Source organism: Pelobates fuscus, chromosome 3, assembly GCF_036172605.1.
Source record: "Pelobates fuscus isolate aPelFus1 chromosome 3, aPelFus1.pri, whole genome shotgun sequence".
Taxonomy (NCBI): Eukaryota; Metazoa; Chordata; class Amphibia; order Anura; family Pelobatidae; genus Pelobates; species Pelobates fuscus.
In genome coordinates, this window is record NC_086319.1 from 82,742,641 (window position 1) to 82,864,536 (window position 121,896).

General features: G+C 43.2%; 1 protein-coding gene across 2 annotated transcripts; it reads left to right on the top strand.

Moving 5' to 3' along the window:
• The first annotated feature begins 45,310 nt into the window (after positions 1-45,310).
• DBN1 (drebrin 1) lies at positions 45,311-119,866 on the top strand. 2 transcript variants are annotated; one of them, XM_063447312.1, is made up of 13 exons: positions 45,311-45,541; positions 103,624-103,679; positions 107,373-107,485; positions 109,614-109,688; positions 111,664-111,810; positions 112,175-112,252; positions 112,449-112,600; positions 113,347-113,410; positions 113,485-113,568; positions 114,828-114,936; positions 115,299-115,939; positions 118,059-118,161; positions 118,797-119,866. In XM_063447312.1, the coding sequence occupies exons 1-13, from the start codon at positions 45,456-45,458 to the stop codon at positions 118,880-118,882; spliced, it is 1,794 nt and encodes a 597-aa protein (XP_063303382.1). In that variant the 5' UTR covers positions 45,311-45,455; the 3' UTR covers positions 118,883-119,866. The 2 variants fall into 2 exon arrangements, with proteins under 2 accessions (XP_063303382.1, XP_063303383.1); XM_063447313.1 differs by having other exon boundaries at positions 113,509-113,568.
• Positions 119,867-121,896: the final 2,030 nt, after the last annotated feature.

Sequence of the window (121,896 nt, forward strand, 5' to 3'; positions counted from 1 at the left end):
ACAACCTTGTTTGCGATTCTACTCGTTCTAGCCCCTTTTTCATGAATTATGGCTTCCATCCTTCCGTTCTTCCGTCGGTCTCCCCCTCCCAAGGGATACCGTCGGTTGATGTTCATGTTGCCAATCTGAGAAAGTTGTGGGATCAGACTCGACGAATTCTTCTTTCTAATTCCACGGTGTCCAAACGACACGCTGACAAACGCAGACGGGTGGCTCCAGTGTTCTCCCTGGGTGATAGGGTATGGCTGAGTACCAGAAACATCCGCTTGAAGGTTCCTTCCATGAAATTTGCTCCTCGTTACATAGGCCCTTACAGGGTTCTGTCTCGTATAAACCCGGTTGCGTATCGTCTGGCTCTTCCGCCTGCCCTGCGCATCCCGAACTCCTTTCATGTTGCCTTATTGAAACCTTTGGTGTGTAACAGATTTTCCTCTGCTGTGTCCTCCCCTCGTTCTGTCCAGGTTGAGGGTCAGGAGGAGTATGATATCAAGTCCATTCTCGATTCTCGAATTTCTCGGGGGAGGGTGCAATATCTTGTTGACTGGAAAGGTTATGGTCCTGAGGAAAGGTCTTGGGTGGTCCAGGAAGATGTGCATGCTCCTCGCCTCCTCAGGGCTTTTCATGCTCGTTTTCCGTCTCGCCCCGGTTCCTTCCGCCCGGTGGGCGTTTCTGAGAGGGGGGGTACTGTCAGGGTACCTGAAGTCTCTACCTCGGAGGAGGTTAGACTTCCCAACGGCCTTCCTCTCAGGGGGGCTGATTCACCCAATCCTCACAGCTCTCATAACCGTTCACACGCTGGCCGCGATAGCCCCGCTTCCTTTTATGACGCGGCGCTCAGGAGCCGACGTCATGACGGCAATCACATCCCGACCAGTCAATCTAGTTCTGAACAACGAATCAGGACTCGGCAAGGGCGGAGTCATCAATTAAAGAACCAAGGTATAAAAGAGGGATGTGTGTAATGGTTCATTGCCCTGTCGTGGTTCTAGCTTGTCTGGTCCCTCAGTGCTCTTATTACTATTGTCTTTTTGGTTTTGACTCGGCTTGTACTTTCGTTCCTGTTTATCTCTCGTGTCCTTTGACCTCGGCTCGTCTCTCGCTTACCTGTTCTCTCGTTCCCTCGACCTCGGCTTGTCTCTGACCATTCTTTGCTTTCTCCTTACGTTAGTCCGGCCATTCTAAGGTCCGGTATACGTACCTATCTCCTGTTTGTATTCTGCGTGTTGGATCCCTGTCCCGATCCTGACAATGTGATAGGTGTGATGACTGTGTGTGATATGTATGCTATGTGTTGGCTGTGTGTGATATTTGTAATGGGTGTATTAACAGTGTGTGATATGCGTGTATTGGTTGTATGTAATATTTGTGCTGGGTTTATTACCTGTGTGTGATGGTTATTTAATTCAGATAAAACCTTGCATTTAGGCCTGTGTGTGAATGCAGAGTTATGTGCACGCAGTTCCACAATCAGAGGCACACAGTTATACATATACACTGTCAATTCCACCACATGCACATAGTCGCAGACAGATAGTCACATACACAGGATCAGGCAGAAACACACAGGTACAGGTACACACACACACACACACACACACACACACACAATTACAGTTAGATAAACACACTCACACTCAATTACAGGCAGACAGCCACACACACACACACACACACACACACACAATCAATCACACACACACAGACACAATCACACACACACACACAGGCAGAGAGTCTCACACACACACACAGGCAGAGAGTCTCACACACACACACACACACACGCAGACAGTCACACATATACACACACACACAGTTACACTCACACTGATAATCACACATAGTTACCTCTGTTCATTATGAGTGGAGGCAGTGCAGCTCCTGGATACTGTTTGTTGGGGAAGCAGGGACTCCTTCCTGCTTCCCCTGCAGCAGTTATCTGGCACTTTTAGCTCCGCCCCCGCCATCAGTTTTGCTGCGCCCCTGCCGCACGGGAAGCTCCGCCCCTGCTGGAAATGTTCTTCTTTTTTTTTTTTTATCCCGGCCGGCCATTTGTGATCTATGTCGGCCACATGGCGCCCCCTGATCCATGGTACCCTGTGCGGCCGCACAGCTCAAACACTCCTAAGGCTGGCCCTGAGTATACATGGTAAAATAGATGAACATTTTAAGCATCCGTAGAAACATGGTGATACAATAATGATCTTACATCAGTATAACTGCAGAAAAAAATACAACATTAAAAAAGGGTTTAGGATTTATGTATCCTTTATAGGATGGTGATTGTTAGAAGGATTATGGTTAGGCAACCAGCAAGCAGTTGTTGAAACAGAATAGCTTTTATGTACTTTTATTTATTTATATTATTATGCTTCCTCTTTTATACATGCAGGATGTTTTTTTGGCATCATTTCCCAGTGATATCTTTATAACTAAGCTGCAAAAAACTGCTGTGCCAATAAAATCCGAAAGAGACATACATAATCAGCCAAAAGAAGGTGTGGGAGCTACTGATATTATTTATTATTATTATTATTATTTATTAAGCGCCTACAAACCCAACAGCGCTGTACAATGGGTGGACTAACAGACAAATATTTGTAACCAGACAAGTTGGACACACAGGAACAGAGGGTGTTGAGGGCCCTTCTCAATGAGCTTACATTCTTGAGGGAGTGGAGTATAGTGATACAAAAGTGTAGGATAGAATAGCAGGTTGCTAGAATAGGTTTCAATGAAGGCTTATTTTTTGTTTGTTTGTTTGTTTGTTTTGGATGACAGTTGCAGGAGAAGATGCAGGGTGTGTTACCAAGGTGCAGGAAAGCTAAGCTATTAACAATTTAATTGTTAAGTGGAGAAATGAGTTTTCAATTATTTTTTGGAGGAATGGAGATTGGGTTAGAGTCTAACGAGCTAGGAAGGGAGTTCCATAGGAATGGTGCAGCCCTAGAGAAGAATTCTTGAAGATGAGCGTTGAGAGTATAATCAGATGATCGACGCAGGCCATAATTGTGTACCAGTGAGGATAGGTAGGTCAAGCAGCTTTATGTAGAGATTTGTAAACAACTATGCAAGATCACTGAGAAGCAAATTGCAGTAGTCTGTCAGGCTTCCTGTCCGCTTACCTCCCGCCAAAGCTCCGAGCGCCGTGAACCCCTCTGGCATTCCGTCCAATGCTGCACGCTTGCATGCAGCGTGTATATATGTGTGACCGAACAAACTGCTGAACTCAGCGTTCGGTGAACCGAACACAGAATTCAGTAGACCAAATTTGGCGCACATGAATGACGTCAGAGGTCAGATTAGGAAGGTCAAGTACCTTGCACGAATAGTGGTCAATTCCAAATGGAAAAGGACCAATCAGATGTAAGTTATGCCTATATATACTTAACTCACCCATACCTTATTGCCCTGTTGTGGTTTCTTGATGGCCCAATAGCGAGTTCCTCTTGTGTTTCTTGGTATATTGTTCTGGCTTTCGTCTATGTTTATATCCTGTCCTGTGTTATCCATCAACCTCGGCTTATTTAATCGTATTCTCTGATCTCTGTACTCCTTTGACACTAGCTTGCTATACTGACTCTGTTTGTTTGTTTAACCCGGCCATTCTAAGGACCAGTACAACAGACTTATTTCCTTTAGTGATTCTGTATGTGTGTTCAGGTTCTAGGATTCCTGACATAGTCAAGGTGAGAGAGGATAGCGGCATGAACCAGCACCTTATCTGCATTGTTAAATAAAGGTGGATGCACATGTTTTTGTGTTGGAAGCAGCAAGATTTCGCGATTGACTGGATATGAGGGGTGAAGGAGAGGTTGGAGTCAAAGAGAACACCTAGGCAGTGAGCCTGCGAGGCAGAGCTGATGATACTGCCATTGACCTGGAAGGAGACAGACACGGGAGTAGCAACATTTGAGGGAGGGTAGAGAAGAAGTTCTGTTTTAAACATTTTAAGTTTAAGGGAGTGAGCAGTCATCTAGTTAGAAAAAGCAGAGAGGCAGTCAGAGACACGAGTCAAGAGAAATGGCAAGAGATAATGAGAGGACAGATCGATTTGCATGTCATCCGCATAGCAGTAATATTGGAAGTCAAAGGAGCTCCCAAGGGAGCCAGTATAGATCGAGAACAGTAGGGGACCAAGGACTGGGGATCACCATGAGAGTGGTTGTGGAGAACAGAAAGAGCTAGAGAAAGGAACACTGAAATAGTACTGAGAGAGGTAGGAGGAAAGCCAAGAGAGAGCAGAGTATCGTAGACCGAAATTACAGAGGATGGGAAGAAGTTGTTGATGATCAACAGTGTCGAAAGCAGGAAGAGAATTAGGATAGAGTAGTGACCTTACCACTGGATTTTGCAGTAATTAAATCATAGGATACTTTGTTCAGGGCCGTTTTGACAGAGTGACAAGAGAGGAATCCAGTATTAAGTGGGTCAAGAAGAGAGTTGGATTCAAGGAAGACGGCCAATCCCGTGTACACAACTCTGTCTATGATTTTGGAGGCAACAATAGTAGTGAGGTAGGGCAGTAGTTGGATGGGGAGTTAGGGTCAAGGTTGGGCTTTTTTTAGAATTAGGGTTACAGTTGCATGCTTGAAGGGTGAAGGGAATATACCAGATGAGAGAGAGAGATTGAATATTTTAATTATGGGCAGAGCAAGAGAGGGAGACAGAGTGCGAATAAGATACAAGGGATTTATAAGAGAGGAGACTTTGAATAGGTCAGAGGATAACTATAAATCAGAGTTCCATGGTTTGATGGATCCTGGTGCTTACTCGTATAAAATCCAGGGCTACGGAAGGAAATGTGTTAATAACAGCAAAATAATAAAGTTCAGGATGTAGGCTCCTATTTAAATAATGCAAACATGTTATTATATAACAATATGCAACAAGTCATTGGCGTATCCAGGGGGGGGGGGCAACGGGGCAATTGCCCCCCCCCCTTCCCCCCCGAGAAAATAGTGCTGCCCGAGGCTCTCCCCTGCCGGCCCATGCAAGGCTGGTGCTATCCAAGCACCAGCCCTGCTGATTGCCATCACGGACCGGAGGGAAGATCAGTGATCTCCCTTCCTCGGCCCACAGGCACATTGCTGGGCGGCCGGCAGGGGAGGGAAAGGGAGAGAGAACCCGGGGGAGCTCTTACCTGCAGCTCCGCTGGGTTCTCCTCTCGCGAGCACGGAGCATTACCATGGCAACGCTCCGTTCTCGCGAGAGTGAACTCTAGCCTGAGCTGCAGGTTAGAGTTCACTCCCCCACTAGAACCACCAGGGACTGGAAGAGAAAGCAATGTCTCCCCCTCCCTCAGAACAGGTAAGACGGGAGGGGGGACATTAGCTATATTTATTTAGTTATTTAATAATAATTAAAAAAAAAATTATCTTAAATCTGCCCCCTATCCCCTCACACAAACTATAACCCCATACACACTGCACCACACACAAATATACAGCCACCCCTTACACACACACAGCCCCCCTAACACACACACAGTCCCCCCTTACACACACAGCCCCCCCTTACACACACAGCCCCCCCCTTACACACACAGCCCCCCCTTACACACACAGCCCCCCCTTACACACACAGCCCCCCCTTACACACACAGCCACCCCTTACACACACAGCCCCCCTCTTACACACACAGCCCCCCTCTTACACACACAGCCCCCCATACACACACATAGCACCCCTCACACAAAAACACACTGCGCCACTCACACACAAACACACTGCTCCCAATATACAAATTGCTACCCCATACATACACTGCACCCCTCTCACAAACGCACTACCCCTCCATACACATACTGCGACCCTCACACACACTGCACCCCTCACACACATACACACTACAACCCCTATCCCGGCAGACCTGGGTAAGTTATCAAAGTTTTTTTTAAACGGTTTGACGACTTACTCTGCGAGGGCGCCACAGCAACTCCTGGCACCAAAACCACTACAGAGAGCTGTAGTGGTTATTGTACCTGGATTGTTTTTTAAAATAATCTGCCAGTGCCCTTCCCGAGATTAGCTTCTGGATCCGCCACTGCAACAAGTCAAACTAAAAAACATAATAGTACATAGTAAATATTTGTTTAAAAAAAAAAATTTTTTTTGGATGATAAATTTACAGTTTTCTAATTGGCTCTATTTGACTATCTTTTAGTGCATTTGTACTAAAGGAAATGCCAAGCACCATAAACACTACTGCACACGATAGTAGTTTTGGTACCAGGTGTGTTTATGTTAGTAAATGGCTTAAATTATTCTTTAAAACGTAGAGAGCTATTTCTTATTTTTCCATCTAGCTGTTAAGCCGTAGATCACTGTTAAAGGAACACCATGGCGTTAGGAATACAAAAATGTATGTTTGCCTACTATTTGGATTATTCGGCTCTCCAGAACTTAAAGGACCACTATAGGGTCAGGAACACAAACATGTATTCCTGACCCTATAGTGTTAACACCACCATTTAGTCCCCCTGGGCCCCTCATGCCTCCATAAATATAGTACAAATCTTACTGTATTCAAGCCTGAAGCTGTAACTCTGCATGCTGTTAGACTCAGAAAAACAAGCGTGGTAGCCTGATCCAATCACAGTGCTTCCCCATAGGATTGGCTGAGACTGACAAAGAGGCAGATCAGGGGCAGAGCCAGAATGATTCAAACACAGCCCTGGCCAATCAGCATCTCCTCATAGAGATGAATTGAATCAATGAATCTCTATGAGGAAAGTTCAGTGTCTGCATGCAGAGGGAGGAGATGCTGAATCACAGGATGCTGTGCACAGTGCTGCCCTGGGCTCTGCTGACAGCAGATCTGAGTGGATGGAGGCATATTATGCCTCCATCAACTCCGAAGTCCCTCTGGTTCACTCTGAGTGACTGCAACTGAAGGTGTTCCTAGCTTTCAATGTAAACTCTGTATTTTCTCAGAAAATACAGTGTTTACATGAGAAAGTCTGCAGGGAGCTATAGTTCTCACCTGAACAACCTCATTAAGCTGAAGTTGTTCAGGTGACTATAGTGTCCCATTAAAAAAAGAAGCTACTTTACTCTCCAAGCCCACTGCCTCCCCAACTGAGATCATCAATCCTGTTGATCTCAGACAGTCAGTTCATTTCTTCCCCAAAGGCAAGCATTGGGAGGCTAGAGCACATTCGCCGCAATTCACCACGCTTAAGCAGTGATGTACCGAACTGTTCGCTGGCGAATAGTTCCTGGCGAACATAGTGTGTTCGCGTTCGCCACGGCGGGCGAACACAAGCGCGGTTCGATCCGCCCCCTATTCGTCATCATTGAGTAAACTTTGACCCTGTGCCTCACGGTCAGCAGACACATTCCATCAAATTAGCAGCAGACCCTCCCTTCCAGACCCTCCCACCTCCTGTACAGCATCCATTTTAGATTAATTCTGAAGCTGCATTCTTAGATAGAGATGGGAAAGTGTAGCTGCTGCTCATTTGATAGGGAAATGGATAGCTAGGCTAGGGTATTCAGTGTCCACTACAGTCCTGAAGGCTTCATCTGATCTCTGCTGTAAGGACAGCACCCCAAAAAGCCCTTTTTAGGGCTAGAACATCATTTTTTTTCCTGTGTAATGTAATTGCAGTTGCCTGCCTGCCAGCTTCTGTGTCAGGCTCACAGTGGATACTGTGCCCACTTGCCCAGTGCCACCTGGTCAGGGCCGGTGCAAGGATTTTTGGCTACACAGGCGAAGATGAATTTTGCCGCCCCCCCCACACACGAATAAGATGTATCTTTAGCGGTGTCTCATATCCAGCCTTTTGAAATCCCCATGTAGTGTATTGTACCCCCCTTTAGTGTGTCTTACACCCCCTTGTATGTCTCTTACAACCCCCATGTGTATCTCCTTTCCCCCCCCCAGCCCCTTTGTGTGTCTTTCTTTCCCACAGCCCTTTTCTGTGGGTCTCTCCCCTCAGCCTGTTTTTTGTGTGTCCCTCTTCCCCTCAGGCTCCTTTGTGTAACTTTTCCCTCCCAAGCCATATAGACATAGATATATAGCTACACACACACATACAGGCACATAGTCACAGAAATATGCAGGCACACAATCAAACAAACACAGCCATACAGGCACACAGTCATACAATCAACACATACAGGTACACAGACATACAGTCATACAGACACACACACACAGACATGCAGACACTTGTTATGGTACTTTTTGAAAGTAAACCAAAATGTTCAAAGTCTATCTGTTCCTGTCCAAATCTGAGATGATTAAATTGCGTATACGCAGAAGTAAGCTCACACTGACACATGGAGTTCAGGTTAAAAGCACTTCAGAAAATTTAATGCAATCTGGTTGGAAAACAGTTGTGCAGATCTTTTTAAAAGCAAAATGACATCATCATTGAATATCAGATAATAACAAATAAACATCATTGATTGGATTAAACATTATGTGACTAACTTCGTGTCCACCCACCAATATTATTAATTGGCTCAGGGGTTTGAGTGACCAGCTAGGTGTCCTCCCACCGGGAGGTGGTATTGTTCTGGACAAGGGTGTGGACAGAAGGCTCAGGCGCCATCTTTCCCAGCATGAGGTTTACTCGGTGGAAAGGGGGGGCTTGAGCGTCATTTTACACAGTCAGTGATATCAGGCCTCATGTCCAGGTGCAAGGTCTCTTATGAATAGAACATTTCCTTACTACTGTGTTCTCGTGGCCTTCAAACTATACTATCTTACAAGTCTTAAGGAGTAGCCAGCACCTCCTGGTACTTGTCCTTGTAGGAAACACGGTCTTTGTCTACTGTATTAATTGGGTTGAGAAGTTCAGTCACGTAAGGTAGTTTTAAAATGAACAAGTTAAGTCATGAGGACAAAATGGAGGATTTGAAGAAGTCAGGTTAGGAGGACAAAATGGAGGATTGTCACAATATAGGGTTAAAATGGAGTTAGTACAATAATTCAATACAAGTACAATAATAATTTTTAATAATTCCACATCAGTCCCCCCTATGAAATGTTAGATTCTAAGAGATAAAACTTTATTATGTTAGTATCAGAAGACGTGTTAACCCAAAGGCACAAAAATGACTGGAGTAACGGTTCTCAAAGTCTTCTTAGTTCTTCAGAGGGACATCATAAATAGACAAGCTTACATTACCATATGGACTTGTGTTATCTGGAATATAGGCACAAGTAGTCATGGTGACAGGTAAACGTTGTTGGTTGCAATAGATATAATAAATGCAAATCAAAATATTATTATTATTATTAGCAGTGACGGTTGGGAAAATGGACTCAAACTTTCCTTTTACTGCAAAATCATCTGGTACCCCCCTTGGCACACCTATGGCATCAATATATATATATCAATCAAACTTTCCCTTTAGAGGGGTGCTCCTCTTTATGTTCTGAAGCATGAATGTGGTGTGTCAAGAGTACCTTGTCATGTATTATGTGTATGGACATAATAACCTTGGCTAGGGCGCATTTGCTTATGCATTGTAGTATTAAACCTGTCCCACGCTACATCAGCGTAGGTGGACTCGGATCATTTAGTCAATATTAATATCACCACAAACTCAGGATGGGCAAATAATCCTGAGGGAGCTTGGCATTTGGATCTCTTCAGCTTCACGAGGTCTCCTTTTGGGGTCCTCGGCTTTCCATCGATGGCAGGTGGTCAGGCATTATTATGGCCATCAAACACCTACTTGCTGGTATCTTTTTATTTAACAAGTCATTTTTTTTCTTTAGAGTCAAAAGTGTGTCAAAATCAACAAATGTTACTTCTCATGTTGCAGAGATAGAGAGAGTCTTGAATCTGGAACAATGAATCCACTGAGTGATCTCTGCAACTTTCACAATGCACTATTGGATATATGGTCTTGGTTGTCACATTGATGACCGGCTAGGCTTCTGGCCATCCTGACAAAATGTCTATTATAACTAGTGCATATTTGACCCAGTAGCTCTTTGTCACCTGGATTCTTGAAAGGGATATTGAGAGTTAGCTAGGTGCTTAGGATTCTCCTCCTCTTCTGCCTGAGCTGTCCTTGGCACAAATAACACAGGATCGGCAGTGACTGGTGATTAGAGGAGTAATTCTAGGTGCTTTAGAGTATTTAGAGATCAAAGAGTTCATGAGGGTCTTGGATAGGTATAAAGTTCCATGGGCTCACTGCCCAGTACATGTTTTTGGGTAAACAGAGCTTAAGAGCGTTGGAGTACAGCCCGTCTTCAAGGGTTGCCCCTTTCTGTTTTTCCAGCTTTGTATTTCTTCAGGGTCAGTAGCTGCTTTGTCATTCTCTTAGAAGCTTGAGATCTGTAGGTAGGATCTACATGGTGAGTATAGAAGTTTCTTTAGCGGACACCATTCTGTCCACTTCCCTTGGTGCACTTGTGGCTTGGTTGGCAGCTTTTAGTCAGCTGAGTGGTGCTTCTTATCTTCCAGATTGATCCAAAATAATGTGCTGCACCCAGGGCATGTCTTGAGTCAGTGTAGATATTGGCATGTCTTCCTTCAGGCATTTTGTATGCCACTGAGAAGGCTGTCAATTCAGCGTCTTGAGCAGATGTGAGTGAGGAAAGTGAAGGTGCTTGACGTACCTGATCTTCTGTAGCAACAGCAAATCCAGTATGGTACCTTTCCTCTTTATCCGCAAACAGAGTGGAGTCAGGATCTGGTAAAGCTACTGCATGCTCTGTTGAAAGGTGTCTTGTTTCTTCTTTCATCTGTTCAAAGCAACCATGAGGAGCAGTAGAAGAGGTTTCCTCACCTATTTCTGTGTGAGATTGGGGGGTATTTGTCTTTCTATTCACAGTTCTCTTGCTGACCCCCCTCTGTAGAGATCTGTAAATTGAATGTTCATGTTTTGTTCTAATGAGTCAGGTTCCTTTCATGAGATTTCTGGGGACTTAGTGTAGAAAAAACATGAGGGACAGCCACCTCCCTTACAGGTGTCTTACTTCCATGGGAATCTGGGTCAGGACCGCACTATTTCTTTGAGAGTGCCCAAAACAGTTCTTTCATGTCTGAATAATTTTAATTTTTCGTTAGTGTGGTATTCCCCCCTGGGAAGTGGCGGAAGAGTGGCCAGAGCAACTTTTCTTCAAAATATAATGTTGTCAGGTAGAGGCAGAGTCGTCTATGAGTGGAGGAAATTGGTAAGGAATAAGAAGGGAGGAAGCATATAAAGGATACAGATATGGTGGTGGGGAGATGGAAGAATGAGTAGCGGATAGAGTGAGAGGGAAGAAGGTGGAGTAGGAGGAGGAGAAGGAGGAGTAGAGGAGAAGTAGGAGGAGAGAGGAGAAGGTGGAGTGGAAGGAGAAAGTGGAGTAGAGGGAGGAGTAGGAGGAGGAGTAGAGGGGAAGTAGGAGGAGAGAGGAGAAGGTGGAGTAGAGGGAGGAGTAGGAGGAGAAAGTGGAGTAGGGGGAGGAGTAGGAAGAAGAAGGAGGAGTAGAGGGGAAGTAGGAGGAGAGAGGAGAAGGTGGAGTAGAGGGAGGAGTAGGAGGAGGAGAAGAGGAGAAGTAGGAGGAGAGAGGAGAAGGTGGAGTAGAGGGAGGAGTAGGAGGAGGAGTAGAGGGGAAGTAGGAGGAGAGAGGAGAAGGTGGAGTAGAGGGAGGAGTAGGAGGAGAAAGTGGAGTAGAGGGAGGAGTAGGAAGAGAAAGTGGAGTAGAGGGAGGAGTAGGAAGAGGGGGAGGAGTAAGAGCAGGAAGGAGGAGTTGGAGGAGGAGAAGGTGGAGTAGAGGGAGGGGCAGTAGGGGAAAGTGGGGGACTGCAGATGAAGGGGAGGGATCGGTGGGAGGAATAAGCGGGGGTGGGCAGGTAAGGGAGCAGACAGGTGATGTAGCAATGGAGGATACATCAGAAATCAAGACTAGGTAGAAATGCAATGGAGGCTGCAAATAGCCCATGTACAACAACTATTAACTGGCCCTATGCTTTCCCTAGAGAAAAATAATAAAAGGCTAACATGCTCATCTTGTCTCCACAAGCCTCGAACGTTTCACTCCCATGGGTGGCCCATGATGGCTTGCCCACCACTTCTCCACACGGGGTCTTGTGCCCGCGGAGACAGACGCTATCCCTGACTCTCGTTCTTAATTTAATAATTTATAATCTAACATCTCAAAATGTAATTTCTACTTATATCACAAATATACATTATCACAATTTTATGTCTCGTAAATGGGATAAAATTTATTCTACTCTTTACTGATAATGTATTTTTAAAACATACAAAATAGACAAATAACATTGCCTTCTGCAAAATAAATGGAAAAGATAATGGAGATTTTGTTAAGCTTATAAATGGCTATACATTAATTCACATTTCTTGTACTCCAGTTTCTGGCTGTTGATGACAATGTACAATGTAATAGAGCAGCGGAAAATGCTAGTAGAATGCTTGGTTGCATAGGGAGAGGTATTAGCAGTAGGAAGAGGGAAATGCTCATGCCATTGTACAGAACACTGGTGGGACCTCACTTAGAGTACTGGATACAGTACTGGAGACCATATCTTCAGAAGGATATGGATACCTTAGAGAGAGTTCAAAGAAGGGCTACTAAACTGGTTCATGGATTGCAGGGTAAAATTCACCAGGAAAGGTTAAAGGATCTTGACAGGTATAGCTTGGTGAAAAGACGAGACAGGGGAAATATGATAAAAGCATTTTTAAATACATAAAGGGAAACAACACAGTAAAAGTGGAGACTATATTTAAAAGAAGGAAAACTACCATAACAAGAGGACATAGTCTCAAAAATAGAGGGACCAAGGTTTAAAAATAATATCAGGAAGTATTACATTACTGAGAGGGTAGTGGATGCATGGAATAGCCTTCCAACTGGAGTGGTAGAGGTTAACTCAGTAGAAGTGTTTTAAGCATGCGTGGGATAGGCATAAGGCTAAGCACTTGCTGCTAGTAACAGATCTAGAATTAATATACTATAATGCCCAAAGTCTCAATTCCTACGCATATGCAATAATAAAATATCTGGGCTTACAACAAAAATTATGTTAGTCAGTCTTTAAACTTGGCTTATTCATTTGTTCAAGAAATCTTGGTTTATTAGAACTTTCTTTTAGTAAATGTTCTTTAAGATAACCCTTCTTTCAGCATGTTATCAATCTTTGTACACAAAGCTAAAACACACTTGTTACTTATACATGAAACGATAGACATATATATTCTATCTACATATTAACCAATACTTGTCACAGACACCTTCCTGACACAGGGAAACTAATAGCAGGATAATCCTAGTAACCGTAACCTTTTTGTTCATAATATATGGGAATTAAGGAAGACAGCATGTCTTTAAGATAGGATGAGCATGACACAATACACGGGCGGAAAATAAATAAATAAATAAAATAAATAAATAAACTCACGGAATGCAAACAATATACCTACAGCCATTAATCACTTTTCCTCTTCACAATCTAGCTTAACAACTTTGCATATTCCCTCTATCCACATTGCATAGCAATGCAACAAATCACACTTGCCTTTACATTTTTAACTCGTCCAAATAATTCTCTATTCCTGTATCAGATTCACTTTCCTAACCTTCGTAATAAACACTGAGCTACATCCCTGACTCCTTATCTTATACAACAGTCTTGGAGAAAATACTTTGTTCCACTGCTAAATCTTATCATTAGTTTCTGAATAATTTTACTGAACGCAGAACTGAAAAACCAGGAATGTCACCCCTCCCTCTCCCCCCTCGCGTCTCACAGAAGGCAAGGAGAGAGCCAGCATGAAGTTTTTTAACCATGTCAGCGCTGGAAAGACAGTTACGTTACAATTATTGCAAAAGCAAAGAGACACAAAAACACAACATTTAATAACACTCTTCAGTGAAACTCAATACAAAACCCCCACCCTCTACCAGGGTAATGGCTAACACAAAATACAAAAACAATTATTATAATATACATACATTCTTAACCCTTTGTGATCTAGTTCTTCCTCAACCCTACCTTCCTGCTGAATAGCAGTGCTACTCTGTACCAGTAAGCTTGCTTTCTTCTCTGTCAGTAATCTACCACATGAAGGCACAGCAATTTTACACACTTTAGCAATCTCTATCTTCAACTAGATCACACGCGCTAGCCAGCCCTTATTGGGCTTTTCTAACCCTGTTCCATTCCCCTCCTATACAGGCGTCCCAGATATAGGGGGAAAAGGTTTTAAACAGTGTCTACAATGGTGGACTGACACTCGAGAGGGGTGGGTCCCCCCCCAGTGCGGGTGGGTCCCCCCCCAGTGCGTCTTCCCAAAACGTAGACTAGTCACTAATTGGAGGTGAGAAGTGTGTGACCAATCACTTCTCTCACAATAGAAATAGGAGAGGATAGAATAATAATATAGGAAGTATAGAAAAGGGAAAAGGCAAGGAAAAATCCTTAGAGACAGACACAGGAGTTTAAATAACTCCTAATTACACAAACAAAACAACAGTACAATTGAAATACAGTGCATGCATCACAGTTCAAATGAAATCAACAATAATCCCTTTCCTTTACTCGTGTGCTTACTCCAAAGTCACCTCCCTCAATCCCGTAGTATCTTACTACCAGCGGCCAAGGATAACAGCTAACACCGGTCCGAAATCCATATGCCTCCCTCGTCACAGCAGCCCACTAATAGTGTCTGCGCTACCCTCACTCTTGTAGTGCCCCTATAAAGACCCACTTTATAAGTCCCACTACTCCGTGGTGATGAAGACAGCAATGCCTGCCCGAATTCACACACCACCAAATAAAAATTGGAATGGCTCCAGCTCAGCGCTCAAAGCTGGAGGGTACCACCACTCTGCAAGCAGAGTAACGTGCACAGAGAAGCTAGCTAGGCTATCAAAGTGACACAAGAAGGATCCCCAGGAAACTATGAGTCTACACAATCTCCACAGATCCAACACACCTCTTTTTCCTTACAGCCCCAGCCACGAGGCTCCTAAAAGAGTTAAACAGGAAAAGATGACCCCCAGGAACACATCCACAGGTCAACCCCCCTTTTTCCCTACAACCACAGCACCGTGGTTCCTAAAAGGGGTAAAACAGGCAACAGAAGACCCAGGCAAATCCCCTCAGGTCCACCCCCCTTTATCCCAAAAGGGGTAAAATACAAACAGATAGACAGATATACTGAAGACCCAGGCAAATCCCCTCAGGTCCACCCCCCTTTATCCCAAAAAGGGGAAAACAAGCAAGACAGAACCCCAGGCAAATCCCCTGCAGGTCCACCCCCCCTTTATCTCAAAATGGGGAAACAGGCAAACAATTCAAACACACCCAGGCAACAGATAGACTAAAATGCAGGTAAACAAGTGAGTAACGAGACACCGGGCAAGATATTACCTGTCTTTGATGTCCTCCCGGGAAGCAGTCACAGACACGTGGACGGGTCAATCAAAGGGGCCGGAACATACCGGTGGCTCTGCAGAAGTCTCTACCGTGTACTTGGAGGTGATCAGTCTCCCTTCCTACCCCCAGGATTCCCCCGTCCAACAGCATCTTCCTTAGGACGGCTCACCGGCCAGAGGCCATAGCCCGATGCCCCACGTTGGGCGCCAAGTTGTTATGGTACTTTTTGAAAGTAAACCAAAATGTTCAAAGTCTATCTGTTCCTGTCCAAATCTGAGATGATTAAATTGCGTATACGCAGAAGTAAGCTCACACTGACACATGGAGTTCAGGTTAAAAGCACTTCAGAAAATTTAATGCAATCTGGTTGGAAAACAGTTGTGCAGATCTTTTTAAAAGCAAAATGACATCATCATTGAATATCAGATAATAACAAATAAACATCATTGATTGGATTAAACATTATGTGACTAACTTCGTGTCCACCCACCAATATTATTAATTGGCTCAGGGGTTTGAGTGACCAGCTAGGTGTCCTCCCACCGGGAGGTGGTATTGTTCTGGACAAGGGTGTGGACAGAAGGCTCAGGCGCCATCTTTCCCAGCATGAGGTTTACTCGGTGGAAAGGGGGGGCTTGAGCGTCATTTTACACAGTCAGTGATATCAGGCCTCATGTCCAGGTGCAAGGTCTCTTATGAATAGAACATTTCCTTACTACTGTGTTCTCGTGGCCTTCAAACTATACTATCTTACAAGTCTTAAGGAGTAGCCAGCACCTCCTGGTACTTGTCCTTGTAGGAAACACGGTCTTTGTCTACTGTATTAATTGGGTTGAGAAGTTCAGTCACGTAAGGTAGTTTTAAAATGAACAAGTTAAGTCATGAGGACAAAATGGAGGATTTGAAGAAGTCAGGTTAGGAGGACAAAATGGAGGATTGTCACAATATAGGGTTAAAATGGAGTTAGTACAATAATTCAATACAAGTACAATAATAATTTTTAATAATTCCACATCACACTGGCATATAAAAACACAGTTATACAAACACAGACATACAGAGACATGAAGATGCAGGCATACAGAGACATAAGTGAGTTTTAGTGGGGTAATAGGGGCTCTAATTAAGGAGTTAAGGGCTGTAGTAGGGGGACAGGGGCTGTAGTTGAGAGTTAGGGGCTGTAATTGGGGGCTCAGGAAATGTAGTGGGGAATTGGGGCTGTAGTAGGGGGTTAGGGACTGAAGTAGGTTGATGGCTGCAAGTGGGAACAGGGGCTGTAGTGTGGGGGATATGGGCAGCAATTTGGGGGAGAGGGGCTGTAGTGGGGGAATAGGGGCTGTACTGGAGCTATGGGGTAAAAGGGAGTGGAAGGGATGTGAAGTAAGGGAGTTAGAGGCTGTAGAAGGGAGTATAGGGGCTGTGGTGGGAGCAAAGGGGCAATGTGGTTGGAAATGGGCAGTAGAGGGGGACACAGGGGCAGTATGGTGTGGGCACAGGCTGTAACGAGGGACACTGAGGCAATAAAGTGGTGTCACAGGGACAGTATGGTAGGGGGTAAATGGGAAGTAGAGGGGGGGACAGGGGCTGTTGAGGCGGGTAGAGGAAGTAGAGGGGGGAGACAGGGGCAGTAGAGGCGTGTGAAAGGGGGGCAGAGGCAGGGGGCAGGGGGCAGGGGCTGTAGAGGGAAATAGGAGGCGGCACAGGGGATAAATAGGGGGGCACAAAAGCAATAGGGGGGCATGGGCAGTATAGTGGGGACAGGGGCTGTAGAGGGGGGCATGGGCTGTAGAGGGGGCAGGGGCTATTGAGGGGCTGTAAAGGGGGCAGTATGATGGGGCAGGGGCTATAGAGGTGGCAGGGGTAGTATGGTGGGGCAGGGGCTATAGAGGTGGCAGGGGTAGTATGGTGGGGGCAGGGGGGAGTATGGTGGGGGCAGGGGGGAGTATGGTGGGGGCAGGGGGGAGTATGGTGGGGCAGGGGGGAGTATATTGGGGGCAGGGGGAGTATATTGGGGGCAGGGGGAGTATAGTGGGGGCAGGGGGAGTATAGTGGGGGCAGGGTCTATAGAGGGAAATAGAAGTGCTGTAGAGGGGCACATGGGGCAGTAGAGGGGGCAGAGGCACTATGGTGGGGCAGGGGCTATAGAGGGGCTGTAAAGGGGGCAGGGGTAGTATGGTGGGGCAGTTTGGAGGGGTAGGGGCTGTAGAGGGGGCAGGGGCTATAGAGGTGTCAGGGGTAGTATGGTGGGGCAGGGGCTATAGAGGTGGCAGGGGAGTATAGTGGGGGCAGGGGCTATAGAGGTGGCAGGGGAGTATAGTGGGGGCAGGGGCCGTATGGTGGGGGCAGGGGCCGTATGGTGGGGGCAGGGGCCGTATGGTGGGGGCAGGGGCCGTATAGTGGGGCAGGGATAGTATGGTGGGGGCAGGGATAGTATGGTGGGGGCAGGGATAGTATGGTGGGGCAGGGGGAGTATAGTGGGGGAAGGGGGAGTATAGTGGGGGCAGGGGGAGCAGGGGGAGTATAGTGGGGGCAGGGGAAGTATAGTGGGGGCAGGGGCAGTATAGTGGGGGCAGGGGCAGTATAGTGGGAGTGAGCAGTATAGTGGGGGCAGGGGCAGTATAGTGGGGGCAGGGGCAGTATAGTGGGGGCAGGGGCAGTATAGTGGGGGCAGGGATAGTATGGTGGGGCAGGGATAGTATGGTGGGGGCAGGGGGAGTATGGTGGGGGGCAGGGGGAGTATGGTGGGGGGCAGGGGGAGTATGGTGGGGGCAGGGGGGAGTATGGTGGGGGCAGGGGGGAGTATGGTGGGGGGCAGGGGGAGTATGGTGGGGGGCAGGGGGAGTATGGTGGGGGCAGGGGCTGAAGAAAGGGGCTGAAAAAAAAAACCGTTTTGATTTAAAAAAAATAAATAAAAAAATGCTACAAGTTCTTCCCCCACCCCCTCCCAGAGACTTACCTTGGTCCAGGAGGGAGAACCTTACCCCTGGTGGTCGGATGGGATGGGATGGGCTGCACTGGAGGCTGGAGCTGCAATCAGGACCGCTGGGGAGTCTGGGAGCAGTAGAAGTCCCGCCCCCTTCTGACATCATCAGAGGAGGACGGCTGACTTCACTGCCAGGCTCCTGTGTGCTGGCTGCAGGGAGAGAGGTGAGATTAAAAATCCGAGTCTCCAGCCAGAGGCAGGGGATTCGGATTTTTGCGCCCCCCTTCTCTGGCGCCCTAAGGCGGCCGCCTGTGCCGCCTTATGGAAGCGCCGGCCCTGCACCTGGTGTCACAATAGCTTGCATTTAAAAAGAAAAAAAGTTTTTCACTGTAAGCTAATAGCAGTCAGTGTCCTTCAAGCGGGTGTCAGGCCTTCAGCGTGTACTCTGCCAACCTCTGCCAGTGTACTTTGCCACTCATATCTGGTGTCACAATAGCGTGCCTTTAAAAAGAAAAACTGTTTTTCACTGTAAGCTAATAGCAGTCAGTGTCCTTCAAGCGGGTGTCAGGCCTTCAGCGTGTACTCTGCCAACATCTGCCAGTGTACTTTGCCACTCATATCTGGTGTCACAATAGCGTGCCTTTAAAAAGAAAAAAAGTTTTTAACTGTAAGCTAATAGCAGTCAGTATCCTTCAAGCGGGTGTCAGGCCTTCAGCGTGTACTCTGCCAACCTCTGCCAGTCCACTTTGCCACTCATATCTGGTGTCACAATAGCGTGCCTTTAAAAATAAAAAACTTTTTTCACTGTTATAGATTGAATAGCAGTTACTTGTCTTCAAGCGGGTGTCAGGTCTACAGCGTGTACTCTGCCAACCTCTGCCAGTGCACATTGCCACTCATATCTGGTCTCACAGTAGCTTGCATGCATAGTACCACTAATCCCCAAAAAAATGACAGGCAGAGGCAGGCCACCCCGTAGGGGCCGTCGTGGTCATGGTGCTGTGATTCCCTTTTGCCCTAGAATAATGCCCAATTTTCAGAGGCCACGTACCCTGAACTTGAAAAGTTCTGAGGACATAGTTGACTGGCTAACACAGGACACCCAATCTTCTACAGCTTCCGCTCAGAACCTTGACGCACCATCCTCCTCCAGCTTAGCTTCGGGCACCTCTCAAGATACCACTCACCCGCCTGCCGCCACCACCAACACTAGCACCACAGTCGCTTCACTTTATCTGTCAGAGGAGTTATTTACACATCCATTTGAAGAAATGAGTGATGCACAACCATTATTGCCAGAGGATGTAGATAACAGGGATATGTCTCAGTCAGGCAGCATTACACACATGGACGTACGGTGTGATGATGATGATGTTCTACCCGCTGCTGCTTCCTTTGCTGAGTTGTCAGATACAAGTGAAGCGGTTGATGATGACGATGCGTCCATGGATGTCACGTGGGTGCCCGTTCGGCAAGAAAAAGAACAGATGGGGAGACAGAGAGGAGGAGGAGTCGAGTTGGAAGCAGGGGGAGGTCGTCGCAAGGAGCTAGTGGCACAGTCAGACAGCATGCATCGGCACCCGGGTTCAGCCCGACAGCACGCCAATCAACGCATGCTGTGTCCACCACCAGAATGCCGTCATTGCAGAGCTCAGCAGTGTGGCATTTTTTTTGTGTTTCTGCCTCTGACAACAGCGATGCCATTTGCAACCTGTGCCAAAAGAAACTGAGTCGTGGGAAGTCCAACACCCACCTAGGTACAACTGCTTTGCATAGGCACATGATCGCACATCACAAACGCCTATGGGATCAACACATGAGTACAAGCAGCACACAAACTCAAAGCCGCCATCCTCCTCCTGGTCCAGCATCTTCAGCCACATCAACCACTGCTGTCCTCCTTGCCCCCTCTCAACCATCCGCCACTCAGTCTCTCGCCTTGAGCAGTTCCCGCTCATCTGCCCACAGTCAGGTGTCTGTCAAGGACATGTTTGAGCGTAAGAAGCCAATGTCAGAAAGTCACCCCCTTGCCCAGTGTCTGACAGCTGGCTTGTCTGAACTATTAGCCCGCCAGCTTTTACCATACAAGCTGGTGGAGTCTGAGGCGTTCAAAAAATTTGTGGCTATTGGGCAGTGGAAGGTACACGGCCGAAATTTCTTTGCACAAAGGCAATCCCCAACCTGTACTCGATTGTGCAAAAGGAAGTAATGACATGTCTGGCACACAGTGTTGGGGCAAGGGTCCATCTGACCACTGATACCTGGTCTGCAAAGCATGGTCAGGGCAGGTATATCACCTACACTGCGCATTGGGTAAACCTGCTGACGGCTACCAAGTATGGAATGCGTGGCTCTGCAGAAGAGTTGGTGACACCGCCACGACTTGCAGGCAGGCCTGCTGCCACCTCCTCTACTCCTCCTACTCCATCCTCTTCCATAACCTCCTCGTCTGAGTCCTCTTCTGCTGCTGCGTCTTGCTCCACATCAACGGCACCCCCCCAGCTCCCCAGGTACTATTCCCCATCCCGGATACGGCAGTGTCACGCCGTCTTGGGTTTGACTTACTTGAAAGCAGAGAGTCACACCGGACAAGCACTCCTGTCCGCCCTGAACGCACAGGTGGAAAAGTGGCTGACTCCGCAGCAACTGGATATCGGCAAATTGGTTTGTGACAACGGAACAAATTTGTTGGCGGCATTGAAGTTGGGCAAGTTGACACATGTGTGTAATCTGATTGTACAACGCTTTGTGCATAAGTACACAGGCTTACAGGATGTCCTGAAGCAGGCCAGGAAGGTGTGTGGCCATTTCAGGTGTTCCTACACGGCCATGGCGCACTTTGCAGATATCCAGCGGCGAAACAACATGCCAGTGAGGCGCTTGATTTGCGACAGCCCGACACGTTGGAATTCAACACTCCTAATGTTCGACCGCCTGCTCCAACAAGAAAAAGCCATTAATGAATATTTGTATGACCGGGGTGCTAGGACAGCCTCTGGGGAGCTGGGAATTTTTTTGCCACGTTACTGGACGCTCATGCGCAATGCCTGTAGGCTCATGCGTCCTTTTGAGGAGGTGACAAACCTAGTCAGTCGCACCGAAGGCACCATCAGCGACATCATACCATTTGTTTTCTTCCTGGAGCGTGCCCTGCGAAGAGTGCTGGATCAGGCCGTAGATGAGCATGAAGAGGAAGAGGAAGAGTTGTGGTCACCATCACCACCAGAAACAACCTTATCAGCTTCGCTTGCTGGACCTGCGGCAACGCTGGAAGAGGATTGTGAGGAAGAGGAGTCAGAGGAGGAATGTGGCTTTGAGGAGGAGGAGGAAGACCAACCACAACAGGCATCCCAGGGTGCTCGTTGTCACCTATTTGGTACCCGTGGTGTTGTACGTGGCTGGGGGGAAGAACATACCTTCATTGAGATCACTGAGGAGGAGGAACGGGAAATGAGTAGCTCGGCATCCAATCTTGTGCAAATGGGGTCTTTCATGCTGTCGTGCCTGTTGAGGGACCCTTGTATAAAAAGGCTGAAGGAGAACGACCTGTACTGGGTCTCCACGCTACTAGACCCCCGGTATAAGCAGAAAGTGGCTGAAATGTTACCAAATTACAACAAGTCGGAAAGGATGCAGCATTTGCAAAATAAATTAAAAAGTATGCTTTACACAGCGTATGAGGGTGATGTCACAGCACAACGGGAATCTAACAGGTGAAGAGGTGAAAGTCATCCTCCTCCTCCCACGACAACGCCGGCAAGGACAGGACGCTTTAAAGACGTGTTGTTGATGGAGGACATGCGGAGCTTTTTAAGTCCTACGCATCGCCACAGCCCTTGGGGATCCACCCTCAGAGAGCGACTCGACCGACAGGTAGCAGACTACCTCACCTTAACTGCAGATATCGACACTCTGAGGAGCGATGAACCCCTTGCCAGCTCGTTATTCTATTGGGCGCCAGCTCGTTATTCTCTTTTTCACTTCACTACGGACACTTTACTGCACTATGGGCACTTAGACCCACTCTTTGTCTTGCACAGTGTTATTTCTAGCCAGCATCTGTGATGGGAAATCAGGCAGTCATCTAAACGTTTAGATTGAGCTTTAGCTTAGAACACCCTTGAAGGTGTTTAAGGAGATTAGGGCTAGTTTAGAGGATTCTTCTTAGACCTCTCTGAGATTTTATAGCCCTTCTACCTATCCAGCATTTCTGGAAACTAGCTAAGAGAAAGGGTGGCTGTGTGTCATACATTTAACTTGATATCACCTTATTGACACTTTATCACTCCGGTCTCCATACTCTCTGCCTATACCCATCTATTTAGAGGGAATTTCCTTGCCCCTGCAAATATTATATAATAGGTAATAGTATTACCATTATTACACAATTAGCCACTATAGGGGAATGGGTATAGTATCCCTTTGTTATTTATAAATGATACAATAAAGACTTTTGCCCATTACTCAATTTACTTTAACAAAGGGTACGAACCACGGTATTAGGAAGCATTACTCTGCTTTCCCGTTCTCCCTCTATTATACACCTATGCTCACTAGGATTTGTAGGTATCACTTTATTATAGTTGTCTAACCTTTTCCTATGCCAGTTTTAGATCTCCTTCTTGGGAGATTTTTTTCTTTTTTCAGTTTATTAGCATACTTTCAGGGACCCTTGGTGTTGTACGTGGCTGGGTGGAGGAAGAGACCTTCAATGACATCAGTGAGGACAAGGAACATGGCTAGCTTGGTATCCAACCTTGTGCAAATGGGGAGTTTGCGGTTGTGCAAATGGACTGTTTGCAGTTGTTTGCGGTGCGTTAAACTGGGAGTTTGGTCTGTCACTGTAAAGCGGGCGTAACCTTTACACTACCCGATCATACAGTAGGTCCCCCCCTCATTATTTTTATGGCCCCCACCCACCACTCACGGGTGGGGGCGGGCAGGAGGACAGTAGGTCCCCCCCATTGTGACTTATGGCCCCCACCCACCGCGCAGGGGTGGGGGCCAGGGGGAAGGACAGTAGGTCCCCCCCCCCCTTATCCTTATTTACTGAATATTCCCCTGTATAACAATGTTTGGCATTTAGTGAATATTCCCTATTCTGCTCTGTGTCAGTGTGTATCAGGGTCTCTGAGGACAGGTTTCAATCCATATTTGCAAAGTGACCCTATGTAGGGGAAACAGTCCCTATTCTGCTCTGTGTCAGTGTGCATCAGGGTCCCTGAGGACAGGTGTCAATCCATATCTGCCAAGTGACCCTATGTAGGGGGAACAGTCCCTATTCTGCTCTGTGTCAGTGTGTATCAGGGTCCCCGAGGACAGGTGTCAATCCATATCTGCCAAGTGACCCTATGTAGAGGGAACAGTCCTTATTCTGCTCTGTGTCAGTGTGTATCAGGGTCTCTGAGGACAGGTGTCAATCCATATCTGCCAAGTGACCCTATGTAAGGGGAACAGTCCCTATTCTGCTCTGTGTCAGTGTGTATCAGGGATTCTTAGGATAGGTGTCAATCCATATCTGCCAAGTGACCCTATGTAGGGGGAACAGTCCCTATTCTGCTCTGTGTCAGTGTGTATCAGGGTCTCTGAGGACAGGTGTCAATACATATGTCAAGGTGTCAATATGTCATATGTCAGGTGTCAATCCATATCCATTGTGATTTAGGAATGTTAGGTGATTTATGCCCTTTATGGATTAAAACCAGACTCTGCATCAACTGTGTAATTTTCCATGGGAGTTTTGCCATGGATCCCCCTCCGGCATGCCACAGTCCAGGTGTTAGTCCCCTTGAAACAACTTTTCCATCACTATTGTGGCCAGAAAGAGTCCCTGTGGGTTTTAAAATTCGCCTGCCCATTGAAGTCTCTGGCGGTTCGCCCGCTTCGTGAACGTTTGCGGAAGTTCGCGTCTGCCGTTCGTGAACAGAAAATGTTGTGTTCGCGACATCACTATGCTTAAGCAATGAGCATCTTCTCATAGGGAAGGGCGGAGACGATGAACCTTGCAGGAACAAACTCATAAAATCCCTGTAATTGCTCTCATTGTTCGAGGTGGCATCAGACAGCAGTATAAACACTGCCTTTTCTCAGGAAATGGCAGCCTTTACACTGCTGAGGCTTCAGGGACAATCTTCATAGCCCAGAACCACTACAAAAAAACAGTAGTGGTTTTGGTTCCTGTAGTGTCCCATTAAGGGGGGTTATAATTAAGGCGATGTACACAGATGTTCAGGCACGAGTCCGGATTGCAGGATCGAAAACGATACCCTTTAGCTTGGGGAATGGAACCAGGCAGGGCTGTCCTTTGTCACCTCTGCTATTCGCTTTATCGTTGGAACCCCTTTTGCAAAAGGTGCGAAACACCCCGGAGATTCAGGGGATTTCGGTCAGGGGACAGCGATATGTTGTATCAGGATTTGCTGACGACATCTTGCTGACCCTGATGGACCCGATGAAGTCGATGGAAGCACTGACGACTGTGTTAGAAGCTTATAGTGGGATGGCCGGGTATAAGGTGAACCTACCCAAATCGAGCGCGCTTCCTATTTGTATGTGTGAATCAGATATAGCCCACGTAGGGAAAAATTACAAAGAGTATTGCAAAGAGTATTGCAAGAGACCATATAAAGTACCTTGGGGTTCGACTGACGGCGGATCCTGCCCAACTTTACCAGCAAAATTATGTTCCCTTGATCCGCACTTTAATTTCAGATATGGAAAAATGTCAGGATAAGCCGATCTCTTGGATCGGTAGGATCCACTCGGTAAAAATGAACGTTCTCCCCAGGATTGTATTCCTGTTTCAGGCTCTCCCAGTTAGACTGACTAAGTCTGACCTGGGCGCGCTCCAGCAGGCTATGGGAAAATTTATTTGGCAGAACAAGAAACATAGAGTTTCACGCAACATTCTATACAGAGCAAAACCGAGGGGTGGCCTAGGTTTGCCAAATCTTTATTTTTATTATCTAGCAGCCCAGCTAACGCAAATAGCGTTATGGCACTCTCCTCCGGAAGAGAGGAGGTGGGTAGACTTAGAGTCATCTCTCATGGGGCCTGACATCCCCCAGTTCTTCATGTGGATCCCTAGGGACCATAGACCGTCAACGCACATCGACTGCCCAGCTATAGCGAACTCCTTGAAAATTTGGGATGCCACGTCAATTAAGTATGGGTTGTCCCCACAATTATCCCCGTTAGCTCCCTATTTGAGAAACACGGCTTTCGCCCCGGGATTCGATGCTAGAGATTTTAAGGGTATAGAAAGCACAGGTGTCCAACGTTTATACCATCTATACAAAGGCGGCTCACTTCTTCAGTTTGAGGATTTAAAAACCAGGGCTAATCTACGCCCTTCTGATTTCTTTAGGTACCTTCAGTTTAGGGATTATGCCCAGACTCCGGCGGTTAAAACTAGCGCGTTGACACCACCTACTTTTTTCGAAAACATGTGCCTTAAAGAACAATTCCCAAAAGGCCTCATTACGGCTATCTATGCACATTTAAGTACGTCCACGTCAGAATGGGGGGAGCTCACTTACATATCCCAATGGGAAGCTGATCTTGGTGAGGAACTAGAGGGGGTGGATTGGCAGGAGATCTGGGATGCTGCGGCGACTTTGTCTATATGTGTCTCCATGCAGGAACAAGCTTATAAGACCATGTTCAGGTGGTATGCCACCCCGGTGAAACTTTGTAGAATGCATAAAATGTCTACAGATTTGTGTTGGAGATGCCGTGGACACAAAGGAACCTATTTACACATGTGGTGGGAATGTCCAGAGGCTCAAAAATTCTGGAAACAGGTGGCGGAGTTACTGAGGGATATCTTGCGGAGAGAGGTTAAGCTGGACCCATGGGTGTTCCTTCTGGCCAGGCCTCTGGAGGACTTGTCCAGAGCAGAACAGAAGTTGGTACATAAGGTGAATTTGGCAGCTTGGAGGGCCCTAGCTCAAGTGTGGCTACAAAGTGTGACCCCCCCACTTCATATTGTGACACAAAAGATTAAGGATTCATTCCTTATGGATAAGCTAACGGCGAGGGTCAGGGGCACAATTACAAAGTTTGACAAGGTCTGGGCACCATGGATAGATAGCGGAGTGGGCGATTAGGAGATGGGGGAGATGGACTCATTCCCCCATACCCCTGTCTCTATAACAATTTTCTTGAACCGACTAACTCACTCAATCTAATCTCCTTTAGTGGGACTTTAAGGATGCCGCTGGGAGGCTTACAGGGCACAGCCGGCCCCTATAGGTGACATAATCCTCGTTGCCATAAGCAACTATGCCACTTTTCGATCACGTACACTAAATATCATATTTGTGGGAACATCCCTGCAGCATCCCCTCCCATTTACCCCCCTCCTCCCCCCTCTGTTCCCGTCCTTTTAATTTTTTTCTGCTTCAGCCTTCCTCTATCACTTCTACTTTCTCTTCGTATCGTCTCTTTTAACTCTGACTGGCTTCTCCTTCTTCTTTACTAATCTAACAGCAACATCTTCACCCTAATTGAAGTGAGTTACGAGTGCCTAGATATTATCTTAGATTCGACAAACCATCCAAATATGCGAACTCGTCTGCAGGGCTGGAGATGGGTGCTGTAACCAAGTGGTACGTGAGTTATGCGACACCGTGAATTTTAATTTTTTTTGTCAGAATGACTCGTGTGCTACAGTCAGTCATATTTCTTAGTTTTACATATATCTTAAAATTAGGTGGGGCACCATAATTTTATATGGACTTTCACGGCCAACGTGCAATCGTCATCTACGTGGCTGATAAAGGATTTTTGACGTACAATTTTATGTGCTTCCTATATATGTTGGTGTATGATTCTTTTCATTTTGGCTTGCATATGTTACTGTTTCTGTTGAATATGGTGTGTGACCTTGTAATAAATAAAGAATAAAAAAAAAGGGGGTTATAAACAGCTCATATTATATTTTATGGTATGAAAATATTAGTCTAAGAATGTGAATGTTAAAATATTTTATCCAAGATTATTCTTTCCAGAGGACGTTTCCATTACACCTAAAGACCAGTCCCCTTAAGGTGCTTAGGCGTGGTAGTTTTCCGGACGTATGGTACAATTTTATGTCATATGTCCCTTCTTACCGCAGTATAGACATAGGCCTTCTTTTCTCCTATATTGTTTTTCTGCTTCCAACAGTCTAGTGACCCCCAACTGCATGGGTTCGGGTTCGGACTGTACAGGAATTTCAGGAACAATAGGTCTGGAGAAACGGGGTGCTAAATGCATACTCATACGCGTCTGGTCTTGTTTCTAGCAGCCTCTCTGGTTCTCAATCTATTATCAATCTGCATGACAAAAGTGATAAATTCATTAGGCTTTTTGGGTACGTCTTTGGCGGCAATCTCATCTAGCTTAGTTTCAGATAGTCCCTTTTTTTTTTTTTGTAATTCTTTATTGAAGTAAAGACATCAATGAGGTACAACTTATGATGTTACAAACACAATTATAGACTTAAATTTACCATGAGCAAACAAACATTGTATCTGAACCTTGAGTGTGTGAATAACCACTGTTACAACTTAATTTTCCACTTGTGCGATTGTTTTTTTTTTTTTTTTTTTTCACCCCGTGTACTCTCATTTTTTCATACATGAAGAAAAATTTGTGGGTGATTGTATCACAATGAATGGCATAGTCAAAAGTTTAAAGGTAAGGGTGTGGCACATGGTCGGCAATGAATATTAAACTGATCATACCTGCTAGTGCAATTAAGAATAATTCCATTATTCAAGTGTAGGACATGGCATAGGGGGGTCCACTAGGTGTTCTATAGTTAATAATTGAGGTAGACCAGATATCCGTGACAATTAGCCAGGCATTACCCATTAGTGTAGAGCTATAGTAATTGAGTTCATGAGACTGGCCTTATCCTGGGTCTCGCATATCTCAGCAGAACCGCCCCCCAGAGGAGCAGTAGTTATCATTACCCCTAACCTATCGGAAGGAAGCAGGGGTATCCCTTCTGTCTAAAGTCAGTAACCGGATTCGGTCCGCATGTTTGTGCCCTCACCAGAAGCGTTTCTGTCTTGGGTCCGTCAGTGCTCGAATGTGGTGGGTCATGGGTTGTGGATGCAATCAGTCGTATTGTGAGATATAAATTCGTCGAAGTATCGTTCCACTGTGCCCTAGTCCCCCTACCCTGAGGTCCTGTGCGAAGTAATGGGGTATAGAGTGTGTTAATTAGGTGAACATTACCTTCCCATCTACTGCTTAATCGTGTTATGAGTAATATGAAGGTCGTGGTGGAGAAGACCATGTCATTTTCGCCATGGTGCAGGTAGTTCGAGAGTATAAGCTGTAGTGCATGCGCTTGGGTTATTAGGTGGGGGAGGGGGGGGGAGGGGGGGGGGGAGGGGAGGGGGGGGGAGGGGGGGGGGAGGGGGGGGGGGGAGGGGAGGGGGGGGATCGGGGGGGGGGGAGAGTGAGAGGGGTGTAGGGGCTGTGGCCGGATTTGGTAGTACTGTAAGTCACTGTATGTAGTGTAGCGGTCAGTGTGCATCTTAAGTTTTTAGAGATGAGGTGTTGGAGGTGATTAGTAGTGGCCCAATGCCTTGTGTGCTGTGAGTTAGGAATTGGTAGTGTATAACGTCGTGCAGGTGTTCCACCACCGTCCCTTCTGTCCCGTCCTCCCCAAGGCTGGCACCTCGCAGGTGTGTCATGCGAAGTAGTGGTTGGAAGAAGGGTAAAACGAGAAGGCAGGATAGGGGGGGGGGGGGTAGGGTTGGTCACGGTCCATTATGTGGGACCCATCTCCGTAGACATTCCCTCCGTTGCCCCGGCATTACCAGTGTCTCGGTGGCATCGCAATATATATTGGAACCATGGGAACCACATCTCTGCGTGTTTAGTACCACGGTCCATCAGGGAGGCATGCGCCGCTTCAGCTGCCTGTATGTCCTCAACTCGTTGTATCCAGTCCTCCTTAGTGGGTATCCTGGATGTTTTCCAGTGAACCGGTATGGAAGCTTTAGCTGCGTTCAAGAGGTGCCTGAGTATCGACTTCCTATATACCGGGATTGGCTGCGTCGAGATATGGAGTAGCGCTAGTCCTGCATTCCAGTCTGTGATGTCTCCCAGGATAGATGTTATCTCATCTTTTATCATTACCCAATATGCGGTGATGTCTCTGCACGATCACCAAATGTGGGCCATAGTGCCCCTGTCTGAATTGCATCGCCAGCAAGTAGGAGAGATGGATGGGAAGATCTGGTGTAGTCTTGTCGGTGTTCTGTACCATGATGAGATCAACTTATAATTTACCTCTTGGTAATGCGAGCTCATAGAGCTCTTCTGTTGCCAGATGAGTGCCTTATCCCATTGAGGGGTTGAGAAGGTCATTCCCTGTTGTTCTTCCCAATGTCGTTGGAATGTTCCGGTGGCGGGTATGTCGGCCGTTATGAGATTCTGGTAAAGTACTGAGATTGCATGGTCCAGGGGTTCGCCTCCGTAGCAAAGATTCTCGAACCAAGATAGATTCCGGTGTAGGCGATCTTTGTGAGGCATGGTGTTATAGTAGTGTGTCAGTTGTATATATCTCAAGACGGCGATGGGGGTCTTAGGTTCACCTTCCAGCAGCGAGTCCAGAGTGCGGAGTTTCCCAGCCCCTAGTACTCTGTATATCGGGATATATGTCCCATTGGTTGTGATAGGCCATGCGCTGGGTGGGAGCCCACCACCCACCGATTTGTTATACGTCAAGGGGGTCATCGGGCTAGGAGCGGGAGAGATGTGAGTTTGGCCTCTCATGGTCCTCCATCCCTGGATCGTCTGCAGGACTGTCCCTTCTTCTCGGAGTTGTGAGACAGTGTGCCCATCGCCTCCCCAGATCTTAGCCTCAATCGTAGGGCCTATAAGGCCTCTGTCCAGCTCTACCCATTGTTTCCAAGTAGCTATCACGTGCCAGTCCAGGATACGTTGTAGTACTGTGGCTTGGTAGTACTTCTTGAAGTCCGGCAGTGCTAGGCCTCCTCGCTGTCTGGGTCGGGTAAGTACATCATACCGCAGCCTGGATCTTTCGCCTCGCCACACGTATCTGATAACTGCCGATTTCAGGGGGGAGAAGAAGGTTGTTGGTAGAGCAACTGGGATGGTCTGCATTAGGTAGAGGAGTCTCGGGAGTATGTTCATTTTCAGAACTGCAATACGACCATGACAGGAGATGTGTGGATGTGACCATTTGGTGAGGTCAGCGACTATCTTTTGTGACATGGGTTGGAAGTTGAACCTGTATATGTCCGACGGGTCTGTGGGTATCCAGATGCCGAGATACTTCATTTTGTCATGACACCATCGGAACGTGAAGTGTGGTTTCAGCGAATTGTAGTCTGAGGAGGGTAATGTGAGATTCAAGGCTTCGCATTTCGCAAGATTGAGCTTGAACCCTGATAGTTTCCCGTATTTTTCAATTTCAGAGAGGAGACAAGGTAGGGTGGTTCTGGGGTTGCGTATGAAGAAAAGCAGATCGTCCGCGTACGCCGCTACCTTATGACATTTCTCCTTCCATTCGTATCCCTGGATGTCGGGGTTCAAGCGAATCGACTGAAGTAGCGGTTCCAGCGTTATTGCGAACAGCAGGGGTGATAACGGGCATCCCTGACGGGTGCCGTTATTGATTGCGAAGTCGGTTGTCGTGGCTCCGTTAACTCTGATCGTGGCCCTGGGTTTGCTATACAGTGCTGCTATCCAGGTGAGTAACTGTTGCCCGCAGCCCATCTGTTGAAGAGTTGCTATCATATAGTTCCAATTAACGCGATCAAACGCTTTTTCAGCGTCCGTCGATAACAGCATTAGGGGGGTTTTCGTCCGCCTGACGTGGTGCTGAATGGAGAAGAGTCGGAGAGTGCTATCTCTAGCTTCCCTGCCGGGATAAAACCGGTTTGGTCAACGTGTATCAATTCTGGAAGGAGTTGTTTCAATCTAGTAGCCAGAACCTTGGTAAATAGTTTAGCGTCCACATTGAGCAGTGAGATCGGGCGGTAACTGGCGCAGGCCAGCGGGTCTTTCCCCGGTTTTAATAGTACCGTGATGGTGGCTGCCAGAGATTCCAGTCCGAAGTTTCCCCCTTCCCCAACCTCGTTAATTGCCTTGGTCAGCCAGGGAATCAGGGTATTGGAGAACTTTTTGTAATACCCGACCGAAAAGCCACCCGGTCCCGGGGCCTTGCCGGATTTGGAGGATTTAAGAGCTGCTGTGAGTTCTTCAGTGCTAACCGGGGAGTCCAGTATCAGGGCCTCGTCCCGGGTAATTGTGTTCGCGATGGTGCCACGTAGGTATTCCTGGATCCGCGTAGACTGTCGTGTTGGAGACTCTCTGTCTACTGGTGAAGGCAGGTTGTACAGGCTTTGGTAGTATATCCTAAATTCCTCCGCGATTTTTTGTGGAATGGGCGACACTTCTCCTGTCGCGAGCCGTATTTTGTGAATCTGTCTGAGAGGCGAGGGGCCCTTGAGAATTCTCGCCAAGTATTTGCCCCCTTTATTCGCGTGGGCGTAGTAGAAGCCTTTTGAGCGCTGCACCGTCCTGAGGTGCCTTTTCAGGATGAGGTCTCTAAGGTTCCTTCTTTTTTCCATCAATTCGCCATATACTGCGTTAAGATGTGTTCTTTTATGCTGGCGTTCTAGGTGCGCTATAGATTGGTAGAGGTCGGTCATTTCCCGCATCGCTTCTCGTCTCTTGATCGTGGCAGTGCGTATGAGTACTCCTCGGATGACACTTTTATGGACCTCCCAGATAGTGATGGGGGACATCCCGGGAGTGTCATTGTCCCTGAAGAATTGTTCCAGCTCTTGAGTGATTTGTGTTCTGGTTCCCGGGTCCGACAGGAGAGTTTCGTTAAGTCGCCATGTCCACCTAGACGGTCGGAATAGAGGGGATTCTAATTCCATTATAACTGAGCTATGGTCTGACCATGCAGCTGGCTCAATGTCGGCCTTACGTAACCTAGATAAGCCTTCCTGTGTAATAAAGAGGAAATCAATGCGGGAGTATCGGTCGTGTAAGGCTGAGTAATACGTATAGTCCTTAGCCGTGGGATTTAGGGTTCTCCAACAGTCGACTAGCCTCATAGAGCCCAGAGAGTCTTGGATGTTTTTAATGTGGCGTTGTGACAGGCAGCTATGCCCTGATGAGGAGTCTAGTGTCGGATCCAAAGGAGCGTTAAAATCGCCTCCCACCAGAAGGATCCCGTCCGTAAAATCTTCCAGTTTGTGTAAGACATTACGTAAAAAGGGAGCCTGTTTCTTATTGGGGGCGTATATCGTTGCCAACGTGTAAATTTTGTCGGTTATAACGCCCTTTAAGAAGAGGTATCGCCCTTGTGGGTCAGTTTCTCGTTCTAGTTCCCTGAACGACAGCTCGGCCGCCACGATAATAGCCACTCCTGCCCTGTGGGCCGATGGGTTGTTTGCAGAAGTAGGTGTCAGGGTAATGCCTATTGTGCAGTCTGGGCGCTGAGCCTTCCCTGAAGTGGGTTTCCTGGAGCATGGCAATCGAAACCTGTTGTTTCTTCAGTGCTCTGAGTAAATGCGACCTGCGTTCCGGGGCATTTAAGCCTCTGCAGTTTTGTGTGAGTACCCTCAGGGGTGTGCAGCGGTATGCCATGGCCAAATCGCGATCTATGCGGTGTGAGCGTCAATCCGGACCAGGGCCCACTATACAGATCCGTGACAGGAAATGGAAGAAGGGGAAGGGAGATAGGGGAGAGATGGGTTAGCCTGCGAGGCACCAGGGGGGGGGGGGGCACCTCAGGAGTTCGAGCTGGCTGGGAAAGAGTCAGTCACTATGTGTAACGGGTGTGATTGGGAAGGTACCAGTTACTAACAGTGGTCGTCTTCAGTGTTCGGGTGCTTTCTGGGTCTAGGTGAATTAACGGAAATTAGGTCCCTACCCTGGGGGGTGGGGGGGGGGGTGAGGTGGGGGGGGGGAGGAACAAGTGCTGCAACCAGCGCCGATAAGCACCGGACCGGGGACCTGCCCAGCGGCCGGGAAAGCCTACGGCCTGGCTGTGAAGCCTGAGCACTAGTAAAGGTGTGGGTAGCGTGATGTAGGGTCCGCACCAGGAGTAGTGTCAGAGGAGATAACAGAGGGTGTTAGATATGTATGGAATTTGAGATCACCCGTCTCCTCCCTCCTATCTATTTTGAGTGTTGGGCTTACTTATGCGTCGTGTGCAAATGGTCACATGTGTCAAACGTGTACATACATTATATGCAATATTATATTAACTTTCAACAACACAGTTTTGTTTCATAACCAGACATGTCAACTCTTTACGTAAAATATGAAATACAGGATAGGAAACATGAAGTACTAAGTATCAAACATGGAATAGTATAGATGAAAAGACTACCCCTGTGGCCTGGATCAGGTCCCCATATACCATGCGTTACCCACTGAATTCCTGCGTCACTTCTCCCCGTGTCCCTGCGCCCCTCCGATCCATGTCAGCCTCGCAGTGCATATACGGCCCTCGCTCTCTAGGTGTGAGGCCGTCTTCCCCCCCTGAGAGTGTGGTTACGTGTAGACCTCGAGATCAGGGTCATTGTCTCCCCCACCCGACAGTGAGAGTGCCTGTGAGTTGTCGTATACATTGAGGTCATGAAGTGGGCAGAGTGTACATGGGGTTTCCCTGTAGTTACGAGTGGACGTCAGTCCCCGGGGAGGCTCATAGAGGTCTGAGGTGTATATGTCTCGCCGTGTACCATTAAAGCTCAGTTACAACTAGCTACCGTTCATTGCAGCGTGTGGTATGTATGGCAAGGGCGGAATTCCAAAAACCCCGTTCCTAATACCTAACAGCAATGTAACGGTGACAAAATCGGGTAGCATGTAAATGGGAAACAGTGCGTACACACATGTCAATCAATATATGGTCTACATAGTTAACTGTGAGATTGCATATTCACGTGTTCTGCTGCAATGCATTCTGAGCTGACGTCCAAAGCCTTGCAACGGCAGGCAACTCGGAGACTGGCCCCAAGGCCCCAAAGTCCCCAACCCGATATCCCCCACCCCAAAGATAATTCCAGAGCCCTGGTAGTAGCGGAGTCAGGTGGCGGGGAGGGTAATGCCGGGGGGGCGGCACCGAATCAGACATAGTGCCATGAGTCTACAGTCCCAGAGGGGTCCCCGCACAGAAAAAGATAACCCCAATGTACCTGAAGATGTCAGCTGTGAGTGTTCCGTCTCATTTGTCGGGGTATGGAGCTCAGGCAACATTCATCCCAAGGCAGGGCAACGAAGTACCTTCAGGGCAAGCTGGAACTGCAATGGCGTTGAGGTGACAATGATCGAGGAGCAGGCCGGGGCAAACGAGGATATCCAGGATGATCCATGGTAGCCATCATCGGGTAGTGTACTTATTCTTCAGGAGAAGTTGGGTTTCTGCGCCACCTGGCAAACTCACTTGACGGGGATCTTGCTTCTCTGCGCCTGCTCCCTCTTTGAGGTCTCGGAGGGAGGTTTGGAGGGCCCAATATCCAATTCGGTACTGGCAGCTGGGGAAGGCCGAGCTCTTCCAGGAATCCCGGTACGTCTTCTGGCCCCCTGAGGGACACCCAGTGGTTACCTTGTCGTGCCATGAGGGCGAACGGGAATCCCCATTTATATGTGATGTGGCGGTCTCTGAGGGCATTAGTGACCGGGCGGAGTGCGCGGCGTGCCTCCAGGGTGAACGGGGACAAATCATTAAATAGCGACACCTGCGTCCCCCTGTAGGGCCATGACTGTCGGTCCCGTGCTTTTTGCATTATGGCATCTTTCGTTGGGAAGGAATGTAGGCAGCAAAGAATGTCTCTCGGGCCGTCCTCCACAGTACGCGGTCGCAGTGTTCTATGTGCTCGTTCGAATTCGATCACTTGCGGTGTGGGTGTCTGGAGTATAGAGTGGAATAACTCCGTTAGTACCTCCACCACGTTCTCAGAGCTCTCCGATTCAGGCACGCCACGGACTCGGATATTACGCCTTCTGCCCCTGTTATCTACATCCTCCAGGTGCCTCCTCATGGACAGGAGCATCCCTCCCTGGCGTGTCACCGCCGTGTCCGTAGTTTGGAGGCGCGTTGTGAAGGCCGCAGCAGACTCCTCCATGGCGGTAATGCGGCCTGTATGTGCGGTCACCTCTGCGCGGAGCCCCGCCAGTTCTGCTCGGACCGCCTCTTGGATGGATGTGGTAAGGGTTTGCAGGTCGGTTTTAGTGACCATAGCGGCTGTTAGGCTCTGCAGCTTCTCCTCGATCCTCTCGAAGGGAGCAGTGCCAGGGTCCGCCGTGGACGGCGACGCCATTTTGGGGCTGCTCGACTCCCCGCTCGCGGTAGGATGCGGGTGCAGAAAACTGTCCAGGGGTCTTTGAATTTGTTTCCTTGGAGTCTGGGGGTTGTCTGGTCGCTTCGTGCGACCCATTTAGCCTTAGTAAGCGCTTTGTAAGAGCTGTTATGAGGGATAGTGGAGCGGAGCTCTTCTCTCACGCGTCCATCTTGGTCGGCACCCAAACCACGCCCCCAGATAGTCCCTTTTTGAATGCAGAGATTAACCCACTATTAGTCCAGTCTACCTCAGAAGCTAAGATACAAAATTATATGGCATATTCCGAGATAGAGCGGTTCCCTTGACTGATATGCATCAGGGCAGTAGAGGCGTCATCCTCTCTGCCTAAAGGTTCAAATGTAAGTTTGAATTCCGTAAGGAACTCCTGGTAATTGTGTGCCACACTCATATTACTCTCCCATAATGGATTGGCCCAAGCTAAAGCTTTACCTTTTAACTGATTCATTAGGTATCCAATTTTAGCTCTGTCTGTGTTAAAAGATCCCGGTGAGATCTCAAAATTATACTCCATTTGGTTAAGAAATCCCCGGCATTCTTGAATATTACCATCAAAATGCAGGGGAGGAGATAGGGAGATAGTAGGTGACTTGTGTACTGTAGGTGGAGGTACATAAGGTGGAAGTGAGGCCGCAGGTTGCAGGTGCGCTGTTCGGGTAAGAAGCGTACTAAGGCCTGGGCAAATTGATCCATGCGGTGATCATTATCCTCCAGTTTCCTTTCGCAAGCAGCTATGTGCTTACACAATTCTACAGAATCTATGGCCATGTTGTAATGTCAGGATTACAGTATGATCCAGCACGTAGAATTGTGTAACACAGAGGACTGATAGGTAACGTATATCGGACCTTAGAATGGCTCCAAGACATCACTGTTCAAGGACTTATCTACAAAGCCCTATTCCTACTGGTGGCCATCCTTACTGCAAAGCGCATATCAGAATTTCATAATGGTCCTCTCGAACAATGAGTCACATGCTCTAATTTTCTATGATAGAGTGGTCTCAAACCCCAAAAGTGGTAGCAAACTTTCATCTCCTTCAGGAAGTAGTTGTCAGGATTACTGTTTATCCAGCACGCAGAATAGTATTACACCTAGGACTAAGATAACGTTTAACCGGACCTTAGAATGGCCGGACTTAACGTAACTGAGAATAGTCAAAATACTTGCTGAGGTCAGGGACACAGAAAGAGACACAACGATGGGGAAAGCCAAAAGTCAAGGATACCAGAAATCAGGGAAGTCAAAACGAAGCCAAAGTCAAACACCAGAAAAAGCACGATCAGGAATATACTCTTGGATAACCAGCTAGTGGAAACCACGACAGGGCACTGATAAAAAAGTCATTTTGGTTTAAATAACCCTCCTGGCTGTAATTGGCTGTCAGTGACCACTGACCCCAAAATGTGCATGCGCGTCTATGATGCAAGTACGTTGGCGCCATCTTTGATGTGGGCAAAGGTAAGTTTCTTATAAAAGCCCAAACCGCAGAGGCCGGCGTTCCTAAGCACGTCGCACCCACTGGGGACCGGAAAGGAGGGAGACCGGTCAGCTGCCTGCCGGGGCCAAGGTAAGTCTGAAACATCTCTGTTGGCGTGGCTGCTTAGTTTGGGTGCAGCCACACCGGCAGAGGTTCCCGGGAGCCGTGACAGTAGTCTTACCATAATTTTTTCCTTCTCTTTCTTCTCCCCATAAAGAGAAAAACTATACTAATTTGATGTCAGGGATTGGATTATTCATTACCACACTGTCACCAAAGACTTCCAGAAGTCTGAGAACTTGTTTATTCTTTTGTCTGGTAATTGCAAAGGAGAAGCTGCTTCATCTTCAACTTCTATAAGAGACTAATGAAAGTATTAAGAATATTGGGCAGACTAGATGGACCAAATGGTTCTTATCTGCCGTCACATTCTATGTCTCTATGTATCCGAGATGCTGGATTTCTACAGTTATCACAGATGCCTGTTTGCAGAATGAAATGACCCCTCCTGCTAGGGTGAAGGCTCATTCCACAAGGTCATTATCTACATCCTGGGCTAATTAGGCAGAGGCTCCTCCTGATGACATATGTAAGGCAGCCACCTGGTCCTCTTCAGTGTCCTTTATTAAATACTACAAATCGGATCTGACTCCTTTTGCTACTTTCATTGGCAGAGTTCTCTCCTGAGTGTCCCATGGTGTCTTGTCTACTTTTTCCCTGCCTTATTGTTTTGTCTTTGCTTGGGTAATACCCATAAGTGATGCTGCTATGATTATCCAGGAATAAGGAAAAGTACAAGGTGGGACAAAATTCAAAGTAGTGTTTGAAGAGTCAATAAATTAATTAATTTATTTATGAACCAATTTCATACATTACATATAATGAATGCTAAACGTATAGACATTTTTTGACTAGGTACAAAGTAGACATGTTTTAAATGAGCTTCATTTGCCGACTTGCAAATTCGGGCTCTTTCTTTTACATTGTTAGTAGTTAATGTTTGAGGTTCTAGCGCTCAAATTTCTGCATGGATATTCTCCTTGAGCTGCTGAAGTGTAAGCTGTTTGTGTACGTACACCCGCTCCTTCAGATATTTCCACAGAAAGTAATCGGGAGCTGAAAGGTCAGGGGAGCGTGGCAGCCAATTAATCTAGGAATTCCTTGGAAGCTCTTTTTGTCAAAATAATGGACCTGCCATTTTGAAAATAAAATTCCACAATTTTTACTTGTTCCTTCGTGAAATTACCCATGACGAATATCTCAAGACTCAGTTATAATATGTATCTACAACAGAAAATATTTAACTACTAACAAATAAGTTGTTCACCTGTCAAATTCTACTCTGAAATTTTGCCATCCCTGTATAATGTACCGGTAAATATTTTCCTTATTCTGAATTGCCTGTCAATTTTTTTTGCTTGTCTATAAACGTAAAACCTGGCCTAAAGGAACACCCCATTGATGTTTTTCTTTTTAATAATTCAGTAGATATAAACCAAAGAAAACATGCATATAATTTTTTCTGTATGTTTTCTTTGGGGGGTATTTGAAAAAGTAGCTTAAAATGGGAGCAGACCTGCTGTCTCTGATGAAGTGACGGTATGCATGAAACACATCAGTGGTGGTCCTTTTCCTCCCCCCTGTATGTCCTCAACACATGTCTTATTCATTGAATTACAGGTACGGTAATTTATCCTGATCTTTGGATTAAGGCGTTTTCCTACTTCTGCATGGAGAAGATCCAGCAAGTAAAGGAACGCAATAGGGTCAGGAACACAAACATGTATTCTATCCTGACTCTATAGTGTTACTATCACTATTTAACTCCTTGGCAACCCCTTTAGCAAAGGTTATAATGTACCTTTTTCCAGCGCTGTGCGAGTTTGCCGGCGCTGGCCCTTTCCCCGATCCACCTCTGTAGCTGACATCATCAAAATTGATGATCTCAGCCAATCCAATGCTTTCCCTATATCGCCAAGGAAGCAAGGTGGGGGCAGGGTCAAACACCAAACATTTAAAAAGACAGTGTTTGAAAATGAGGGCAGGGACTGTCTATACTCACCAGAACAATAAGCTGTACTTATTATGGTGACTATAGTGTCCCTTTAAGCTTTTTTCTTAGTGCAGCTTTTGCAAGCCCTCCCCTTTTTTCTTTGTCTGTGTTTTGGAATATACCAGCTGCTTCTCATTATAGTGGCTATAGAATATAGCGGCTTCTCATTCACTATCACAGCTTTCCAATGCTTTTCAAGGAACTATAGTGCAGTTAAATGGCAAGGGGGTAAGACAGGCGAGCTGTAGCCCATGTGCCTGCCACTTCTGTTAGCTCTGTGCAGCTAACAAGAGGAGGAAAACCTGCCTGGCTGTCTCTGTTCTCTCCCCAATTATAAAAGACCAGATTTTTTTTGATATCGGAACTTTTGACTCGAGACACAGAGAGCACTTCAGCAAGTTGAAGTGCTTTAAGTGCGTGGGGTGCTACTTAAGCATCTATTGTCAACTTAGTGACTCTGTAACTTAGCTTTCTTTAATCTGTTTTGTTCCACTTCTCTTTCTCACTCCTAATACATTCATCAATTCTGCTCAAGACAAGCTCCACTTCCTTTGTCAAGTCCCCTTTTCCCACAATACTCACCTATCGGTCACGTCTCTCGTAGCCTCCTTGTCTTGAGGGAGGAAGAATGTATGAGATCTGAAACGTCGGGGGTAGAGGGGAGGAAAGAGAGCAGAAGAAGGTAGTGACATCATGGACGAATCTTCTACCTAACTGGTGCCAAAAACAAAGATAATTTTCCAGGTAAAAATGGGCAACTTTAACCCCTTAACACCGCAGCCAAATGTACAAGTTATGAACGAAACAAAACGTAAACAAAACCTGGCATTTGCGCTATATGTCTGTCCAACCGTAATTCACCTCTTTCATATTAAATGCACCCCCCCTTATTATATATCATTTTATTCAGGGGAAACAGGGCTTTCATTTAATATCAAATATTTAGCTATGAAACATAATTTAATATGAAAAAAATGGGAGAAAATAAGATTTTTTTTTATTTTTTTCGTTCTACATGACATTTTAACTGTCAATGTCATAATACTGTTTGCTTTTACTGCAATAAAATACACATATTTGTATTCAGCAAAGTCTCACGTGTAAAACAGTACCCCCTATGTACAGGTTTTATGGTGTTTTGGGAAGTTACAGGGTCAAATATAGCGTGTTACATTTGAAATTGAAATTCGCCAGATTGGTTACGTTGCCTTTGAGACTGTATAGTAGCCCAGGAAATAAATTTACACCCATAATGGCATGCCATTTGCAATAGTAGACGACCCAAGCTATTGCAAATAAGCGATGTCCAGTCTTTTTTAGTAGCCATTTGGTCACAAACACTGGCCAAAGTTAGCGTTCGTATTTGTTTGTGTGTGAAAAATGCAAAAAACGCCAATTTTGGCCAGTGTTTGTGACTAAGTGGCTACTAAAAAAGACTGGACATACCCCATTTGCAATACCTTTGGTTGTCTACTATTGCAAATGGTATGCCATCATAGGGGTAATTTTCATTCTTGGGCTACCATAGGGTCATAAAGGCAACGTAAGCAATCTGGCGAATTTGAATGTGAAAAAAATTAAACACAAGCCTTATATTTGACGCTGTAATTTTTGAAAACACCATAAAACCTGTACATGAGGGGTACTGTTGTACTCAGGAGACTTCGCTGAACACAAATATTTGTGTTTCAAAACAGTAAAAAGTATTGCAGCAATAATATCGTCCCTGTAAGTGCTGTTTGTGCGTGAAAAGTGCAAAAAACGTCACTTTTACTGGCGTTATCATGGTTGTAATACATTTTACTGTTTTGAAACACTAATATTTGTGTTCAGCGAAGTCTCCCGAGTAAAACAGTACCCCCCATGTACAGGTTTTATGGTGTCTTGGAAAGTTATAGGGTTAAATATAGTGCTAGCAAATTAAATTCCCTATACTTTCGGCATGGGTGGTCAGGCAGGTCCCGCTAATTGTAATTAATTAGGATACCTAATTATGTAAAATTATTACATAAATATATGTGTAGAATTAATATATGTATATATATACATATGTGTATATATACGTATATATATATATATATTTTTTTTATATTTTTATTTATATATAGGTATATATATAGTGATATATACGTATTTATTTATGTATATAGATATATATATTATTTCGTTCTACGTGTATTTTGATATAAATATATATATATTAATATCACAATACAGTTAGAACGAAATAAAACACATCTATATATTTTTTTATATTTTATTTTTAATTATTTTTTTTATTTTATATTTTTACGTATTTACATATTTTTTTTTTATTCTTTATAAATATATATATAACAATAATTATATATATATTTAATCAGTATCAGTCTACGTGTAATTTGATATTAATATATATAATTATATATATATTAATATTAAAATACACCTAGACGGTGTATGTGTGTGTATGTATATGTGTATATATATACTTAGATCATATATATATAATATATATATATATGATCTAAGTATAAATTTTTTTTTTTACACTTTTAACATTATTTTTATTTGATTTTCAGCCAGCAGGGGGACCAACTGTCATTACAGTTGGTCCCCCTGCTGGCAATACAGAAGCCAGCTATACCGGCCATGTGATTGTGAGGTCCTCGCAAGGACCTCACTCTCACATGACCGGGAGGGACCGGAGGAGGAAGATGTGCCGCGGGGGGGCTCCCTGGGAGTCCCCCCAACCGCGATTCCCGGCGTGGGACCGCCGGCGACCGGGTAAGTTACTAAAAACCGGAGGGCGTACTATTACGCCCTGCGGCGTTTAGAGCCGCTTTTAAAAGGACGTAATAGTACGCCCTCCGGTCTTAAGGGGTTAAACACACAATATCAATAATGATATGGCAACATTGCAAACTTAACAAAAGACAAAGTTGATTTTGAATGTTTTCTTTAACATTATTACAGTGCTACTAGGTAACGTGTGCAGCGTATCGGAGTGACATTGAGTGTGGCACGGTGGATATGTATATTTGTTGTGTTCTTGATTATTATAGAGAAAGCATTTGTCAATCTTTATTTTTGCAGTGCATGAGTAACATTAACAAGCTCGTATCGCCACAACAGCATGTACAAGCTAAAACAGTGAATACAGTATTATGGCATGCAAGAATGGCACCATTTTTTTGTTTGTAAATGCAGGTTAGGTACGTATGTCTTAAGTTATAGCCTGTACTAGTTAGGTAAAAGCGAGGTGAAAATAAGACATATTGGTTGATAATAAAGGAGTACTACCATGAAAAGTGTGTCTTAGAGCTAGCATACACTTAGATTAAATTATTTCTGGCTAAACATACATAAAGGCTAAAGGCCACATGCAGGTTTCTGCAGGTTTCGGCAAGACATATATGTAGGAGGCTTAAAAGTTGTAAACCACTAGGCTTTTGGGGCGCGTCTGCATCAAGCTAGGCATGTTAAGAAATAGACCATTGGACTGAAAAAAGAGAAAAATCATACTTTTCTAGTAAAACAAAAGCAGAATATATGGCATTGCTGGTAACATTCAGGAGGCAACATGTTTCTGCCTGTTTAGAGCTACTTGTGAGTAAGTCCCGGTGGCACGCTGTGGTACTGTCCAGGAGTGTGTTTATGCGTTCATCCTATGCCCACGATCGGGAAACTGCCAGCAGGTTGGTCTAGGGGCTGCATCCAATTTTGGCCACTCTGCCAGCACCAGGCCTTCTCAAGGGCCCTCGTGCATTTTCCACCGCTCCGGTCACTTTCAGCACCGCAAGCGAGGTCCCGGGCGGTTGTGTGATGGAAAAGTCCCGTCCGGGCATGTGGGGTAAGCAGCAGGGTGTTTCCCTTACGGGCCCTCAGCACAGGAAGGCAGATGCAAGCCTCGGATTTTATGGGCCGCCTTCTCCGCTTCGCTGGTCTCCGTTTCCCTGGTCTCCGTTTCCCAGGCGTCGTGCCAGCCACTCCAGGCGGTTTTTACGGCAGTGAGTAATGCGGTCATGTAGGGTGTAGCGGCTTCCTCTGGGTCTGTGCCCCTTTGTTTTGCATTCTCCGCCAGAAGTTTTCGAGGAGGTCGTCCAGGCGCTGCTCGAGTGTCTGCAGTCGGTTCAGTGTGTCTGCAGCTGGTGCAGTAGCCGCCATTTTGAGGCAGATTGCACCCCTCTATGTCTTTGCTTTAAGACGATGTGCTTGTCAGGGATGAAGCTTGGCTGTAGTGATGGTGTCGGGATAACCCCCACCGGCAGGGGGGGGGAGCAGGGACCCGTATAACGTCAGCTTGTTCCGGTCGGAGAGGCAGTAGGGAGATCGGCCGCTTCTCCCAGGCTCTCACCTAGAGGTAGGCCTCAGTGGCGGTGTGGGCTCAATCTGCTTGTCGGACACCTGGAAACCCTTGTGCTGTAGCAGAATAGCTTGCAGGTAGGTATCAGCGCAAATTTAGCTGTTTGTTTGCTTTCAAAATACTGTTTTTAGGCGTTAATTGTCACTTTTTGTACAGAGCCCACACTGCATGCAGCCTTTCAGTTTGGCAGCCAGGCCCCGCCCCCCCATAGAGAAAGTATTTGTGCACAAAATTGGGATGGCAGTTACAGCAGCCTGAAATCATTAGTGTCTTGACTAAACTGGAACATTTGGGAGGCCTGTCGGAATATCCCTGTAACATACATGTATTACATAGTTGCCAATTGTCCCAAATGTGATGTAAGTCTCAAATATTGAGCACTTGTCCAAGCAAAAATTAAGTGGAACTAGATCAGCCAGTGTAGCCACCACAGAGCCCACACGAAGGTGGATCAAAATATGTGTTTTATTTAATTATTTCTGTATGTGTGTATAATTTTCTCAATGTGTTATAATCTGTGTGTGTGTGTTACTGTATGTATCTATGTGTGTGTCATTGTGAGTGCGTGTGTGTGTATCTCTTTGAGTGTATCTGTGAGTGTGTGTCTCTATACGTCTGCGTGCATAGTTGCCACAAAGTGTCTCTGGACTTTTTTTTTTCCAAGTGTTGGAAAATATGATTTGCAGAACACATATAAGAGATTGACTACCAAATTAAAATCCAGTTTATAAAAATCAGGCTAAAATAGAGTGAACGGCCTGAGATTTTAGCTGAGCTGAATAATTGTTTTCCATATCAGCTATTTTAGCCTACATTTTGCAATTAGTATTTTAATTTGCTACAATTCAGAGTTTAGTGAATAAATCCTATAGCTTATTCAGTGGTGTAATTACCAGAAAATGAAAGCGACACTCACCGTCTGGGGCCTTTCACGAATTTACAAAGACCCCCGATGGCAATATTGTTGCAGGGGGGCCAGTGGCCTGGCAGGTAAAGGTGAGATTTTCTAACCTTAACCTGTCTTTCGCGGTCGTGGCCATCTTGTTCCGGCAACCGTTAGGAGTCAATGTCACTGCTGTACTCCGGTTGGAGTATATCGCTGAGGTCTATGGAGGACCCACGAGAACCTCAGAGACAATTCCCTGCACTGGTGACGGATGTCAGCATTAACACTGTAGGTCCGTCCAGAGTCTAAGAAAGTCAGGCGGAGGTAGTCCCTTCTTTGTCTTTGTATATCTCTTGACTGGGTTGGAATTTTATTGAAATTCAAATTCAAAATGAGTGCTTCATAAAGATTATGTCTTTATGAAATATTTTTTTTTCACTTTAACTGTTCCCCTTTCCTACATTTTCAAATATGTGGTGATCGAAAAAGCATTTAAAAAAAGATTTATTTTTTTTAAAAACCCCAAAACATTTACTCCTTATTGTCTCATGGGAAATATTCACCAGTTGCAAAACAACAATATGAGAGACATAACATCGATTTTTTGTTTTTAACATTTGTTCCATTTTTAAAAACGTTTGATAAAAACTGAACAAACATTAACTGGGACCCAGTAATCTACTAACACGTGCTGCTATGTTTAATAACACCCTGTCCAGCATTCTAATTATCTGATAACCTTTGCTATGATTTCTGCATTCAGACAAACATTGACTTCTGACTGCTTTTATCACATTATCAGGATGTGGTCACATGATGAATAAAATGTATGAAGGTGGGCCAGCCAGGAGTGGACTGATAGTCCTGGGCCAGCACTAGGACCTGGCAACCCCCCCTCCCTCCCCATGTCTCCCGTCCCTCCCCTTCCCCAGCTGCAGTGTGTGAGTGCCCCCTCCTCTCTCCATCTCTCTCTCCTCCTCATCCCTCCTTCCCTCCCTCAGTCTGCTGCTGCCTTGTCTCTCCATCCCCCGGCACTCAGTCTGCTTGCAGCCGGCATGGCCTCCGTTAGCTTCAAAACCCACCGCCTGGAGCTGCTGGCTGCCTACCAGGATGTGATTGAGGAGCAGACCCCCACAGACTGGTGAGTTGTGGGGGCAATCAGCAGGGAGGTGGGGGATTTGGGGTAGATATTGCATGGTGGGGTGCATGCATTTAGAGGGATGCCTGGTGGTGGGGGGCAGAACATGTTACTGCTGGATTAAGGGGTGCAATTCTTCCAAGTGCAGGATAATGGGGTGCAGCAATAAGGGGTTCATGCAGTGAGCACCTAGGGCTGCAGGGTGTAGTGCATTATTGTGTATGATTGAGGGATGCAGGAGTAAGGGAGTGCAAGCATGATCCAGTATTCAGACACAGAGATGTGATTTATTTTTTGGGGGGAGGGTGTGTCATGGAATGGAGTAGATGCTGACGGTACCTTTTTAACATTCCGAGTCGTAGCAAGAATACAGAGCATTTGGGGTGCATGTTAAATAAATGGTGCAGGATATGTGGGGGAATGGCACAAGCTAACTGGTGGGCTGGGGTGGGAGGGACCCCCTGGATAATAGATTTTGGGGTGCACAGAGCTGCATGCTGGGGTACAGGAGCCTGTATGATAGTATTGGAGTGCCAGGATGTCTGAGTGGCACAGGATGGCAGTGCTGGGTATAGTTGTATTGGAGATATTGGGAGCACAGATGCATGTTAGGGAGCCTGGCACATGATAGGGGTGGGGCACAGCAATGGGCACCGTGTACTAGCATTAGCTCATGATATGTATGTGGACAGAATAGATAATACTTGCAGCCAGGCTGCATGCTTTGTCTTGGGTATGATGGTGATGCATTGGATCTATGCAAATGATATTTTGTGATATAAGCAGGCTCTGGTTTCATTGTGTATGGTAAACCAATCTAGCTGTAGCTTCACCCTAGATCAAATACATATGACTGAAGGACATACAAGGTTTTAGCTCTATGGCATTTCTCTGTTCACCCTTTGGTCTGGATAGAATTTTTTTTTTTCATTGGTGCAGGTTGCTTGTCTGAGCCTTGCTTCCTCTCTTTGTGATTTGCAGACACTACCTATAATGAAATCCCTGTATGTTCTCCAAGGTTCTGCAGCCACTAGAAGGAGGGTGCTGCATTGCAAAGCAGATGGGATATTGCTGCTGAGCTGTGCACAGGGGCAGACTGGGGGTCTGCTTTGTCAGATATACTTCTTTGTGTCTAGCATGCAGCAAGGAGGGTGGGTCATAGGATAGGAGACCATTTCTCTTTAATTTTTTTTTTTTGTGTGTAATGTTATCTGAGCTGTTATGGGGGTTTCAGGGGTGGGAGGAGACCTTGGGGAGACATTGAGAACTTACATTTGGGTGGGTCTGACCAGGATCTAGGAGTGTTTGGGGGGGATGGGGAGAGTCTGCCAGGGTGAGATCAGACAAATGATTACAGCATGTGAAAAAATGGTTGAGATCAGTAATTAGGATTGCTCAGACAGCATCAAAAACTGGGGGCATTTGCAAGGTTTTGTTTTGTGTTTTATTTTTTACATTTTTTTGGGGGGGGGGGGATGATCTGTGGATACCTGCGGGATTGGACAAACCAGACATAAAATAGATTTTCTTTCAACATGAAATCTGTGGGTGTTTGCTGAGAGGATGATGCAGCTTTAGTTACCAAAGCAGTTGGCCAGCTCTGTCCTGTGAATTGTGTTCTTGGCTCACAAGATTGTACTGTGTATTACCTCATCTTTTTACCCTGGCCCCTCTCTCTCTCTCTCTCTCTCTCTCTCTCTTTTTTTTTTTTCTTCCTTTGTTTCAGTCTGTCTTCTTTTTGTCCTTTTTTTTTTTTTTTTTTTTCCTGTGGTTGCCTCATAACTTCTTTCTTTCTAGAACACCTCCAAAATTGACTGTGAGCAATGCATTTGGCTTCACAACCTGCACTTCTAATGTTACTTTTCCTCTTACTGTTGAGTCTGTCAATTGTGCACGTATAAAATCTATTGTCTAGCTTTCACTTGTTATTCCCGATCAGCTGTTCCCATTCCATACCCATTCTTTTGTCACTGGTCACCCATCACTATTTTTATCCTTATGTTAACACAGCCATCATTTTTGGTAAACCGCATCCATTAATTTTCTGTTATCATGGACTCTCCCATGGTCCCTGGTATTGCACTCAATTCTCATGTCAACCCTGGTATTACACCCATCCTCATCTGATCCATGGTATAGTGTGCCCAGCCTGTTTTGGTATCCTAACCTCTGTGGTCCTAGATGTGCCACCCAAATATCATCCTTGACCTTGCTGCTCAGCATCATCAATTGCTCATTGACCCTTGGCCTGACCACTGATTAAATTCTTTATTGGCCCCAGGCCGCACAGTCTCCCCCACATCACCGCTCGGCCTTGAGCTTGCACCACTGTTGTTCCTCCCCTTGCTACCTGGTCTTGTGCCGCCCCTTTCTTTGTTGCTTCTCTGCCCCTTGCCACCTGGACTAACACTGCTGTCACCCCTTCTCTTCCCCCCTCCCGTGCCACCATCGCTCTCATCCTCCCCATGCTACATGGGCTTTCTCTGCTTGGCCTCTGGTCACATTGTGCCCTTGCTTCCCTCCCTATTCCCTTGCATGTATCTCTGATTTGCTCTACCATTCATCATTGGCCTCATGCCTCTCTAAATCGTCATACTTTACCCTATAATCAATCGGCTTTCGGGGGCCCTCGCCTTTGTAACTTTTACCTACCCTCCATCATCTTGGGCCTCCACCTGTCCCACCTCTATATTACCATACATGCATAGGTGGTACCTCAGTCACTTAAGAGCAAAATAATATTCATGGTGTAGCTTGGAGACATCATTCTTCAGTTTTAGAAGACCTTAAACTGTGGTTAGTCCCCTTTTCCGCTCCAAAAAATAAATATATTGCGTTTTATATCATGTAACCTAGAGATTTGTGGTGTTTTTAATTTATGGTATCTATGTTTATACTCCAAAGTCAATGGAATGTCTATAATAAAGTATGATCTTCTTACATTACTGAACTTGTTTTATTTCTTATGTGTTTTTTATTTTTTTTTCTTCAGCCAGCTTGCCTTTTTAAAGGGTTATTCCAACCATCATAGCCACAACAGCTCTGTAGTGGTTATGATGCCAGTAGTACCCTGTCCCCGTTTCCCAGTAATGGGGCGAACCCTTTTGCCACAGTTTGCCCTCTTAACGGAGTCCCCGCCTGGTGCAGATCTTCATCCAGTGGTCTGTGATGATATCCAGCTTCTACTGAGCTGCAGAATCTAAAAGTCGACCAAACGTTGGCTTAGCGCTGACCGCTCTCAGCCAATGAATGCAATCTTCTGCAGAGACATATGCACAGAATTGACATTATTCAGCCAGGAATTCTAGTTCCAGACTGGCTAATGACACCCCAATGAATGATGCTGCCGGAGTTGGAATTACACCTCCGGCAGCAAAGGGGGTTAAATTTATATGTGCAAAGTGAAACACTGCACTTACACACTTCAGGCACCATGAAATAATTGAAGTGGTCTTAGTGCATGGAGTAACCCAGGTCTCCCGCTTTAGATGGGGCAGTCCTTTTTTTTTTTTTGTGATCCTGTCATAATATTCCTGGGCAGCACAGGTGCATCGCTAAATGACACTATGACCATTCAGGGAGTGATTTAGCAGCTCTCCTTGCATGACCCTGAAGTCTGGGGATTGGTCAGGGAGCCTATTAGTGGGCGGGCCTTCCCATTGTTGGCATCATAAGTCATGTGGGTTACATCACTGGCAATACCTACCCTGTCCTAATGAAGTTATGGTAACCATTTAACATAATGTTTTTGATTTTACATGCCTACATTGTTTTTGATGTGTGCAATTGCAATTTTCCTGTTTTGTTGTAGAAAGCCAAAATACATCTTTAAGGAGAGGCCATTTTACTGAGTTTGATAGAAAAGTAAGATGGCCGCTATATATATATTTTTATTTGACGACTACAGTTTTAAAAAATATTTTAATTTATATTAAAGACCAGAAGAAATTAAACATGCCTTATATTTTGTTTTGATGCTCTTTCACGATGAAGAAAATGATGATAAACAAAGATTGGTTTGTCCATATTGCTCTATTGTATATATTTATATCACTCCACTTTTTTTTTTTTTTGTCCCAGATTTTCTATTATTGTTTTGTTTTCTGTCTATTTAAACGGTCTATTTAAACTGGCAATATAATCACAAAAACTGCTACCATCTATCTGACAAGGCATCATGCAAATAATTGCATTTTTAAAAATAATGCTAAGTGTGATGCTGGGGACAAATGCATATATACTGTTTGCTTTCTTTCTTTGTTATGCATACTTTTTTTTTTTATTCCTTCTGACATGCAGGCAGTAAATGGCACTGTCACCCCTGTCCTCTAAAATTAGTATTTCATAAAGATAAAATCTTTTTGAAATACTCACATTGACTGTGTTGACTGAAATTCCAGTGCAGTCAAGAGCTATACTAAAACAAAGTAGGGGCTACTTTTCCATAGTATTTTCCCTACGCTTGGCAAAAGGTGGAGCTGCGTTTGTCAAATTGTAATTTCCCCCAGCCTTTACTTAGATGTGTGAGTAGAACACTGATGTGGGCACTTGGCCACTAAAGCTCCAGGAGCTGAAGAGGACTTATAGGAAGACCATGGCAGTGTGTCGAGGGAGAGGTTCAGGTAAGTATAACTCACCATCCCCATCACCCTATGGCCTATAGACATCTGTGGCGGTGGGGAGAGTGGGGGGGACCCCAGACAGTGATGGAACCACTTACATTTTTCCATAAGAATATGACTGTAGTTCATGGATTAACTGTAATCTATCAATTCATCTGTTGAGTAAATGTCCTAGTAGAGTTTAGGGATCTGCTGCAAAAACAAAACTAGACAAAGAAACAACATTGTATGCTTTATTGTGATACTATATTAAAAATATATTTCTAATTCATGTCTTTGCCTCTTGAAGGGGATTATTTGATTTCCTATATCAATTATAAAACCATATTGTATCAACCATAACAAAGTGATAAATGTTTCTATAATATTTTGGGTGACTTCTTGACCTTTTGACTACCATTTTTATAGCTGATAAAACACTTTGATTTAAAGGGACACTGGAGGCACCCAGACCACTTCAGCTCATTGGAGTGGTCTGGGTGCAGAATTGCTATTGCCCTTAATGCTGCAATGTTAAACATTGCAGTTCCAAAGAAACTGCAATGTTTACATTGCAGCTCGAAGTCTGCCCTTAGCGGCTGTTTACCAGACCACCACTAGAGGGCTTCCTGAATTGAAACTGACTTTTGGTCCTGTATCTGACGCTGGACGTCCGCACGATCTGCATGATGACCTTCGTCAGGTTTTTCCCTAAAGGAAAGCATTGATTCCATGCTTTCCTATGGGCTGGTCTAATGCGCGTGTGGCATTTGCCGTGCATGTGCTTTAGACCCCGCTTGTTGCAGGATAGAGGAGGGGGCAAATAGGTGACTGTGTTTAACCCTTTATTTACTGGGAAGGTGGGGGAGTCAGGGGGAGTGGTAGTGCACCAAGTATCCCTTTAGGTTCTATTAATTAAAATTTAAAGGGATAATATAGGCACCAAAACAACTTTAGCTTAAGGGAACACTACTGTGTTCCTATAGTGCCCCCTCCCCATCTATGAGCATTAGGCCTTCTCCAATAAGAAAGCATTGCCTCAATGTTATTGTTGGGGATTTGCAAGACCCTAGAAGTCCTCATGCTAATCGTGGGACCTTCCAGCATTGTTTCTTTGAGTCAAACTGCGGGGACCGCCACTAGAGGAAGTCTTAGCACTGCAATGGGTTTTTACATTGCAGGGTTAAGGGAACAGGGACACTGCACCCAGTGAGATGCAGTGTCCTCTTAAATGAAGTAGTTTTGGTGTATACATCATGCCTTTGCGCTCACTGCTCAAATCTGTCATTTAGAATTGAAATCACTTTGTTTATGCAGCCCTAGTCACACCTCCCTGCATGTGACCTTACTACACAACCTTCCTAAATCCTTCCGGTAAAGAGAAATCTAATGTTTATACTTCCTTCATTGCTAACGCAGATTAATTTAGAATTTCTTATCTCCTACTCTAATAGCTTGCTAGACCCTGCAAGAACCTCCTGTGTGTCAATTTAGAGTCCAATGTACAGAGCAGAAGATATATAAGTAAGTTTAACATTGAAAATAAAACTATTTTTGTGTGAGTCTCAGCCAGGGGATGTGTGGCTAGAGCTGCATGTACAGAAACTTGATTTAACTCCTAAATGGCAGAGAATTGAACCGTGAGACTGCATGGGAATGATCTATACACCAAAACAACTTCATTAAGCTAAAGTTGTTTTGATGCTTCTAGTATCCCTTTTAAATATGAAATCATTATGAGTTTTAGTGCAATGTAGTTATGTACTCCATAGACACACTCCTAGAAATGGTGATCAGGAAATGTTTGTTTGGGAGGTGTGACTGAAATGTATGAAACAGTCTAAAATTCTACTTCTTTTCTATAATAATCTGGTTTCATTTTATCTCGCAGCTATTGGAATTTTTATTTATAATTTATACATTGCAGTGATAATGTCAACTGTAGGACTTTAAAACCTAGCTTTGAATCCCGGTCAGATTACCTTACAATAAGTGTCGTTTGGCAAGACCCCTAACCATATTTGTCTTTTTATAATTGTAAATTGCTGCAAAATATGTTGGTGCAATATATATCTGAAAAAACTCCAACTCCAACACTGCTTTTTTTTTTTTTTTTTTAGGTCCATTGGTTTGACCTCTAATCTGATACTTTTCCATCATAACGTTAGCAGTTTTCACATAAATAACTTTATTTCTGCCACCTCCATGCATTTAGCCGCAAAAATGTAATAAATTTTAAAGACTGAGTGAACCTGTGCCTTTTTATGTATAGACAAAACCCTGTTCCAAATGATTTAGAGACAGCCAATTTTCACCACGTTCCAGAATGGTCTATAAACTAATGTTAAGCTGACAAGGGAATTTCAATGGACTGCAAAGAGATTGAGGTGACCCCAGGCAATAGAACAGAGAGACCACCAACTGTGGGGTTATATATACCAAAAAAGGCAATAGTCATTTATAGATACTTTCAAAAAATTAAATCCAAGACACACTGTTTGAAGTAGAACTGTTTGGTTAAATAAAGACAAAAGTATTATTTTTACATTGAAAAAAAAAAAAAAAAGCAGTGCATATTAATCTACTTGGGTTTTTGCATGACCTGTTTTACTGAGAGGTGCTGTCACTTGTAACACTGACCGTAGTGATAAGCATACTATTTAGATTTTTTTTTTTTAATGGTTAGCTAGCTGTAAGAGACAGAAGCTCTCTTCTGGTGGGATTCTCTGTTTAAATCACCCGGAGGCCTTTACTGACATGGCATTTTACAGGCTGTCAAAAGATTGACTTTTCTGTTAATGAGATACTCTAAGCATCTAAACACCAACAGTGTACTGTAGTGGTTATGGTGCCAGGAATACTATTTTTGATCTGCCTCAGGGTAAGCTTTCCCGCTGTTTACCTGACGTTGTCAGGCACCTGTGGTGCTTCCGGTCTGCACAGGTAAACTTATAGCAGTGCAAACATGAAGAATTGCAGGCATCTGTGAGGTTGGGGTCAGACTGTTCGTAAGCAGTTTTCATACCTTGGAAGTAGGGATTGACCGATATTTATATTATTATTATTATTATTATTATTATTATTATATATATATATATATATATATATATATATATATATATATATATATATATATATATAATTTTTATTTTTATTTATTTTTTTTAGAGCAGATACCGATAATCTGTGAACTTTCAGGCCGATAGCTGATAACTTGCCGATATTCTGTACATTTACCATTTAGAAAAAATAAACTATTTCTAAAGATAAATGCACAAAATATACATGCCACGTGTAGTGGATGCTGTGTGTGTTTGTGTAGTGTGTGTGTGTGTGTGTGTGTGTGTGTATATATTGAATGCAGGGTGTGTTTGTGTAGTGTGTGTATAGTGGATGCAGGGTGTGTGTGTGTGTGTGTGTGTATAGTGGATGGATGTAATTTGTGTAAAATGGGGGGGGGGGGGGATTTTTTATTGTAATTTTTATTAATGTATTTTTTTTTTTTTTTGTCCACCCTCACTGCTTGTTACCTGGCCAGGGAGGAGGGCTTTAGCAATCCCTGGTGGTCCAGTGGCATTTGCTGAGCAGTGGGGGGGCCGGCAGCAAGCTGTTGCTTACCTTTCCTGCAGCTCCTCCAGCTCCCTGTGTAAATCTTGTGGCCTGCGTGCCGCGTGGAGCGTTGCCATGGTAACCTGTGGCAACGCTCTGACGGCCGCGGGACTCTCGAGATTTACACAGGATGCTGGAGGAGCTGCAGGAAAGGTAAGTAACAGCTTGCTGCCGGGCTTGTAATGAGCCCGGCGGTTATGGTATGTATTATCGACAATATCGGTATCTACATTGGCCGTTACCGATATTGCCGAAAATACCGAATATCGGTCGATAATATCGGAAAAACAGATAATCGGTCGATCCCTACTTGGAAGTATACCAGGGGCCTTGCGGCATCATACTTGCTACAGACTGTCCCTTTTAAATATCTTTCTGGCTTTATCACATTACATAGCTTTATGAGCTATATCAGTCATGTGGGTTGGCTACTGATATTTGACAATGTGTTGTCCAGGAGATTTCACTGTGATACTTTGTCTTGTTAATTAGATTTGTGTTTACTAGTAAAATCTCCTATGCATACATTAATGCATGGCATCCAATCCAGCGAACCAATCTAACCCTTACCACTCAATTACTTGACATTGGGGTGACCCTTCCTTATAGTTTGTCATTTAACCAGTAAATTGTGGAGTTCCCCCTGAACGCGTTCCTTTTGCTTGAGATGTAGTGGCCGAAAGGCAGACAAAAAAAATATTCACTGCTTTTCCTAAAGCTGTGTTTAGTTCTTGAGAATTTTATCTTGGTGGTATTTTGGGCTGGTGTTCGACAATATGTCATACCATAATAAACAATACCTTTTTGTATATAACAAAAACAAAGGATATGAGAATTCTGAGAACCAAAGCTTAGAGAAACGCAGTAGCTTGCCCTTTGGTAAATCCCCACTCTGGTCTCAAATTAGATTTTTCTCACTTGTGCCATTACAGAGCGAACATATCAGACTGATCCCACCCATAAGGGCAATCCAGAACTGAAATGCCAGCAATTTCTCTCTACACGAGAGAGAAAGCAACCCCAGACAATAGTTTCGGCCTTCTTTGGGCCTCATTAGTGAGGTGTAGCGGATACCCCTCTAGGCACTGGGTCCACGTCCGGATTACCCTTTTAATGTGGGGAGAGCTAAGTTAATGGATTGCAACAAAAACAAAGGATGTGAGAACCATTTGTATATAGTAGAGACTTTAAAGTATGCTGGAATATCTAACTTTTGAGATTTCTGTAAGGAGCGTACATGCACTGAAGTCCTCCTATTCTTCAGATGCTAACTCTGCATGGTACATGTTATTTTTAAATGGAGCAATCCGGTCACCGTAATCACTCAGTGAAGTGTATATGGTGCCCATTGTCCCATTGCACCATTTTACATTCTAGTGTTAAACTGATTTTAAATGGTGTAACACTGAATACATGTCCTCAGGTGCCGATTTCCTCTTGTGTTTTAGGCTAAGGTGGAAGTTACAGTGGTAAGCTGATACTGAGAGCATCAAGATTAAAGGGACACACTAGTCACTGTAATAATGTAATCTTTTTAAATTGGTTATAGTGCCTGGAGTCCCCTGGCACTTTCCCTCCATTCAGTGTGAATCCATTTTAGATTTAACACTAAGTAAGGCTCCCTGGCCACCCACACGCCGCCCCCTTCTGGAGGTGTGGCTAAGACAGATTATTCACTTCCTTGTAGTCATACCCTTCATACCGTCAGCTGGAGCTTTTATAGGCTAAAAGCAGACAGCCGACTACGCAAAAGGGGATGGAATGTAATCAATGCATCTCTATGGGGAAAGTTCAGGGCCTCCATGCAGAGCGTGCAATATGCAGCACTGACCCAGGAAGCACCTCTTGTGGCCGTCTGAGTGACTGTTCCTCTAGCTGTCCCTAGGCAGCCGTGCAAGCGCAGTGTTTACATTAAGATGCCTGCAGGGACATACTATACAAACCTGAACAACTACATTAAGCTGTAGTTGTTCTGGTGACTATAGTTTCACTTTAAGCAAACATTGTGATTGTCGATACAAATTGATGCACCTAGTCATATTGTCTATCCTCAACTATCTTGAATTTCTTTACTAATTCTGTCTTTACTATTTTTTACTTGAAAACTGTTCTAGGTAACCGTTACCCTTTCAGTAAAGTTGTTTCGTCAAAATCGTTTTCAGTTTTCAGTCGTCCTTCCTTAAATCTAGTACTTTCTCCTTCAACCTGATTTAGTCCCTTAATGAATTTTAAGATTTCTGTAATGACTTCTTGTTCTACTTCAATTTTATGTCGTTCTGGTCTGCTGATCTGGACACTGTTAAATTTTAGTATACAGTCCGCTGCTGACACTACTTGACATTTTTTTTTTTTTTTTTTGTCCCCATAAATCGCAATTTGTGAACTGGATGCTGCAAAATTGAGCTACCTGAGGGAAAAATGGACTGGCAGGGAGTATCTTAAGTGCTCATGTCACTTGAAGTGTCCCTATCAACTGGCTCTGACACTTTGAGCTTTTCATAAAGCCGGATGAGCAAAGTATTTCTCCCTAACTGTGAAAATTTCAGACTCAAAAATGGCAGTGCTGTTTAAACTTTGTCTGCATCAGAGAATGCAATTCATGCCAGTTAGTAGATGGCAGTTGTAGCTGCGGTGAGCTAAAAAAAAAAACTTTGCCAAATGTTTTATGTTTTCCGATACGTTTTTAATTCATTTATTTATTTAAAAAAAAAATGTTTTTAGACCTTTTCTATATTCATTCATTTGTATGTGTAAGTCATGCTATCTTAATATAGGCTATTCAATATTTTAAATCATGTCTGTGTGTACGTATATTTATTTAATACAAGTTACATAATGTTTTACTAACAGAAATAGAAACCTGATTTACACATTACTTGTTCAGTATAACAATGTCACAGTGGTGTATCCTGAAGTCCGTGCTTTAGTAAGCGGGTACATACTGTACCTTTTTTTTTTTTTTTTTTTTTATTTATAATTTCTCGGCTGGATAGTTTTATCAAAGGCTGCACTTTCTGATTGCCTTTAGATCTATTTTACATTCTTAGCTATCCCTATTAAAGGTACAGTGCCTTTTTTTTTTATTTTAAATTAAAAAAAATATGTAGATTTTCTTAGAATGGTTTGTACAAGGATTTACATTTTTCGCTTGACTCCTGCGCTTGGAATGTCTCCTTGTTCTTATCTAAATTTTTTCCCTCCTCCTTCCACTTGTTTGTGTGCTTTGCACTGCTAAAAATGTAGTGCACTCTTAAAGAGGAAACATTTCGGGTGAAAAACAAAAAGGTTTATACAAAAAAGGTATAAGTGTTCTAAAAGGAAAACAATATTTTACAGTTTTCATTAACAAAAAGAGTGCTTTATTCTCATTTGTTGGAGGCCCCACATTAATGAGATACTAAACATGATAACTACTGTAGCTTATTATAGTGCTATGGTGCACAGAACCTTTGGGTGCAGTCCGTCCATTTATTTATTTATTTATTTTTAATTCATTTTGTCATGTGGTTTTACAAAAATTAGAAGTTTTGAAGCACCCAAAATGGCTGTACTAGACTGTGTCTAACTGGAAGTGGCTTAAGACTTGACAAAGACCTCTTAGCAGGTTGAAACGTTGCTGCTGTTTTCTGTTCTATTAAAACTGCCTGCGGTTTGAACACCTTGAGTTCCTAGAGATTTTCTTTTTTTTGCCTTATCGTTGTGGGATTGCTGGTCCTGCTCCGGAGTCCAGGATGGCTGCTGGGATTGAGTGCCACATTGTCTTCATTGTTGCAACAAGACAAAACTGAAGCAGCAACACAGGGATTTCAAATGAGGACTGTCCTGCCAGATACAGGGCATTTGGGAGGTATGGTTTCAAATCATTGTCTGCATTCTTTCCATCCAGATTTTCAGTTTAATGCCTGTATTAATTAATTATAACAATCTGTTTAGTTTCCTTTGCTACCGCCTTCAGTTAAAAGTGGTGTACCACACGGATAAAACATGAACACATCCATCATGCCTAATGTTTATTTTACAATATAATGCTAGGAAATATATGCTTACAATGTGGATTTGATTTCCAAGTTTGTCTTGGTATGTGTACATAGAGACGGATGTTACTATAAATGCAGTCAGTAGGGTTTAAGTGTGGGAGTGGAGAGGTGAAAATTTCACAGGACTGAGTTGACCACTTTGTCTAAGGGTGAAATTAAGTGAATCCTAATGTTTTGACATGGCAAACTATTTAAAGGGAAACTATAGTGCCAGGAAAACAAAGTTGTTTTCCTGGCACTATAGCTTCCCCCTCCCATGCATCTCTCCTCTGCTGTCACTTGCCTGAGTCCCGCGCCGATTTCCCTCTGCGCGGGCTCGAATCCGCCTTCGCTCCTCCCCACCGATGTCAGCCGGCAGGGGAAATTAAATATGCATGCGCGGCAATGGCTGCGCTCTCATTAGGATTTCCTCATCGGAAACCATTATATTATTACACAGGACATACTTGAAAATGAGAGAAATCTCAAGTTATCTTTCCTGGTAAGATATTTTATTTATAAATAAATATAAGGCCTTTCAATGGGGTTTTGGATGACGCTGAACATCCCCATGCATAGCGTCAGGCGACCAAAAGTGGAGTTAACTCAACAAGCAAATTATTGCAATTTTAACCTGGGAAAGTGCACCCAGACCACTTCAATGAGCTGATGTGATATGGGTGCCTATAGTGTCCCTTTTAATTTCATATATATTTTTGACATTTTATTCTGTGGATTCTATACCACGTGTGCTGCTCTCCCAAGAGGGTATGGGGAGTTGCTAACATACTTGATGAAAGTATGAAATGTTGATGTTTAGATATGTTTATTTAAAAAATGTGTTATAGGTTTATAAGACCATGAAGTGCTCTTCTTTGTGGCAACTTATTGATTTGAGGCTGGAATTTAGAAAAGAGCGTGCAGGTTCGTGGAAAATGTTATTCTCAGTCACCTATGCCTTCAACTCTGCTACTATGGCATTCAGTTTGAAATTCACTTTTAAAAATTAATATTAATGGTGTATATTGCGTGATCAATTTTCCTCATTTAAAACAATTTCATTTAGGAAACACTATATAGTCGTCAAAACAACTACAGCTTAATGTAGTGGTTCTGGTGTCTATAGCATGTCTCAGCGCTATAAATCCTGCCTTTTCAGAGAAAAGCTGCGGTGAGACTGGTGTGGCGATGAAAACTCCACCTTTTAACTCCACAGAGAGGGGGGCCGGTCACCTAAACATCTATTCCAAAACTATAGTGTTACAAATGTGTTCCTGGCATTATAGTGTTTAAGTCTCATTAAGTTTAATACGTTTTGTAAAAAAACAAGAAATGTAAACTTTGACAGTTGTCCTTTAAGGGGCTAAGGAGTGGATTAAATGCAAGGCTGGGGAATGTTGAAGCCGGCCAAATGTTTGTGTAACATTGACTGACTGGGTTGCAAAAATCCAAGGGCAGCTTTTTCATACAACCATAACCACACGCATGGACTTCCTGTATTGGCAAATGGTTTCCCCCCTTTAGCCAAATATTAAGTATCCATTACCTTATATGCTGTTACTTCTAAGCAGTAATCCAGATCATGCTTTCTGCATCTCAAGGGAATGATAAACCAACACAAGGTTGTGGGTTTTTAGGATTTAGTGTGCCAAATAAATGTACGTTGGACGAAATCCTAAGTTATGTGGCCATCCGAAAACTTGAAGTTGACTATAAATGATCTTGCTATTGGGAAATATGTAATACATAAATAGATCAGTGATCTACAAAAGGATGTTTAGATGATTAAAACTTAGTTTTTCTTTGCATTATAGAATTTTCAAGCCCCCCTTTATAGCCACTACGTGTGTGTGTGTGTGTGTGTGTGTATATGTAGCTTTGCCAATTAATAGCCACTTGTTATGGTCTGTGGAGTAGGAACTGTTGGACATCTTGAATCTAGCACTGGGGGAAAACAAACCAAGAACTGGACAGCATGGAGAAGGAAAATGCAGACCCCAACGGGAGACCTGAAAAATAAACTCATTTGAACTAGTTACTCTGCTTAGTGAAACTGAATGCATGTCAGTGTAGTGCTTGTTCGGTATTTGACAGAATTAAGTAGCACTGATGTATTCTTTTTGTCTTCGACAATTCAAATACAAAATTAAAGAAGAAATGTGGCACCAATGAATCCAGTACTTCTAATAGAGGTGCATCACATCCGCACACCCTGCATTAGCATACTTTAATGGATCTATTCCACTAGTGATAGAATCAGTACCAGCACCTTTTTTTTATTTTTCAAGGCACTAGGTGAAGCAACTGTGCCCCAGCATTACTTTATCTAGTTCCCTAGAGTGTCCCTTTAATTTACTAGAGAACTGTATATTTTCCAATGTAAAGCTGATGCTCGTTTTTTTTTTTTTTTTTTTGCTGTGCTGGAATATGTCCTCTGCTCAGGTAACTGATTAAACTAAGAGGATTTTAAAGATTAAAGGCTCAGTTCCTTTCTATTTTTTTAATCATTATTTTTCGTAAACATTTTTTTTTTGCCCCCCTTGCCGTTTAAAGGGCTATCTGGTGCATAAAGAGCAGTCTAAAAAAAAAAAAGAGAGAAAATACACTTCTTAGACATATACTCCAGCTTGCTGACGTGCTTTATACTTCTGGAGTCTATCATATTTGTGGTGGTTTGTAAAAGTGCAACTTTCAATAGAAATCTGCTTTTATATATTTGTGACCGAAACAAGTCACTGGTGGTTCCTCAGCCAACCAGGGAGGTTTTATTTCTGTATTGGCAGGTGCATTGAGCTAGCATGCACCCGTCTTCTAGGTGGTCTGTACTACTGCTCACTGAGAAGAATGGGAAATGTGGTCCTATGAAAAGCCTCTGACTTGAGTATTTGTCCTTACAGACTAAAATGGGAGGGCTTTCAAAGGCTGCAGACAGCGGGTTTGCAGCTTTTGCAAGATTTGTTTAGATGTACCCCAAAGAAAGCAATCAGAATTAAATGAATACATGCTTTCATCTGTGGTTTATCTTTTAAATAATGATTCAATCCCCATTGGAGCATTCCTTTAAATGTTTAGATGCCATAGAGCAGCATTTCCCAATTGCCAGGGTTCAGACCAAAAGTTTAAAAAATAAAATGGCGGCGAGGGAGCAGTGAGCAGTGATCTCCCTCGCGCGCACAGCAGTGATGCTGGAGCCGGAATATGACATCACTCCAGCATCACTAGGAGGCGTGCGAGGGAGATCACTGGTCCCACGCTAGACTGGACCCCAGGGACTGCACGCTTAGCACGCCGACCGCTCAGCAGCCCCACTGGATCCCAGGGACTCCATGCCAGCAACTAAAGGTAGGGGGGCTGGGTGGAGTAAAATGTAAAAAAATAAATAAATATTTTTTGTGTGTCTGTCAGAGAGTAAATGTATGTTTGCCAGTGAGTGTATGTGTTTGTCAGAGAGAATGTATGTGTTTGTATGCGTGTCTGTAAAAGAGTGTGTATGTCACTGTGTGTATCTGTGAGTCAAGATGGTGTGCGTGTCAGATACATATACATACACACTGACACAGAAATATACACACTTTGAAACATAGATACACTCTGTGTGTCAAGGTTTATGTATCTGTGTGTCAGATTCATACACACTGGCATATACAAACGGGGTTCCACGGGAAAACTTAATTGGGTACCGCTGCCATAGAGCAACTTGTACATAATGACTTGAGTTGCCCTCCCCCCCCCCCCCCCCCCACTCCTGTTGAAGGTAGTTTTTTTTTTTTTTAACCTACTATTTGAAGGATCGACGCGTGAGGGTAATGCACTTGGCGTACACATGCTCAGCATCACTTTCCCAACTTGCAAGCTGTAAATTCCGAAAACACATAATTTGTGTTGCCTCTGTTTGTAGTTTCTAGTGTGATAAATATGGATGAATAGCAATCAACCCCACAAATACCTTTTTTCTAAACGGGTTACACCAAGCTCCATGACCATGTTAGTTATTTGAAGTGGTCATGGTGCCTGGAGTGTGTGCGCAGTGTTTTTGTTATGAAACCATGTACATACAGAGATGAAACCTTCTGCTGCCGGATGTGTAACTAGTATTATCGTGGTGGGGGAGGGGTTGCGGCATCAGCCAGCCTGGTACAAGAGTTCAATGTTACTAATATAAATTCTGTGCATATTGGATGTCTGATGTAAGCGTACACAACTTTATCTAGTTCCTAGCCTTCCTTCCTAATTATTAGTGAGTGCTGGGCAACATACATCCAATGGCGGCATGGCTCCTCTTAGACAATCCTCTCTTGACAAGGGGAGGGATGTCAACAGAAGAGTTTAAGCTTTAGAGAGAACTTAGCCTTGGAGCTGGAACAGAGGTATGTTGGATGGGCACGGTGGTGGTGGTGGGGGGAGAACAGGATAGGAAGGGTTACACTCGCAAAACCAGTGTTTTATTCGAGCATTTAATATCTGTATCTTTAATTGTAAGGCTACTTCTAAGGATTTCCCTTATTTCATCTTTTTCTTGCTCTTCTGTTGCTTGGCAACCTGGTCTCTGTGTAGTTACAATTGGATTAGCTTTACCCATATACACTATCTGCAAGCTTTATAGGTATGCATATATTAGTGCAGTTAGCCTGTGTTTTCTATATGGATAGCAGCAGTTGGAACAAGAGGGTTTTGCAGCAGCTGAAGGACAAAATTTAGATACAGCACCTCTCCATAATCCCTACTCCCATGCAATATAACCTATAAACCAACAAGAGAATAAAGATAGCAAAAGGAAAGAATCCTATTGCTGAGACCAGGAGATCGTTACTAACACTTATAATTAAAAAATAGGTATATTCAAAACCACAGTATTTAAAATAAGATAGGAAATTGGCAGCAGTGGTGGATCTGCTAAACAATGTTATACAATAAATAAATCACAGTAGCAATGATAACACTCAGATCTTCAGTGTGTGCAAACCAAATGGAAATATATAAATTGTAACAATAAGTTATGGAAATTGTAACAGTCCTTGGTAATTAAACCGTGGGTGAGACAGTCCTAATAAGTCTTTTAAGCTGTATGCAGGCAGGGTTAATCCTAGATGGACCAGGCACCCAGACCACTTCATTAAGCTGAAGTGGTCTGGGTGCCTATAGTGGTCCTTTAAGGGTTCCATAGATCTGTATTAACCCCAATACCAATGGGTGGAGTGTTATATAAAAATAATTTCTACCCAAAACACATTTATTTTTTTTTCTCGCTCCTGCAATGTGATTGATGTGGTTAGGTATATTTCCAGCCATGTACAATGTAGCTTTGCGCGAACCTTGCAGGAATTCCAATGAGATCTGCTCAGTATTTTTTCTCATTGACTTCAATGCCAGTGTAGCATTAAATAGAGAAACCCCTGATTAACTTAACCATCTCTAGATTTATTTATTTTCCCTCTCCCATCAGCCCACACGGAATCTTCCCTGATCTTTAATAGTCAAGGAAACCATTCCATTTCTCTGATTTAATAATGGATACCATTTTAAACAGTGTATATGTCATGTGGTTGAGAAAAATTAAGAATGACTGACTAAATGAGCCATTGGAGTTTATGCATTTAAAGGACCACTCTAGTGCCAGGAAAACATACTCGTTTTCCTGGCACTAGAGTGCACTGAGGGTGCCCCCACCCTCAGGGACCCCCTCCCGCCCGGCTCTGGAAAGGGGAAAGTGTTTAAAACTTACCTTTTTCCAGCGGTGGCCGGGGAGCTCTCCTCCTCCGATCCTCCTCTTCTCCTCCCCGTCGGCTGAATGCGCACGCGCGGCAAGAGCTGCACGCGCATTCAGCCGGTCACATAGGAAAGCATTCATAATGCTTTCCTATGGACGCTTGCGTGCTCTCACTGTGATTTTCACAGTGAGAATCACGCAAGCGCCTCTAGCGGCTGTCAATGAGACAGCCACTAGAGGAAATAGGGGAAGGCTTAACCCATTCACAAACATAGCAGTTTCTCTGAAACTGCTATGTTTATGAAAAAATGGGTTAACCCTAGAAGGACCTGGCACCCAGACCACTTCATTAAGCTGAAGTGGTCTGGGTGCCTAGAGTGGTCCTTTAATACTGAATTATTGTGAGCTGCAAAATGTATGCCAAAATAGATGGAATATTCTTTTTAACATGTCAATGTTCTCAGCTTTGCTGATTTTAGCTAGAATGTGACAGTTTGGTTTTCAGCTCGGGAGACATTTTGTCTGAATTAACCTTCTGGTGAATTTCACTGGATATGTGGGCTGTTGGTCTATGCTCAAATATTTATCCAGAGTTCACAACCATATATCCAGCAAACAACTGCTTTAACCCCTTAAGGACCAAACTTCTGGGGGTTAAAGGACCACTATAAGGTTTTAAAGGACCACTATAGGCACCCAGACCACTTCAGCTTAATGAAGTGGTCTGGGTGCCTGGTCCATCTAGGATTAACCCTGCCTGCTGTAAACATAGCAATTTCATAGAAACTGCTATGTTTACATATGGGTTAATCCAGCCTCTAGTGGCTGTCTCAGAGGCGCTAGAGGCACTTCCGACTGTGATTTTTCAGTGAGAAGACGCCAGCGTCTATAGGAAAGCATTGAGAATGCTTTTCTATGGACTGGCTGAATGCGTGCGCGCGGCTCTTGCCGCGCATGCGCATTCATCCGATGACTGAAGAGGGAGGAGAGTCCCAGCGCCGAGGGAGCCCAGCGTTGGAAAAGAGGTAAGGGATTAACCCCTTCCTCCCCCTTCAGCGCCATGGGAGTGGGACCCTGAGGGAGGGGCACCCTCAGGGCACTATAGTGCCAGGAAAACGAGTGGTATCAAAGTTAACTATCAGGCTGTTAATGAGGCATCATTATCAGACAAGTGTTGGTTCACTGCAGCTAACTGTTTAGTGAATAAACAGAAAAACAGAACAGAAAAAATACACTAGTATTTAATAATATGCCCAGTTTAGTTTACAAGGTATTTTTAATTCTAGGCTACTATCTTATCAAAGTTTCCAAGAGGCACAAACTGGCAAAACATGTATTTCATGTAGTTAATGGATAACTTTAGTTACGTTTTAGCAAGTTAAGAAACAAAACTTAAATTCGTGCAAGGCCTAATTTCTAACCCTGAAAACTATACTAGATCTGCGACTAGAGACTCAATTTAATCATTCAAATGCATGTATGTATTTAAAATGGTAATGAGTACATTTAGATCGAAGTATGGTATAACTTGATCAATTTCTTACAATGTTAATGTCCATTATCAAGGATTTTTCTTCAAGTTGAAATGTAGCGTGTGTGTGTGTGTGTATGTATGTATGTATGTATGAATGTGTTTTTTTTTTTTTTGTCAATCTTTATTTTATTTGTGCATAATACGAACACATAGGTTCGCACTGCCACGACAGCTGGTGCAGACAAATTCGTAAACATATTATAACATTGGTATGGCATCGATAACATAGCACATTTTTTGTTTTTAAGAGTCAAATTATGTAACAAGTCGAGTGTTGAACATGCGTCTACAGTTTGAGCTACTGCTAGTTTACACGTTTTTAAATCAAGAGATAATCTGGTAGTACTTTTCAGTAGTATGTGACATGTAATTGAACAAAACTTTGTGGAGATAAGTGTATAGAAAAATCATTGAAACGTTTACAGAACTAGTCTATCATGGTGAGACTGAAATCAATCACTGAACTCATAAATAAGCAAAACAAAAGTATAGCACAGTCAGGCATTTTGTAGAGTAAGTCCTCTAGGAGGCATCGAACTGCCTAAAGGTATAACCTGGTCGAGTCCTCCCGTGTCGGCCACCCGCAGGTGCACTGCCATGGAGCGTATATTCTGGTGCTCGGGGGCTGCAGGCTAAACGTACGGGGGCCTGCGTGTCAAGGTAGCATCTGGGTTGATTACGGCAGTCCTACGACCATTGTGTAAGTCCAAGTTCAAGTGCTCGGAGGTCTCTCCGATGATCTAGTTGGAGTGTCTTGTCTCCCCACTATCAGCTTAGCAAGGCAGCTGCGGCAGACGGTAGTTTGCTGGAGCTGGGAGTGAGAGTGATCTTTAGGTATGTATCGTGTCATGTCTCTGCTGCCCGGCATGTGCAGGGGGGGAGGTTCACGGCCTTGGGGTCGGTCATCCAATACCTCTGCTGGGCATTGTGTGAGACAGCATCCAAGGGTATCGGTGAGCGGCACGGGTGTACGGGTGGTGTATAGCCTCTCCCCCGCTCCAGGCCTTATTGATGGTCGGCACTGTTGGGCCACAGACTCGGGTGCTCTGACAGGCCGGGTCTTTATCTTGGTGGACGCTACGGAGGGGCCTGATGTTTTTCAACCGCCTGCAGTGTGTGGCCTTCCGGCGGTGTGGCCTGTGCCTCAGAGGTGTGAGCCCCCCGACCTTCGGCCAAGATGGGCCCTTGCTTTTGTGTGCAAGTTTCGTTGCTGCACCCGGGGAGGGGTTGGTCCGGCCCGCTCTCCCGATCTCCCTCACCTTCTTTCTGGAGGAAGGCGGTGGTTGATGCGCTCGCCGCTCCAGCATCTCCCAGAAGCGCTGGAGTAGTGTGTCTATCCGCTTGTGCAGTGGCTGGTAGGGTGCCATTTTAGGCGCGTGTTCCTCCTCCTCCATCTTGTGGTTGGGGAGTATGCCTCTTTGGATCGTCGGATCATATTGCGTATTGCGAGCCAGGGCTGTGCGGACCGGGATAACCCCTGCCGGTCCATAGGGGGGAAACGTGGGCTCTGCATAGTTTCAGTAGATTGTGATGGCGGTGGGGGAGCGGCCGTCTCCCCTGCGCCAGCCGCTTGTGTAGGCCGCATGAGCCAGGATGGAGATTCCGTCTGGGTGGGCTTCATGAGTGGTGTCCCCAGGTGAGTCCCTGTTTCGTGTGCCTTTTCAGGGGCAGTGTGTCTTTTCTCCATTGGAACAGGCAATTTTTAGGCTTATTTAGTCGTTTGGTGCGGGAGCCCCAGGGAGACACGTCCGTTCGGCTCTGCGGTCAGGCCCCGCCCCCTATGTGTGTGTGTGTGTGTGTGTATATGTATGTGTGTATATATATATATATATATATATATATGTATATATGTATATATATGTATATATATGTATATATGTATATATATGTATATATATGTATATATATGTATATATATGTATATATATGTATATACATACATATATACACACACAAATTGTTGGGAGTTTTGCACTCCAGCTCTCCTTTCAGTGTCTGCCCGGTGCTCAGCTGCACAAAAATATAGCGTCCAAATGAAAAGCTAGCACTCAAGGACTTCAATACCAAAAGTAAAAACTTTTTTAATCCAGTTTGTCAAGTGGTCGACGTTTCAGTCCACCGTTGTGAACTTTCTTCAGGACATAACACATTGTATGAAATATTCAACTTAAATAGGAAAGACTAACTTACACAACCACCTCCACCTGTGCACTGGCGTGTTCCGCTCCCCAATGCGCATGCATGTCGTTAGACTCCTCCCCTTCTGATGTCAGAGTACAACGTGCCCATCACCTTGGTAACATGTACATAAATCACGAAACAGTGATTTGTATGAGCGTGACCCCTGTTCCAAATAACAAACAAACTGAAGTGTTATACAGTCCGATCAATATCGAACAATTACTATCAAACAAGATGAGTATACATAGGGGTTACCGAAAAACGTAAACCCGGAAGTGAATACATTCATATATCGATGTAGATATGCACTCAAGGTGCCTAACATTAAACGATCTACTATATCTACTAATTTGTGAATACAAATCACATTATAATATATGTGATAAAGTGCCAGTGCTTAGATAATAAGGGTAAGTATTGGTTACCAGAACAGAGAAAAAGTGCCAGTGCTATGGTGTATGTGAAAAATACATAGATATAAAAAGTGTGTGACTATGGTGATGTTTAAGGAGACCATGTAAAGTGCTTCATGCGCAAGGTGTATGAATTCTGTACAAAATAAATACAATAAATGTAACATCAATAGGGGGACACATTGCTATTCTTGGGTTGCAGTGTGACATTGTATACAATAACTGACTATTTACAAAAATACAGTGGAACAGGCAATTTTTAGGCTTATTTAGTCGTTTGGTGCGGGAGCCCCAGGGAGACACGTCCGTTCAGCTCTGCCCCGCCCCCTATGTGTGTGTGTGCGCGTGTGTATGTATATGTATGTATGTGTATATATGAGACATTTTTGTATTTGACTTTTTTTTTTTCTCAATTAAAGGGATACAATAGGCACCAAGACAAGTTTAGCATAATAAACAGTCTGGATTTATAGACCATGCCCCTGCAGTCTCACTTCTCTTCATAAATCACTTTGGTTATGGAGACCTAGTCATGCATTCCTGCATGTGACTTAAACAACCTTCCTACACACTTCTGTACATAAAGATCTAATATTTAAACTTCCTTTTTTGCACAGTCTGTTTAATTTAATTTAAAATTTCTTATCTCCTGATCTCTTAATAGCCAAGTAGAGCTTACAATGTAATTTAAAATTCAATTAACAGAGCAGGAGATAAGCACTTCAAAAGTAAGTTAATATATGATTCTATCTATCATATTCAAATATTTTTTTTTAGTTTTTTTTATTTTATTTTTGTTTATGTTGGCTGTGTCAGTCACAGCCAGACGAGGTGTGACCAGTGCTGCATAATCAGAAACAATATGGCAGACAATTTAACAATCCGACTGCAGGGACATGATCTATACAAACTGTTTCATTACGTTAACGTTGTTTTGATTCATAGAGTATCCCTTTTTAATGTCTCTAACTTAATGAGATGGGAGGGAAGAGATAGGAGCTAGTCATGTATTCTGTGTTCAGTTCTCCGTGCTCCCAGTTCTGGGTGTGTATACTGTTAAAACATCAGCTATCACTTCACAAATCGTATTCGACCTATCTAGGCCTGAGAAAAATTGAGGATTTAACAAGAAGCATCTGGTGTACTGGTCTCTGTCCAATGATACGTCTCAGATGTTCAGCACTTGTCCTGCACTTCCCTTTTTACAGATTTTGGATGTGTTTAATTGCACATTCTGGCTATAGAAGGGAGACATGTGTGTCTCGGTGTTAGTTGGCGAGAAGAATACAGAATTCATGGCTGAAGGCTGTAAAACTGGTATCATTAATCCATAGCAGGTTCACAGTCAGTCTAAGATTTCTTTGCAAATGTATCATTTAAAAAAAATGTTTTTAAATTAATTGTCTACCTTTTATACTGTGTTTGTGAACATAGTGACGAGCAAGTGTCTATGGTGGATATTGTCTTCACTTTAGAGTGAAAGAAAGCAATGGTTTATGGAGGAATCAAAGCCATAAATGCAAGTTTCCTGATTGCAAGAAAACAAACTGCACACTGCAAATGTAGACTGCAAAAATGTGTTCAAAGTCTTACTTTGATTTCTCTCTCTCTCCCCCTCTCCCCCTCTCCCCCTCTCCCCCTCTCCCCCTCTCCCCCTCTCCCCCTCTCCCCCTCTCCCCCTCTCCCCCTCTCCCCCTCTCCCCCTCTCCCCTCTAATCTTCTGATTTTTCAGTTGCTTTTTTTTACTCTACTTTAAGAGTGTAACATTCATACATGTATTCACAATTTTGTGTGTATTGTGAAGACAATTTTTCCTTTTGCACTCCACCATCCTCTACTACCAAATCCTGTTAAATGCACAGTGTGAGACACTGTAATATTGTACAGCTCTGCAAAATATGTTGGCATTAAATAAATAAATTGTAATTGTGTGACAATGTCAACGTTGTTCGTGAAAGTGTGTATTTAAAGTTTTAGACCTAACTATCTAAACTAAAAAACCTAGCTGAATTTGGCTATTTTGACCAACCCTGTGTGTATACCCATCATACATTCCCAGCACTTTGTGTGTCGTTCGACACTTAGTTTCGATCACCGTTGAGCCTTACAAACATAGAGCTATGACCATTTGTTCTGGTGTTCCTGGGAGTCGGTGTGTGATATCCCTTATACAGCATCTTAAACATAGCTCTCCTATATACTAAATGGATCATACTTAAGGTGTTTTGTCCTTTTAACAGTTGCCTGGAAAGTGCATGAAGGATGCAGTGGAATGGGAACGAGAGCAGAATAAGCTTCCCCCACCTTTTCTTGGCAGGTTTGATGCTGACAGTCTGTACAATCCTAGTCTTTGTGCCAGCTGCTTTGATCACAATAGGAGTGCTGGCAACGCAACATTTCTCTGTAGTGACAGCGTACCAGTGTGGGATGCAAAAATTGGGATCACAGTTTCAATTAGCCATAGAAATGCAAGGTAAAAATGAAATCGAAGCAGCATTTGAATGTTTTTTTTTTTTCTTCATTTTTTTTTCTCTTGAAATTCCACCTCCATAAAAATAATTATTCTGTGTATTAATACCCTTTTTATAAAACACTCAATGGGCTCCTTTGTTATAAATATAACCTAACGCCACAGGTGCTGCACAGGTTTATAATGCTATGCTAAGCGGCTAGTTCCTGTTTTTGCAGGAGTAATCCTCTCCACCCTTACCCTTTCTGAACCAAAATAAAAATATGATTGAGTAAATAGAATGGCTGAATACATTTTGTGGTGTGTGTGTGTGTGTGTGTGTCTATACATACATGCATGCTTGCACGCACTCACGCATGCTAACCGTTTTCCTTTTAATATGTGTTTCTGTGTATATAATAAAAAAAAAAAAAAGTGGTGGGATTTAGACTGGGGACATATAATTGGGGGGAAAAAAATGCTGCTTCTGTTTCACTTTACTATTTACCTTGTTTATTTTATATCAAATCCTGGGCTAGGATCCAAAAGGACCTGTGACCAGAAACCAGCCTTGGTCTCCAGTTGTGACCTTGTTGGTCTCCTAAGCATGGTGGCCATTCTGGTCTGGAAGTTGATGTCTTTCTGATAGCATATACAGTGAGGGGAAAAAAGATGTTGATCCCCTGCTGACTTTGAAAGTTTGCCCACTGACAAAGAAATGCTCAGTCTATAATTTTAATGGTAGGTGTATTCGAACAGTGAGAGACTGAACAACAACAACAACAACAACAAAAATACCGTATTTATTGGCGTATAACACGCACTTTTTCTACCTGAAAATAGGGGGCAAATGATGTGTGCGTGTTATACGCCGATATACATATTTTACGCTCCATAAGACGCACTTTTTTCCCCTCAAAAGTGAGTGGAAATGTCTGTGCGTCTTATGGAGCGAATGTGAAGGTTTACTTACCTGTCTTGAAGCGTGGGCCGGTGTTCAGCGTGCACCGCGGTACTGGAGCTTCAATTTCAGGTTCCGGTTTCCGGCGGGACTGAAAGGAAGTGCGCACTCAGTGTGCACACTTCCTTTCAGTCCCGCCGGAAACAGGAACCTGAAATTTAAGTTCCTGTACCGCGGTGTGCGCTGTGAAGCCGGCCCACGCTTCAAGACAGATAAGTAATTATGGGACAAGGGGAGGGAAAGTGCACTATGGGAGGAGGTGGAAAATACTATGGGAGGAGGTGGAAAATACTATGGGAGGAGGTGGAAAATACTATGGGAGGAGGTGGAAAATACTATGGGAGGAGGTGGAAAATACTATGGAAAGGTGGGGGGGGGAACACTATGGGAGGGGGGAAATTTCCTTCTTAAAATGAGGTGCGTGTTATACGCCGATAAATACGGTAAGTATTTGACCCCTTCGATTTAGTACTTGGTGGCAAAACCCTTGTTGGCCGTCAGACGTTTCATGTAGTTGGCCACCAGGTTTGCACACCTCTCAGGAGGGATTTTGTCCCACTCCTCTTTGCAGATCCTCTCCAAGTCATTAAGGTTTTGAGGCTGATGTTTGGCAACTCGAACCTTCAGCTCCCTCCACAGATTCTCTATTGGATTAAGGTTTGGAGACTCCAGGACCTCAATGTGCTTCTTCTTGAGCCACTCCTTTGTTGCCTTGGCTGTGTGTTTTGGGTCATTGTCCTGATCTCATACCGATACACAACCCATTTCCAATGCCCTCACCCAAGATTTGACAGTACATTGCCCCATCCATCGTCCCTGTGATGCGGTGCAGTTGTCCTGTCCCCTTAGCAGAAATACACCCCCAAACTCCATGTTTGACAGTGGGGACGGTGTTCTTGGGGTCATAGGCAGCATTCCTCCTCCTGTAAAAACACGTTGAGTTGATGCCAAAGAGCTTGATTTTGATCTCCTCTGACCACAACACTTTCACCCACGTCTCCTCTGAATTATTCAGATGTTAATTACCAAACTTCAGACGGGCCTGTACATGTAATTTCTTAAACAGGGGGACCTTGCGGGCGCTGCAGGATTTGTCTTTCACAGCGTAGTGTGTTACCAATTGTTTTCTTGGTGACTATGGTCCTAGCTGCTTTGAGATCATTAACCAGATCCTCCCGTGTAGTTCTGGGCTGATTCTCATGATCACTCAAACTCCACGAGGTGAAATCTTGCATGGAGCACCAGACCGAGGGGAGAATGACCGTTACTTTGTGTTTCTTCCATTTGTGAATAATCGCACCAACTGTTGTCACCTTCTCACCAAGCTGCTTGTCGATGGTCTTGTAGCCCATTTCAGCCTTGTGTAGGTCTACAATGTTGTCCCTGACATCGTTGGACAGCTCTTTGGTCTTGGCCATGGTGACAGTTTGGAATCTGATTGCTTCTGTGGACAGGTGTCTTTTATATTAGGAGCACTTAAATTAGGAGCACTCCCTTTAATAACCCCTTACGGACCAAACTTCTGGAATAAAAGGGAATCATGACATGTCACACATGTCATGTGTCCTTAACCCCTTAAGGACACATGACATGTGACATGTCATGATTCCCTTTTATTCCAGAAGTTTGGTCCTTAAGGGGTTAAGGGGGTTAAGAGAGTGCTCCTAAGCTCAGCTCGCTACCTGTATAAAAGACACCTGGGAGCCAGAAATGTTGCCTATTGATAGGAAATACTTATTTCACTCATTGACATGCAAATCAATTTATAACTTTTTTTAACCTGCTTTTTTCTAGATTTTTTTTTTTATTTTCATTTTTTGTTTGTCTCTCACTGTTAAAATTCACCTACCAAAAATGTTTTAGACTGATCGTTTTTGTCAGTGGGCAAACGTTCAAAATCGGTATGGGATAAAAAACATTTTTCTCCGTCACTGTAGCTAGGTGCCGAAAAGATTGCACTGTGGAAAATTATGTTGTGTTTGGACTCCATCACATACATAATTTCTTGAGTTTCTATGCCGAATGAGGACTTCCCAAAGTCCAGCTTGACATATGCAGGTGATGATACACAACAGTATTTTCTGTGTATATATATTTTCTCATGTACAAGACAATCCCTATTTTCTGAGCCCAAAATTAAGAAATACATTTTTAAAACCTCAAATAGAACAACTTTCATTATTTTAGAGGTGATTTCTGAGGAGAACATACTTCTGATTCTTATGCCTCGCCTGTGCTACAGTACTCAGTGAAATTAATGGCTCTATAGTGAATGCCTGGAGACTACAGCTCCCACAATACAGCTGGTGGTGTGAGGGCATGCTGGGACATCACAGTAGTATTCCCTCTGTTGCCTGATCCCGATTTCCTCCCCCATAAATGTAAATCAGAAAGCAAGGCCTATCTGAGGTGGAGCATGCCTTAATATGGCTGCTCCTTTTATTATTATTATTATTATTATTATTATTATTATTATTATTATTATTATTACCAGGGGGGCCCTGGTAACCATGATGTAGATCCCAATCTGTTCTAGAACTATACCCCTGATAAAAAAAAGAGTCCTTCTATAAGGCAGAATTGTTCCCTCTCTGAAAATGGCAGATTCTCATTACCTTACTCCAGTAAATGCATCTCATTCTGGTCTGTTTTCCCATCGAAGCTCCCTGTCCAGCAGGAGTTTATGGAGGATATGTAGTTTAGCCCCAGGCAACAACTGCACGTATCCTAAAATATGAGAGACTACTCATAACAGCCATATCCTATGCATAATGCGAGCAACATTTAGTACAGCCGTGCTTTTTGAAATCCTATCTTTTGTGTCTTTGAGTTGAGGCATAGAAGAAAGGTTAAAATTTATTTTGTTGCTATGAGCGGTGTAAAACCACTTGGCATAAATGTCTGTATACCCCAAGACTGAATTTCCAAATTTTTGTTACTGGTATGCCAACCAGACACAACTTTTCTTTGCTTACTTGTTTCTATCATCTGCGTATTGCTTATGCAGGCTTAAAATATATCTATCTATCCTATCCATATGCCTGCGCTCCAGTAGAAAAAGTCTTAAGGGCCCGGTGCTTGTCCGCAAAAATATACAATAGTTGGTAATGATCGCACTCCAAGGACTTTTTAAGGGTAAAAAAATAAAACTTAACTTTTATTCAGGTTGTTTGCCAATAAAACCAATCGACGTTCAAGATATGATTGGGTGATGTATGTATATAGGTGTGTGTAATATAAATATATAATTTTAGTTTTTATACTGCTGCTACCATTTGTCCCTTTTTGTTTTTCTGCATCACCAGCTAAGCACCTAATGACAGCAGGGATTGCTTCATTTTGGGTATAGCGGATATATTGTTTGTTGTGTTATTCAGCGGGGTGTTGCGTACCATGACTGGTTACATTCATTTTGTGGAAGGCAGATGTATGTGAGAGGCAGCCCAGCAATTATTAGTTATTGCTTCCACACGCATTTTTCAAATCTGCTCAATTCCTTGGGGCATCTCTCTCCCTCTATTACCTGTAGAATAACATTTAGTGTGAGCTGGAAGTTCCCCACTGTGGCTTGAATTCCTGCTGTCATTTGTCACAGATGTTCTTTTATTTCCTCTAGAAAACTTCCTCTCTGTTACCAGATTTGGAAGTCCAATGAAGTGCTGGTTTCCTTCCTGCCTCCCTCTCCATACCATTCTGTAGCGTTAGGAGGTCTATGATATTTATAACTGTCATTGAGTGATGTCACACAATTTTTTGTTTTCTCTCCCGACAATCCTGTAATCTAACTGTGGGATGAAAAATGGACTGAGTAATGTGGACATTCTCCTTAAAGGGAAACTCCAGTGCCAGGAAAACAAGCAGTTTCCTGGAACTGCAGGTACCCTCTCCCTTCCACTACCCATCCCAGGTAGCTGAAGGGGTGAAAACCCCTTCAGGTCACTTACCTGAGACCCCGCCGATGTCCCTCGGCAGTGATTTCGGGTCGGCGTTGCTCCTCCCAGGAATCTCGTCGGCCGGTGGGCAAGACTGTTCCCGCTCGCCGGCTGAGGAAACCTAATGCGCATGCGCGGCAGTGCCGCGCACACGCATTAGGTCTCCCCATAGGAAAGCATTGAAAAAGATTTTCAATGCTTTCCTATGGGGAATTGAGCGACGCTGGAGGTCCTCACACAGCGCGAGGACGTCCAGCGAAGCTCTAGCAAAGATTTTCTTTGCTAATCAACGCAGAAGTGCCCTCTAGTGGCTGTCTAGTAGACAGCCACTAGAGGTGGAGTTAACCCTGCAAGGTAATTATTGCAGTTTATAAAAAAAACTGCAATAATTACAGTTGCAGGGTTGAGAGTAGTGGGAGTTGGCACCCAGACCACTCCAATGGGCAGAAGTGGTCTGGGTGCCTGGAGTTTCCCTTTTATATGATAGTGGAGACAATGAATGAGTTTAAATGGACTCTCCAGGCTGGCAGTGACATATTTGTATGCATTATACGGACCGTATAATAAAAGCATGTTAAAAACAAAACACAACTTGGGGGTTCCTTCGGTTTGCCGCTTCGCCCAAACTACTTAAATAGGTGACTGTTATTAAGCTTAAATCTCACTGAACAAAACAAATGCCTGTCAATCTATGGATGAACAAATCAGTTTGTTTGTGGGTTGCCTAACACATTGATTAATTGGTGTATAGATTGACAGACATTTGATTTGTTCAACGCAGCTGAAAGGTATTTGTTCACTAATCCTAGCTAGTGGGAGACCTGAGCATATCCCATAAACCGCTACTTATAGGGGTTCTATGGGATTTGTAATTCGGGACTTAAATATTCCATTTATCAGGTAAGATTGCTTCCTAAGCACACAGATTGCAGATTTCTCTGTTTGTATGTGCCTCGTTTATGCTTGAAATGCTGCAGATTCCTTCCTCCATGACCACTTCTAAAAGCAGAAGTGGTCATAGGGGCTGGACAAATGTTTGTTTTTGTTTTTTAACTAAAATTAAATGTAAATATTCTTCCATCAGTAGTTACCTATCCTAGGCCTGAGTGCCAACCTCTTTGCTCCCTGTCAATTGTTATCAATTCCGCCTCTTTCTGTAAAAAAAACAAAAAAACGGTCTTTGCATTTGGCAGTCAGCATAGAGAGAACATACAGCGGGGAAATGGATCACAAAGCATGTTCACGTTCCTCCTAATCCAATGCAATGGGTGCCTTGGCTGTGACTTTATTTTAACAGGGATGATCCTACATGGTTGATATCTAGAAACAAGATCCTTATGGGACATTTGTTACCATGTGTATATATACTGTAATTGGTAACTCACTATGTATGAAACACCAGACACTATTCTATCACTTACTTTACATTGTTTCTTCCTGCCTTTGACTAAAGAAAGATCCTCTGTCATGTAAGATAAGTGGATTGTTTTCAAATTTATTTTTTTCTTTGAACAAAAAGGATGACTTCATTGGCGCTTACGTTATCATTTCATGGTATCTGCTCTTCTGTTCATGGATATCATCACATCATTCATCCCAAACCCACATTGTCATATGTGCTTCCTCTGAAAATGTTTGACACACTAAAGCTGTGTGTATTTTTTTTTTTTTTGGGTGTATAGACTGATGAGATATTTAATATCCAGCAAGAATTGGGTACCAGAGCCCCCTCTCTCTCCCTCCTTATCCCCAGCTGCTCTGGATGGTCTGTAATTATTTGAGGGGGTGTGTCCCAGAGGCCTGAATTTCTTGAAAGGAGAATTTTAGGTTGAGTCCTCGTGTTCCTTTTTCACAAGAGGCTGTCAGCTGCCCAGACAAGAGCCCCACAGCATTGCCATGGCAACAGAGCGATGCTGCTCTTCTCAATATGCTGTGGTTTTCTACATTTTAGAAGAATTCTCACTGACTAATGGGGAAGATCAGTCGCTCCACACCCAAATCTGATGGCCAGTAAATAATACAAAGAATTGCCAATGCCGCCGCCGCCTCCTGTGAAGGGGAATTTGATTGGGACTCTTTTCCCTCAAATTGAAACCAGATGTTTCGTAATATGGAGTTCTGAAGCAACAGCTGCATGGTTCCCACTAATTCTGGGTTATTATGCAGTGTAACAGAATACTATGGTTTGTGTGTGTGATATAATTTGTGTGTGTGTGTATATATATATATATATATATATATATATATATATATATATTTACATTTTTTTTTACAAAAAATATATACAATATACAATGTAATGATACAAAAAAGCAGATGATGCTTTACACCTTTTTACATCCTAATGGCGATTGAGCACAAACAAAATACTATCTATATGTTGCATGCAGGTGTACATTAGGAGTTGTTGGGATGCTGACGGCCTAGGAGGAAAGCCCAGTAAGGTCACAATTATGTATAACAATTTGACTAGTACAGTTTTGTTGCTGCAGGGGCCAATAAATGGCTAGCATTGCTCAGTTATTTCTGCCTAATCCATTTGTCAAGTGGAATACTCTGCATATATGTAATGCAACCCAAGAAGTTTTGTTCAAAAGACTAATGGCTAACTAGTTTAATTCATATTTATTTTCGCAATGCAGCTGGTGGTAGCCGCTCAAGGACATGGCTGAAGTAAAGGCTCTTTTCCTGATCAAATAGACTGTACATATAAGTCATGCACATCTGTGCTAAAACCTGACCAATGTCATAAGCAGGGGAAGAGATTGAAAACATGGCATAATGGGGCTTTATGTATACGAGAAGTAGCTGTGGCCCTTGGAAATTTTCTTTTAGGTATGTTATTTAATTGCAATTCGAAAATAAATGCTGCCATTACAAATTTTTGGGATATGAACATCAAGAAAGTCAATACTTGCTTTTCTTCAAGGAATACTCTAAGGCCTAGAGTATTCCTTGAAGAAAAGCAAGTGTTATGGTACTTTTTAGCAGTAAACCAAAATGTTTAAATGTCTATCTGTTCCTGTCCAAATCAATAAAATTAAATTGCGTATATACGCTGAAGTAATTAAGTCTGACACACAAGGTTCAGGTTAAAATAACTTCGAGAAAATTTATTGGCAGGTGATTAAAAAGCGGACGCGCAGGTCCTTTTTAAGAGACATTTTACGTCATCATTGATTATTAGAATATCAGCAAATAAACCTCATTAATTGGATTAATTGTTAAGTGTCGGGATTAGTGTCCACCTATCAATATTATTAATTGGCTCAAAAACTAAGTGGTTAGTCCCGTGTCCACCCACCAAGAGGTGGGATTGTTCTGGACACGGGTGGGGGACAAGGGGTCTTGAGCGTCATTTTACACGGTCGGTGATCTCAGGCCTCGTGGCCAGGTGTAAGGTCTCTTATGAATAGAACATTTCATTACTACTGTGTTCTCATGGCCTTCAAATTATACTATGTTGCAAATCTAAGGAAAAGTCAGCAATTCCTGTGTTAATCATGTCTTTATAGAAAATACAGTCTTTGTCTATTGTATTAGATGTGCTGGGAAATTCTGTCATGTAAGGTAGTTTTAAAATGAACGAGTTAGGTTATGAGGACAAAATGGAGGATTGAAGAAGTCAGGTTAGGAGGACAAAATGGAGGATTGTCACAGTATACAGTTAAAATGGAGTTAGTGCAATAATTGAATACACATACAATAAAGATTTTTAAATAATCCCACATCAGTCCCCCCTATGAAATGTTAGATTCTAAGAGATAAAACTTTATTAAGTTAGTACCAGGAAGACGTGTTAACCCAAAGGCACAGAAACCCCGTGGCCGCTAGCTAGGTGTTAATGCAAAGTGCAAGACTGTCCCTAGATCTGACCCTGATGGGCTGACTCATCCGTCAGTATGGCTCTCGAACACTTCACACCCATGGGTGTCCCATGGCGGCTAACCCACCACTTCTCCACACGGGGCCTTTACCATTCACTGACAGATGCTGTCCCTAAGCTAGTCCCTTCCTAGAATTCCTGCACTTTATCAACGAAAGGGATTGTTTGCAGTGGCAGACAGGGTGAGTTGATGTCTTGGAAATCTTGGTCATCAACTTCGAGATGGGTGAAAGTGGGTGCCGCTTGGTCAACAGTCTTCATGAGGGATTTTCTCAGACATGGGAGGATACAACAAAAGAGAAGAGCAAAGATAAAAAGAAAAATTAGTATAGCCATACCAATATGCATTAAAGCCTTTTGCCATCCTGTCATCCAACCAAACCATCTTTCCCAGGGATCTTGTATCCCAGAATTCCTTTTCAACTCTATAGACAGGGCATTTAATTTCTCTATGGCTAATGTAACTTTACCATTAGGGCCTGTGTTTTCTGGGATATAGGTACAACATGTCAAAGTGTCGGGCAAAATTTTACAAACCCCTCCTTTTTCGGCTAAGATCATATCTAGGGCCATTCTATTCTGAAAAGCCATTTGGGATGTGGCCTGCAATTGTTCGGCCAATCCCTGGAGGGCGTCTCTGGTATAATTAACAAAACGCTGTTGATTATAATAAATGTAATTAATCCAATTTAAATTCTTGTTTGTGGTAACTATGGCAAAAAGTGATTCAAATCCTGCAGCAACTTCATCTCTTGCTTTAAATTCATTGGGCACCCCCCTAGGCACCCCAATGGCATCAATATAAACATGAGGATCAAAACTTCCTTTTACTGGGGCTTCACGCTTAACCTTAGTGTGTCTGGACTCATGGGTGACGAGGTGTGTATCAGAGATGATATGTATAGGCATAATGGCTTTAGCCAAAGTACACTCCCCCCACCACTCCTTGTCCATTCTGGATCTTAGCTGTAAATCCCCACACAACCAGTAGATGTCCCCTAATGACCTGGTGTGAAACTGCAACAAGTTCATAGAGACACTCCTGTAGGTAGCACAATACCCCTTAGAGAAGTTACCCAAGAATTTACCAATTCCATCATAATTAGCATAACAAGTGTAATTACCTTTATACACGGTAATACCATCTGGGGGTTTGACATCCTTGGTTAGGAGAGGATACTCCTTTGTCCATGCAATACATATGGACCTGTTAAAATCATAGTGATAGGCAAAAAGGCTTAAAACACATTCCTCTATATCTACTGGCAGGATTAGAGGTACAGTACCCAGGTGAGGCCGGGCACCACCACACACATAGCATGCAGTCTTATTATGCTTATTAGCATTATATTTCATCCATTCTAACCATAAATTTACATCATTAAAACCTGTTTCAGCGGCCATGGTATCTTCGAAGGTGGGGTTAGCAATGGCCATCATGTCTTGAAAGGTCTGGATATGAGGTTTTAATGGGTTAGGGACCATATGGGTGGCCCCTTGCCACTCAGAAGAGTTGCACATATCTTTTAGGAAGAAATGCCCTAATTTACGGTAGGAACCCTTTTTCCAATACATTCCCATCACATACTGGTCTGCATCCGTTGGGCTTGGATGCTCAATGTTAAGGATGAATTTCATTGGTGTACCTCCCCCAGGCTTTCTCAAAGTCATTCTCTGGAGAAGGGATCTACCTTGATCATCTACTTTAGATAAGGCACTTTTTGGTTTGTAACCCCAGGCAGGCCCGGCATTCCATCCCGCCGCCCCCCAATGGTTACAATTGTGCCCCCATTGCTTGTCAACTACACAAACATATGGGTCTTTTGAATGAGGGATATCTCTGTAAATACTCTGGATTTGTGATGTGGGGAACGGGCATTCTACAATATCACAATAGTCAAAGGTGTAAGTAGCCACATGGGTGCATGATGAATTGTACCAGAAGGTATACCCACTAATATCTTTGGTGATGGCTACTTGTTGGGCCTTTATGAGGCTAATTAAGGAGAAGGTGTACCAGAGGTACATGCTTGTGCGGTATCTGCTTCTTCGGGGGCTGGAGATTTCTTGCAGTGGGAAGCGTGGATCCAATTTGGCCTACCGGCCAGTTTGACGGAGGTTGCGGTAATCAGGAGAACTTGGAATGGACCGTCAAATCTTGGTTCCAGGGTATTTTTCCGCACAAACTTCTTGACCAGAACCCAATCTCCGGGAAGCAGGTTATGGGTACCTGTATCCAATTCGGGATCTGGAATTGAAGAGAAAACTTGGGCATATATTTTGTTCAAGGCACTTGCAAGTTCAGTTACATAATCTACTAAAACATCTGATTGGAGCTGTAACTGCTGCGGATAATAACAACCTAGTCTGGGTGCTGTCCCAAATAGAATCTCATATGGGGACAGTGAATGCTTCCCTCTAGGTGTGTGCCTAACACTAAATAAAGCTATTGACAGGCTTTCTGGCCAGGGCATTTTCGTTTCTTGTGCCATTTTTAACATTCTGGCTTTTAGAGTGCCATTCATGCGCTCTACTTTACCACTACTTTGTGGGTGGTAAGGGGTGTGGAAGGCTAGGGTCACCCCTAGAGCAGTCCAAATTTCTTTAGTCACTGTTGCTGTAAAGGCTGGGCCTTGATCACTTTCAATGACTTCTGGGAGTCCGAACCTACATACTATCTCTGTAAGTAGGCGTCTTGCAGTTGTTTTTGCAGTGATATTGGCCACTGGGTAGGCCTCTGGCCATCCTGAGAACATGTCCACTATGACTAGTGCATATTCATGGGGCCCACTCTTGGGCATTTGGATGTGGTCAATTTGAATTCGCTGGAAGGGGTACATGGGCTTTGCCAGGTGTTTTGCAGGCACCTTGATTGGTCTTCCTGGATTGCATTTTGCACAAATGACACAGGCCTTACAGAAGCTGCTGATCAATGTTGTGATTCCGGGTGCTTCATAATACTTCTGTATGAGGGCGGCCATCAATTCTTTTGACAGGTGTGCAGGCCCATGTGCCCATTGGACAACTGCTGGATATCATTTTTTTTGGAAGACAAAATTTGAAGTTGTTGTAATATACTCCGTCCTTTTGGACGGCTCCTTTCTTTTTCCATTTTTGGATTTCTTCAGGAGTGACTGCGGCTTGCTGCTCTCGCAAAATTCGCAAATCAGTAGGAAGAGTTTGCAGAGCAAAAATAGGGACTTCTTCTTCTTCTTCTTCTTGTCCGGACACTTCTTCATCCACTTCCTGCAGATCCCTGGCTGCTAGCTTAGCAGCCTGATCAGCCAAATGGTTGCCCTTTGCTTCATCTGTATCCAATTTCCCATGGGCCTTTACCTTCAAAACGGCCACTTCTTTAGGGAGTAGGAGGGCATCCATTAGCTCCTTGATTGCAGTACTATGCTTGACTGGTGTACCGGCGGTGGTAAGAAATCCTCTTGTCTTCCAAATTAGGCCGAAGTCATGTGCCACACCCAGAGCATATCTTGAATCTGTATAGATGTTGGCACGTTTTCCTTCGGAAATTTTGCATGCTGAAGTCAGAGCCTGTAATTCAGCTTCTTGCGCAGACATTGCTGGCGGTAAGGATGATGATTTGATAACTTCGTCTGTTGTGGTTACGGCATATCCTGTATGATATCTTCCTTCTTCATCAGCATATCTTGAGCCGTCCACAAACAGGGTAAAATCTGGATCTTGTAATGGATTCTCATGCACAGTTGGTAGGTGCACTGTCTCCATTTTCATCTGTTCAAAACAGTCATGAGGTGTTTCGGGGTCATAATCATTCACTATGACCAGATCTTGAAATTCTTTTTCTAGGAAGTGGCGTGGCCACGCTTCCAGAAGGTCAGTTGTTGGGTATTTGACAATACCATTTTCCTGTAGCTGTTCTTCATCCATGGTGGCCCATAACTTTGCCATGGGCCCAAGATCATTCCATGACCTTGTCTTCAATTTGGTAACAGGAATATGTGGGATAGCAGTATCCCAATGGCGGTAGAGGTAGTTAAGTTGTTGAGGTAGTTGGACCAAGACCATGCTATTGCCTTCAGAGTCACAATAGAAATCTTGAGCAGTGAGCTTCACATCAGTCCAGTGGTAAAGCTCATCTTCATAGCAAGGTTCGGGAGTAATGTCTGGTTTGTACCACATGGTACAGAAGGCGTAATCTGGGCCTTCACAGAGAGGCTTCTCATCTTCATAAAATGTCAAATGTGGATGCATGACTTTCTTGATACATCCACAAAGCAGGTAAATGTAGGTTTCATCTGTGATAAATCCATAATAGATACCCCCCTCAGGGAGTGGAAGAAGAGTGGATGGGTTAAGAACTTGACATCTTTGGATGGAGATGTTGTCAGGTAGAAGAAGATGGCACTGGAGGCGTAGGTGTCTGGCTGGAGACACGTGCTTGAGCTGGACTTGGTTGATGATGGCAGAAATGTCATGAGGGGCCAAAACAACCAGGGGGTGGCCAAGGACCAGGTCTGAGGTTCTTTCTATGAGCTCTCTTGCAGCAAAAACAGCCCTGAGACAGGAAGGAGTCCCTCTGGCCACAATGTCCAGTTGACATGAGAAATATCCAATAGGCCTCTGGCGGCCTCTTAAGTCATTAGTTTGGGTGAGAACTCCTGTTGCGTGGCCTTGTCTTTCAGAGACAAATAATTTGAAAGGTTTGGAGTAGTCAGGTAGGCCCAAGGCAGGAGCAGAAGCAATGGCACGTTTGAGAGCATTGAAATTGTCCAGAGCTTCATTAGGCAAACAGAAAGGGTCAGACTTAAGTGCGTCATAGAGAGGTTGCATGAGCAGGGAGGCTTCTGGGATCCATGCTCTGCAGTAGGAAATGAGGCCTAGGAAGGCATGGAGAGATTTTGAAGTCCTTGGAGTTGGAATTTCCAGTACAGCTCTCACCCGGTCCCGGGTAAGATGTCTGGTACCTTGAGATAGGCAATGTCCAAGGAAAATTACTGAGGGTTGGCAGAACTGTAGCTTGATGAGCGAAGCTTTGCATCCTTGTTCTGCCAAATAACAAAGCAGATTAATTGAGCACTTTTCAGTAGTGGGTATATCATCTCCACAGAGCAGCAAATCATCCACATACTGGAGCAGAATAACTTCTGGGTGCTCAGCTTGCCATGGGTCAAGGATGGTGGCCATGGCCTTTGCAAATTGACTTGGTGAATTTTGTGCCCCTTGGGGCATGACAGTCCAGGTATACTGTTGCATCTCATGAGTGAAAGCAAACAGGTATTGGCAGGATGGGTCCAGTGGGACACTGAAAAAGGCATTTGCTAGGTCAATGACTGTGAAGAATTTTGCAGATGGTGGGACTCCAGAGAGCAGAGTATGGGGATTTGGTACAAGAGGGGTGTCCAGGACGGTAGCTTCATTGACAGCACGGAGATCCTGAACCATCCTGTACTTCTCTGGCTCACCTTTTGGAGTTTTCTTTTTCACAGGGAATAATGGGGTGTTGCATTCAGATTTACATTTCACCAGGGCACCCTTCTCCAAGAGTGCCTTGATGTGGGTAGAAATGGCAGCAGCCTGTGCTGGTTTTAATGGATATTGTGGTTTTCTTGGTAATTTAGCTCCTGGAATCAGCTTTACCACCACAGGGGGAACATTTAGGTGACCTATGTCCTCTGGGCCTGAGGACCATAACTTGGCGGGCACCTGTGTTTTTAATGCCTCTGGGAAATTGGACCTTAATTCTGCTGCTTTCTCACGGGGCTTTTCTAAATGCAGCATTAAAGGCAAGGAGCACAAGGCTGAGGTGTCTGATTCAGATAGAGGTGTGGACATTTCTACCTGCCCATCCGGGGTAAAGGTAATGGATGCTTGCAGGCGTGAGAGAACATCAGCGCCTAACAGGTTAATTGGGCATGTGGAGGATACCACAAAGCGAGCAAGCAGGCTAGAGCCAACTCGTAATGGAGTTGTTAAAGGGCTATGTCTTGGCTGGCCATCTACTCCAACACAAGAGACATCAATATTTGACAGAAAGGATGGGTCTGGCAGGTCTTGTTCTCGCAGAACACTACGGGCTGCACCTGTGTCAACTAGAAATGTGGTAGGGTGGCCTTCAATGGGCAAAGTCACTGTGGCAAGTGACCCCCCCTTATCCCCTGTAGACACTGCCATTACAGGGGTTACAGACACAGGCTTGCCAATTTCCTAATCATCGGGTTCCTCAATTATCGGAACCTCTTTCTCGGCCTTGGGGGCCGGGGCAGGCCTGGATGGCTTTCTTGGTTCTCTCTTGGGTTCTGGGCAATCACTTTTAAAATGCCCCTTGGCCTTACAATTAAAGCAATGGCCATCCTCCGGTCGGACGCCCTTGGGAACAGGGGCAGAGCGGGAGACCATGAGAGGAGCTGAGGCGGGTCTTCTTGGGGTCTGAGCAGATTCTAACCCTCTGGCAACTAAGAGCAGGGTATCCAAAGGAACAACCTTATATTCTGGGCGGGCAGCAATAATTCCCTTGCGTATAGAGTCTTTAACACCTTGGACAAACGCACCAGACAACATTTGTGAATGAATCTTGTCAGTAAGATCAAACCCCAAATCTGTAAACATTTGATACAGTCTTGCATGAAACCTTTCCACTGATTCTCCTTTATCTTGAATAACATCAGTAAGGCCAGCAGCCTGATCTGCAAGTTTGTCCTTAGCCCATTCTCTTAATTGGGTGCAAAAAGTTACTCCAGAGGGGTAATCAACATCACTGCTGAGCAGATCTGTACTGAGGTGTCGGGCCATGCTCGGCCAATATGCATCCCCTGCTTTAATAGCACAAATGCTCAGTAGATCACGCCATGCGGCAGAATAAGTCTTTTGGATTTGAACTATCCCTCGGTAGAAGGGCATAGGCTGCTTTTCTGGGTCAGGGAGTGATTTCATTAAAGCACTAGCTTGAGTGGGGTTGAAAGCAACATATTTAGGAGGAGCCCGTTCTCCCCGACCCTTGTGGCCAAAGGGGTCATCGATAGAACGATGAGCTGAGGCTCCCGCAGCAACCTCCGATGAGACATGGGACACCCTGTCCTCCTCCTCATCATCGAACTCTATGATATTGGCTCTTTTACGCGGTGCAGGGCCTGCGTGAGGTGAAAGGATCGGGGGTTGAGAATGAGCCCCTGATGCAGGGGTGGCCAGCGAGTCATAACCTGGGGACAGGTAATCACCGGGGATTACCGGCATCAGGGCTGAACTGGGGGCCGCCATATTGGAGGCGGGGAAAGGAGTTGCATTAGGATTAAGGGAAGAAGTGGCGGCCATGTTTGATATGGGCACTTCCGGGGCAGACTGAGCCGGACTGGGCATGACCGGAACCTGGGGAGTGGCTTGGGGAAAGGGAGGGTAACCGGGGTAGGGCAGGGCCATGGGATATGGGAAGGGGTAGGGCCAGGCAGGGGAGGGCAGGAGAGTAGGGTGGGTGGGTACATTTAAGGAGGTAGGATATTGGACTGGGGCGGAGCTGGTTATGGGAGGAGACAGGACGGGATTGGTAGGGATGGATGCAGAAAGAGGAGGGGTAGTTAGTTGGGCGGGTGCTGACGGGAGGGGATTAGCCATGGAGAGGGATTGCAGGGAGGAAATGGCAGATGAGATGTTAGGATTAGGCATGGAAGGGAGCGTGGGGATGGCTGAGGATGATGGGACTGTTAGGGAAGGGGAAGGGGTAAAGAAAGATCCGTCAGAATTCAGGACCGGGCAGACAGGGGAGGTGATGGGATGGGATTCGGGAGGATCGGGAGTGGGGAACATAGTCAGCTGGCTATCACCTATGGCTGACTGAACCTTGGGGATAGACATCCCCTGGGCGCCATTTTGGGGCGCCGGCTGAGGGTAAACCCCAGCAACACAATTCTTATGATACACAAACAATTTTACACCTTTGTGATTTATCTCTTCCTCAACCCAACCTTCTAACTGAATAGCCTTCGCTACTCTGTACCATGCTTCAGCAGTCTTTAATAAACCATTGTCTGTAAGCTTGCCTTTCATTTCTGCCAGTAACTTTCGCCAGCTTTCTGGTTGCAATCTTCCACATGAAGGCACAGCAATTTTACATACTTTTGCAATCTTCTCAACACCTTTAACCATTTCTTCACCCTCTCTGTTCTCTACTAAATCACATGCTAACCAGCCCTTGCTGGGCTTATCTAAATCCTGTCCCATAGTCCCTTTACCCCTATACCAGCGTCCTAGATATAGAGAGAGAGAAGGAAAATTGAACAGGAACGTCTACAATGCTCGACTGCCACCCGAGAATCGTGGGACTTTCTCAGGTGCGTCTTCCCAAAACGTAGACCAGTCACTGAATCCGCCTACCCGGGGTGGTAGACACGGATTGGAGCGAGGTGAGAAGTGTGTGACCAATCACTTCTCTTTTAAGAGGAATGGGAGTGGATAGTATAATAATATAGAAAGTGTAGAAAAGATGAAAGGCAAGGGAAAAAATCCTTAGAGACAGACACAGGAGTACATGAGACTCCTCATTAAACAAACAAGACAACAATACAGTTGAAATACAGTGCATGCATCACAGTTCAAATGAAATCAACAGTAATTCCTTTCCTTTACTCGTGTGCTTACTCCAAAGTCACCTCCCTCAACCCCGTAGTGTCTCCACTACCTGCAGCCGCGGAAAACAACTGACACCGGTCCGAGTTCCGCCAGCCTCCCTCAACACAGCAGCCCACTGATAGTGTCTGCGCTACCCTCACCCTTGTAGTGCCCCTATAAAAACCCACTTTATAAGTCTCACTACTCCGTGGCGATGAAAACAGCAATGCCTGCCCGAATTCATCCACCACAAATAAAAAAAATTGGAATGGCTCCAGCTCAGCGCTCAAAGCTGGAGGGTACCACCACTCTGCAAGCAGAGTAACGTGCACAGAGAAGCTAGCTAGGCTATCAAAGTGGCACAAGAAGGACCCCCAGGAAACTGAGTCTACACAATCTCCACAGATCCAACACACCTCTTTTTCCCTACAGCCCCAGCCACGAGGCTCCTAAAAGAGTTAAACAGGAAAAGATGACCCCCCAGGAACACATCCACAGGTCAACCCCCCTTTTTCCCTACAACCACAGCACCGTGGTTCCTATAAGGAGTAAAACAGGCAACAGAAGACCCAGGCAAATCCCCTCAGGTCCACCCCCCTTTATCCCAAAAAGGGGAAAACAAGCAAGACAGAACCCCAGGCAAATCCCCTGCAGGTCCACCCCCCCTTTATCTCAAAATGGGGAAACAGGCAAACAATTCAAACACACCCAGGCAACAGACTAAAATGCAGGTAAACAAGTGAGTAACGAGGCACCGGGCAAGATATTACCTGTCTTTGATGTCCTCCCGGGAAGCAGTCACAGACACGTGGACGGGTCAATCAAAGGGGCCGGAACATACCGGTGGCTCTGCAGAAGTCTCTACCGTGTACCTGGAGGTGATCAGTCTCCTTTCCTTCCCCCTGGATTCCTCCGTCCACCCTTGTCTTCCTTAGGACGGCTCACCGGCCGGACATAGCCCGGTGCCCCACGTTGGGCGCCAAGTTGTTATGGTACTTTTTAGCAGTAAACCAAAATGTTTAAATGTCTATCTGTTCCTGTCCAAATCAATAAAATTAAATTGCGTATATACGCTGAAGTAATTAAGTCTGACACACAAGGTTCAGGTTAAAATAACTTCGAGAAAATTTATTGGCAGGTGATTAAAAAGCGGACGCGCAGGTCCTTTTTAAGAGACATTTTACGTCATCATTGATTATTAGAATATCAGCAAATAAACCTCATTAATTGGATTAATTGTTAAGTGTCGGGATTAGTGTCCACCTATCAATATTATTAATTGGCTCAAAAACTAAGTGGTTAGTCCCGTGTCCACCCACCAAGAGGTGGGATTGTTCTGGACACGGGTGGGGGACAAGGGGTCTTGAGCGTCATTTTACACGGTCGGTGATCTCAGGCCTCGTGGCCAGGTGTAAGGTCTCTTATGAATAGAACATTTCATTACTACTGTGTTCTCATGGCCTTCAAATTATACTATGTTGCAAATCTAAGGAAAAGTCAGCAATTCCTGTGTTAATCATGTCTTTATAGAAAATACAGTCTTTGTCTATTGTATTAGATGTGCTGGGAAATTCTGTCATGTAAGGTAGTTTTAAAATGAACGAGTTAGGTTATGAGGACAAAATGGAGGATTGAAGAAGTCAGGTTAGGAGGACAAAATGGAGGATTGTCACAGTATACAGTTAAAATGGAGTTAGTGCAATAATTGAATACACATACAATAAAGATTTTTAAATAATCCCACATCACAAGTATTGACTTTCTTGATGTTCATATCCCAAAAATTTGTAATCAAGGGCAGAGCCAGCAGCAGCAGACTGGAATAAAGATGAGATTTTACTATATTTAGAGGGCTAGATAGTGTTTTCAACACTATAGGGTCAGGAATACACAAACATGTATTCCTGACCCTATAGTGTTGAAAACACTATCTAGCCCTCTAAATATAGTAAAATCTCATCTTTATTCTAGTCTGCTGCTGCTGGCTCTGCCCTTGATCTGCCTCCTTGGCTGACATCAGAAGTGATGATCTCAGCCAATCGCAATGCTTTCACATAGCAAAGCATTGGATTGGCTGAGATGGTCAATTGTGATGATCTCCGCCAAGGAGGCTTGTCGAAGGCAGAGCTAGATGCCTTCCTGGCTAATCGGCATTCTCCTCTTAGAGATCAATGCATCTCTGTGAGGAGAGTTCAGTGTCTTCATGCAGAGGGTGGGTACACTGTCAGTTCTGCCACAGGAATCCCCTCTAGTAGCCCGTGGAGGTATCCCTGTATGTATACACAGGCTGTATGTAAACACTGCCTTTTCTCTGGGAAGACCGTGGTTACTGCAAAATGTCTACAATGACTTGTACTCACCATAACAGACACACCAAGCTGTAGTTGTTCTGGTGACTGTGTCCCTTTAAATTATTTAGTCTTGTGTTTGGATATCACACAAATATAGAATTGTGTGATTTTTAATGTTTCTTTTCCAAAATATATTTGAGGTTCAAAAAAAAAATGTTTGATGTACTTCATGTGGAATCCATAAACCAAAACCAAGAATCCCCCCCTAACCTTTTTGAAAAAGTACAATAAAACAAGTAGTAGGGTGAAAAGGCTTGGATAGAAGGTAGTAAAAAGGTACAATGTTATAATAATTTCATAGAAACACATGTACAAACACTGGGGTAGATCAACCCACATTGATGGCTTTGCACGGATAACTGTAGATTTTATTTCATTTTATTTCTTAGTGAGCCTTTAAAGGGAAACTATAGACACCAAAACCACTTTAGCTTAATTAAACAGCATCTAGGTGTGTGTAGGTGTATGTACCTTGGCCTTGCAGTCTTACTTCTCAATTTTCTGCCATTTAGAAGTTAAATCACTTTGTTTACACTTCCTGTAAAAAAAGATGAATATAGAAATTATCTCCTGCTCTGTTAATGGCCTTCGAGACCCTGCAGGAACCACCTGTATTTGATTTAAGGCTTAATTTAAAGAGCAGAAGATACAAACTTATAAAGCAAGTTAACATCTGATTGAGATTATTTTGTTTCATGCAGGCTGTGTGAGTCACAGGTGGAGGTGGTGTAACAATGGCAGGATAAACAGAAACAAAAGTGATTTTAACTTATAAATGGCAGATTAATGAGCAGTGATACTGCAGGGTTATAATCTATACACTGTAACTGCTTCGTTAAGCGCAAGCTGTTTTAATGCCTATTGGTTCCCTTTAATTTCCATTATTGGTTTATCGCATTTGTTTTAATAATGCCATTTAATGCAAACAGAAGAAAAAGTTAAATTTTTACCTCTGTCTTATTGCTAGTGGGTTTTTTTTCTCTTCTATTCTCCAGTTTCATTGAAACTTTAAAATTTTTAAATATTTCAATCCCAGAAGATCCTTCTTAATTGCTTCCTTATGAAAGTGTTTTTTTGTTTTGTGTGTGTGTGTGTGTGTGTGTGTGTCAGTGTCCGTCCTTAAAAGTTGAATCTTGTGAAAGGTTCCAAGGGGACGGTTCTGCCCAGAAAGTGATTGGTTAGGTTTACCAAAGCTACTCTATGCATGCTGGGTGCTCAGTGTGCAAAATGACCAGTTTACTTATTGTTGGGTATGGTAAACAATGTCTTAAATCTTTGGCTGCCTGTAGTAACTCATCCTGCTTGCCAAGACCATCTCATAAACAACACTGACCTACAATGGCTACCAGACAAGCACGTTTAATTCCATGAAGATCCTTTTTCCCCTAATTTAACGGACTCACGGTTTCACATAAACGTGCAACAAATACATAAGCATAAATAGAGGCAACCTTGGCATAAGGTGGTAGAGGTGGAGAGATGAACCTGAAGGTTTCTGAAAGCACTGTGGGATTACTAAACCGGTCATAGTTGTTGAGAAAGCGCTCAGGATCACTCCATCACGTTTGAATTGTCAGGAATTCAAAGTGAATTTCAAATGTATCTGAAATTTAAAGTCCTTTTGATGAGGTAATGGTGTCTGGAGTCTGTATGTGCAGTGTTTCGGTATGAAATCTCAGATGCAGAGTTTAACCCCTCTGCTGCTGGAGGTGCAACATCACCTCTAGCAGAGCCGTTGAGAATTCCGGGCTGACTAATGTAAATTCTATGCAAATTTTCATGAACATAATTGCATTAATTGGCTGAGAGCCGCCAGCTGATGGTTTCAGCCAATGAATGACAACTGGACTGGCTTCTGGCTAATGCAGCATTACAGGAGCTGAAAGCTTGTCAGCAGCACTTGAAGGACCCTTGGAGCACAGTGTAGACCCAGGTAAGCGGACAATCCATTGCTAAACTGTTTGCCCCATTACCAGGGAAGTGGGCCTGGGTACCACTCACATCACCACAGGCTGTAGTGCAATTCACTTTGCAATTCACCTTCTTTAAAGGACCACTATAGGCACCCAGACCACTTCAGCTTAATGAAGTGGTCTGGGTGCCAGGTCCCTCTAGGATTAACCCTGCCTGCTGTAAACATAGCAGTTTCAGAGAAACTGCTATGTTTACTTTAGGGTTAATCCAGCCTCTAGTGGCTGTCTCATTGACAGCTGCTAGAGGCGCTTCCGCGCTTCTCACTGTGATTTTTACAGTGAGAAGACGCCAGCGTCCATAGGAAAGCATTGAGAATGGTTTCCTATGGACTGGCTGAATGCGTGCGGCCGATGACAACAGAAGAGGGAGGAGAGTCCCCAGCGCCGAGGGAGCCCGACGCTGGAGAAAGGTGAGTTTTTAACACCCTTCCTCCTCCCCTTCAGCCAGACGGGAGTGGGACCCTGAGGGTGGGGGCACCTTCAGGGCACTATAGTGCCAGGAAAAAGAGTTTGTTTTCCTGGCACTGTAGTGGTCCTTTAAGGCATCAAGGTTACATCCTGTCTCAGTAAATTATTTGAAAACACCTAGATGCACATGCAGAGGTGCCATGTGCATTGCAAGTATAATTAGTTGTATATTAGATACAGTTGATCATGGTTACCGCTTCAACAAAATATTGACAATTTGTATAGTACTATATTTTACACAATTCTTATGTGCTGTTGATCTGTATGTTCACTGTGTGCTAATTTGTAATCACACCCATACATGCTAGCAGGCTGGTGAAGTTTTTGAGATAGTGGGATGCCAGACTCCTCCTCCAGAATTTTATTCCTCCCAATACAGTACATGTGCATAATACAGAACTGCTTGGACAATAAAACAAACTTATAACAACTGTACAATATAAAGATAATCATACTCAGGGTTGTCTATAATATGAATAGGACCCTGGGTAAAGCATTTTCTTGGGCCCCTTGGAGGGTGGATTCCCTGGGGGCCAGAAGCAGTTGGGAGTTATCTTCTGGAACTCCCATCCTCCCTGCCTTCCTCCTCCCGCGCGGCTCTGATCTCTGGTGGGTGGAAGTGACGCGCGGCACTCCCTTCCTCCCAGCCAGCTGCCGAACAGGAAGGGGTCCGGTCACGCTGTTTAAGTGTCACTGCGCCTGACCGCGTCCCTGCTGACACATGCTCACCGGGTGGCCCTTAGTGTGCGGACCAGGGGCTGCCCAAATCGCGGAGCCCACAGGGCAGTTGCTCTGGGGTCCCCCAGGAGCAAGACGGCCCTGATCATACCACAAACAGAGCTGACAAAAAAAACGATATAATACACAGAGATGGGCACAATGAAAAGATACCTATACAATACATAGAGCTGGATAGACTCCAGAGATTCAAGTAGAGCGGAGTAAAATACAGAGAAATAATACACAGAGCTAGGCACGATAAGGAAATACCATAACTATCACACACAACAAAGATCACGGTGATGGATTACACAGAACTGCAATACAGCGATCCCCACACAGTGCATGTGTCCGGTTAGCTGTTCAGAGCTGAGCAGGGCCATACAGTACACTCTCTGGCTGCCTGAAACAGCCTCTCTTTATTCTATAGAGACATCCAACTTCTCCTACAGTTAAAGACCAGATGCAGTTAAGGCACGTCGGAGGCCCATCGAAGTTGTCAAATGGTTCTAAAATGGTTTGACTATTTATGGTGGAACGGTGCCAGGGCACATATGGCACCATAAGCACTACAGTGGGCTGTAGTGGATATGGGGAATGAAATGGTTCTTTTAAGAATGAAATTTCTTTGTAAGAGTGTTCGGTTTGATTGTTTTGTAATTGGGTTTTTGTTGTACTTCATTTTAGTAAATTAATTGCTTTCTAGAAAATACGAACTGCTTAAATCTCATTATCTTTCATTTTATAAATACAAAAAGAGAAGTCCTGCGCTCACTCCCATTACAAATGGGCCGGCAGCAAGGACTACAATACACATCAGCCCCAATATATAGTAAAAACCAAAGAAAAGAAAGTTATTTGCGCTCTCTCCTTAATCCCTATGTATATTTAGACAAATGGAGGTCATTTAGTTGCTCCAATGGCCATTGGAGGGAATGCCCGCCTGCCAAAGTCAAGGCAGACCCCCCTAAGCGGGTCCTAACACTGACCCTTCAGCCTGCTTCCTTGAGCTTTCATTTTATAACTCTGTACATTTTTATCAAACCTCACAGACACATTTCAAACTTATATAAACATTTCTTTAATACACTCAATACATAGTTTCCTATGAAATCCTGCAGAGCATTTTCTTATTCAAACAAATGAGAAGTGCATGCACCCACAATAGCTCTATAAAAGGCTTTCCATTCAGTTGGAAGTTGTGAATGAGAAATATTTGTGCAAGTGCGTGGAAGCATCAATTTCATTTGTAGAGATTTTTCCATATGTAAATAAATTCACATCTGTATCCAAACTCTGTCCAGCATAAATAAGTGCTTCTCCTTTATTTTTAAATCCGTGCTCTTAAACCATTTATCACCTCTTGCAAACTTGCATGGGGTGTTATTTTTTTTAAAATAAGATTTGCCTGTTTTTATAGGGTAGCCATTTTAAAGATCCACTCATCGGACCATCCAGAGCCATACATGTGCATACACTAAATGTGCAATGCTGCAGGGATTCAAGGACCATTTAGGTGGCTTGCCCCCCTATAAAAGTGTAAAACTGATTTCACCCCCGTGGTGCTGGCTCTGCCCCTTCTGTGACATCATCAAAATGCCAGAGGGAAAGCATTGGATTGGCTAAAATTGGCACGGGGTGGGGCCAAATGCCATATTGGCCATTCAGGACCTCCTCATAGAGATGCATTGAGTCAATGCATCTCTATAAGGAAAATTTAGCGTCTCCATGCATAGCGTGGGGACGCAAAACGGCAGGGCTTCTTACTGTGCAGCCCTGAGCCAGGAAGCACCTCCAGTGGCCATATGAGGAGTGGTCACTTGGAGGTGTCCCTAGGGGCAATGTATACACTGCCTTTTCCCTGAAAAGGCAGTGTTTACATGAAAATGCCTGAAGGCAGCCCTTATACTCACCAGAACAACTACATTAAGCTGTAGTTGTTATGGTGACTAGTGTCCCTTTAACTAATTCGCATGCTTTGCTCCTTGTTCCTGGCAATGAATGCAAATTAAAATATAATTAAAACAAACAAAAGTAGCACAGCCAATAGCTACATTTTGGCTATATGGTTGTGTTAACATTTTGCAGTAACAGTTCTTCTTTAAAGCCAGGAGATGCTTAATATTTCCCGGCCATGGTAGCACTAATCTAGGGTTGGCTCCACCCATCACAGTACTACATTCTAATTCTATAAATTGCCATCTGAACCATAATGCCCTAGTTCTTTTCCTGTCCACACTCCCTTGTACCTCTCTTTTGGGAATAGTTTGGCCTTTCGTCACCCAGAATCTGCAGCACACGGTGCCACTCCAAGGTCGACCCCCTGCCGTACACCCTTGGTGACGAGGGGTACATGCTGCTGTGACCTACTAGTAGCAGCTGGAAATTTGGATAAATCTCTATTGGTGCTGAATTACTGCTAAGGGGAATGGGTTTCAGGCTTCCTGTCAGCTAGGGGTGCTTCTACAATCCTTGGCAAGGGGGATTTTTCGTCCCTGTTGACGTTCGGCTTCTTGTACAGAGTTTGGCGCTTCAAACCTGTGTAAGAAGCTCTTGCGGATTAGCCATTCATCAGCGAATTTTGCTTGTATTCAGTCCTAAATATGACTGTGTATATTTTTTTTAATTATCGGAACTGCCAGGGCACCCCCCCCCCCCCCAAAAAAAATAGTTTGACCTTAGACCTTTAAAGATCTGACACACTTGCTTTTCATCAGTAGGAAAGAGCAGTTGTAGATCTGTAATCTTATCAAAGTGACAAAAGTCTATTAGCAGAAGTGTTCACGTCTGCTGTCACATGGTAACATATACAAGACAAACAAACAATGCGTTCAGGGGTTGAAATCATTCCTGTCCTATAGACCTGCTTTTGTGGTTTACATATTAACATGCTGCTTTAAACAAGCATAATTTGTTATACTGTGATAATTTCTCTAGAAACACAATAATCGTTTCAGCGTAAATAGATCATCTCATTATCTAGTTGGGTCTCGGTCAGATTACCACATTTAGAGATACTTGTTAAAGGCGTGCTAATCTATCGATTTAGACAAACTGTTTAGGAATAAAAAGAGATTAATTGTAGTGTTATGCTCAACTGACTTCCGGTCATAACCAGGCTGACTGCAATGTGTGACACTTGTCCAGCACCAATCGCGCGCAAAGTGCCAACAGTGGATCAATTTCTATTCGTTTCCACGGTGATTACTCCACTTACAGCACTTAAAGTATGTTGTGTTCTTACAAGTAGAATTAAAGAGAAATGCAACGTGCAATGGCAGGAATTCTAGAATATGTATTATTACCCTAAACAAGAGCAATTGCAGCCATTTCTACATAGTGGCGTGTTCCATAGCTGGGAAGAAGAATTACATTATTTTAATTTCTTCCCCCACAAAAATAATTTTACCTTTACTGCCTGGCATCAGCTAATCAATAGTCAGCACCCTGTGGTACTCGGTGTGTACATTGCCACCGAATGATAAGAGTGGTTAATGGGTACCTCCTGTGTTTACCCCTAAAGCTTCCTGGAATTTTTCTGAGATGAGGTTTTGCAGTCTGCTGCCATGGCAACAACTCCTAGTCCTCATGTTTATATCTGAGCTATTGGGCATGCTTTGTGTGTATTAGCAAGGAGGGGAGAGTATGAGAGATGCTGGGCACTGCCCCAATATCCCCCAGTACATTCCCCCCGCCCTCCCCAGTTTTTATTTCCCACACACAGATTCTGCTCTACTACCTCCCCCCATTCCCTGCGTTCCCCTCAGCCCTTCCCCCTCTGCTCAATACTGTGTGTTGCAGGCAATTTATGGATCCGATGTTGTATTTGTTCCCTGTTAAATGTCATTGTGCCGACCATACAATTAGCACCAGTGAATGGGAGGCACCCATACACTCCCTCCCCAAACCTCTGATCTCCCACTTGTGAATAATCCTGCACCATTAACACACACACACACACACACACAATTATGTTGGGTATAACCCATTTTCTCACGATAACGTTGGCATGTGTATAATTTATGGCTTTGAAGGTTTTAACATCCCATGTACCATTCTAGTGATGCAATGAGGTCAGGCATATGTTTTCAGATACTGTGCCTGGTGCTGCTGTACCCCTCAGGGAGCATTTTAAATAAGGCCGTTTCCTAGCCTGCTGCCACTGCATAATAGGTTTTCACACTGCAGAGAAAAGGTGGGGGGTGGGGGGGGAGAGAAACCTGCTAGATTTCACATTCATGTATTTTGCATTAACCTTTCATATTCCATTTTACAATGCACTGATGACTAGGTCTTGTTGTGCAATCTTAGTATTGTAAATCTGTATTCTCAGGGCAATAACGTGATTTCTTCGTAGATTCAGGTTTCTAGTATTGTTAATTAACAAACATGTCCTCGATGGCCAGGAGTCTGACGGCAGTAGTCAAGGTTAGGTAAAAGGACATATTGCTGTCTAGTAGTGATAAACCTGGTTCAGAGTTGGGAGGGGGGTTGCTTGCTCCTTTTTTCTAACATAATCATTTTGCAAAGCACGCTGGAATAAATATTAAAAGCTGGCCTGTACATGAGAGGAGATATAATCTTAATAATGGAAACTTCTTGCCCAAGATGCAGGCACATCTTAGTAATGCTATGGTTGCCTATCAAAATAGCTGGATGCAGTGATTTGCAACCTCAACTGCATCTATTACTGTAAACCATATTGTGTATGGTGGCCTGGGGATATAATAGGACTGTCCTAATCAATTTGGGGGAGAATTACCAGCTATGTATTTGAGGTACCACTGTTTAAGAATCACACTGCAATGTATGGATTAATAAAAAAAAGTATTGCTATTTGTTCACAATTTGAAGGTATTGAATTTGTAGGCAGGGTTAGATTCACATGTCAGGCACCTGTAGGTACAAAAGTCCAAGGTGCCCCCGCCTCCTCAACCCCTAAAATTAGGCAGGTAAAGTATAATTAATGTATTAGCTGGACATTGCAGGCCTAAAATATCTGAAATACACATTTATATTTGACAACTTTTAAATGTATAAATGTGTGCATATTTCTGCTCTCCATTATATGGTATTGCGTTTGAATCTGTGAGTACAGTCAGTTTATGAAACTGTGTAAATATATGTAGGATTAAAGATAACAGAAGTGGTTACAAGTAAAAGGGGGTGTAAGGTTAGAGGGGATAATGTCAGTTATATTATAATGGACTGTTAAAAAGAATAACTTGAGAGGGGTTGAAGTTGTATTACAAGGGCTGTTTAAGGACACTAGGCACCCAGGTCACTTTAGCTTATTGAAGTGGTCTGTGTGCACTGTCCCTGTCCCACCTAGTCCTGCAACATTTTTACATTGCAGTTCTACCAGACAGCCACTAGAGGTGCTTCTGGGAGTTTACCGGACTTCAGGTCTCCTAAATGACGTCGGACATCCAGCAAAATTGAAATCCACATAGGAAAGCATCGAGGCCCTGCTTTTCTATGCTCATTAGGTCCTCCATGTTGGATAATGCAGAAAGCCGAACCACCTCCGAAACAGGAAATCCAGCCCTGTTTGTAGACATTTTGGACAATGGGGACTATATTACAGAAATTATGGGGCAACGTTCTAAAAGAGAAGTGTAGTCCCAATTGAAACCAATGGACTTCACCTGATGATTGCTAATTTTGTGGAATGGAGTTCCTTTGTTTGTGTGTGTGTGTGTGTGTGTGTTTAATGATTTCTGCCTCATTCTCTTGTATTTCATTGCTAAAGGCAAAAAGTGAGTTTTAATGCTTTCATTAACTCTGGCTTACTATATTAATTAAAAATAGAGTTGGACAGGCTAGTCAGAGTGAATGAAGAGCACTTGTCACAACTGATATACGAGGTAGGGGGTATGAAGTACCACTGTAAGCCTGTGCTATTAAGGCAAAGGATTAAATCACATAGTCTGTGCTTAAGCTGTTTCTGACTCTGTGTGAGCTACGGTGGGTTTGAAAGAACAGGCCAGTTGTCAGAGTAGGGATTAATAGAGGGCCAGTTGTGGATCACCTGTTGTTGAAATATGGATTTTCTGTAGAATTACTGAATTGGTGAGAGCTGCGTGTTTGTTGCACTAAAAGATACTTGAGTTGCTCATGCATCACAGGCTGTAGGGCTTGTAAATGTTTATTTATAAAAAAAAAATTGAGTTGCCTCGAACAGCAATAGTATTGTATTTTTTAGGCGTTGTGAGTTGTTGAATAGCTAATGTCTCATGTTGCTCCCTAGTGTATGATTTCAGATATCTCTTTAATGGTTAGTGGCCCAATGGTATCCTGAAACAAACATCCCAGATGTCATTTAAGTTTGGCAGTATAGTTTACCTCCAGGAAGTCCTCAGTGGCTGGTTGAGTGACAGGCATTGCTAACACTGCCAGTGCTCAGCCTATAGGATTAGGCTATTTGCCCCAGAACCACTACATTATTCCGTAGTGGTTCTGGTGACTAGCGTCTCCTTAAATAGAACATGTTTTCTATTGATGGTTCACATTCAGTCTTTCGGAGCGAAGGTAAACATGCAAGCTACTCTTTGTATGAATAAAAAAAAAAAGATACATGGTGCTTGCGTTCAGTAAATGCTTTGGGCAGCATGCACTTCCAAGCAGAACTTTAGCTTCCTTACAGAAACCAATAAATTGAGCATTTGTTTTGAAGTAGCCTTTCTGCAGAATACAGTAGGATATTTTTTGCTTTTATGCTACACTTCGTGCAAATAATGAACAAAAATTGAATGTTTACCAAATTTACACAATTTCTAGGTATCCCTGAAGAGTAAGCTATATTCCAAAAATCTGTTTTGTCTAAATTTTACCTTTTGAAGCATATTTCTTATAAAACCTTTATTTAATGATTTATAATTTCTCAGTGTTGAAAAGCTTAAATATATATATCTCCACAAAGAGTGCACTCGTAGGGCTTTTAAATTCAAAAGAGTGTTTTATTTAGGCAAATAAATGCATATAAAGTCGACGTTTCAGTCCAGACGGAATTTTATCAAGACAGTTTTCCACAGTGCAACAGCCGTTTAAATATACAACTATTGAAGTGTGATTGGAGAGTGGAAAAAATTAAACTGAGGTTCTGTGATGTCACTGATGACGTGTGAAGATTAAAAAAAAATGCAATATGGTACTAATAACCCATACAAGAGGAGTTAATTGCTAGTGAATGAATAGAAGTGAAAAAAACTTAAATTACAAAAAAAAAATATATATATATATATATACATACATACATACATACATACATACATACATACATACATACATACATACATACATACATACATACATACGTATATACAAGCCACATAAAGTGCAGATGGAGAAACCCAGGCCCGCTAGGATATAATAGTGTGAACCAAATGCATGTAAATATAAGGACAATATGCACGGGCACTACGTCCCACCACCTATCATACAGGAAGAACCTAATTACCCACCAGGAGAGGTCAAAGCACCCAGGGTTAAATGGGTACACTAAGAGGTGCAGAGCTACGCACTATATAAGCCATAATATGAAGAATCCAGATCATATCCATCACACTGAGCTAAGTGAAATCATCATGTTATACTATACAATGTAATCAAAAATAAAATTAAAATAAAAGAATTAACGTCTTGGAATGAAACCATGTAACGGGCTCTTCTCATTAAGTCCATGTGGGGACAAAGTCCCCAGTGTATGACTCCAATAAGCCTCTCTCCTAAGAAGCTGGTTATCCCGGTTACCTCCACGGGATGACTGGGGTACATGGTCTATACCCATGAAACGAAATGATGGTAGGGTATGTCCTGCCTCTAGAAAATGTCTGGCAACCGGAGTAGTGGCCGAGCCACTCAATATTTTTAGCCAGATAGCTGACGGATGACCCCCTCATCCGTTCTCTGAGATCATTAGAAGTTTTTCCAGTATAGACCAGGCCACATGGGCATATAATACGGTATACCGCGTGGGTCGTAGTACACGTAATCTTGTGGCAGATCTTATAGATTTGCTCCGTTCTTGGATGAGGGAATACTTTCCCTGGGATCATATTACTGCATGCTATGCATTTGAGACACCGATAACATCTCGGGTTCTTATTAAATGTCTGCTCCTGTATTTGTGTGTGTTGGTCTGTATGTACCAAAAAATCTCTCAAATTTTTACCCCTCCTGTAACTCAGAACGGGGGGTTGCTGGAATTGAGTAGGGAGAGAAAGATCTTTTCTCAAAGTCTCCCAGTTAGCCCTTATCACAGATGCCACTGCCCGAGATGAATCTATTCCCGGTCTTCGTTGTCAATGATTGAGCAGTGCTCGATTCCACTTCTTAGATAATGCCATCTGTATGGAATACTTGGAATATCCTCGCTCAATAAACTTCTTGGACATATCCCGAAGCTGTACTTCAGCCTTCTTTGAATCCGAGTTATTCCTCATTACCTTTGCAAACTGTGCCACGGGTAGTGAATTTTTCAGACTCTGGGGGTGAAAAAAAGTGTATAACCCAATTTATTCTTATCAATATAGATACGTAGATCAAGAAAGTCTATCTGTTTATCATGCAGTTGATAAGTGAATTGTCATCCAAGAACGGGGGGAAATCTAGAAGATCTGCCACAAGATTACGTGTACTATGACACACGTGGTATACCGTATTATATGCCCATGTGGCCTGGTCTATATTGGGAAAACTTCTAATGATCTCAGAGAACGGATGAGGGGACATCGGTCAGCTACCCGTCTAGCAATATTGAGTGGCTTGGCCACTACTCCGGTTGCCAGGCTTTTCCTAGAGGCAGGACATACCCTACCATCATTTCGTTTCATGGGTATAGACCATGTACCCCAGTCATCCCGTGGAGGTAACCGGGATAACCAGCTTCTTAGGAGAGCGGCTTATTGGATTCATACACTGGGGACTTTGTCCCCACATGGACTTAATGAGAAGAACCCGTTACATTGTTTCATTCCAAGACGTTAATTCTTTTATTTTAATTTTATTTTTGATTACATTGTATAGTATAACATGATGATTTCACTTAGCTCAGCGTGATGGATATGATCTGGATTCTTCATATTATGGCTTATATAGTGTGTAGCTCTGCACCTCTTAGTGTACCCATTTAACCCTGGGTGCTTTGAGATTTGATTGATTAAGGTGATCGGATATCTCTCCTGGTGGGTAATTAGGTTCTTCCTGTATGATAGGTGGAGGGGCATAGTGCCCGTGCATATTGTCCTTATATTTACATGCATTCGGTTCACACTATTATATCCTAGCGGGCCTGGGTTTCTCCATCTGCACTTTATGTGGCTTGTATGTATGTATGTATGTATGTATGTATGTATGTATGTATGTATCCAAGTATGTATGTATCCATACAGGGGGGGGCGTTGGCGGGGGCATGTTAGCCCATTGTACATAGCAGTTATAGCAATAGGTCGAAGTCACTGGCATGTGTAACACGTTAGGCAGTCCGCACATCTGCAGTAGTGAAACGCCGGAGAGATAGCGGGTGCTATTATCTCTTTGCATTGTACAGATTGAGTGATCACTTTAGTCCTTTAGGCATAGTAGGCCGCGTCAGGTAGTGTCTGAAAAAGTGAAACTATCTCTGCATGTACATTTATTCAAGCTAGAATACTACAACATTGCTCTGCACTCTAATACTTGTGAGTTGATTGTGTCCTTTGCGCGTTCTTAATGTCCTGCTGGAAAGCATGTACTAGGACATGTCCATTACTTGCTTGACTGAGCAAGGTAAAAATGAACCAGTTGCTTTTAGAGACGTGATCCCTTCAAGTAATGACCTACTTAATAATATTACAGCTCCTCAAAGACTCTTTACTCTGGTGTTGATTGATGGCTGTCTGTCTTCCCCACCTAAATTGCTGGCTCAGTTTCTTTGTGTATAGTGGCTTATCTTCGTCATTCTTCAATGTGATATGCACAGTTAACATGCTAATTGTGACAAAAAAGGTTTCTTAAATGGTTGTTCTTTTGCTCAATTCAGGGCATGTTCATGGCCTATTGCAGAGCTGACAATCACATCTGAATGCCAATTGCTCTAAAACAAAAACCCAATAAGATTCTTCTATGTGAAACCGTTATTAAAGGGATACTATAGGCATAAAACCTCTTTTTCTTAATGAAGTACCTAAGATGAAAAGTTTTAGTATATCGTTCTTTGGTCCTGTCAGTGAGGTGTAACTGATGCACCTTGCTAAAGACATTGTGATCTATGTTCATGTCATGATTACTATTCAGTGATTTGAGAGGAACTGGCATTGACATTTGTTTTACTATCTGCTGATGACTAGCACAGAGGCAATTATTTTCCTATTTTTGGAACCCAAAGTCGTGTTTTATATAAGTAGCGTCATAGTCCACAATTACTTGTATACCAGAAGATCTCAAGACTGTGATATTAAATCACTGAATACTTCTTAAGCAGTGTTATGTACTCGGACATCTACGTAGAATGTATGTAGTATGCATGTGTATGGATTTTGTAAAGAACATCATGAAAACATTTTATTGATAATGTATGTGCTTTTAAATACCTGTACTGACCTACTCCATTCTAACCTACGAAGTATTTGCTAGAGTTTTGTTGGTTATTTCAGAACTGGGTGTGCTTTTAGTAGATCAGAGAATTGTACTTTTTGTATGTTGACAATATCCTATTCTCTCTTCTTACAGGGCTCTCTACACATACGAAGATGGCACAGATATCCTAACATTGTCAGCATCAGGGGGTAAGTAAAACGCTTGTTCTAATTATGCAATATCCATTCTCCCCATTTCTTTGATGGCTTCAGTCTACATCAGGGGGCTGATCAGTGCCGCAATATTATGTTGTTAAACTCATACTTGAAGGAACACTATAGGGTCATGAGTGCAAACATGTATTCCTGACCCTAAAGTGTTAAAAACACTATTTAGGGGTTCGCAGGGCTGCCGGGCTCCCTGGAGTGACTGGCCCGTTTGCAGCTGTGACCTCTGTGACCACGGTAGTTCCGCCACTGGATGTGGTACGGATGTCCATTCCCCTGGCAGATGTCGTCTACTTTGGTTTGAATCAGAATCAAGCCATTGTAGGGATTCCACTGGGAATGTTTAGGCTCCCTCCCAGTACACATTAAATGTGCTCAGACATTATTTAATTCTCTGACATTAGCAGTTCACACTATGATCTGGAGTGTAAAGACCTGCAGTGCTTCCATTTCTTGTGATGAAAGTAAAATTTTAAATCACAGTCTGGCCAATGTTACAGCAGCGTGTATCTTTTCAGATACCTGCTGTTTTTTAGTGGCAGCCAATCCCTTAACAGGCACCCACACACTGCATCTTGCATACCACAGCCATTCAGTAATGCTTTATTTGGGAAGTGCTCTGTTGCCACCGGTTGTTCTATGCCCACTCAACCTCTTAGTACCACCATAGGAGCCATGGATGTGGAGTTGTATAGCACCGCATATTAAAGAAACACTATAGAGTCAGAAACAAACATGCATTCCTATAGTTTTAAAACCATAATTTAGGTGGCTTGACCCCTCATAAATGGTAAGCAAGCTGACATTATTTCCAACGCCGCCCCGATCCGCCTCCATGGCTGGAATTATCAGAATCGATTATCTCAGCCAATCAAATGCTTTCCCATAGGAAAAGCATTGGATTGGCTGAGATTGTCAAGCAGGCAGGGCATGGCCAAGCAAACGCATCTCTCTTCATAGAGATGCATTGAATGAGTGCATCTCTATAAGGAAAGTTCAGCATGGAGACGCTGAATGTCAACGCCTCTGAGGAGTGGCAACTAGAGGTGTTCCTAGGGATCAATGTAAACACTGCCTTTTCTCTGAATAGACCATGTTTACATTAAAAAGCCTGCAGGGACTGACTATACTCACCAGAATAACTACATCTAACTGGAGTTGCTCTGGTGACTATAGTGTCCCTTTAAAATGTTTCTATATATTCCCATAGTTTCAGGTGCCGTTGGGTTTGGCATGTCAGTGGTGTGCAGCAGTCTACACATTAACATGCCCCTCAGCATGCATGATGGCATCATATAGTGGACATGGTTAGCTTTTCTCCTTACACACGATTGTATTCTTTCTCTTCCATATGTGGTTTTCTAACCTCTAACTTTAGCCCATATGCAATACGATAGAGGATTTTATTATATTGAAAGATATATATATATATATATATATATATATATATATATATATATATATATTCTAGTCTGAAGAATATCCTGCAGTCCACTCTTCCTAGCGGTTATATATTTATCAGCATATGTTTGTTTCTTACATTATAGTTTCAGAATAGAGCACCTCTTGGGTATAAGAAATCTGACGCTGACCCAAATTTATGCAGTTCAGGGAACCGTTCTAATTTAGATGCAGGCAGCAAATGCACCACTTGCTTCTAAAACAGTCAGTAAGGAAGATGACCTCCTCTGGCCTGCACAAGTGCAGGTAAGAGCACACAAATAAACTACTAGAGGCAGGGGGAGACCAGGTGCTATATACATAATTGTTTGTGTTTCTTTTTCTGTGACAACGTTTATTAGCCAGGCAAACAAAATTATAGAAATGCTTTTGCCTGTCCCGTGTTTGTTTGAAATAGGGACCTCCCTTTCTTCTTGCATTTGATTATCTTGTTAGCAGGATAATCTGTATGCTTCAAGTATGGAACATGAAGACTAATGTAAAGGGGGGAAAAAGGGCACATATCATATAGTGTTTAACCCACCATATAGATGCCCCCCCCCCCTATAAAAGTTTTTAAAAGTCACCTTATTTCCAGCACCACGCAGGTCCGCTAGTATTGGCTCAGCTGCCTTTGTGACATCATCAAAATGGCCATTTTTTTTATTTTTTGCCAATCCCATTTTCCAAGGGGAATTGCCAATCCCAATTTTCCATAGGGAAAGCATTGGATTGGCTAAAATTGGCATGGGGGTGGGGCCAAATGCAGTTTTGACCAATCAGGACCTCCTCATAGAGATTCATTGAATCCATGTATCTCTGTGAGGAAAATTCAGCATCTCCATGCAGAGCGTGGGGACGCTGAACGTAGGTGCTGCTTTTTCGGCAGCACTGACCCAGGGAGCACCTCCAGTGGCCACTTAGAGGAGACCCTAGAGGCAATGTAAACACTGCCTTTTCTCTGAAAAGGCAGTGTTTACATGGAAAAAAGCCTGAAGATAACTATTTTACTCACCAGAACAACTAAATTAAGCTGTAGTTGTTCTGGTGACGATAGTGTCCCTTTAACAGGCACATTTGCAAACTTGTCCAGAGTTCATAGACCACCTAGGTCAAAAATGGTTGTCCATTGCTGAATTAAGAAATTAAACTCGATTTTAAAACAAACATTTATTTATTTTTGTAATCAAATAATAAAAAAAAAACTACAAATAGCTAATTTACCTTTGTAGCATTAAAGTGAGCAATTCAATTTTCCTATAGTAATTACTATTGGCAACAGTGGTGTATAACTATTTCCCTTTGAAATTGTTTTTGCAGTCACATTAAATGTTATTGAAACTGTGAGCCTCAAATTTTACTGCCCTAAATAAGGTGGCTGGTTTTATGGTCTAAAACATTAATGGATATGATTATTGCTTTATACAGTGATATGTAAATCTCTCTCTTACTAATATCAACACATTAACCAAAATAGATGCATGTAGCGGGTCACCAATTTCAAAATACATCCTGCGGTCTAGGTGATTTATTTATCCATATTGATGGTGCTCCTTTTACTGATCGATGAAAGATTGATGTGACCTTTCAAAGAATCAAACGTGATCCCAAAGCTGGAATTCTATCTGCTGAACTTTGCCAAAGTTTGGAACCTTTTACTTTCTCTTACCCTCCCTCCCTGAACGCCTTTTGGAGAAACTGTGAATTTTATCTTTTTTTTCCAGTTTAAGTTATTTGGCCTAAATTCTGCAATTCCATTTTTTTTTCCATAATAGCGGTTTAGTGATCAATAACAATTTTGATCGTTACATACAGGTAGAAAATATTCCTTGTCAAAATGCATAGATCCACAACAACGGCACACAATAATGGTGATATGACTTTAGAGATAAGGGGGGGGGGAAAAATAGCAGAAATCCTACCGATGTGTAATTGATGGGAATAAAATCTGATATGAACAATCTAGAAAGACAGACAGACATATCAAACAAGCTGAAACGCTGTCTAGTTCACAACCTTGAACTGATCTCCAAACTGCTGTAACATTGTTTGGATTTTATAGATATTTATATCTGTTTATAAATGGTGTAGTATCTGTCATTTGTAATTCGCTGAAGCCACTGTTGTATGAGGCATTGTATTCAAGGCCAGCTTGCTTTTCTCTGTTAAACAAGTATGTAGACTTTTTTTATTTGTCTTTTGTTAAATATATATATATATTTTTTTTTTCTCTAGGAGGGGGTTTACCCGACCTTGCCACCCACTTTGAGATCCAGAAAGTGATGTATGGCTTCTGCAGCGTGAAGGAGCCTCATGCTATGCTTGCCAGATATGTTCTTATCAACTGGGTGAGAAAGAGAGGGTGGTGTGAAAATGTTGTCACATGTTAACAAATCCGATATATGATGTATTTTTATTGCAATGTGTATCTACTTAAAGGAAAACTCCAGACTGGAATTCATTTTGGAAATTCTGCACGTCAGTTGCGGCAGATTCCTTTGTTCTACAGGATCCGGGGAATGGCTGACCTTCCCAAACCAAACCTGGTCCCTTTAAGATGCCCGTATTACTTAGGCTTTGTATGGATGCCTACACAGTACAAGGTCACCTTACATGATGTCCTTGATCTTAATAGTGCAGAGCATTGCAGGAGGGCAATTAAATTGGTTTTAGGTTGATGTATACGACAAACCATCTGTATTGTATCTGGCGCCTACCTTTGGGCTTCACACGTGATCTCTTTTGTGAGTAAAGTATCCTACTGCCACTTCCATTCAGCTTTTAGTGCCTCTCTTTTTTAGAGACTGTTACATATAATGGTTTCCCATTCATGTTTTCCAATAAGCTGCATCTATAATGTAAAGAACCAAGAAAAATTAATAGGAAGTCCCCTGATACATAACTGTATTAATTTGGTTTTAGTTCTTGAAGTATCCCTTTAAACATTGAGTGTATCTGCCTTGATATCATACCCATCAATTAGAGTGATTTCCCAGCCAGAGGATGTGGATAGAAATGGGAATGGTAAAATAGTCTTAATTGAAACTTTTAAAGGCCATACACTTGTATTAGAGGAAGTAATTTGAAATAATTCATTAAATGAAACGCTTTCTGTAGCCACCTATCCTAAATTCTATATGCTTAGTTTTGTACCTCCTTAACCGTAGGCAGTAATGTTTTCTGTAAAGCAATAATTATGTCCAAGTATATACTTTTAAGTTCATGAGCACAAGTTAATTCTTGGCACCAATTTTTTACATTAGAGTCTTTCTTTCAAAATGTCGAACCGCAATAAGATTACATTTTTAATTTGCATTAGTTGAGGGAGGGGGGGCTAGTGCTCTATTGTCAAGCTTGATTGACTGATAATGGATTCTCTCCCCGATATACAAATAATGTAATGCTAGCAACTATAATATTTGTTCTGTGTATGTAGAGCACCATGTCGCCCTCTGCTGGCCTTTTTATATAATGTTTTTTTATTTTATTTTTTTTACCATACACTGCAATGTAAACTCAGCAAAATCGTTTGATGGTTTGGAAAGTTGCCAATCTCTAGTATAGTTATCACACCTGAGTAAATTGATACTGACCTTTAATTGTTACTTTGTAATACAGTGTGTAGTTTGGAGATTGTACTTGTAGTGTTTGTCTTCCCTATAATGATACCGATATTTCAGATAAAATGGATGGCAATGGAACCCCAGCACACGGCATCTTCAACTCCTCTCTGTTACTCTCTCGAGCCACATGCCGTCAATGAGTAGCTGTGGGCTACCTCGCCAAAGTACTGAGCGGCACACCAGGCTCGTAAGAGTTGGAGAGATGAGTTGCCAGAAAGAGAAGGTAGCGTGTCCTGGGTCCCAGTAGCCCCTAATTCACTGTTAAACTCCATTTCCACTAAGCCACTGGAGCACCAGGGAGTGTAATATGGTTCCGATGTTCTGTAATAAATGTATTCCCCCCCTGCTGGCTTTTACCTGTCGCCAGGGTAAAAGCCAGCAGGGGGGGAATAAAATTATTACAGAACATAAGTACCAGTTTTCTGCTATTGGCTGAAAGGGCACCAATAATCGATATAGCATCCCTAAAAAAATCAGCCAATCCACTCATGCAGTAGACCCTTAACACTGTGAATTTCACTGAAATTCCAATGCAATTCAAAGATACCACAAGACAAAATAAGGGTTACTTTGTCTTATAGACAAGCCTGAGGTTGACAAAAGGTGGAACTCTTCCGCCAGTTTTAGTCCAATCCCAGCAATCATCACAAATGATGATGTGCAATTCAAGAATTGTGTACTGAAGCTGGTTTATTTAGTGGCATTTTCTCCTGGTTAATTACGGTAATATGGACATTTTTGGGGGCTTTTTATTCTTCTTCAGTATAACACTATACATACCCTGTATGGATTTGATAAGGGCATTGTTCTTTTTCAGGGATGGTGGAGTTTAACTCAGACTTGTTTATTTCAGGTTGGTGAAGATGTTCCTGATGCCCGAAAATGTGCATGTGCCAGTCACGTAGCACAGATTGCAGACTTTTTTCAGGTGAGATTCTATTCGCAGTAGATCACCAATAAATGCATCTCCTTTAAATATTTAATATTCAATTAGTATTGGCACGCCATAATTTGCTGGGTGCTGCTCTGTGAAATACAACCTTTACCAGCTGGCATTCAGCACCGTTCAGGCATTCTACACAAACATAAACACAATATTCTGATATGTGAAAATGTTTGTTCCCATGGACTATTTGTCTATTTTATTTTTTTATTTTGGGCCACACATAAAGTAATCTCTGCTGCTGGAATGTTATGTTCTTTCTATCTGCAGTGATAGAACACATCCTTATTACATTTTGCTCTTTCCCTTCGCACACAGTCACCTAATTTGTTCTCCATGACGGAGAGATAGTACACGATTGAAGCTTCATGATTACGGTTTGTATTTGAGATAAGCGGGTACACGACTTCAGTAGGGCTGAGGAGTTGAGCACAATTCATTATTCCTGTAAATAAGAAAAGGGCAGGCCTGTCTGCCATGCTGAAAAGGTTCCCTAAATTTAATGGCCCTGTTAGACGGCATTGTTGTCAGCAGATCAGTGATTTTTGCCACTCATATTGCTAGTCCAGAGCATTGCAGGATGGCAATTAAATATGAGGTTTAGGCTGATGTAGACCACAAACCATCTGTGTTGTATCTGGCGCCTACTTTGGGCTTTACACGTGATCTCTTTTGTGCATAAAGTATCCTTCTGCCACTTCCATTCTGCTTTTAGTGCCTCTTTTGTTTTTTGTTTTTTTGAGACTGTTGCATATAATGGTTTCTCTTAAGATTTTGGCACCAACTGTGCTGGCTTGAGAGGCTGTGGATTAACTCTTATTTTTGGTCATAGTAGCTATTTACATACATTCTGTGTGCTTTAAGAACCAACCTGTTTCTTTGTGTTACAAACATGTGGTGGTGTGTAATAATGCTCCGTTTGGAGCTGGGAGTCTGTTAGAAGCCATAAATTACAGGCTCTGGACGGGTTTTGTTATGTTCAGATCTGCTGATTTATGCACCATTAGTTGAATTATTATAAACTTTATTTTCAACAACAAAAATACAATTCTTAAAGGGCCACTATTGTCACCAGAACCACTATAGGTTAATGTAGTGTTTCTGGTGTCTAGCCTGTCCCTCCAGGCTTTTCAATGTAAACACTGCCTTTATATAGGTAGTTTCATAGACTGATACAGTGTGGGGGGAAAACGGTGAATAAAACCCCTTTCCCATGTGATCGCAGGGGGGTGGTAACCTTGACAGACACACACAAACACGCATGCTAGCTGACACACACACTCACAAATGATTAGATTTTATTTTACCTTTGGGATAGCTGGAGTGAATCCCTTCCCTGAGGTCCAGTGTGCCTGCTGCAATCCTCAAACTGTTCTTGCTCTGCTCCTTCTCCTGCTATTGTGATGCTGGGACTAGACTGGCGCCATATTCCAGATCCCGGCATCACAGCAGGGATCGTGAGGCAGCAGAGCTTGAAGATTTCGTCTCCCTCACCGCCCGCCTGCATTCTCCCTCAGCTGGTCATCTTGGAGGGAACAGGCCGCCAAATACCAAAGCGCAAGGGCAAAAATCCTGGCGCCTGGGATTTGTTGAGCACTGGATTAACCATTCATAAATCTGCTAGATCAACACAAAATGGTTGCTCTTCCTGATGATTGTGACATCCACCCTTTTTTGTTGTAGCAATTATAAGTTGGCAGTATAACTTTATGTACAGACATCATTATGGTTTTAGGATTTTGACTGTGTAGAAGTTTAATAATTCTATTTTATTATATTGGAATAATCTCACAAAGATTACAAGATAATTATTTTATAATTGCTGGTATGTGTGTCTGTGTGTGTGTGTGTGTGTGTATGTATATATATATATATATATATATATATATATATACAATTTTTTTTTTTTGCTCTTGCTCTGCTGTACCCAATACCTGAATATTTGTATTCTATTGTATAGGGTGTAGACGTCATAGTTAATGCCAGCAGTGTTGATGACATAGATCCTTTGGCTATCAGTCAGCGCCTCTCCAACGGCACTGGGCGCCTGGCTAGTCCTGTTCTACAGCGGCTGCAGGTCAAAGAGGAAGGCAGTGGCGATCCCGTGGTAAGCAAAGGACAATGTATAGCGTTAGAAACATAGAATGTGACGGCAGATAAGAACCCATCTAGTCTGCCCAATTTTTCTAAATACTTTCATTAGTCCCTGGCCTTATCTTATAGTTAGGATAGCCTTATGCCTATCCCACGCATTGCTTAAACTCCTTTACGGTGTTAACCTCTACCACTTCAGCTGGTAGGCCATTCCATGCATCCACTACCCTCTCAGTAAAGTAATACTTTTTAGTAATACTAATTTTTAAACCTTTGTCCCTCTAATTTAAGACTGTCCTCTTGTTGTGGTAGTAGACTATGGCCAGAGAGAGGAAAGGTTTTTGTAGCGTAACTTTGCTTCTTTATCACCCTCACAGGGAACCAATTACCAGAAGACAGATGCAGCCGTCGAAATGAAACGCATAAACAGAGAACAGTTTTGGGAACAAGCAAAGGTAATACGAATTACAGTTCAGAAGATCATTTTTAATTTGTGTGTTTTTTTTTTATTCTCCCTTTTTTTCATTGGGTTTATGACCTTTGGTTGTACTTCCTGTATAATTTATGGGTGTTTTTGTTTTTTTCCCTTCACTTTAATTATTTCTGGCTGCTGCCTCACTTTTCCTGACATTTATTTTTCTCTATTGCCAGAGAGAAGAGGAGGAAAGGAAGCAACAGGAGAAGCAGAAAGCCATAGAGGATAGACTTCGGTTTGAACAGGAACGTATGGAACAAGAGCGCAAAGAGCAAGAAGAACGTGAAAGACGTTACCAGGAGAGAGAACAGGAGATCGAAGAACACCGGTACAGTATTTTTCATGCAACGGGAAAATGCAATAGTAGATTGCTATTTTGATTTAAAGGGTTATTATAGTCTCCAGAACCACTACAGCTTAATGTAGTAGTTCTGATGTCTATAGTCTGTCCCTGCAAGCTGAGCATGGTAAACAGGGTTTGGGGCAAGTGTGACTGTGGGAGAGAATATGAGAGCTCGCAGACGGCGACATCAGTCTGCAGCTTTACTTATTGTGCTTTTTCAACCAAAATCTTGTTTGTTTTAAAAAAAAAAAAAAAAAAAAAAAAATCTCACCTTCAGCTTGTGTATGTGTGTGAGTAAAATGTTAGGGAAGAAAAATCCTCATTTATTCCAAAATGGCACTCTTAATTTCTGTCTGGATAAATAAAGCAGGTGTTAATTATGTCCACATTAATTATATTGATATTAATGGTTTTGGACCTGCATATTTAGTTTTGTCTAAGAATAAAATTGTATGTAGCCCAATGCTGCTTTTGGTAACTATATTGAGCAGAGTTTATTCCTTAAAAATAAAAAAATAAATAAATAAAAAAAACCAGGAGATTGCTGTAGTAATTGATATTAATTGACATTATGTCAGTAATGTTCTTGTCTTTATTGTGTCGATGTGTTTTGAAGCACACTGCATAACGGTAACCGATTTAAATCAAATGACTTTAGATTGTGTTGATTACACAATGTTCCATATAGCAGGCTTTCCATAGCAATTTACTTTTGTCTGATTCACTTATAGGAGGAAAATGCAAGACGAGGAAGCAGAAGAATCCAAAAAGAGGCTACAAAGCAACTCCATATTTGTGAGTGGATCTAGGAAGCCTGCGTTTCTGCCTCCTCTAGCGCTTTGCAAGCAGTGGTTTATTCTTGTTAATAGAACTGTTTGTTTATACCCTGCCAGGTGGACCAGAGGGAAGATGATGAAGCTGCAGAACTAAAGAGGACAGAGAGTGAAGTGGAGGTGAGAGAGATCACAGGACTCACATCTGTGATCTCCAATAGCAGTGTGTGTGCTTAAAGGGACACTATAGTCACCAGAACAACTACAGCTTAATGCAATTGTTCTAGTGAGTATAATCATTCCCTGCAGGTATTTTCATGTAAAAACTGCCTTTTCAGAGAAACGGAAGTGTTTACATTTTCCCATATGCACACCTCCAGTGGCCACTCCTCAGATGACCACTGGATGTGCTTCCTGGGGCAGTGCTGCACAGTGTGCAGCACTGACATTCAGTGTCTCTATGCTCTGCATGGAGACGCTGGACTTTCCTCATAGAAATGCATTGATTTAGTGCATCTCTATAGGAAAGCATTGGAGTGGCTGAAATCCTAATATTTGTAGGCAAGTTGGCGGATCGAGGGCGGGGCTAGCGGCAGTGGACTTGCGCGGCGCTGGAAATAAGGTTTGTTTTATTTCCTTTTAAGGGGGCTAAGGTGGGGCAAGCCACCTCAATGATGGTTTTAACATTATAGGGTCAGGAATACATGTTTATGTTCCTGACCCTATAGTGATCCTTTAATAATTGCATACTCTTTCTTGGTACACCCAAATAACGCAATGTACCTTTTTTGACTTAAAATTAACCTGTTAAGAGAAAATCAACTTACCTGAAATAGTGTGTGTGTTTGTGTGTATATGTGTGTGTGTGTGTGTGTGTGTGTGTGTATATTATACATACATTCGTACGTACGTCATAAAGATTTGCTCACTTTTTCTGGCTGGCATCGGAAAAGAGTGACATCATGTCACTCTGTTGCTATACTCCCTAACCAGCACTAGAAGATCTCGCTCGGGAGTTTCCATAGCAACCACAGTGCATGTGCTGTGGTTGTTATGGGAGGAGAGCAGAAGGACCTCCTTTGAAAAGATCTTTTCTTCTCTACCTTGTCTGTCCGTGCATGTCGAGGCTTTGACTGAAAGCTAGGAGAATAACCAATTTGTAATTATTTTTTCTTAAAGGAACCCTAGTTTCAGCATAAGATTTTATCTATACATCAATCGAATGAGCATATGTTATTTGGGGCATGACAGGTGCCCTTTTAAAGGTGTGTTCTGTTAGGAAAACTGTAAAATAATAATGTGGAATCCTCATATACCAAACTCTACAATGTCCATTTTTATTTCTTTTCTTACATGCTGGGGCTTTTTCTGCAGTCTACCCATTACTCTTTCTTGTTAGTTTATTTTATTTTTTTTTCCCCTTCTCTAACCTTTAACAGGAGGCTGCAGCCATTATTGCTCAACGCACAGAGAACCCACGTGAGTTCTTCAAACAGCAAGAAAAAGCCACATCAGAGTGTAGCCCTACTTTCTTAACCCCTCGTTCAAGTGAGTTTAAGGAGAATTAAGAGTTCTAAGCTCAAGATACCGGAGGAACAGTTTCCTATGCCTAAATATAAAATCATAACCTTGTTTTTACACACGTATGTTTATAATTTATTTTATTTTTATTTGTATTGGCTTTCTGATCTATTTTTTTTTTCATCCCTGGTAGTAATATTCTAAAGTAAATCTTAATACTGGAAAGGCCCAGTTAATTAAACAAAAAATGTACGTGACAGTTCAACTTTAAACATGTCCTTGAATTCTTTGATCAAAAGATGTTTTGGGAAGAAAAACATTTATTTAAAAAAAAAAAAACAATTGTGCATTTTCTTTATTGTGAGTCTTTTCTTGCTTTTAACTTACAGCAGGTAGAAGTTCCTCTGAGGCAGGACCCCCACGCTCCCCAGAGACAGAACGTCGTAGTAGTTTGGGTGAAGAGTGGACAAAGGCCTTTAGCTCAGAACAGCCTATGCAGGAGAGTGCATGGAATCCCCAGGGACTCACAGAAGATGTATTTATGGAAACACGAGAGGAGGATGCAGGGTTCCCAGCTGCTCCTCAGTTGACTGGGAATGAGGAAGAGTCTGTTATGGAGATGGGAGAGGTTGACCTGCTGGCAGATGCACATATTCCTCCAGCTCAGGAGTCTTCAAACCTACTGGATCTGTGGCAGAATGAGGATCCTAAGGAAACCACCTGGACAGATGGAAATTTGATGACCTCTCATAGTGAAGTACATGTTGAGCAAAAGGTACTTGGTGAGCAAGAGGTCACCCCAGCAGTCCCTGAGGATAACCTATTGAACTTTGAGGAGCTGCCTCAGCCTCCTGCTACATTCTGTGACATGGAAGCTGAAGAGGACCCTCAGAGCGTTATCCACATTGAAGGACCACACCAGATGACTCTGAGCTACCAGCATGCGCTTCAGGAAGCCTCTTGCCACCAACCAGAACTCACGGAGCCTCTTCTGACCAATGGGGAGACACCACAGAGAGAAGGAACACAGGTGATCTTTAAAGGAATGACAATAATGCAACTTTCTAGATCTAACTTTAGAAATAAATAGACTCCGTTTAGACTACACTGGGTACAGAAATTCAGTTTCCCTTTCTGTCAAAAAAAACTTGATTAAGATGTTATGTTGATATTCAGAAGGGTTTAAATTTGTTGTAAAAAATAAAGTAATATAGGTGCTGAAAATAACAGCTGTAAATGTCTTATGTCAGTCTTGTCTATTTTATCACGCTGCAGGGGGAAATAATTGACCATAAAAAATAAAAAAATAAATCCTATAGCACAACTGTTAAGTCTTCAAGACTGAGTTCTTGTGAAAATATCTTATCATTATTGGAAGAGCTCTTGGTTTATTCGTAATGAGAATCTAATGATTAAGCATCATAAATCTGAAGACTCTGGTTCTTAATCTAGTGGGTTATGTATAAAAATGTATTGTTCATGGCGGAGAGGAAAAGGGTTCTCTGTGATTGGTTTGAACCAAACCAGGTATTTTAAGTATAATGAACAGAAAGCTAGTTTACACTTGGGCAAACTAGTTTAACTAAACTTATATAACCCAGTCTCTGAAATAGAAACACACAAAATTAAGCCCTGATCTCATACTCCCACTACTCCCTGGGCAGCAATGACTACTGTACACAACATTCCCAATACATAAACTAAAACCAAAGAACTTGCAAGTGTGTTCCTTGCACACTTTCCCACTAACTCTCACCTAACTGGTTTTGCCTTGATGTGGCAGATGAGCTTACACTTAAATGGCGATTGGAGTAATACTAAAAAATCTCCAGCTATTTAAATGTACATGGGCATCTGGGATAGAGCGCAAGTTATTCTTTGTTTGTTTATATTCTTTAATTGAAAAAAAAAATTGGATTTCTCAGGTTTACAAAATGAAGCTGGACCGTGATCCAAGAGTAGCAACCAATGGTTTTGTATGTTCTTGGAGTGAGCACCAAAAAAAATTAAGCCAAATAGACTTTTTCTACAGTGTGTAAACACTGCCTTTGGGATTGGGATAATGCATCTCTATGAATAGGCCCACCAATGCTTCCCTATGTGTTGGATTGTCTGAGATCAATGGTAATAAGGATCTCTGCCCGGGACAGAGTGGCAGCCGCGGCAAGACTGTTGTGATATGAGACTAAAGGCGAGATCATCCTTTTTCGTCTTTTACAGAGGGCCCAGAATATTTAAATAGGCAGGAGTATACTCGAACGTTCGCAATACAAACTTGTTTAACTTTAAAGTGCTTTAAAGTAGCCTTCTCATTCTGCTAGTGAGAAAGATTCACTTGTCTCAAAAATCAATAAATGTCTCTCTGTCTCTCTGTCTCTCTGTCTCTCTGTCTCTCTGTCTCTCTGTCTCTCTGTCTCTCTGTCTCTCTGTCTCTCTGTCTCTCTGTCTCTCTGTCTCTCTGTCTCTCTGTCTCTCTGTCTCTCTGTCTCTCTGTCTCTCTGTCTCTCTGTCTCTCTGTCTCTCTGTCTCTCTGTGTCTCTGTGTCTCTGTGTCTCTGTGTCTCTCTGTCTCTCTGTGTCTCTGTGTCTCTCTGTGTCTCTGTGTCTCTCTGTGTCTCTGTGTCTCTCTGTGTCTCTGTCTCTCTGTGTCTCTGTGTCTCTCTGTGTCTCTGTGTCTCTCTGTGTCTCTGTGTCTCTCTGTCTCTCTGTGTCTCTCTGTGTCTCTGTGTCTCTCTGTGTCTCTGTCTCTCTGTGTCTCTGTCTCTCTGTGTCTCTATATATATATCTCTATATATATATATATATATATATCTCTATATATATCTCTATATATCTCTCTCTCTCTCTCTCTATATATATATATATATATATATATATATATATATATATATATATATATATATATATCTATCTATATCTCACTGAGGAATCCCATTCACATCAAAGGCAGCCAAACAAAGATCCTGATACATTGTTGGCTATTATCCCTGCTGCTATGTTTTACAGTTAGAGAAGCAAATTAAGAGTTCTATCATATTTCTAAAATATATATATATTTTTATTAATAGAATTTGTTTTCATTCTTCCTTTCTTTTCTAATTTTTAAAATGTATGTGTATATGATATATATTTTTTTCCTTTTCATTCCAGGCAAGTGAAGGATATTTTAGCCAATCACAAGATGAGGATTTTGCTCAGTCAGAAGAAATGTCTGCAAAAGCTCCACCACCAATTTTCTACAACAAGCCACCAGGTAATTGTGATCTTATTCCCCTCAGCCCCACGTCATTTTTTTTTTCTCTCTATACTTTTACCTTACTTAAAAGAACACTCCAAGTGTTCTGTAGTAGTCATGGTGCCAGGAGCGCCTTAACACTACCCCCAATGCAAGTGGTCAAACAGCGTAGTAACAGTTTAACATCTTACCAGGGTCTGCCTTATGCTACTCCCTGTCTCCTTTCTGTCGCCAGGTGAGTGACGTGCTTACCCCTGGGGGGCTAACAGGAGCTCCTGGATGCTGAAAGGGGACAGGATCAGCTCTTGGCAATTAATAAACAATTTGACTGCTTATAATGGTGGGAGGCCAGGGTATTTCTGGCACTGTAACCAATACAGCTTGCTTTGCTGGCTATGATGCTTTGAGTGTTTCTTTTAATAACATCATATGGTCACTTTTGTGTTTGGTGTTTTATTTTTGTCATGACTTTCAGTTGTATTTTAATTGTTGATTTTCAGCTTAGGTGTACTGTCTGTGTGTCTCTCCCGTTTAATGTTTGTATTGTGTGTGTGTGTGTTATAGTATAGTATAGTATTATGAAAAACAAACTGTGTACATATGAGATAAACAAAGTCAGTGATGTAATGCTTCTTTTGCATTGTGTATTTCAGAGATTGACATTACCTGTTGGGACTCTGACCCTGTAATGGAGGAGGAGGAAGATGAGGAAGGAGAAGGCTTTGCTGAACGTGCTTAACATAGCTTGTGTAATAGTCCCCACCTCACACAACACGTGTACAGAACACGTGGCTGAGATGTTTGACACAGCCGTGTAACAGCAAAGTATTGTAGTATTGGCTGAGGCTTTTGCCCACGCCGGAGCTCTGCTAGTAAGGTCTTGTCTGTTTCCTCCCACCGCCAAATAAACTCCACCTGAAACTGCGGGGGGCTGCAGACAGGGTGCATCTTACTACACTGCCTTCCAGCTGTTTTTTCTATATAGTCTAATAAGCCAGCCCTTGTCCTGCTGGTCTCTCTCTGCTTACTGTTTGACAGGAATATTTGGGTTGCGATTACCCCTCTGGGTTGAGCAGAGCTAGTAGCAATGACTTAACGCCTGGTTGCGATCAGTGTTATTAGCTGGCTTTTTTTTTGTTTTGTTTGTTTTTTGTTTTTGACAGGCCTGTGCTGACTGCCTTTTGAATTTGAGTTAAAGGATGAAGGATGCAGAGAGGTTTTCTCATTGTAGTTTTATCTTTGTAACCCATTCTTGCAGCTTATATATATATATATATATAATTTTTTTTTTTCTTTGGGGATACAAAACAGAAACGTATGGCAATAATTACCGTTTATACCCCTGGTCAAACTCATAGGGCAGTTGGGTGGGGGTGGGGCATATTCTCCACTGTAGCACTCTCTTCCTCCACATTATTCATTTTCTCCTATTTATTCCTTGAATGTGGGGGTTGATATGCCTTGTACATGGATCACAAGCTCCTGCTAATTATGGTAGGTTTGGGGGTGGGGAGATAAAGAGTGGGTAGTTGTGTACATACAGATTTCTTCTGTGGCCCACTCATGTTACTTGCACCCCCTTTTCTTACCTGCCTCAAAAGCTTCTTTTTCTTTTTTTTTTTTTTTTTTCTTTTACATGTTTAGTACTGTTCTTAAAGCACAACCTGTACAGACCGTGCTCGTGTTTCAATAAAGGAGTCTGGATCCAACCATAAAAAAACAACTATCCTGTCCTTTTTTTAATTTTTTGTTAAACTTTTTTTTTTTGCTGTTCTTACAGTCTGATCATATTTTCATGCTGTATAATCTTCGTCGTACATCTATTGAAGGGATTACATTTACCGTAATTGAAATTCTCTTTGTACTGATACCTGAAACTCTAGCGTAGTCTTGAGATATAAAGTGTTGTAAGTATACTCTACAAATCCAAACACAATACATAAAAAACCTGCCCCGGGACACTTTGGTTTTGTAAATTGACTAGATTTTTCTTTGCAACTTATTCCTTCTCACAGACCGTACAGTTGTCTGACTGAAACTAAACATCTGTGCTGTCTAGAACATTGCACCCAGCAATTATGCCCCATAGTGATAAACTACAGCCATTGCTTTCTAACCCTATGGATATTGTCTACAGCAAAGGTAGGCAACCTTTGGAACTCCAGATGTTATGGACTACATCTCCCCTGATGTTTTGCAAGCATTAAGAGCACTGTGGGACATGTAGTCCATAAAATCTGGAGTGCCAAAGGTTGCCTACCTCTGGTACAGTAAATGAGGGGAGGCTGTATTCTATCAATGCTGAGAACGGTTTCAAACTTGGGCAGAGAAATGTGTTTCTTTGCTGGGGTAAGTCCAGCACTAAATCAGTCTAGATTAAATGGGTGTTTTTTAAAACTAGATATACATTTAATGGGACACTCCAGACCCCTAAACAACTTTAGCTTGCGTAAAAACTTTGTGGGAAGAGTGTGTTCTATTTTGTTCATTTTGCAAAAAGAGCAGTTTTCAATTGACACTTTTATAAACGAACCTGGTTACACCCACTTGGCTTTCAAGCAGACAACAGGTAATGTTACTTCCTGGTTTCGTTGGCTCAATGCAGCTGACCTCAAGAGGCATCAATTGCCCACAGCACCTGACGTACAAAGACTTCTCATTGAGCTGCATTGGGAAGTCAGTGATTGGACATCCACAGAAAGTCTGGGCTGGGTTAGAAGGGGAGAGCCTGCAAAGGCAGCAGACAAGAGAACTGCAAGTTAAATGAATGCATGTTTTCTTTTGGGGTATATTTATTAAACAGTGACTTTTATTTATTTAGTATTTGGGCAGTGTACAAATATACTAATGGTTGAGCAAGAAACGGTTTTAAACCTAAATGGGAAAATCCAGTAAATCTGTTTGATATGCTGCCTCTTCTGTTGACCTACTCTCCAAAATACATGTGAGAACTAAAATGTGGAATTGTGTATTATCTAGATCATGCTGACATGCATAATTTTTAAGGCAATTTTATGCAAATGGATTGATTTTTAGATGCACAGGAAACATATACTGCTTTTTTTCATTGCACACTTCATTAGTCTTGATGTGCAGTTGGACAAATAAAATATTAAAATAAGTGTATTTTATTTCAAGAAAAAAATCATTTTTTTAGTTTTACATTTTTATTTTTAATTTTTTGTTGTGCAAGGTATAACAAATAAGCAAGCACTATTAAGTCAACATGTCAAGACAATAGCATGGCTGTGAGATAATCGCACAACGTTTTTATGTTTTAAGAAACAAAAAATTCAAACAATAATACTGCACAGACGTGAGAACAAATTATTCTGTAACAAGCTAGTCTCTGTATGGCGCGAGCCTGTAGATTACATAATAGAGGCAAGTAGACCGTTTAGTGGGTACGTCGTTGGCGTCTCAAATAGTGTTTGATCACATTTACATCAGAAATAGTAAAATTTTAAGGAAAATAAAACAATAGTATAACAAGTGAGTGTCAGCTGCCACGGTGGCGTGGACACGCAGTGTAAGTGACTTGCCGCTGAGCTCTGGAGGTCTTGTATGACATGCGCAGTGTTTCCCTTTTGCACAGGACAGGTGCCATGCTTTTGAAGTATGGTTATGAGGGTTTCAGTGACCTTCTCCAGGCCAGATTGTTGCTTGAAAGATCTGCATATTCTCAAATTGGAAAGGCGAGTTCCCCTTCAGGGCTGTGCGGAACGCCGCTATGTCTCTCCCATTTTGGAAGGT

What these genes read in the sequence shown, in the direction of transcription:
- DBN1 (XM_063447312.1), top strand. Translation starts at nt 45,456, where the DNA reads ATGGCCTCCGTTAGCTTCAAAACCCACCGCCTGGAGCTGCTGGCTGCC. An exon ending in GGACAGAGAGTGAAGTGGAG is followed by an intron (nt 113,569 to 114,827) that starts GTGAGAGAGATC and finishes AACCTTTAACAG; the next exon opens with GAGGCTGCAGCCATTATTGC. An exon ending in TTTCTTAACCCCTCGTTCAA is followed by an intron (nt 114,937 to 115,298) that starts GTGAGTTTAAGG and finishes TTTAACTTACAG; the next exon opens with CAGGTAGAAGTTCCTCTGAG.